The sequence below is a fragment of the Folsomia candida genome, unplaced genomic scaffold, assembly GCF_002217175.1.
Source record: "Folsomia candida strain VU population unplaced genomic scaffold, ASM221717v1 Fcan01_Sc019, whole genome shotgun sequence".
NCBI lineage: Eukaryota > Metazoa > Arthropoda > Collembola > Entomobryomorpha > Isotomidae > Folsomia > Folsomia candida.
In genome coordinates, this window is record NW_019091211.1 from 2,948,017 (window position 1) to 3,065,510 (window position 117,494).

The 117,494-nt window shown below is 36.5% G+C and overlaps 16 protein-coding genes and 2 long non-coding RNA genes across 29 annotated transcripts; 7 read left to right on the forward strand and 11 right to left on the reverse strand.

Annotated features, from left to right (window-relative positions):
• The first annotated feature begins 8,635 nt into the window (after window positions 1-8,635).
• Window positions 8,636-11,029, forward strand: LOC110857645 (low molecular weight phosphotyrosine protein phosphatase). Its single transcript, XM_022106246.2, has 4 exons — window positions 8,636-8,905; window positions 9,422-9,606; window positions 9,685-9,849; window positions 9,990-11,029. Exons 1-4 carry the CDS (start codon window positions 8,851-8,853, stop codon window positions 10,089-10,091), a joined length of 507 nt encoding a protein of 168 aa, XP_021961938.1. The 5' UTR covers window positions 8,636-8,850; the 3' UTR covers window positions 10,092-11,029.
• Window positions 11,030-13,909: 2,880 nt separating this feature from the next.
• LOC110857498 (bacillopeptidase F) lies at window positions 13,910-15,889 on the forward strand. The gene is made up of 2 exons (XM_022106086.2): window positions 13,910-14,822; window positions 15,173-15,889. The coding sequence occupies exons 1-2, from the start codon at window positions 13,927-13,929 to the stop codon at window positions 15,837-15,839; spliced, it is 1,563 nt and encodes a 520-aa protein (XP_021961778.1). The 5' UTR covers window positions 13,910-13,926; the 3' UTR covers window positions 15,840-15,889.
• A 229-nt stretch (window positions 15,890-16,118) lies between these two features.
• LOC110857499 (zinc finger protein 84) lies at window positions 16,119-24,247 on the reverse strand. Of its 11 annotated transcripts, none has more exons than XM_035858185.1 (10): window positions 23,761-24,229; window positions 23,252-23,682; window positions 22,264-22,983; window positions 21,540-21,803; window positions 20,558-20,695; window positions 20,434-20,487; window positions 19,289-19,480; window positions 17,301-17,367; window positions 16,496-16,521; window positions 16,119-16,422 (listed from the first exon to the last, which is right to left on the reverse strand). In XM_035858185.1, the coding sequence occupies exons 2-7, from the start codon at window positions 23,666-23,668 to the stop codon at window positions 19,373-19,375; spliced, it is 1,701 nt and encodes a 566-aa protein (XP_035714078.1). In that variant the 5' UTR covers window positions 23,669-23,682; window positions 23,761-24,229; the 3' UTR covers window positions 16,119-16,422; window positions 16,496-16,521; window positions 17,301-17,367; window positions 19,289-19,372. The 11 variants fall into 11 exon arrangements, with proteins under 11 accessions (XP_035714078.1, XP_035714079.1, XP_035714077.1 ...); XM_035858186.1 differs by having other exon boundaries at window positions 17,292-17,367; XM_035858184.1 differs by lacking the exons at window positions 16,496-16,521; window positions 17,301-17,367 and having other exon boundaries at window positions 16,119-16,444; window positions 23,761-24,065.
• Window positions 24,248-24,956: 709 nt separating this feature from the next.
• LOC110857641 (zinc finger protein 84) lies at window positions 24,957-28,586 on the reverse strand. The gene is made up of 6 exons (XM_022106241.2): window positions 28,376-28,586; window positions 27,646-27,935; window positions 27,172-27,377; window positions 26,720-26,883; window positions 25,809-26,334; window positions 24,957-25,343 (listed from the first exon to the last, which is right to left on the reverse strand). Exons 1-6 carry the CDS (start codon window positions 28,452-28,454, stop codon window positions 25,109-25,111), a joined length of 1,500 nt encoding a protein of 499 aa, XP_021961933.1. The 5' UTR covers window positions 28,455-28,586; the 3' UTR covers window positions 24,957-25,108.
• A 1,507-nt stretch (window positions 28,587-30,093) lies between these two features.
• On the forward strand, window positions 30,094-33,458 carry LOC110857500 (protein maternal effect lethal 26). The gene is made up of 6 exons (XM_022106088.2): window positions 30,094-30,229; window positions 30,306-30,445; window positions 31,934-32,196; window positions 32,475-32,627; window positions 32,938-33,259; window positions 33,328-33,458. The coding sequence occupies exons 1-6, from the start codon at window positions 30,188-30,190 to the stop codon at window positions 33,428-33,430; spliced, it is 1,023 nt and encodes a 340-aa protein (XP_021961780.1). The 5' UTR covers window positions 30,094-30,187; the 3' UTR covers window positions 33,431-33,458.
• A 5,058-nt stretch (window positions 33,459-38,516) lies between these two features.
• LOC118438302 lies at window positions 38,517-40,994 on the forward strand. The gene is made up of 9 exons (XM_035858260.1): window positions 38,517-38,816; window positions 38,904-38,957; window positions 39,030-39,182; window positions 39,267-39,334; window positions 39,390-39,525; window positions 39,593-40,030; window positions 40,128-40,344; window positions 40,437-40,589; window positions 40,645-40,994. Exons 1-9 carry the CDS (start codon window positions 38,517-38,519, stop codon window positions 40,992-40,994), a joined length of 1,869 nt encoding a protein of 622 aa, XP_035714153.1.
• A 2,925-nt stretch (window positions 40,995-43,919) lies between these two features.
• LOC118438303 lies at window positions 43,920-48,314 on the reverse strand. The gene is made up of 3 exons (XM_035858261.1): window positions 48,158-48,314; window positions 47,879-48,053; window positions 43,920-43,999 (listed from the first exon to the last, which is right to left on the reverse strand). Exons 1-3 carry the CDS (start codon window positions 48,239-48,241, stop codon window positions 43,920-43,922), a joined length of 339 nt encoding a protein of 112 aa, XP_035714154.1. The 5' UTR covers window positions 48,242-48,314.
• An 869-nt stretch (window positions 48,315-49,183) lies between these two features.
• LOC110857502 lies at window positions 49,184-51,929 on the forward strand. The gene is made up of 3 exons (XM_022106089.2): window positions 49,184-49,398; window positions 49,652-50,372; window positions 51,876-51,929. The coding sequence occupies exons 1-3, from the start codon at window positions 49,184-49,186 to the stop codon at window positions 51,927-51,929; spliced, it is 990 nt and encodes a 329-aa protein (XP_021961781.2).
• A 5,162-nt stretch (window positions 51,930-57,091) lies between these two features.
• On the reverse strand, window positions 57,092-58,466 carry LOC110857503. Its single transcript, XM_022106090.1, has 2 exons — window positions 57,396-58,466; window positions 57,092-57,124 (listed from the first exon to the last, which is right to left on the reverse strand). Exons 1-2 carry the CDS (start codon window positions 58,464-58,466, stop codon window positions 57,092-57,094), a joined length of 1,104 nt encoding a protein of 367 aa, XP_021961782.1.
• Window positions 58,467-61,512: 3,046 nt separating this feature from the next.
• Window positions 61,513-62,459, forward strand: LOC118438269. Its single transcript, XM_035858200.1, has 2 exons — window positions 61,513-61,665; window positions 61,968-62,459. Exons 1-2 carry the CDS (start codon window positions 61,647-61,649, stop codon window positions 62,384-62,386), a joined length of 438 nt encoding a protein of 145 aa, XP_035714093.1. The 5' UTR covers window positions 61,513-61,646; the 3' UTR covers window positions 62,387-62,459.
• A 4,879-nt stretch (window positions 62,460-67,338) lies between these two features.
• Window positions 67,339-71,827, reverse strand: LOC118438153. Its single transcript, XM_035857968.1, has 3 exons — window positions 69,798-71,827; window positions 69,114-69,698; window positions 67,339-68,565 (listed from the first exon to the last, which is right to left on the reverse strand). The coding sequence occupies exons 1-3, from the start codon at window positions 69,856-69,858 to the stop codon at window positions 68,063-68,065; spliced, it is 1,149 nt and encodes a 382-aa protein (XP_035713861.1). The 5' UTR covers window positions 69,859-71,827; the 3' UTR covers window positions 67,339-68,062.
• Window positions 71,828-72,372: 545 nt separating this feature from the next.
• On the reverse strand, window positions 72,373-77,521 carry LOC118438261. The gene is made up of 6 exons (XM_035858177.1): window positions 77,347-77,521; window positions 77,021-77,246; window positions 76,535-76,678; window positions 75,803-76,247; window positions 75,158-75,343; window positions 72,373-75,074 (listed from the first exon to the last, which is right to left on the reverse strand). The coding sequence occupies exons 2-6, from the start codon at window positions 77,224-77,226 to the stop codon at window positions 72,750-72,752; spliced, it is 3,306 nt and encodes a 1,101-aa protein (XP_035714070.1). The 5' UTR covers window positions 77,227-77,246; window positions 77,347-77,521; the 3' UTR covers window positions 72,373-72,749.
• A 1,043-nt stretch (window positions 77,522-78,564) lies between these two features.
• LOC118438339 lies at window positions 78,565-82,237 on the reverse strand. Its single transcript, XM_035858321.1, has 5 exons — window positions 81,960-82,237; window positions 81,718-81,830; window positions 81,503-81,626; window positions 81,320-81,423; window positions 78,565-81,259 (listed from the first exon to the last, which is right to left on the reverse strand). The coding sequence occupies exons 2-5, from the start codon at window positions 81,806-81,808 to the stop codon at window positions 80,775-80,777; spliced, it is 804 nt and encodes a 267-aa protein (XP_035714214.1). The 5' UTR covers window positions 81,809-81,830; window positions 81,960-82,237; the 3' UTR covers window positions 78,565-80,774.
• Window positions 82,238-82,789: 552 nt separating this feature from the next.
• LOC118438254 lies at window positions 82,790-84,409 on the reverse strand. The gene is made up of 2 exons (XM_035858169.1): window positions 84,188-84,409; window positions 82,790-84,121 (listed from the first exon to the last, which is right to left on the reverse strand). Exons 1-2 carry the CDS (start codon window positions 84,273-84,275, stop codon window positions 83,283-83,285), a joined length of 927 nt encoding a protein of 308 aa, XP_035714062.1. The 5' UTR covers window positions 84,276-84,409; the 3' UTR covers window positions 82,790-83,282.
• Window positions 84,410-85,432: 1,023 nt separating this feature from the next.
• On the reverse strand, window positions 85,433-86,653 carry LOC110857776. The gene is made up of 2 exons (XM_022106390.2): window positions 86,371-86,653; window positions 85,433-86,306 (listed from the first exon to the last, which is right to left on the reverse strand). The coding sequence occupies exons 1-2, from the start codon at window positions 86,585-86,587 to the stop codon at window positions 85,564-85,566; spliced, it is 960 nt and encodes a 319-aa protein (XP_021962082.2). The 5' UTR covers window positions 86,588-86,653; the 3' UTR covers window positions 85,433-85,563.
• Window positions 86,654-90,662: 4,009 nt separating this feature from the next.
• Window positions 90,663-92,194, reverse strand: LOC118438328. 2 transcript variants are annotated; one of them, XR_004836695.1, is made up of 3 exons: window positions 92,157-92,194; window positions 91,161-91,262; window positions 90,663-91,047 (listed from the first exon to the last, which is right to left on the reverse strand). It is a non-coding gene; the product is annotated as an uncharacterized LOC118438328 (long non-coding RNA). The 2 variants fall into 2 exon arrangements; XR_004836694.1 differs by lacking the exon at window positions 92,157-92,194 and having other exon boundaries at window positions 91,161-91,631.
• A 3,186-nt stretch (window positions 92,195-95,380) lies between these two features.
• LOC110857923 lies at window positions 95,381-96,974 on the forward strand. Its single transcript, XR_002548715.2, has 4 exons — window positions 95,381-96,129; window positions 96,208-96,313; window positions 96,411-96,502; window positions 96,603-96,974. It is a non-coding gene; the product is annotated as an uncharacterized LOC110857923 (long non-coding RNA).
• Window positions 96,975-104,487: 7,513 nt separating this feature from the next.
• On the reverse strand, window positions 104,488-107,110 carry LOC118438344 (zinc finger protein 62-like). The gene is made up of 2 exons (XM_035858330.1): window positions 105,259-107,110; window positions 104,488-104,887 (listed from the first exon to the last, which is right to left on the reverse strand). Exons 1-2 carry the CDS (start codon window positions 107,002-107,004, stop codon window positions 104,777-104,779), a joined length of 1,857 nt encoding a protein of 618 aa, XP_035714223.1. The 5' UTR covers window positions 107,005-107,110; the 3' UTR covers window positions 104,488-104,776.
• Window positions 107,111-117,494: the final 10,384 nt, after the last annotated feature.

Here is a 117,494-nt window from a genome sequence, read left to right on the forward strand (position 1 = left end):
TTCTGAAAGCTTAGAATATTTGGACTTAGTCAGCGCTCAGAATTTCTCAATTGGTCGCAGTCGAGGAAAATTTTGTGGGTTTCCATTTTTTGGCACAAATTCAATTTTTTTCAGACGTCGGTACTGAGTGACCTTTTTGGCGTCATGGGAAGTTGCGAGCTCAGGCCAAAGCAAAACTTTATTTTTTTATGATCCTTGGTAATAAACGATTCCAACCCCCCTTTAAGGCATAATTTAAGATAAACCTCCTGATTTACAGAACCCTCCAAAATGACGGGATCGGAAACATGACCAGTCTCGACATGCGTTGCCAAATTCTTCATGTTTTTGGGGATTGGTATTTCTTTTGGACTTTGTCTTCATATTTTACTTCATAGGGGTTGGAAGTATGGAACAAATGCGTTCCTGGAAGATTTGAAGGGTCGGCTGTGACGTGGGGCTCATTGCCCATGATGACCACGTTTCCCCGAATCTTCTTCAACAATTTCTTGAAGAACGCATGAATCCTTTCCTGTTACGTTGGTTTGTAATTCGGTGCTGGTTTTTTTGCCCTTGCTGTAATCCCTAGTTTATGGACTTCGATTTTGCTCAGATAGCTTTTTGAAATCTTGACCTTACTTTCCGCTGCAGCCATTGTCGTTGATGGAAAATTTTTGAAGATTTTATTTATGCGATTTTTGACTTTTGTCGTCGCTAGCTTCGCAGGTCGACCAGTGGCGACTTTGAATTTGAGTTCATTGGATTCCTCGTACTTTTTTATGTAAGAGTTGACTTCTGAATGAGGAATACCTTCTTGCTTGAAAAAGTGTCAAGTGATTTTAGAATCATAGTTTGTTCGATTTTTGTGAAACTCAATCACTCTTTTTTTCAACTCTTACCTTTCAACCCAAGTTTTTCTAGTCTTAGCTCAATAATACTCAATAATTGGTGACATATATCAATGGAAAGCTTATAACTTGGTCTATTCAAAAATATTTTTTTCGAAATTTAATTTCGCTGTGTTCCCGCCCAGCGCGCCTTTGACGGGGCAGTCCGCGACGTTAGTGGACCTCTTTTACTTGTCCCAATGTCCATGTCCCGTTTCGACGATGGAAATTAGTACTTCCAATGCAAGGTTTGAGGTGGTTATCGCCGATATCCACCGGACTACATAATTTTAAATTGTTCACGCTCAAAAATAAGTGGACCCATATTGTTTCGTTTTCTTGAACGGGCATGTTTACGCCCGTATCGGAATTTTCAAAACAATTTCAACCAAAATTCGGATTTTTAAAAACGCTGTAACTTTTCGAATTTTAACTCGATTTCAAAAAATAAACCCAATTTTTGTTCCGAATTACATCCCTCAAAATATCAACCGGATGGATTTGATTTGAATTTCGGCCCGCCTCCAATGTTAATCAAATGGGCACGTGATTTTGGCGCGTAGAAATTCTGTCCGGTTGACTTCGATGCACCGCAATCACAATATCTGTATTTATTTTCGTGAACACCCAAAGAATCCTACATATGTACATGTACATATGTAGGAATATACAGTATGTAACAAATTTAATGCTACGATGACATAATTTTTATATCGACATGATCGCGTAAATTTTAAAATTTCAAACTCCGCACAAAAATCTCAAAAGTATATACGGATAATTTCCTCGTCGCCGATTTTTAATATCGCACAAAGGTTAAATGTCACCATTATTTTTGTGAACAAATTTGAGGCGTCGAAAAAAAAACTTCGTGGATAATTTTTTTTGAACTTTCTAATATTTTTTATCGGATACGACATGCGTTTTGAAGAAAAATGAGCTTTGGTCGGACCGTGTACGATTTTTTTGACGCCCACAGGAATTTTTCGCCAAGGACAGGTTGAAGGCCTAAAATCGCCACCGCGGCGAAAATTCCAAAACTGAAATATACGTTTGCATATTGAAAGTCCCGACATGCAAACGTGTATTTCAGTTTTCGAATTTTCGCCGCGGTGGCGATTTTAGGCCTTCGACCTGTCCTTGGCGAAAAATTCCTGTGGGCGTCAAAAAAATCGTACACGGTCCGACCAAAGCTCATTTTTCTTCAAAACGCATGTCGTATCCGATAAAAAATATTAGAAAGTTCAAAAAAAATTATCCACGAAGTTTTTTTTTCGACGCCTCAAATTTGTTCACAAAAATAATGGTGACATTTGACCTTTGTGCGATATTAAAAATCGACGACGAGGAAATTGTCCGTATATACTTTTGAGATTTTTGTGCGGAGTTTGAAATTTTAAAATTTACGCGTTCATGTCGATATAAAAATTTTGTCATCGTAGCATTAAATTTGTTACATACTGTATCTGCTTCTTCTGGATATTTAGTTAAAAGTGATGTGCACAAAATTATTTAAGAAAACGCAGAGGCTAAGCGAGTCAGGCCCGGCCCTGGGCATAAAAAAATTCCGATCAGACCTCCATGCCGCCGATTTTCGGCGGTGCGCCAAACACGCCGACCCAATTTTTGTGCCTTCACCACCGGGTAAAATCGTTGGCGATGCCCCGACGCAAATTTTTCGGTACACTGCGGAAGAAAATTTGTTTCATATAAACCAAACAGGTTGTGTTCGTACCCTCGATTTCGACTGTTTGTCTAATTTTAAAAATTTTACTCTTGAGAAACAATTGAAGTAAAATATGTAAGTAAATATTTTTTTGAAGCAACATCAACTTGATCAGACCAATGGCAATCGAAAATTTTGCTGCAAAGAACAACGATTTCGTTTTGTTCCAAAATTATCAACTCAAGAACAGATAAAATTATGACTTCGTGCATAAATTGTGCTAAGACAAATTACGTAGACAAAGGTTAAAAATGCAGCAATTTGAAGTTTGTTTGAGTAACGGTTTAATATTTCATATCACAAAACTCAATAAATATATTTGCAATTACAATCTACAATTATGGACTAAAAATTAGGGGTAAAAATATCGGCTACCGCCGATAATTCACCGACGTGGAGCTCTGATTTCGATCCATGTACCGGCATAATAGGCCCATGTTATTTTTAAAAAGAAATTCTTCTACAACCCTCAAGAATGATAAATAAACAAGAACAATAGTTGAATAAGCAAGAAAGCTAAAATTGTGAAGTGGGATGTTTCCCGAAAACTTCGTTGTTCGTGGACCTTGTAGCCTAACAGAAATTCGCAAAAAATAGCTGTGACAAATGATTAAAAAAATTATAATTTTTTAGTGGGCTCAAATGGCCCGGCCCCTTTGGGGCCCGGCCCTGGGGAAAATACCCATCCCGCAGCTAGTCACTTAGGCTCTGAGAAAACGTTACATTTGGGGTCCGCTTGTTTCTTTCGTCAACAATATAAAATTAGGCAGGTAATCTCTTCACGCCTAGATATGTACTAATTTTGAGTGGAATAATATTGGTTGATTTCTTAAAGTTAAATAGATATACTATCAAGTGGCATTCCTGCAATTTTTTGGGTATTGTTTTTTGCTTGGGGGGGGGGGGTAGGCAGGACACCCTGCGCGCCGAGGACCGTTTACACCGTGCTCAGATTTTGGAGGTGGGAAAGTATGCTATTAGCGATATGGGAGGGCCAACGTTGTATAATTCATTGCGAATTCATTTATTATTACATATAATAATTATCTAGGGTTGTAATATTAGCAATTATTCACCTCTGACCTCATAGGTTATCAAGATATATGAGTAATTAAGTTTGGAAAGTGTATTTTTGACACCTTCCAACTCTGGGGGTGCTGGAGGGGGCATTTTTTAAGCTATCGCCCTAAAATTTTAAACATATCTTTTTGAGAGTATTATCTTGCAGCCTACAAAAAATCAGTTCAAAATTCAGCTCCCCGCCAGAGGTATTCAACTGCGAATTCGTCAAAAGCATGTCTGGACGCCTTTAGTAGTTTATGCAGTGTCTTATTTCAGAAACTTCACAAGCAAGATTAAGTTTCGAGAATAGTTTTCTTGAATAAATGCGTTTTTCAAGTTATGTCAACTTTAATTTCTGAAAGTTTTCTAAGTGGAAGAATCATATGTATACATACATATTCTGGTCAACTTTGTAATAGTTTTAGCAAATTTTACAATATTGTAAGAGTTATTGCTCACATTAATGATTTCATATTGTAAAAATTGTTGTTTTTGTCAAGGGTGCATAAGAGTAATCTTGAGTGAGGAAATATTTTTGACTACTCATTTATGTAGCTGCCCATAACTGGTCTAGAAGACCAAGATTTCTAGGCGCAGGGTTAGCGTTCAGTGAGAAAAATCCTGAAGCGTAAGAAGTATAAATTTGCATATATGTATGCATACCAGAATTGCATAAAACAGGGGATGAAATCGTACGCCCAATATGCAAATTAGCTACATATTTAAGTGTTGTTCATGATATTAGTAGACTTATTAAGAAAAAAACATCGAGGGGAACTTAATATTGTGGGCAACTTAAAATAAATATTTGTGGGGACAAAATCCCCTGAAAATTGTGTATATCTAAACGGTTTGCACATGAAATTTGTAATGTAAACAATATGTGTACAGTGTGGTATTAATCTACATATGCTTATTGATTTTCTTAGCTGAGATCCGTAATTCAGCTAATTTTGTATTTAAATTAAGAAATAAGATTCCAGAAAATCGAAGTCAGGTGAGAAATTTCTATACCAATCTATGTCGATTACATTTGCCATTATGGATGAACCAAACAATGTACATAAGTAAGCAAATGACTCAGTAATTATGGCTTACAAATATTACATCTAGTTTTAATATGCTCTCACTCATCCTCAGAAGGTACTGCATAAACAATGGAAAACTAACCGTACTTAATCTGTCGGCTCATCTGCGTAAATAGTCAGGCAGAAATCCATCAACTTGAAAAATTGTTTCCCTTCCTTCCTTCCAATTCTGTACGCAAAAAAATGAAAAGTAAGGTTTGGCGCATATTTCAATCTGCATTATCCAGGGTGCTATTAATGAGGCAGGTTAATACACATAAAGGTTTCAGTAAAGGGTTGTCTTCATCATCGTTACTACATATTTGTCCTTATTTGTGTCAAAAGGTCAGAAAATTATCACAAGGGGTAAATACTATGTTAGTACATATTTGAATTTAATTATTAATCTATCGTTTCTTCTAATTATTATATCACAACTTTGTCTTCCGAGCTGCATCTAAATAAGAGAACAAGTTAGTGTGTTCTGTTGTTAACGTGTTCTCTTTTTATTTCCCAACTTGTCAAATAACCTTTACCATTACTTCAGTACACCTATGTTAATTAGATTAAACTAGAAGTAAAGAATTGGTGAAAATACTGCCGCATTATTATTCGATAATTGTGTCAATACATCGGGACAATATATGAGTAATCATCAAAACTCCACCATGCCTCGTATTGGTATTCCATAAATGTATGAAAACTGAGAAGATGAATATGTAATTTGTATATCATTATGTGTTCATTGTTAAATAAATTAACATCTATCTACTTAAATATGTTGCAAAAAAAGGCTCTCACACAGTTCTCCGCCCACAGGCATCTGATCATTTCATACTAACCGTATCCCTAATCTTGGAACTTGGTGGGTGCGGTGGGGCTTGGGGCATGAGTGATCATATGGGTATAGACTTATTTGTTTCAAAATGTTTGATAATCCGTAAAATCAAATTGACAGAAAAGGACGGAGATTTCCCTTTAGTCATACGCTTCAGGCACATGGGAGGATGGTAGGAAGTACATATCTTTCGTTTCAGTGATCGTCCCAAAAAACACAAAAAAGAGGGAAAATGAGAAAATTCATTCTAGAATTTAAATTTTAAGTTCTAGTATAAACCCGTTCTAGAAGTAGAACTGGTGTTTCCTACAAAAACAGGGCGAAAAAAATGAAAATGTTCATCATCAAATTTATTAGAACTGATTAATTGACACGTAATTGTAGTTACGTTGACACTATACTATTATTTCCTTTTGTTATTGTCTGTATTGTAAACATGTCAATGATAACGACCCCCAGATATAAAAATTGTGTATGGTGACATTTTGAGAATTATAAAGATTCTTCACCCTTATGCCAATTCAACAAATTTGAATTTATTCCACTTTTTGTGAAAAGAAGGCTGGAATTTAGTGAGCATGCATCAAATTCAGAAGTACTATACACCAATGCGTTACATAAATTACGATTTCTTTGGTAAGACATGTATGTAATTTTGTCCTAAATATTAGCAACTTACTGTCCCTCGTACCATTTTTCCTCCGTTAAATTCATTGAAGATGATGTATTTGTCATTATAGATTGGACTAAAAGATTGGTTTATTATTAGTCGCTACGTAGCTTAAAGTTTAACTTCAACTTTAACTTCAACTTCTCTGTGTAACTGATGGGTACACAGACAAGACAATGAATTCAAAGTATCTTTGTTGTGTATTTTTGTAGCAAGAAGACAATAATTATCTCCCTCTTGTACTTTCACGCATTTTATGTCACGCTCTAACAACAAGAATTTAACCCCTTCTATTGCTGAACGCTTGAATGTGCAAACAAGCTTTGCCGCTTGTTGATTACCAGGATCAATAGTACCTAGGTATAATAATTATATTATTGAACTCAAAATTTTAAACAAACCTTTAAAAAGCTCACCGTTTTATGAGTTGAGTTGAACGACAAAAATAATTATGAATGCCACATGCATACATGAAAGTAAAAAAAAACTATTTATTTTGGAATAAATATTTACATAAAGGTATATGTATGTAGGTAGTGTAAAATAGAATGCGCTAAAAAATGGCATACATATATTAATTTAATTCGTTTTCAGCAAAAATTTTGCGTGAATACTTTAAAATGCATTTGATTGTCAAACATATCAAGTTATAACTTAGTTTTTTACCATTCGCGCTATCAATGATATTATATAAATATGAACCTCTAAAGAGGACGTAACTTTCTCGGATGGTTTTGGTCTAGAACGGTTGTATTGATCGACTCATGGCACGACGTAAACTGAAAAATTTGTTAAAGGTGAATCAAGAAATTGCAAGAATGCGTATATTTCCTTCATCTTAGGAGAAATTGAGGATTTGAAACCTTACGTTAGTGTGCTGTATTCAACTTGCAATACAATTACCCTTGTGTATTTTTCTATATACGTATTTACAGGATAATGCTTATTTAAAACATTTATTTAAACGTTGAGCACGTATGTATTTATGTATGTAATCAGAAAGGAACAAGTTTCATCGAATAAATCTAGTTGATTGGTGAAACTTTGCAGAAACTGATGAAACGACTTTGATAAGAAGTTTCCCATTTGTGTGTCCAGTTAAAAAGTAAAAGGGGTTTAGAAATAATGAGTATCGCGTTTTTGCTGACCGTGTGGGATTTCTATAAAAAAAAATGATGCACGTATGTAAATTTTTATTGAGATTTGTGGTTTATTTAAAATCAGGCCAGAATTTTAATTGATAAATTATTGAAAACTGAGACGTATTTACATAAATGAGCATAAAATAATTAACTTCGAATAAAAAAAGTCGGCTATTTTCCATCAACTATATTACATGTACATGTGTTTACATAGCTAATTATGTATTAATAATTAATTAAGGTAATTCTGAACTATGTATGTTTGAGTCAAACACTGAATACTCAAGTTGCCAGAAATATAATCATACTGCAATTTGGTATTGATATTTTCGATTTGGTATTTATATTTATTTTGTTAACTAATTTACTTGGTAGTTTAATTTGCTAGGACAAGAAATATGTAGTGTACTAATTTACCTTAACATATGTGCTGTGCCATAAATGCCTGTTAAGTACTTATCTTTTTGAAAATAATATTGTCCGTGTTATGAATAAACAGCGTTTCTATGTATGAATGTATTCATAAGGTAATAAATATACTCTTCTAGCAACTTATTCGGTCGTATACATATTTGCACATGCCCAGCTAATTGTAAATGCATAAATCCATAATATACGTCAGTGTGAATGATGTTCATATGTATGTATTATGCTACATTCGACTAGTTAAATTCGAAATTTGTCCAACATCATCGTTAAGAATTTGTCTTGAAAATACACCATCACGCATACATATGTACATACGTTTACATATACCCCGTTACACAAATATGCATACGTTGTATCAAAATATGTACGTACGTATGTACATAATGCGTGCAAGGTACTAAAAAATTGTATGCATAATTGAGATTGAGACCACTGCCAAATACATATTGCGCACATATTAGTGGTTGTGAGGTATGATTCATTCTACGTTCGTGGGACATACATATTTATCTGCATTTCGTAGTAAACCAAGCAATAGCAACATTACCAGGAAAAAGTGAGAGTTAAGAACGTTTCTATGTATACATGCAAAATGTTACACTAGTCCTACACTCCATCACATACATATTCGCTCATATTGTATGGATTGACGATAAATTTGCCACGGTAAGGACATTTAGGTATATGTATGTACAAGCGCTCCGTTAACGTTTTCCTAATCTAATCGTGTTCTTATTTTTTATGATGCATCATTCACGTCACTAGTGCTCATTTTTTGCACAGATGTACATCCACACTTCAGATATGCATTAAGAGTAAAACACAATTTCCGACAAAAGAGAACAAAAATCGATGTTGCTTGAAACGTAAACCCCAAACGAGGCGAGAGTTGCATCCTTACGTGGAATACACGTACTGATACCCTCATATTGCTACATATAAATGTTCCGGTATCTGTGCTGTGCCAGCAGATAAATTGCAGCCAACTCATTCATTTCTCTGCAAACTTGCAACCAGACGACATCGATTTTGCGCTACAAGTTCACAGCCATGGATCAAGTTCAACAGCCCATTTCGCAACGTTCCGTTCTGTTCGTGTGCCTTGGTAAGTTATTGAGTCATCTGAAATATGATGAATTTTTGAAAATTGCTGATTCAAAATAAGCCGTCTTAAATATTTAGAAAAGCTTCACTGCAAATTGTGAATACACTTATTTTTTAATAGGCCTACTCACGTCAACGTTTTTTTTACTAATCTCATTTTTGTGTCCCACAAGAAAATCATTTAGAAAATGATTAATCTGAAAAATTAAATTGAAATAGTAAATTATGCATATTGGTTGTGTAAATTTGCGAAAAATTGAACCGCTGACTAACAAGAATTTTGCGAAATTTATTATTTTTATTTTCAAAACATGTACATATGTATGTCAGGTATGTAGATAAGTAGGTACCTTGGATTGTTTGCAATTTGTATATGTCAATTATCTAAACTTACGGAATTTGCAAGGAAAAACCGTAAAATTGCTGAATGTGGTTGCGGTTGTGTAGTAAATATGCTGATACAAACTTATGTTATGTATTCACGGATTACCATTAATTTGCCCATGAACAATTTCAGGAAACACATGCAGATCTCCGATGGCAGAGGCAGTTCTAAAACATCTTCTCAAAAAAGAAGGAGTAGACTTACTCGTAGAATCTGCAGGTACGAGGGATTACCACGTGGGGAAAAATCCTAATCCAAAGACCATGAAAGTTTTGGAGGAAAATGGAATTAAAAATTTTATACATAAAGCACGACAGGTACACAAATAAATTTAACAAACAGCACTTACCTCGTAAACCCTTGATAAAAACATCTAATACTTTCCCACTGTCCAGATTGAAGAGGACGATTTTCACCAATTTACCTGGATAATTTGCATGGACAAATGGAACCTAAAAGATTTGGAGTACATGAAACCGGCAAAATCTCGCGCAAGATTACACCGACTGGGCGAATTTGTGGAGAATATGGATGTCGAAGACGTTTATGATCCATATTTTGTAAGACATTAACCTTTTTTTAAATAGCTAATTCATGGATTTTGGACAGAAAAATAGGCATGATTATGTAACAACAGTTGTTCAACAACATAAAGTAAATGCAATTTGTATGTTCATTCTTATTTCTTATTTACTTGCAGGATGGCAACGATGCGTCATTTTATTCCGTTTATGACCACATATTCAACGCGTGTAACGGCCTTGTTAAGAAAATTATACGAAAAGATGTTACATTATATTAAAATTAATTATTAATTGATAATGCAAAAATTTTTAGATGCCTATTTTTTACATCTATGTATGCGTGTTAAACTGTATACATACTTAAACACATGTGCCTAAAATTATACTTGGAGATAAATTTATTTTAAGGGTTCGTAATTATAGTTAGACATTATTCTAAATTTAAGTTTACTATAACTATTACAAATTTTCAAGCATTTTTTCCGCAATTTTTCTTGTAATTATTTAATTTTTAGATTTATCTCATTTCGTCAGATTTTATATTCAGGAAAAGTGTGCGACTCCTAAATACGTATGTAGACAATACATGGATGTTTGTAACATTATGTACTGTGTACATATTCAGTTTTCAGTTGCTATGGGAACTCTGTGATATATGTATTGAAGTATGTTACATACGTACATGCATTATTTCATTCTCTAATGCATAAAGAAACTTATGTATATACATTAATGATTAAATATTAATTAGAAATATACCTATAAATAAGGATTTTGCAAAAAAATATATTTATTTTCACAAGCTTCAAAATTTAAGGCTACCATAAACCTATATAGCAACAAATTAAAGTCACGAGTGTACATATTTCATTAATTTTTTAGAAAACCAGCACATGTGTAAATATTTAGTTTTATGTAAAAAAAACTATCTATTATGCATAGCTGCACTGATTGTAAATAAAATGCGTGTAAAATTATTTAAAATAGAAATAAATGCGTACATGGATATATTAGTTATAAATTTAATTATACTTTACTTAATTTTTTACGTAGGCTGCCTCCTACTACATATGTACATATGTATAATGTATGTAATGTATATATATTTTACACTACTGACGTATTCAATGTATGTTATTTAAAACATATGTACATATAAAGAATTTGTTGAGAAATATAAGATGCCAGATTTAAGGTATCAAGGTATGAAAAAGAAGCCGGTGAGGACTTTATTGGAAGGTATACATGCTTTTGTTGCAATGTTAAGCATAATCCATCTTTGCAGGAAAGTACTCAATTCATTACACTTTATGATCCACTTGTTATCATAATTTACATACATATTTGGTTCAATAAAAACACAACATCAATACATTGAACTTGCCTAAGGGAGCGTCCATAAATCACGTGATCGATTAGAGGGGGGGAGGGGGTCTGAAATTTGTCACCAAGTATCACAGCGGGGGGGGGGGGGGGGGGGGGTAGATGGTCAGATGTCACGTGACATGAGTAAAGTTTTTTTAACTTTTGTATATGCCAATAAGTGTCATGAGAGTTATACACGTTTGTGTATATAAATTCTCTTGGCATACCACACGCACGTTATATAAATTTGATTTTCATTTTGCATATTTAGAAACTTGCTTCGACTTATATTCTTGTCTGACTGGCGTATTAAATAGTTATTTACACATGTGTGTAATGTAGCTCTAATTTGATTAATGATTTAAAAATATTGTTATTTCGGACAACATGATTTAACCACTTCGCCCCTATAACGACTATGTGACGTATTTGACCTTTACGCCGAATACGACTATGTGGCGTAAGTTCCCTTGGCTCCGAAATACGACGATGTGTCGTATTGACCCTTGACAACGGAAACGACCATGTGGCGTATTTTCCGTTCCCACCGGCCTACGACTATGTGTCGTATTCGAAAAAAATTAGGTCATTGCTCTTCCAAGTATAGTTTTGAGTCAACAATCCGCCATTTGGGCGGGAAGATGAATTGCCTCTTCAGAACCAATGTTATAAAGGGAGGTAAAAACAATTTATAGCTAACTGGCTATTTCCAGCTAACACGCCCAGTTTTGAAAACTGCTGTTGCATGGAATTTTCGTCCCATATTTCAACAGCGCTTTCAGATAAAATTAGTGAAATTGTTTTTCTCGGATTTAGAACGCCCCAACGACATTTTTGGCGGGAAAACTAACCACTGGAGCCGATGAAATCTCGTTGGGCGGGAAAATTAAGAGATTGCCTGGAAAGTAGCATATAATTTTCCCGTTAAAATTGAGTTATATTCAAAATGCGCTAAAGTATGCTTTCGAACAGTTGATGCTATAATTATTCATTACAACTGCTATCAATTTAAAGTCACGGTAAGAAAACGTTTGTTTTCCCGCCCTAAGTATGCGTAAATTCTATGCATGTTAGATGAACAAAAAGCAATTTTTACACATTTTAGGCTAATCACAAAATTATTTATAGCCGATGTCACGAATTGAAAGCAATATTTGCTGTTTAATTTTCCCGCCCAAATCGGCATCTGGGGCCTTTGAGGCGCGATAATCGATTTTTGTGAATATATGTACTATTATGCACTTATTAATCAACTAGTCTCCGTAGCCCGCTTTGCGGGCTCTAGGCAAACATGAGGCTTTATTTCATAAGGTAGAAGCGCCTTCCATGTCACCGTCAAGTTACAACTCTAAGGGCGTAGGTCAAAGGTTAAGTTACAACTCTAATGTGTAGGTCCCAGGTTGAGTAACAATTTTAAGGAATGTGCCGACCTTAGAGGTCACGTAAATACTCCACGGGTGAGAATTTCAAGTCTCGTCCAATTCGGGGCGCCACTGGTTGTTCTGGTGTAGGCAACGTTTTGAGAACGTTTTTGTACTTTCGGCGAAGAACGCCCCCTAGCGCCGAAAAATGCAAATTGGTTGCTCAAAGTTCAGCTAGGTGGCGTTGGCCGGTAATTAAAATCAATTTTGGGTAATGTGAGACACGTGTGTATATTCAAACGCCAAATTCAATTGTGGACACGACCCATTGCACAATTCTTGGTTGTGATGATGTTTGTGCAACTTTCCATGCAATTACAATCATTTTTAAATTCGGCGTGTTGGCTATTTTCGGCTATAAACATTAGTGGTTCGCAAAAATGCCCAAAGGCAAATTACAACTCAAAATCCGTTCCCAAATGGTTATTCGCATCAACTTTCATAAAAAAGTGTCCAGAATAATTCCGGTGGGAACACCATTTTTCAATTCATCTCCCAGTAATTAACGTCATACAGTAGGTGAAAATTTCGGGGTCAAGGGAAGAAAAAATTCGCCGTTACTAGGGGTGAAAGGTATGAAAATATTCGTCTCTCAGGGGTGAAGTGGTTAATTTGAGCATCATAACCTGCCACGTGACCGGTGGGGGGGGGGGGGGGGTAGCGAAATTATCACCACCGATCACCAAGGGGTGGGAGTGGGTCAAAATTGTCCAAAAATCGATCACGTGATTTATGGACGCTCCCTAAGTAATTGCTCGTTGGTTACAAATTTATTGCATATCCAATTAATTAGCTTATAGATAATTAGTCATTTTCTGGCACCACTTACACAAATACATCGGTATGTACATGCATTCATACGCCTATACATAAGTGTGTAATAATGCCATAACCATGCGTCCAGTTTATGGACAGCGGTTGTAATACGAAATATTTATATTAGTGCAATAAAAATTTACTCAAGTATTATGAATAATTCGAGTTGTCAAACTGGCAACGCATTTATTTATGTACATAACCCAGACCATTCAAATATGCAATACTTATATAATACATGGATTAACCGAATTATGCAAACATGTCAATTCCTAGTTGTGCAAGAATATATCGTTATGATTCCAGCATTATGGCTGTGTTCAGCATTTTGATCTTAACCGGCTTGCGCTTGGAGTCAAAATAATGTTTATACCATTTAAGTCATAGCTGACGGGATTGCAAAAAAGTATGTAGGTAGATTACCTTTGAATGAGACGAGTTAGTATAAAAGCGGACCTGTGATTCCATTTATTTAACTCAGTTTGTTCCACGAATTGAAACAGTACCAGCAATGAGACTTTTAACAATTTTAGCCGTGGCGATAATCGCTTTGGAAGACGAAGGCTGGGCATCTACGACCTTTAAAATAGAGTCGCGTCTCCTCTCCCGAAGATCCGGTGGCAAGGCAAACATCTTCATCAGCTTTTACAATGGGACCAACTACATCTTAGAACACGTGGGCAAATCGAGATTCGGCACAAGGTCTGAAAAGCAAAACGCAGTTCGGTCACGTCTAATTGCTCACGCCGAACAAAGCCAAGTCAAAGTCAGGGACTATTTACACCATCGATCAAGAACTCAAGGCACAGAATTCCAGTCGCTCTGGATCACTAACCAGGTGTACATTAAAGATGCTACCTTCGCCGACATCACCGCGCTTGTCGACCTTCCCGAAGTTAAAAGCGTCACTGAAGAAAAAATCATTCAACTGGACAACTCTGTCGGTGTTCTGGCCAAGCCTACCCCAGGGGATGAATGGAACCTTCAGAAAATCCAGGCCCCCGAAGGAATCAGTCTGTGGAAGGCGTCATCCCCCGCGGTAGCGGTGCCACTCGTGGGAATAATTGATTCCGGCTGTAGGCAGACGCATGAAGCATTGAGGGACAACTGGGTCGGTGGTGAAACTGGTTGGTTTGACCCGTACGATAACACTCAACTTCCGGTAGACACAGACGGGCATGGGACTCACGTGACTGGGACGATCTGTGGGAAAGGAGGGATCGGCGTGTATCCGGACGCAAGATGGATGGCATGTCGCGGATGTAAAGGGGGCGATTGTGGTGCAGCACAGCTCCTTCAATGCGCACAGTATATGACGTGTCCAAGAAGGCCGGATGGGTCGTGCGGTACCGCTCCGAAAATTGTATCGAACAGTTGGGGTGACAGGGTCGATCAGAATGATCCATGGTAAGTAACTTTACAAATTAAATAGGTACACTCTAAAAAATCCTGTGATAAAGGAGATTACTGGTGATCGGGATTATTACTAGTTTGCTAATGGTATTATGGTATAATAAGCTTCCACTTGCTGATAAACGATAGACTGTCACCGAGCTAGTGGTGGGTGTTCCCACGTGGTTACCCATATAACCACGTGCTCCCCCGTGTCATGATTGATGTTCACTCGTGGCGATTCCGCTGAAAATCGGTGACATACTATCATCGCCCCGTTAAGTCATATGTACTCACCCGTCGGTGATAATTCGGTGGTAGTTTCTTTAGTGTGTAACCATTAATCAACATTTTATCCTCGACAGGTTTGATGGCGCGATTGCCACTTGGCACTCGGTCGGAATAATTCCCGTATTTGCCATCGGAAATTCTGGTTCAGCTTGTGGCTCAGTACGTTCACCTGGCGATAGAAACGGGGTGATTGGAGTCGGTTCAACGACCGAAATTGATGCTCTCTCTACATTTTCCTCCGTCGGTCCCACCGTTGATGGTAGAATAAAGCCCGAAATTTCCGCCCCCGGGTCCAACATATTATCCGCCTATTATGAATCGGATACCGACTACTTCACCGACTCCGGGACGAGTATGGCGTGCCCCCATGTTTCTGGCTTGATTGCGATGCTTGTGGCGGTCAAACCAACGCTAACGTATGATGAAGCAATGCGGTATTTAAAGGATGGCGCCGATCGAAATTTGGTATCATCTGGGGGCAGTTGTAATAATATACCGGATACCGATTTTCCCAATTATCAGTTCGGTTCGGGCCGAGTCAATGCTTTGAAATCGTTGCGGCTTTTATTGAATGATAACCCGTTCAGATGTACGGTTGTGGGAACGTTTGCTAATGCGGATTGTCGCAAGTATTATAGGTGTGTTCAAATAGGGGGAAATTTGTATACTTACGTTATGACGTGCCCGTCTGGATCGTATTTTAATACTGGTTCGAAAAAGTGTGTACTTGGGGCGTGTTAAATGAGAACATTAGGATGCGAAATGTAGAATAAAATGAATAAATTTACTACTTAAAAATTGCATGTTTATATTTAAGCTACGTATTTTACGCCTGCATATATATTTGAAACTATTGCATACATATGTGTTTGCATAAAACGAACGTTCCGCAAAGTGGCGATACAACAATGTGTGAAATGATCCCTTGCTCATTTAACACTGACAACTGATGAATACAAGTTTTTCACTCATCGCTATATTTCAAAAACATTTTGTGAAAGGTAAAAATTCAACGAAAAATATATGTTCGTCATAATTTATTACCACGCAAAAGAGCGTATCGTAAATACAAAGATACATTTTCACACATTTTATCTTACAAGGGAACATACCGAGGTGTCCAACGAGTTAAGGGTCGACACCTTTTCCAAAATGACCACAATATATGAATTATTCAACGAACTGAAGGAATTTCCGTGTAAAATTCACTTTTCCGTCAAGGTGTGACGATATTTGTGACGAAAGCATGACCATCGGGTTGCCATCGGGATAGGTCGGCCGCTGAACGATCAGGTCGAACATATGCTGTCTTCAGAGATATGATCTTTTTCAAATTTTTAAAAATTCTGAAATTGTGAGCATATTATGAAATTTTGAACAAATTAGGTACCACGTACATCTAGATCCCCCCCGTGTTGGATAGCTAACAATGCGATGGTGTGAAGTGTAACCCTCCGATTTGCCTGAAATTTTGAAATTAGGTGGTCCAAGTCAATACAACTAGCGTTTCTTCAGCCAGTTTGTGCGATGGTTGGAGTTCCTCAAAATATTTGAGGTCGAAGTTGAAAAAACAGCCGACTTTTTTCAGGCGGAGTGAAAAAACTCCACTCCCATTCGCTTCCCCTCGCATTGATTTTATTCTGGTTTCTCACTCACATATATGCCTTCATACACAAGCATAAGCAGTGATGCAAAATAACCAAAATAAAACATTATTAAATCGGAATTAACACGCCTCATATTCGCTTAATTTAATTCATAATTGAATAAGTGAGATTTTTACTTCTTTGCACTAAAAATTCATACAGACATTAATTTATAAATTCATTAACCGTAAATAAACATGGAAAAACTTAACTTACTTTCCATTTCGAAACCGTTGGTTATTCTGATTTCCAATTCATTTGAAAACAAAGACCAAGACCCATGTGCAATGAATAATTAATGTTTTTCTATGATAAATTAAATTTAAAATTGATGAAATGAATTATTTTTCGGAGTGAAAGTCAATGCGAGGGGAAGAGAATGGAAGTGGAGTTTTTTCACTCTGCCTGAAAAAAGTCGGCCGTTTTTTCAACTTTGATCTCAAATATTTTGAGTAACTCCAACCATCGCACAAACTGGCTGAAGAAACGTTAGTTGTATTGACTTGGACCACCTAATTTCAAAATTTCAGCCAAATCGGAGGGTTACACTTCACACCATCGCATTGTAAGTAAAAATAATGGCACCCGACCCAGCGTTTACTTTTTCTCCACAATCTTTTAATCTAAAAATTTGATATAAATCATTATCAATCTATTCCAACAACTTGACTCAGATTCGAATAAATACATATGGTAATACTATCACAGTGTCTAAGCACAATGTCTAAGTAAAGTTTACTCACAAGGGACACTCACGACCTGTCGTTTGAGTCCAGGGTACCCACCATGTTTTTTAGAATCTACTAGGACCCCAGATGAAGGATTCATTCATATTTCCGTGTAAAACTCATATTTGGCGCCATGGCGTGGCGCCAAACTTAAAAATTGGCATTTTCGACCAATTTCAAACCCCCATAACTTTTCCAGTTTATGTTGGATTTTCAAAATTGTGTGCTTAAAATGATCACAAAAGTCGAAATTTTTGAGAAAAAATAAAAATAAAAAATTTCTAATTTTTGGAATATTTTTAGCATTTTTTCGACGAACCCCCATTTTTAAGAAAATCACGAAATTTTGCGAAAAGTTAAAAGTAATAATTTTGGAAAAAATTTCATGGGATAAGAAAGTCGAACTCCTTGTCATGATTTTTGTCTAATATTTTGAAAATTCGTCCAGGATTTCAAAAGTTATGGCAGTTTTAAAATGAAAAACCATCAAATTTGGCGAATTTGGCGCCACGCCATGGCGCCAAATATGAGCTTTACACGGAAATATGAATGAATCCTTCATCTGGGGTCCAAGTAGATTCTAAAAAACACTAGTCTCCGTAGCCCGCTTTGCGGGCTCTAGGCAAACATGAGGCTTTATTTCATAAGGTAGAAGCGCCTTCCATGTCACCGTCAAGTTACAACTCTAAGGGCGTAGGTCAAAGGTTAAGTTACAACTCTAATGTGTAGGTCCCAGGTTGAGTAACAATTTTAAGGAATGTGCCGACCTTAGAGGTCACGTAAATACTCCACGGGTGAGAATTTCAAGTCTCGTCCAATTCGGGGCGCCACTGGTTGTTCTGGTGTAGGCAACGTTTTGAGAACGTTTTTGTACTTTCGGCGAAGAACGCCCCCTAGCGCCGAAAAATGCAAAATGGTTGCTCAAAGTTCCGCTAGGTGGCGTTGGCCGGTAACTAAAATAAATATGGGGCAATGTGAGACTCCTGCGAATATTCAAGCGCCAAATTCAATTGTGGACACGACCCACTGCACAATTCTTGGTTGTGATAGTGGGTACCCTGAACTCAAACGACAGGTCGTGAGTGTCCCTTGTCAGACATTGTGCCAAAACCAGTGTCTCGAGATAAGAAAACCAGATTTGCTTTCAATAACAAACAAGGTGTTTAAACAATATTGCGTTAACGACATATTTATCACTCGACAAAATGTTTAAATGGGGCCTTTGGAAGTACTGCGGCAGAATTGCGTGACTGCTTCTTATTTTCTAAACAATGTATGTATGTATTGATTTGTTAATAAATTATATTTGACTTATGCATGACCTTATTCACGGTAAATAATTCGGAGACAATACGTCACCCGCGTACATAGGTAATAAGTAATGCGATTAATAATTAAGAAGACATTTTGTCACAAAGGGAAAGTAAATAAGCCAAAAACTTAATTTGTAGAAAAATCTTATATTCAAATACCTAATATAAATGTTTGGTCTTTAGCATGAGTTAGAGTTTATGTATATACTCGTCATGTCGGTATGTACGTCTTGCGACAATTTTGCACTACGTATTTTGCAGACAAAATTATTACGCTAAAACCACAAATGTCTACTTCTCGCCCGGGCTATGTCAAGTTTCCACAGTAGTTTCCTTTAATAACCGCGTCACGTCTGTTCGATTCATGAGTTTCTGACGTACCTTCCCTTTCTGATAAAACATCTCCTTAATCATTACCCAAATAACGGAGTACTTCTTTAGTATCTACGAAGTTTACGATTTGTCTGCAAATTATTGAGAGTATGTACAGATTTTTTACCCACCTTTCCTTTTTTTACGTTTCCTCGATGCATATTTCCTCTCATTATCGGGATCTACATTTAAATCTTTCAAACTTGCCCTGATACTTATCCGCTTGCCCAGTATGGAAAAATGTGTGGCTTCCATATGATGCAAAATGTCCCCCTCGGTTGGAAATCGTTCCGAGCAAATCCCACATTTGTGTCCTTTACCATCTACGTAAATAAATACATAGATTGTAATTTTTTTATTCATTAGAATACATCACTCTTAAATATCATGAGCATATTCACGTCAACCTTCGCATATATATCTCGTATATTTACATATCTTGAAAATTGAGCATAGCAAGATAACTTGTAATGTTTTGCGAGATTTCGCAAAACAAAATTGCTGGAGAACCATATTTTTTGCAAATTCGCCCAAGAATTGGGAATTTTCTTATTTCGCAATCTTATTTCGCAAAGTCATCCTCAACATCACCAGCGAAAGAAATTTCAGAATCCATGTTAAAAATATAAAAATAAGTGTTTTGAGTTAATTTGCGAAGTCATATTTTGTGAATTCCCTCACGACGAAAATGATTTGATCTTCGCAAGTTTGCTTAATGAGTTGCGATGCACTCAAAACAAAACGGTGTCAATATATGACTTAACCGCCTTGGTTACAATTGTGATTCCGAGTGGTAATGAATTTTTTCCGTCCGGTCATAACATTATAACTACCGGTATCAAAATCATCATAACTCGGATTCAACATTGTAACCAAGGCGGTTAAGTCATATACTGACACCGGCGGTGTTGATTCGACAAATTTTTATTTTGAGTGTGCGAAACAGCCCTCACTCTCTGCCTGGACTGTAGAACCTGCTGGTCCGACCAGATCGAGGTTCAACAGTCCGGGCAGAGAGTGAAAACTGAATTGCGAAATAATACGTTGTCATGAGCAGGCCCAGTGCTGCGCTTAAGCAAATTCATTTTTAATTTTCTATAGACTAAACTATTTATACCAAATCCCTAGTAAGCTTTACTCTTTATCAAACTATCTATACTCTGGATTTGGTATAGTTTACTTCATTTAGAATTCAGAGTGTATTTATGTAAATGCTATAATATTTAGATAATTATGTATAGTGGCACAACAACTATCGCTAATTAATTTTCCTCACCTGAAACAGCCTCTCTACTTTCATGATTGGAATGCTTTCTCCAAAAATGTTTTCCTAGATGGGTAAAATTTCAGAAATTTTTTCCACATTCGGTACACTTTACGCCGAATTCTTTCGTGTGTACTTTTTTCATATGAGGAGTAAGACAGCCTAGGGGCATCCATCGCTGGCAAAAGTAACACATTTTCAGCATTTTTCTCTTCTTGACACGTTTCTTTGCTCGGATTTTTAATCTTTTGCTAATCGTCCAGTTTGCATCCTCCTTTATAGAAAAAAATAGGCACAGTTAAAAAAATGATAGGTGCTTCCGACGACCTGAGTAAAAATCTTTCCTGTAGAAATTTGGCCCCATTTTCAACAGAAATTTAGATTGTTTTTTTTTCAGAAAAGCCATATTCTGAGCGACTTAGGAAGAAAACTGCAGAATTATTATAGTGCAGTTCTACATACAGACACATAGAAATTTCCTGCTATGGCTTATATAAAAAAAGTACAGGGTGGTTTTAATGTCAGGTTACAACGGAAAATTTTTCAATGGGAAAAATTCGCAAATCTCCATTAGTTACCCTAATCTCCAAAATATGCCTCTGAAATTCAATATTTAAAGAATTTTGTCATCAGTGTTTCATAATTTTTGATAAAAATTATCTAATCTAAATCTCACCGCAAATCCGTAACTAATGGAAATTTACGAATTTTTCCAATTGAAAAATATTCCATTGTAACCTGACATTTAAGCTACCCTGTACATAATATGCAGAGCTTGTACATAATATGCAGAGAACACTTTTCATATGATCCCTTAACTCTTTACTCTGCTTGAAGTACATGAGGCAAATGAGACACTTATTAATCCTGGCGTTCGGTTGCGTCCCCAACCTTTTTACGCCAGGGTGTGCCTCGCCCAAATGGAAATTTAGGAGCCGTTTCGTAAAAAACTTTTCACCACAGGATGACACGTGACACGGCCAATTTTTCGAGTCCTCCATGTGCACAAGTTGCATGTGAGCATCTCTTTCTTGCACAGTTTTGAATTGTTGCCCACACTGAAAGCACTCCACAAAGTTGTCGACTTCCCCGAGATGAATGCGGCGCAAGTGACTTACCAAGCTTTTCCAAACACAGAAAATCTTTGGGCAAAATTTACACGGATATTTTTTTGGTTCTTTTGTTGAAATTTGGGTGCAGCTTTTCTGCCAATGATACCGAAGGTTTTGCATGTTTCGAAATTTGGCACCGCAACCTTCACATTTTTCCTGAACTTCCTTCGTATGTTGCGTCATGTGGAAGTTGAGGGAGGGGAGAGTTAACGGCTTGTGACAAAAGTAGCATGGCTCCTTTTTCCTGTATCTCCTGGAGGGTGCAGGCCTCTAAAAATTAATGGACATAAATTACACATAAACACATAAATTAAATAGAATGTGGTCAATTCGCGCAGGTCTATATAGGTAATATTGTAAATTCTGTAAATTCCTAAACTAGCAAACTTTTACTAAATTTTGCAAATATTTCTAAGGGAAATTATGCTCTAAATTTTCGCAAAGTTAGTCGGATCATTTATTTTGCAATTGTTTCTAAATTATTGTGCAAACAAACTGATTTTACGATTTGTCAACGACTGAGTGAATTATTGTATCAATAAATTTGCGTGGTTGGGATTAAATTAATGACCCCTCTAAAATGATAGATTCTGCCCATCAGTTGAGAAAATGAGTTCTAATTGATTACGTCCACTAGCAAATTCATTTTCTGCCCCCTAAATATCAACCAAATCATAAAATACCTAATTTCTCTTGATATGAACTATTTATACATTTATACAAAAAGTACCTTTTTGAAAGGAATGCTGCAATCATGTTGTGCGTTCATGTGATCGATGTGCTCCCTCTTCGTGGGGGAGATCAAGCCACAAAATGCGCAATTATATCTCCGCTGTAGGATTCTTTCCGACCCGGTCGGTATTCTAGGGTCATCTTTGTTCATGTTGATGTCGATATTTTGTCCAAATTCTGTATCCACGACGTCTTCCTTATTTGCTTTGCCTTCGTCGCAGCTGATGGAGGAAATTTCGTGTCTTTTCGCGTCCAAGATTTTTGTGTGCAACGCCATCTTTTTAATGGACATTTCCCTCGTCATGGAATGAACGGTTCGTAAATGTCGCAGACAATGGGAGTGGTTCCCAAAACTCCAGCGACAACCCGTCTCTCCACAATTGTAAGGTTTCTCGGTCGTATGTTTCTTCATATGGGCGACTAATCTGCTCATCTCTGCGTGAGGATGGTGACAAAAGTAGCATTTGTTTAATGAAATTAAATTTTTTAGCTCCTCAGTTTTGTAATGAACTCGGAGAAGATGGAATTGTCGAGAAGGTTTTCCGGAAAATACACTTGTGCAATTGGATACTGGACATCGGTATGGCTTTTCTTTTGTGTGGAGACGTGAATGGCGATCAAAATGTTCGGACGAGGCGTAAGTTATGTTGCAAAAATAGCAACGGTATATTAATTTCTTCTTTTTGTGGTGTGGACCATGCTGGGATTTTTCGTGTTTCTAGATAAACAAATTTCGGAATTTTACATAATTAGTTTAGGGAGGGTCATAAATTATGTAAGACGAGTGGGCGGTTTAAGGCGCCAGTAGTAGGTTTAAGCCTAATTAATATTTGGCGAATCCCTTCATAACATGGCAAATTTTTTAAATGCGACGCTAAAGAAACACGATGTTATGAGTACGCTTGTAAGTTTACAAATTTTACAAAAAGTCTTTACGATTTACATGGATTTTGTTACTTATTAATTTAGTTGAATAAGTACGTTACCTTACTGTTATCCAAGCTTGTAAATTTCATGTTGCAAAAGGAGCAGGGATATTTTCGAATTTTGTCGTGCACACTTTGGAAATGTCGTTGGAAATGAGATTTTCTCGCGAATGCCCTCTCACACTGGGGACAAGGCCACGGTCGGAGGTTAAAATGGGTGCCGAGATGTTTCTGCATGTTCGCCTTTTGTGTAAACGTGCGCCCACATTCCGGACAAGAATGTGGTTTTTGACCGCGATGTGTCATGATGTGACTTTTTAACGTCGAACCTCCGCTGAACGTCTTTTCACAAATTGGGCACTGATAAGTAGCCGGTTCTTTGTGCAGTTTTATGTGTATACGCCACGTGCCTGGTTGGCGGTAACGTTTCGGGCAGTGGGGGCAAGCATAAGGCCTTTCTTCTGTAACGGTATCCATTTTGAATTTGTATTCTGAAATTTAGCAGATTTGAAGAATATAGCAAAGTATCTGGTGTATTTGAAATTATTTAGATGTATGTATTTACTAACCAAAAGAGTAACATCATTTTTAAGAGTGGAGCATTAAAAGTAAGATTGGACGACTTTGCAAATATCTGAGTGAACATTTGTAGATAGAAACTTACATACCTTGAAGTAATATTTTGAGATCTAAAAATGTAATTCTTATTATGATGTAGTATTCGTTAGTATTCTTACTAAATATTTGGTATTTTTTTACAATTCTGCTACACACCTTTTCCTCTTGAGTGCACTCTTCTTAATGCAAGGTTGGAGACAATGACAATTTACATACACTTTCGAAGTACATATGACATATGTATGTACATATGTGTATAGTCTCCTGTATCACTAAAGGTTCGTCTGCGTAGCATTAGGTATTTCTAGGATTTACATTATATATGTATGTATTAATGTGTACGTAAAGTGTCCAAAACCGTCATCAACTTTTCACACACTCACCTACATACATTTTTAGTACAACATATACTTATTTACATACATACAAGTATCCAAAGGGTCATCAAAATTGGGTACTTGTGTCAACCTTTCCTACACATTATTAGTACGCATGTATGTACATATTTAGCTCGTGGATGGATGGACCTTTCCTTTAATATAGTTTCATATTGAGGTTTTTTTAGATGTGTATGCATCAATACATATATATGTATATATTGCTGAATATGCATAAATATGTAGAAACACATGAGAGCAGCATGAATGTGTACATGCAAGTACTTATGTATATAGATACATATATACTTTCTGTATGATTCTATATGCATTTATTTATGTATATACACTAATATGTATTTTTACTCCGGTTATGAATTTGGAGTAAAATTCGGAACCCATGTTTTCTATAAATTTCATACCTGTATTCCTCGCATGTTTCTTGCTGCCTCATATGGTGAATGCATACATACTTACATACAACCCTGACTCATTTGCCCAGGTGTAAATATTTCAAAAAACTCAAAAACTTTTTGAACATACATGTCTACATTTACATATGTATGCATGTCCTCAGCAAGATTCATCAGGTTACGTATATATCTATGTATGTTGTACTGCTAACTCGATTCAACTAAGGTTTTGGATTATGCATTAAGATTAAATAATTGTAGCGATGAATTTACATCAATGATAAGATGGCAATGCTAACTACATAAATGTATGTATAGCGATTATATAAGGATTTACGTAAATCTGTGCACTTGATATCGAGTGGATAAGTTCATTTACTTAACTTGGGGAACATTTTATTATGAAAATTGTCTTAATGTTCAATATCCAAGTTATCACTAAAAAAATCTTTCAATAACAAAATATTTACTGACAACTGCATTTCGATAAACCTACATACACCAAAAAATTAATATGCATATTCATACGGCTGCTGAATAAAACAATCGCTGTCGTCTTCATCTCCTTCCATACGATTTCCGTCGCTCTCATTCCCATTACTTTCTTCACCGCCAAGAGCGAACTTTTCCAAACGTTCTTCCTCCCTTGCCTTCAAAACGGCAGGGTTCGGCATCGGCGGTCCATTCCGAGGTCTTCGTCGCCCATGCGTATGCGACAATTCGTGACGAACCAAGTTGTACTTCCTGGAATTAAAAGATGATAAATCAGTATAAATTATTTTCAAATTTGTCATTTGATGACCACCTACGATGAAACTTTGCGTGTTCTCACAAACTCTTATAAAAAGTTAAAATATTGTGCAAATGTATGTACATATTTTTAGGTTCTAGTTTTCAGACATAGGTACATAAATAGTTCCGCAATTAATTGTAAAATTCGCAAATATCTTAGACATGTTTCCGGAAGTAAGTACACAGATTTTATTTTGCGAATATTTCAACGAAAGTTTGAGCGAAAGTTTTTTTGGTTAAGGAAATCGGACCTCGAAAATCCAGCGAATTAAAATCAAAAGTCAAAACTTTGGGAAAATTCTACTCTCATATTTGTTGCTAAGTAAGGATATGTATTCCCGAAATGTTTATAAATGCATAACCGCCATCTGACCTTTATCATTTAAACTATTCAAAATCACACACTTCACTGCTCACCTTTCGAAAGTTTTTTCACAGTATAAACACCGAAGATTATGTTTTCCATGTTGTTTCGTCGTCTCAAAATGATTCAGCAGCAAGGCCTCCGTCGCAAAGCGGACTTCACATTCACCACACGCGAACGGCTTTTCGTCCTCATTCTGGTGAAAGGTTTGGTGAAGTTGCAAACTTTGTTTGATGGCAAATTCTTTAGCGCAGTGGGCACACGCGAATGATTTGACCGACTTGTAATACTTGTGCTCAAGTTCGTGACCTTTCAGGTGAACTTTGAGCCCTGACATTTTCGCGAATTTAGTCAAGCAAACGGAGCATTTATGCTCAAATGTGATTTCGCGATGGGTCCTTTCGTGCCGGGCCAAGTTGTACCTTCGGGCGAACGTTTTGTCACAGTGGGGACAAGGATATGACAATTCGGGATGGTCGGTCCGAATGTGGGTGTAAAGATCGACATGTTTTCGGAACATGAGGGGACAATTAGCGCATTTTAAGGTGACTGGGGTGCAACCATGGATGCGGTGTTGATCTGGAAAAAATAGGAGAAATTTGGGTAGTGAGGATATTCATGATTTCTTAGTATTTTGGAAGTTTAACTATAATTTAATCCCATTTTTGGATTAGGATTTATGGAGTTGGATTAGGGATTAAAATTCGAAAACTTGGGATTAAAAATTGAGACTAAGGATTAATTAATCCACAATCCTTAATCCCGGATTGACCATAGTCTCTAAGCATTATCGTAAAATAAGCTACGAGAATTTGTAAGCGTCGTAAGATTTTAACATACAAAATATTTTTATAAAGCTTGACCCCTTTTTTCGTAAACTATTTTACGACGATACAATTAAGTCAATTCTGAATATCCTCATTATTTTTAAACAATTGATACATTTTTGAAATATTTTACTAACCAAGGTCTTCTTTAACCATGAATTTTTCCTGGCATACGACACATTCGAATTTCGCCTCGGCATGGTGAATCGTGAAGAGATGCATTTTCAAGCTGTGTTTGGATTTTAAGCCTTTGTTGCAAACGGGACAAGTGACCACTTCAGATTCGAGGGCGGTGACAGGCCTAAAAAATTTGGAAAGGAGGATACATTTAAGGATATAAAAGAAAACGTAATTTTATAAACTGAGACAATTCACGCCGTCATTGGAAACTCATAGAATCCGTGCATTTTGTAGAATGATTTCACAATATTCGACCCAAGATATGGACGCCCTTTATCTGAGTAGTTTACAAAAAATTTTAAGCTAATTTTCTTTAGAAATATTTGCAAAATTTTGTAACCTTCGAGAATTCGAAGGACTGCGTGAACTGTCTCACTCATATTTTAAAAAAATGGACATATGTATTTACGTTCTTATCTTGCGTCTCTTGACTTTTTTATGAGAACGCGAGGATATAAATTGGATTCTGGTTGGGCGTCTAATATTTTGACTTGTCGAAGGTATTTCGTCGTCACATAAAATAACGTCTTCATTTTCATCCCCATCGATTATCGTAACTTCATCCTCCTCAGGGGGACATGCATCTCCGGTGAAAATACGGCTGGGTTTTTCCTCCTGAATGAAATATGAGGTGCATAAATACATTAATTTAATACCTATATGGATACGTAAACTCTTAAAAATAATAGTGCAACTCTGTTGAAAATTAAATGCACTCTAAATTCGAAATTAAGTAAAATATATTAAAACTTTACTCTTTATCAACTTTATGAAACTCCGGATGTAGTATGGTTTATTAAGTAACATGGAATTGAGAATGCATTTACTCTTCAAAAGGGTAACATTATTTTTAAGAGATTCTGCATCTTATCAAATTTTGCACCTTTCGATAAGCCGACGGTTTTTTTGGACCACACACACAGCTAGGAATGATGTCGCCAAGCGGGTCATTATACGTCGATTGACCGTATTCGCTGGATTTATCCTCGTCCTCCTCATAGGATGGAATGTCATTAGTGATCATTTCTTCCTCGTCATTTTCCACTTTAATTCCATCCTCGATATCGATTTGATCTGAATCATGATACGAAATTGGTGCGGAGTTTTCGTAATTTTGGAACTTTTCGTCTGGCGAATTTTCTTTATTTGTTGTTCCAACGTCTTCTTTATCATCTAGGGGTACAAGAAAAATTAATAAAACCCTTTATAAGATCGTTATGTCCGTCTGTTGGCTCGATTACTTATGAATCATAAGTAATCGCGTTATTATTTGAGTTCACCACATATAGCAGAATTATTTTACATCACTTATTTTTATTTTGGCGTTTAAATTATTCAATTTCGTATGATTTAAACGCCAAAATAAAAATTACTGTTGTCAAATAATAAAATAATTCGGCTCATTCTGCTAATGTACTCAATGTGATGAACTCAAGTAACGTGAAACGGAGTTTAATATACAACTAAATTACTCTAAATAATAATGCCGAAAATGAAGCAAATTTTCCTCAAGAGTCGTGGCAAAAATTCAATTCATATTTAGAAATTACCGTCGACCATGCGTTAATTAATTATTTAAAAAATTTGTAAACATAATCTGATTTACGTATTACCTGGGACGAAATGCGTCCATTTCACCAACTTTGACACCAACGCCTCCAAAATATTAACTCGTTCAGATAATTCCTCCATAATTTCAAAAAAATTACACCGTTACGCAAAATTTGCAGTATATAATTAATTCTTTATTTATTTTGTTGAAACGTTTTACAAGGACGACTAAACGTAAAGTTCAGTTCAGCTGCTGATTGTGAATAAATCGAGCACAATTCGAGCAAGTTGAGCTGGCGTGGCGTGGGGGGAACGTGCGTAAAGAATGTCAGATTTTCCCATGGCATAATATATAAATTTTTACGTTATGCGACTCCTCCGATAAGTGCTACATACATATTCACATTGACATGATAACCCTCCTATGGTTTGATAATCTCCTTTACGTCGGCCCCCCTTCCCCTCACACAACTCGACTCCACTCCACAACGAAGTAAGTAGGCTGCTTGCTCAGTTCCCTTACCCACTTCATGACGTGTAATAACTTTGTTCATTATTTCGCAAGGTTGCATGCATGAAAAACCATAGCGTCCCAATGTCCACATGTAAATATGTATTAAAAATCCAGAGTAACGTTAACTTGAAAATTTACACTTTAGGGTGCGTTTACGTTTAAAAAATGGTAACATTATTTTTAAAAGTGTATCGTATGCAAAAAAGGCAAGCAAGATTACTTAAGATGTATGTACAGTCAAGAGCAAAACTTTACGACATATGGAAGAGACTTTTGGGACATGTTATTCAAATGGGGAATTAAAGGCCGTAAAGTTTTGCACCGCGTACCTTTCCGAATAATTTTTTTAACGCTGTGATATAATTTTTATTGAATAAAGCGTGCAAAAGTAGGGGGTGACGTGGTAAATTATTTTTGTCGCCGAATTTTTTTCAAGGAACTACAAGGAATTGAAAGAATTAATTTTGGAAGAGACTTTTGGGACAACACATTGTGCTTATGGCTGTCCCAAAAGTCTCTTCCAAAATTAATTCTTTCAATTCCTTGTAGTTCCTTGAAAAAAATTCGGCGACAAAAATAATTTACCACGTCACCCCCTACTTTTGCACGCTTTATTCAATAAAAATTATATCACAGCGTTAAAAAAATTATTCGGAAAGGTACGCGGTGCAAAACTTTACGGCCTTTAATTCCCCATTTGAATAACATGTCCCAAAAGTCTCTTCCATATGTCGTAAAGTTTTGCTCTTGACTGTATGTCATATATAATTAGTTTTAATTTTGTCATTTTAAATTCGAGTTTTTGTTGTGTTGGAAAATTTTTTAGATGCACTTGTCTAAAAAAAATTAAGGGATATTACTCTTAACTAATTAGTTATGGACACCGTTAATAAAACATAGATCTATACGTATGCATATTTCGATCTACTTATTTTATTCTCACATTTTTATATCATCGTTGTGGATGGTATTGACTTGTAAAAAACAAGTCATGAGATGCAAGCACGCATTTAGTTTACGGAATGAATTACAAAATTACATATGTGACATCATGGTAAATATTTAATCAATAAGACGCATAAGGTAGTTCATTGAAAGGTTAATTTAATTTAATATTATTACATTACGTATTTGCTCATGTCAAGGTGTTCATACTTCCTGGTTGAGAATGAGCTTATCGAGGTCTTACTTGATAAGAAATGACACGTGTGTAACTTATCGTTCAGTATTGAATTAAATTAAACTCATTGCTGCTGTATATTTGAGTGCAACGAGTCAAATTAAACCCGTGCCCAGCTTTTTCATCCTTTATTTTTTAACGTACCAAGAAAACTCTAAAACTCACAAAAAATTAATAGAAATGGCGACTTGTAAACCCGTGTTGGCCAATGCCATTGTCACCGTGAGTGAATATTAAACCCATTATTTGGAAATTATGTGTTTTTAATTTTTCACAAAACTTAATTTCTGAAATGCAGATAAATACGTGGAAAGAGAGTTACATCTGGGTAATTACGGCCGACACGATAATGATGAACGAGAACACGTCCTTTCCCACGTTGATTATAGAAAGTCCAAAGTTTGGTTATGGCACATTGACAAAGCTGCAGTATGACTGGTAATATCAAAATATTGGGGTAAATTTACAAAAAAAAATCAAATAAACCAGGTTTGGTTTTTGATGTTTTATAACTATGACTATTAAAATTTAATATTCATAATTAAAAAAAACTATTTAACAATTAAATGCAAACTATTAAACATAATGCTACTGTTTTGAAAAGGTAAATGCACTATGAAGTTTATATTAGACGGTGTCCTACCAAATCTTGAAGCCTTGGCAGCTGGATTTTTGATTTTTGAATTTCCATCCAAAATAGGTCACAGACCATGAAATTAGTGTAATCGAAGAAAAATTTTGAAAAAAACTTGCTTCAGTCCTTCGTAATGGCCATTTTTGCGATCTGGAATAGGGTTCGTAGTACGGTGATTTTGTCGTCAGTTTTTGGACTAGAAAGCTGAAATTTCGTGTTATACACCGTCTTGAGTGTCCTCAGGCGGGACTTTTTCGTTTTAAGCTCCAATGTCGAAAATGACCTTAAAACCGGTCACTTTTCGACATGCTCATTTTCCCATGGTTTTATACATATGATGTCAAGTCTCACATAGCCCCTTAAATGGGGTATCGTGAGAAAGGTCTCGGCAAGTGGATTCAGAATATATATGCTTTGTGGGGTCTGGGACCACCCCCTGATTAGTTAGAGACCTATGAGCAATGTTGAGTTTTCGTAAATACGTGCTATGTTGGCTCTGAATCTGCTCGTGTGTTAAATTTTGTATACCAAAACGCTCAACCTTTTTTGATTTCTAACTAATCAGGGGGTGGTCCCAGACCCCACAAAGCATATATATTCTGAATCCACTTGCCGAGACCTTTCTCACGATACCCCATTTAAGGGGCTATGTGAGACTTGACATCATATGTATAAAACCATGGGAAAATGAGCATGTCGAAAAGTGACCGGTTTTAAGGTCATTTTCGACATTGGAGCTTAAAACGAAAAAGTCCCGCCTGAGGACACTCAAGACGGTGTATAACACGAAATTTCAGCTTTCTAGTCCAAAAACTGACGACAAAATCACCGTACTACGAACCCTATTCCAGATCGCAAAAATGGCCATTACGAAGGACTGAAGCAAGTTTTTTTCAAAATTTTTCTTCGATTACACTAATTTCATGGTCTGTGACCTATTTTGGATGGAAATTCAAAAATCAAAAATCCAGCTGCCAAGGCTTCAAGGTTTGGTATGGACACCGTCATTAAGTAAACTATACCAAATCCAGGATATCGATACCTTGATAAAGAGTTTAGTCTGGGTTTAAGTAGTTTGCTTCACATAGAATTTAAGAGCAAATGCTATGATTTTGCGTATCTGAACTGTACCAGAACTATGTAAACACGAAATACATAAATGTGATTTGCGAATAATGTAACGTAAAAACTTTAGTTGCAAAAATAATTGAGTTTCACATTTTTTGCAGGATTTATTATAAAAATGTTTTGTCGCAATTTTATTACCATATTAATTCTGGCATAATATGTAGCTCTGCAGAAATAACGAGGTCCAACGGACACGTGAAGATACGCTTTTCCATGCCGGACGGACCCAAAAAATCGGTTATCAAATTGATCAAAATCGGTGTCGTGATTCGCGACGGGCCGAAATCCTTGTCCTCCATCGAAGGTCCGCCTAATCGACGGGACATGACGAACAACACCAGTTGTGATAGAGTCTTCGTATTCGGACCGCATTTTCCTGACAAAGTGGATTCCATTAAAGTCACACTGGAATTTCTGATTGAAAATGGTGCCGAAATAAATAATGTGGCAATATTCGCGCAGGTTTTGGTAGCCTTGTTAAATCCGAAAATTATGTATGTAAACTCACAAACTTTCGCAAATATTTCTAAGCATTCTAGCTTGCATATTCTGGTGAACTTACTGAGATCAATGGGTGTATTTTTATTTTGTAAAAATTTGTATTTTTTTTACAACCTGCAAAAAGTTACCAATAACTGCGTAAATTGCCTGAATACATACTAATGTACAAAATTAGTTTGACCATGAAATCCTTCTCTTATGTAGAGCCTTCTGTCCGACACTTGAGTCCATTTGACGAGCTTGAAGAAAACCCCTCAAACGAGGGTTTCTCGGACTATTTTATGTCCAAATTTCTATCTGATATAACCATTCTCTGTGACGAAAAGGAAATTCCTGCCCATAAGTTCATACTTTGCAGTAAGTCTTTATTTAACTTAAAAATGTAACAACATGCATAAAAATGGTTCTAGTAAAATGCAACCAAACGTTTCATAAAATGGAATAATATTTGACCGACTACTTTTTTGCCACTTGCCTAAGGGCCATTAAAATGTTGTGGCGCCACTGCCAATTTTATTTTCCGAATTGGTAGTTTTGTACTACTAAAAATTACTTTACATTAAAATATCAATAAATAGTTTGGGTTAAATTTGCGTCGAAACTTAAAATAAAATAAAATTGATGTTACTTACAATAGTTTATTGAAAATTATTCATTTTATTTACAGAGCGGAGCCCCGTGTTTCGAAAAATGTTTCAAGGAAATAACTTGGAATCGGCGAAAAACAAGGTTACAATTGACGACGGTTATTCCACCGTGTCAGCCATGATTAACTGGATGTATAACGGATGCACGGGCGACATCGACCTTCAGGGGGCCATTGACCTGTACAAACTTTCAGATCGGTATGAATTGCACTCGCTAACTCGCACTTGTGGGAAACTGATCTACGCCGGAATTAGGGTAGAAACCGCATTGGAAATCTATCTTTTGGGAAAAGTTTATCAGGACAAAGCTCTCGTGGATAAGGCTGTCTCCGTTATTATCAAGTAATTAAAATTACCATATCTGTGCTTGAAAATTTATTTTTTAGTGTGCGGATTTATATGAATTTCAGAAACAAGGAAGATGTGTTTGCCGATGAAAAACTGTGCACCGAGTATTTTGAGAAGTATCCACAATTCATGCATCCATTTTTGACGGACAAGTTCCAACCGTAATTTTGAAATTCTGAAAACTTTTGCATATCTGAACAATCTTTCGAATGGTCGTATAATTTTTCACTTAATTTGTTTTACAAGGTAAACTAGTAAGTTAATAACAATTAATAATTACTGTCCAATTTTATCACAAATTAGCCCAAGGATTATGTGAGGAACGTATACATTCCTTGAATAGTTTCTGCAAGTTTGATTAGTATAGATTTATTTGGATTTATATGTCAATCAAATTATGGGAAACCACACGTTCTCGGTGTATAAATAGCTTTGAATATTTTGAAATTTTATTAATTATTCGATATGTCTACAGATAATTGAATAGAAAGAATCAGAAGAAAAAGGCACAAAAAATACCCAATAAATGATTTTCAAATTCGGAAAGTGCAATTCCCAGAAAATGCTACCAAAAAATGTCCAACTCGTTTTCTACCATAGAATATACGGCCATAACCTGAAAGTAGATGATACAACGTCATTAACAGTTCCCAAAAGTAAGACACTCTTCATCCCAAGGGGTTGGTGCGATTTCATGTGAAGGAGCAGCATCTTGGTCTGCAAATCGTCGGACCTAACAAATTCAATTAATAAATTCGACTTAAATAGCTGCAATGTTAAATAAATACATGGGTTCCAAATACCGCCTTCGAAAAAAATATAACGTAAAACTTACTCTTGGGTGTGCAGAAAAATCTCCTCCATGGTCTTTGCTAGCAGGAAGTTCTTCATCCACTAGTCCAGCAGCAGCGACGTAGGCGATGGCGACAATCAAGACAAGAGCAAGAAGAATAGCTTTCATTTTATCAGATTTTTGTGAAAATATTACGATTTGAGGAAAATATGGGGTTGTGATGATAATGGTATTTTGGCAATGGTTTAAACTGGAATGAATGTGGAGGCATAGCTTATTCCTTTTTTATATTGAACTTTGTGAAATCTGGGTTGTTTTCGTGGTGATTTTAATTCGATTTGCTATGACGTTAGTACATATTAGGCAATTCGTTTGTTTTGTTTAGAAGGCGAGGTTTTCCCCGTAAATTAGTAAACACGGGGTTTATCATATTAATAATATGATAAACCCCGTGTTTACTAATTTAATAATATGATATTATGCGATTTAGACTCAGTGTTGCTAAGGATACAAACTGTACCAAAGACTAAATCGATTTTAGACCCTACTATACATAATAATTCTGAATTGTCGAAACCCATTACTTATCATCTAAAACATTTGCTTAATTACACTCAAATTGATGTTTTACTTTTCCAAAGTGCAATTTGTATGGTTAGTTACAACCAGATAATAACATCTACACTCTACATCTACAAGAAACTGGGTGATAGGCGTTATCACCGCGCGAGTGGAAATAACGAGTATGACTGTAATGGTGATACAACTATCACCGAAACAAATCACGTGGTGTTAGCCTCGACCACCGTACCATGGTGGTAGCTTCGCAATACCAGCGTGGCGAGTTTGTCCTACTCCACGCATCAGCCACAAATAAATAAAGCAAAAGATTTGAATCTGAGTGTTCTATGTAACTCCCATGGAATCCCTTCAAGCGTATGTATGCTTTCCAAATTTTGACCTAAGTAGTTTTAATCGACCACAAGTTTATTTAATATGACATCACTTGCGTTATTTCATGCTTGAGATATTTGCAATCTATATCTTCACAGTGACCGCAGGTATAATATCGCCACGATAATTCGATGTCCCCATCATCTATCCATGTTCTATAAACCCAACCCTCCACTATTGTACAGTATTAATGCCTCCTCATGCCTTAGCCCCCCCCCGCTCCCCCTCTCGCGTGACGTAATTTATGGATGGTCCCGAACCGAGTAAAGACAACAAGAACGACAAGAAGTACAATAAGCCGTCGTAAACGCACATCAGGAAGTAGCTTCAGACTACTTCACCCCAACCACTCTCACGACATCTCGGGAGCACTCGATTTCGCTGTAGTTCATCTATAGATTCAATTTTTGTAAAAATCTCATTTTTCCCCGACCACACCCCCTATAGACGAGGGGGTGTGGCACAACGCGGGAACACTTAATTTAACTCTATTTCACCTATCGATAAAATTGCACTAAAAATCTCATTTTACCCCGACCACACCCCCTGATCCCAGGGGGTGGTCCGATTGACCCCAAAAGTTGATAGGATACTCCCCCTGGGGTCCAATGTATGATGACGGAAACCGATTTCGATTATCTCGATCCGTTCTCCCGTTATCCTGCTGACAGACAGACAGACAGACAAAGTCTTCGCATAAAGTAGCTGAAGCTACTTAATAATTAATTATGTACCGTAAAACCTCTATTTATAGCCGGGGCTAAAATCCAAAACTGAGGGTCACGGACCCGGCTACAATTAGAGACCGGCTATAATTAGAGACCCGGCTAAATTTTGTTGCTCCAAAAATTTCAGATGTTACAAAATCAAATATAACTCATGTTGACTCAATTTGAGTTTTCTAATTTAGCAAGATATGCCATCAGTAACCCATTCACCGTAAATCTACATCTTGAAACGAAGTTTGGCAGGGTTTTTAAATTTTGTGCCATGATTATATCCATTATTAACCTGAAATTAATAGGAAAAAATTAGTAGTTCAACTTATTCGTTGATTGGCATAATGTGCAACATTTTTCTTTAATGGACTATGAACAGGGACACAGCGGACAGAACAGGCCATAATCAGGGACCCGGCTATAATTAGAGACCCGGCTATAATTTTGAAATCTTGGACTCTAGACCCGGCTATATTTGGAGACCGGCTATAATTAGAAGAGGGCTATAAATAGAGGTTTTACGGTATGTTATGTATATTAATTATGTTTGTTCATTCACTTTATTGTTATTGATGGTTTGTATTTATTAGCAAGCATGAATGCTACATGAATGTATTGTAAATACTTGTTAGCTTAATATAGTTTTACTGCAGATATCTGAAGATTTTCATGATTAATTTTGTTTTATGTTTGAAAAAGTTTTTAAATTCCTCAATATATTTTAAAATCATTTTGAATGCATAAACCAATTATATTTATATTTGAAGAACTTGATAAATGTAACAGATTATTTTTAATAGTAAAAAACGATTACAAACATTTGCAAACGGTCGTCGCTACATACATAGATTGATATTCCTTGAAACGGAAAATTAATTTGCATATAATTGAGAAACGACGACGACATGAGTTACGGTACCCAAGATTACCACCGATCTCTTTTGATACTTATCGGAGCATTTCTGGCTTCAAAGATGGATCGCATCTCATTTATAAATTCGGTATCCGGAGGATACGAGACATCTCTGATTTTGACAATCTTAAATCCGCTGCTGTACTCAATCAAATCATCAACATGTGCAATAAAGTCGGCCCTGTCGACACTGCAAAACGTGACTGTTTTAGCACCTGTAATAAAAATACAAATTTATCCCTGTAATATATACCCGTATGTACATTCTAAACAATAATGTCACCCTTTTGAAAAGTAAATATTCCCTCAATTCTATACGAAGTAAACTGTATCAAATTCAGTCTTTATCAAGTTTGCATTTAGTTTGGTTCATTTAATACCTAGTCTAACCATAAGAAGTGATAGTAGAGCGTAGTATTTGAACCGGTCAACATAAAATTAAAATGTAAGTTGCAGTTTGTACCTGCATTCAGTGGCTATCATTGTTGTTAACCTCATTTGCCTGACTTCACTAGGTCAAAAGCTAGAGGAGCTTTACCACACGCGCGCGACAATAAGTTTTCACTTTTTACGCGAGACAAAAAATTCACAATGTTAGATATAGGGTAGAAATTCAAGGACAACTACGATCTGGTTGCCCAACCCATTAAATTAACCCTAGGGACTGTGACTATTTATGACATAAAAGTTCCGGTTGTCCAAGGTCAAGGAGGACTACAGTGATGTCCGAAGCTTTGAACGCCAGAATAGCATAAAATCTCTGTCTGACGCCGAAGGCTTTGGCCATACAAATGACCTTTCAACTTTAGAAATGAGATGAGCACTGAAAAATGATCCTGGAGGAGGCCTTTTATAGTAGAAAGCATCACGCGCTACAGATTTCCTAGACCTAAGCTAAGTTGAATAAATCGACCTCCCTCTCCCTGCGGTACGGTAAAAAAACAAACAAAATTTTCCATTTACCGATGGGAATTTCTTTAAGACGGAACCATATTTCTACAAAAAAGAAGCAGAATTTATGCTAAATATTCTCAGGGTTAGATGATTACGAAAAGGAGGTCGAATGTTATCTTATCGGGCTGCATTCAATGTTTTGGCGGGAATCGGCGGAATTGGGCAAAACCGCCCAATTTCCACGATTATGGAGAGGAGATAGTTTAAAAAATATTTGATTAACGTCGTAATGAAGATGGAACACCCCCTCGACCAGTCCATATTGGGTGGAAAGCCACCGACCTATATGCAGGGCCCGACAGCAAAAATGCAGCGAAATTCATGAAAACCTGGCTGAAGAAATCTTTTTCTGACTTCATTTCCGATTTAAGTTTGTCCTTGGTATTTTCGAACCGAAATTGATTTCACCGCCAAATCATGATTAAAGTTGAGGAAAAGGTCTGTTCTGAGCCCCATCGAAGCGTCAGGGTCACAAAAAAATTTCTGACCTGGGAATGATACACTTTTTCAATAAATTTCGTGCGTATTTTTGAATAAATATGTCCCGGACATTTATTTAATGAATAATGAATGAATGAATAAAATTTTGAACGAATGAATTGAATAAGGGATGGGTGAATGTAATAAATGAATTGTGAATAAATTTGGCCCTCATTCACCTCACGTTGAAGTGAATGAGTCTGTGGTCTGTGATGTGTAATCATTCTTTATGATTGTGGTTGAAATTCTCATTCCTTATGTGCATCATCATTGCGTGCCGGGAACTTCGGTCGGAGCATGGTGGGAGCCAGTTCAATATTCCAACCCATTTTAGATTATTACCCGTGTGCCCAGATTAAAAAATAAATAAAAATCGTTTGAATACTTTATACGGAGGGATTTAACTTTATAAGTTAACAATAGCAACCTAGAGAAGTTATGACATCACAACTCAACCCTGGCGATGGCGAAGCTGTCCACAAGGAACAAGAAATCGTGGATCTTGAGCATGACTCTGGGAGAGATTCCAAAAAACCTAAACTCGTAAAACAATCAGGTTTTGAAAATTTGCCGAAGTTCCGTTTCTTCTTTGAGAAGCAGTTCAGCTACCTTGGACATTCAATTAAGTCCCAAAAGTTCTTTTCAACTTGTAAAAAGTGCACCGAAGCTGGTAAAAAAAGTCGAGTTTACTCATTTAATGAGAGTAACTTTAAAGTAAACGGAAATCGTCATTATAGAGTATGTATAATAACTTTATATTCCTACGTGCAATTTAATAAATAAGTGGTAATTAAATTCGTTAATTTTTATCGACTATTTTTGCAGAACTCACATAAAGATGTGGCTTTGGAAATTGAAATCCCACGAGAAAATCATAAGGTCAACGAGTTTTTTCACTCAAAGCAAAACAAATATAATAAAAACGACCCAATTCAATCAAAATTCAACTAGAATCTGCAAGATTTGGTCTCCGTTGATGGGCTACCTTTCAGTTTTGTTAATGGGCTAGGATTCAGGAACTTTGTATCGGACCTTAATCCACGAGTTATAGTTCCTGACCGAGTGACCTTGGCAAGAAAATTAGCAAACACGGTCAACAAGATTGTATGTAATTTTGACTTACTGTAATACACATAAAACTATAATAAAACTTTATGTATGCAATTTTCCCGCTTATGTGAATTCCAGATAAAACCTAAAATTAAAGATCCACTCAACCATGTTCAGGATTACAATGTTCACATATCATCTGACATGTGGACAAGTAGACAGGGTGACGGAATTATGGGACTTAAATACCATTATATTCAGAAAGAAACAAAACCGGACATGGAAATTGGTGTCAAACGTCCTTTCAGCCGTGCAATTTAATGAGCGCCACACTGGAGAAAATATAAAGCACAAATTCCAGCAATCTCTAAACTCGTTAGGAATTAACACGACCAAGGTGACTAATACGCATAAACATGCAATTTTGTTAATGATAAATAATAGTGCAATACTTTTAAACTCAGATCGGTTATCTTGTGACTGACGGTGCTAGCAATATGGTGTGCGGCTTCAAGAATTGGACCGAGGAGGCTGAAAATCTTATGACGGATGAAGACGATTCAGCTATCGACCTTGAAGACGATTCACAACCGGAAGACTCTGATATTAGTGAGAGCTCTGAGGATGAAGAGGAAGAAAGTAATGCAGATGATGAAGTCACTGTAGCGACGCCAAATATTACAATTGGTGAAAAAGTCAGGATTTCTTGTTATGCACATACCTTGCAATTAGTTATCAAAGACGTCATTGGAAAAGGCGGGAGACCTAAAGAAGTTCTGGATTGTGCTTTCAAAATTGTAAAGTATTTCATGCGGTCGAATTATTGGAGAAAGCGACTTAAAAAAGTCGTGGGCAAAGTGTTGATAAAGCCAGCTGCTACTCGATGGAATTTTATTTACTATGTTTTGGAGCGTTGATGCCAGGTAATTTCAGATCGACCTATTTGAATGACAATAAATTTCAATTTTAATTTAGGATTTAAATTTTGGGGTTTTGCAGGATAAAGTGTACGGTGAGGTTTGTAATCTAATAAGAGAAGCCAGCACTTGTCCCAAGAAGCCAAAAAATCTGCCACCCACACCAAGCATCGAGCCGCAAGAAAAAATGATCGAAATAAAAAATCTCCTGAAGCCAATATGTGACGCAACGAATAAACTTCAAGGTGATGGGGTAACCAGTAGTTTGATTTACTACTCGATAGTCAATGCATTTAATGGTACGAATGTGCGCAATATAATTTGTTCGATTCTTTGACGATGATACATATAATTTATTCAGTTCCCCGATTCAATTTTTCTTAATTTGTAGAAATTGCTAAAACTCCAACTACACGATTCACTTGTATGAAAGCACAATTACTGGGTGGACTGAAAAATCGATTCGAGAAAGCAATAAATAATGACCCCCACATTATCCTGAGTGCTTTGTTGGACCCTCGTCAAAAATCCGACGTGTTTAAAAGTACGAAAACATTTTAATCTTATATGTAATACGTTTAATGTTGAACAATTTTTAGTCAAACCTGCCGTGTATGGAACCAGAAGCCTTGAAACTCCTTCAATTGACAAGGTCACTGATATGCTCAAGTCATATTGCAAGGAAGATCCTTCGGCTGAAGCAGCATTACACACATTTCCTGAAAACGAAGATAACGACGACGATCCATTTTCCATGCTGCCAAGGATTGTCAATTCGAGTACTACTGTCTCTCATGAAGTAGACAAATATTTAGCTCTACAAAGAGAACCGTCAAAATCCGATCCACTAGAATTTTGGGCTAAAAACGAAACCAGCTTTAAAGAATTGTCAAATTTGGCCAGTCAAGATCTTGCAATTCCGGCATCAACGGGCAGTGTAGAAGTGTAGAGCGGCTTTTTTCTCTACTGGGATCATTTGGACGTTCAAGGAGATCAAGTCTGAACCCGAAGTCTTTGGAAAATTTAGTGCTTCACCGAGAATATCGTCGTCCGATTTTGATGAGAGCTCATCCAGCCATAAATCTCTCAAAAAAAGGAAAATAAGTCTGGAGCCGGACAACAAGTGCAATAAGCGGAAAACATTGAGTACGCGAGCAATTTGTTTTATTATTTATATGAATTCTATTTTTAGTAGGAGGAAGAGTACACAAAGGTGGTAATATTCGATATTGATCCTGTTGGATATTTTGTTCTATTTCGTTGAACGCAGAGCCCTCAGAAAATGTTCGAGATTATTAAATTGTCCGAAAATTAAAAAATATATTTTACATATGAGTATGATAAAGTAGTCATCTAAGATCACCAGTGGCTCCTGGGGAGCTTAACATTGTGGGATAAAGGGGGACTTGTGCAAAATACGATTTTGCTGAATTTCCCCGTCTCAATGAAGATAATGAGAATGGAAAATTTTGAAAATCTATCCAAAATTGGATTTGGTTCTGCAAGTTATTATACAAATTATCTTTGACTGGTGTACCCTCCTCTTAAATGACAATGAAACCATATATATTTGATCACATTTGACTATAATCAATTATATTTTGATTTTAATGTCAATTGCTAAGAATGGAATTCATCTAAACAATAAAACAAAATGGTACTAATTCGCTCAAAAATTAGTTAATAAGTAGATACCTTATATATTTGTAATACAAATATTAGAGTGGATATTACCGATTTTAGCACATAAATATTTCAAAAAGCCTCTACCTCTAAGAATCTTGGAAATTTTTTGACTCAAATTCTTTCATCATTACCTTGAAATTTATGTCAAATTTAAAGTTCGAGTTCGCCCGAGTAATGCGGCATATGCATATTACATAGTAATTTGAACTCAAATTGTGGATGGGCTACCATGTGCAAATTGTGAATACAAAAATAAATGAATAAACCGTCACAAACGCATGTAGCTAAAGGGTGAAATAAGTGTCAAATATACGTCAAAATGACTATCATATTGCTTTTGCAACAACTTTTGGGACACTCAATTTCCCTGTATTTCATCTTTAGATTCAATTTGAGTGAAAATCTCATTTTCCCCCAGACCACACCCCCAAGCGCCAGATGGTGTGGCACAGCTCGGGAGCACTAAATTTCACTTATATGTATTTCATCCGTAGCTTCAATTTCTGAAAAAACTCATTTTTCCCCGACCACACCCTCTGGCGCCAAAGGGGGTTGTCTTATTGGTCCCACAAGTTGATAGGATCCTCCTCGGGTCCTATGCGTAATGTCGAAAACCGATGTCGATTATCTCGATCCGTTCTCCTATTATTCTGTCTTCGCATAAAGTAGCTGAAGCTACTTAATAAATGAACGAATATTTGAATGTATAAATGAACGAATATTTGACTGAATAAATGAATATTTGAATGAATAAATGAATATTTGAATAAATTAGTGAATATTTTAGTGAATGAATAAATATGTTAATGAATGAATGAATATTTGAATGAATGTTCCCTATTGTCAATGAATATACATTGAATGAATGTTGCCTGCACTTCATGACAATGCATGAATATTTGAATGAATAATTTTTTGTTGAACACGTCTGATCCGAGGTGTTAATATTTTGCCTCCTCATTGTACTCCACGGCCTGGTCACCATCCTCAACGCCAGATTGTACAAAGCTGTTAATACCGTAAGTTAAAAAAATCAAATTACCGATTAAGTATTTAATTAAGTTCTTAAATAAATTAATTGGGGTCCAAAATTTTTAGAAAAATCTGCAAAATTTGTACCGCTCCTGGATAACTTTGTGCTGTGTGGGCTTAATGAATTTCGTTGGCCGTGTCGCTGCCCACTGCGGAAACGAGCAGGCCATCCAATTTGAAGATGCAATGTTCAGTAATTCTACATTTCTCGCTCATCTGTACACAACCTGGGCGGTGTTCCGAGTCATCGAAGAGGTCAAAGGGCTGGACGGGAGGAGGCGACCAGAGAAGTGTTTCGTAAATAAGAAGAGAGTTCACAAAGGGGCGAGAAAAAGTTATAAATTCGGTGCAATCATTTTCGTTGGGGTGATTTTTAGTAATAATTTTTTGGAGAGTTATTTATTTCATTAGCTTTTTTACATATTTTTTCAACATGGTTTTAAATTTTAACGAGTTGAAACTGGTAGAATGTACGTCATCGTGAATTTGATACAATTTTATGACATATGTAGTTCCTAGTATTTTATATTTTATGAATAAAAATAATCAATTCATTCGATATAACTTATGCATGTTGTCTGATTTCACTAACATTATGAAGGTAATTAAAAATTTAAGAATTAAAAATATTCACGGCGAATTATTAACACATTAACGCATTGTAAATATATAGTCCATGTCCATTAATCACTACTGTTCTGCGTTAGTTACATAAGATGCAAAGCGTGTCATAAACATTTTTTTGCAATTTTTCTCCATGCCATATGAAAAATTTTACTTGGTTATTACAGAAAAAATTAATTTAAATTGGGTTGCGATGATAATTGTAATCTTGTAAGTGTGATAAGTTAATATTGGGTGCATGCGTACTTGTAATGAATGCATGTATTATGTATGCATATGTCTGCGGGTTTGTCAAAATTTCGCTGAAAACTTTAAATCATATTTAACCTGAGTAATTTATTCATTAAAATTATACATACGCTTTTATAAATTTTAGTCAACGCACCGATGCATACATAAATATGTTACTAATGAAAAAAATATAATAATATTAATGAAAAACGCTAGATACTGAACGGCGTTAATGATCTAAAAAATGTTGGAGAATTTACATGAAAAATACATTCATAATAGGACATAAAAATGTTCATTTTCATGCACGTCTCCTTCCCCTCCAGTTGTTGTCCGTGTCAGCGTTCAGCGATGTTCTGCATATTTGATGACGAGATGAGACTAAACGAAAAAAAATAATGTATAAATACTACGAATCAAACTTAATTATAAGTAAAATTAATTTATAATTATCACAAATAATTTATCATTTAAGACATTCATTTATTATAATTTATAATTATTCATTCTCTCCCGCGCGCCCGTGTTGGCAGCATGGGAGAAAAACCTGCTCTCCTCATATTTTATATAATTTTAAGTTTTCTACCATTTAAATTAATTCATTGAGCGAATTTTCCATCAAAGGTTGTTTTAATTTAATAGTATAAAGTGCTCTATACATTACACTACTAATTAATTGCTGATTCCGCCAACGACATGGGTTTATCTGGCTGGATTTCTTGTTCCTGTTTCCTGTTCCTGTTCTCATATCATTATAAATGAACGGAGGGGCAGTTTGGCGAGCTAACTGCCCCTTTATTGGCAAGTCTCCTCCCCCTGATTTTTACAACTTGTACAAAGAGAAAATTGCGTGTCATAAGTTCAATGATATCTCACAAAGGATTAACTTATTCAGGCAGCTGGAAAATCATTCTTCTGGGATTTCGTCATCATTATGGAACCAAATTGAGGACTTCAATTATTATTACTCCACCTCCACTTATCGTTCAAAAAAGAAGAAGAAAAAGAAAGGCGCTAAACGAGGAAGACGGTTTGAAGCGAAGAAATCTTTTACTAAATATTTAAATAACATCCCTCGTGGTCTAGTTTTGAATAATTTAATTAATATTGGATTATCGGAGTGTAAAAAATCGTCCCCTCTCAAATTTAATTTACCCAGATTTTTTTACACAAACCCAACGTCTCTATCCGAAGCAAAATTGGACATTTTTGAAGGTTTACTGGTTGACCATGATTTAGGGCTTTTCTGTGAGACATGGTGGAAAAATGACCAGGTTAAAAATATCCCGCATTTTAATACTTTCGCTAGGAACAGAAATTATACTGATAGTAAGGGGCGTATAAAAAAGGGTGGTGGATTAGCTATCTTTCTCAGGGACACATTTAGAGGTAGAATATATAATCCTAATGTCAAAGTCGACGAACGTATTGAGTTTCTTGTAATATCTGTTAAACCTGATTTGTTGCCTTACTCACTTTCAAATATAATTATTATATTAATTTATATTCCGCCCCAATATGTAACTGAACTAAGTCAAGAGCTTAACGAGTTTTTAAGTAATGTGGTAACCAATGTAAAAACCAAATTTTCTAAGCCTGGTATATTTTTGTTTGGCGATTTTAACCGGTGGGATTATGGCCAATTTGTCGAAACTTCTAAATTAGATTTAGTGGTACGTTTCCCTACGTTTTTTAATTCTAGATCACATAGTATGAGTAACCTTGACTTAATTTTTACTAATTTAAAATCATATTATTGCGAGCCTGTTCCACTGTTAAAGGAACGGCAAGAAATAGAGTACATGCTTGTATCTCCTTTTCACCTTGTCCATGGTTTGAATTACGTAAGCCTTTAAAAATCATTAAATGTAAACCCCAACTTAATCAATTAGCTATTCCCTTTGTCGAAGAATTAAATAATTTAGATGTTGATATCCAAAAATTTGAATCGTTACCAATCAATACCAAAGTCAATGAGTTAAATTCTTTATTACTCTCAATACAAACTAAAGTATCGTGTCCTTATGACAAGGTTATACACGATGGTGAACCCATTTGGATGAATATTACATTGAAAAGGTTATTCAAAGCTAAGCGCAAAGCAAAAAAGAGTAATAATGTCAAGCTAGTTTTCGAGTTACAAAGCGAAATTAAAACGCAAATTTCCTTTGCTCAGTCTGAAGTGCGTAAAAAATTCAAAGATAAGATACCTGGTATGAATTCATCCGAATGGTATCATTTAATTCGTAAAGTTTGTGGTCTAAATCCCGTGTCTGCCATCGACAAAATTAAATTAATAGATCTGAAATTTAGTCAGCTAACTGATAAAGAGCTAGCCGATGTTGTAAATTCACATTTCTCACTAATTTGTAACACTTTTGATGAATGTGAATCTATTTCGCTGTGTCCACTCCCTCTAGACTCTTCCCCTATTAAAGTCAGTGCTCATGAGGTAGCGAGAGTAATTAGAAAACTAAATAAGAAAAAGTCCAACTGTCCGAATTTAGTCCCTACTGAGCTTATAAAGTACGCTTCGAATTTCTTGGGCCCTTTAATTTCTTGGGCCCTTTAATAGCCATTATCCTCAATGAATCTTTTGCAACTTTTACTGTCCCTGATTGTTGGAAAATCGGTTTCGTCACCCCCTTACTCAAGAAAGTAACTTGTTCATCACTTGATGACGTCCGTGCGATAACTCAAACTGACGTATTTTCAAAAATTGCACAGAGTTTTATGTTTGACAGGATTTATTCTCAAATAATTGATAAAATCAACGTTAACCAATTTGGTGCTTTAAAAAAATCGTCTACTGCGCATTATTTAATTCAAATTAACCATTTTATTTTAAAATCAATCGAAATTCCTGGCGCTACAGTTTTAATTGCTGCTATTGATAGTCTCAAAGCATTCGATTTAGTTGACCACTCGTTGTTGGCCGCACTTCTTGTTGATCTTGGTGTACACGACATTGATATTTTATGGTTATTATCCTTCTTAAAATTTCGTAAGCAAATTGTTAAGTTTGAAAAGTCGTTTTCAAATCCCAAGAGATTAACATGCGGTACACCAGCCGGTACCAAACTAGCTGCTCTTCTGTTTATTATCTTAATTAATTCGATTCTGAATGCATTAAAAATCAAATTACTTGATATTAACCCCAATTTTTGTATAGTTTTTGTATAGCTGGATACATTGATGATTTGGTTATTGCTGAAAGAGTTATTGGTAATGCACCCAAATTGCAATCTGCACTCAATATTTTGAGTGAAGAGTGTAAGGCAGTTAAAATAACGCCCAATCCTCGTAAATGTGAAATATTGGTAGTTAATTTTGGTGGATAAAGAGTTAATTTTCCTACTAAGTCCTTTTGTATTGATTCAGTTCCTATACCCGTTGTAAAGAGCTTAAAAATTTTAGGGGTGACTTTTTGCCCAAATTTTAGTTGGGATAGTCATATAAAAAACATTGTTGCGAAAGCAAACTCTAAATTATTTCAGTTAAGAAAATTATTCAATGCTGGCTTCTCCAGTAAAGAATTATTAATAGCTTACGGTGCATATATTCGGTGTAATCTTGAGTATTGTTCAGTTGTGTTTGGCTCTGGCTTGAACCAGAAATTAGTTTACAAAATTGAAAGTGTTCAGAAAAAAGCTTTAAGTATAATTTTCCGAAAACGAGTTGATCATTTAAATTATGTTGAATGCATGCAGGAAGCTGAGTTGATAACTTTAAATGAAAGGAGAGAATTGGCTCTTAATAAATTTGCTTACAAATTATTTTTTGGTAGGTATAGGCACTTTTTGCCGCAATTCCAGCGTGCTTCGTGCAGTGGTGTGTCATTGGGGTCAAACAAGGATTTACTATTTCAACCGGTAATTAAGTCGTCAAAATTTAAAATTCCCCCATTAATATGTTAATCAGCAAAATCAATGACGAATGGAAATCAAAATCCACGGTTTTTGGCTTGTCATTTGAAGCTCTAACAAATTTGATAGATTATAGCTAACTTTATACAAACTAAGAGTAGATAATATCTTACGTACATATATATTGTTAAGTTAAATATAGTAATTTAGCCCTTAGTTATTGTTATTTAATCATTTAAAGTAAGTTATTTCTGTTTGTAAGCTCACGAAAATAGGCTAGTGTGCTATGCTAAAATTTCATTTTGTGCATTCCCTAGTACTAGTAAATGAGGGTAATAAAGGCTATTATTATTATTATTATTATTATTATCACGATAATTGTTTTTTAACTTACCAACACTTTCAACATCATTCTCCACAGAAGGACGGTGGCTTATTTTGGGGGATTCTTTTTTACGAGAATCGTTGACAAACAACAAATCGTATGGATAACTTGACCAGGATTGGAAGACTGGATTACGCGGACGGATCTCGAACATGCCACGTGGGAAGCAGTAAACTTGGCCGACCTAGAAAAAATTACAAAAGATGACAAAATGTTATGTATGTATATATGTTTTTAATTTACAAATTAAAATCGTTCCGCTGATATATTTCGCCCAATTAAAATTACCTTATAAAGTTTATTTGCAAGGTGGTAAGATTTCCCGATCGCCAATGTCACCATAATTGTGTCCCCGTCATCCTGCGTCAGCATAATGCGAAGGTATGGCGTCTGTTTGGCAGATTGCAAAAATCACTCCTCGATAGCACAAACCTCTGCGAGGAAGGTGGTCCTATTAATATTGAAAATTACAAATGTAACGGTTAGTATTTATTTATGTAAGAAATTTTTCAGTTATCCAAAATTATTGACAAGTTTTTAATATTTCGGACGAATATAAATTGAAATTAATTAGGCGTCCAACAAAGTTTGCTTGATGAAATGTAAAAATTGATTCCATTTCTGCAGATGAGCTTACTGATTTTAAATCACTAACTTTAATAATTAATGTGGTACGTAGACTAGAGTTTGAAGTATTTTTGTAACAACGATATAAATATGTTAGGTTTGAAATTTACTCAATAAGCAAGAACTAAAATATTACTTTAATTAATTCACTTAACCAAATTGGCTTAAAAATTTATTTTAAACTGTGGAGTATTTGACGTAAAGTTATAAAATGCGAAGATGTTTAACGTTCAGAGGGCAGAATGGTAATGAGAATTATTGTGCGTAAATGCGTTATTTAAAGCGGTCGAGTGAAGGCGAAATTGTGGAAATGTGAAGGGTCCAAGAATGAATGGGAAGGGTTAAAAGTCGAGGCTTTAGTGGTGTGTTGGAAATAAACTTCCTGGAAAACCCTTTCTATTTTTGTTAGTGATATGAAAAATTGTGCAATGGAATCATGTAACGAATAAAGTAACCTGGAATATAAATAATCGTAGTATTTTTTCACCCTGATAATAAGAAAAACATTTTAAGGGTCCCTTGCAATTCTAGGAAACTCCAGTAGGAAATATTGCACAAATTTCCATATTTATTCCAGAAAGTTAACCGTCAATGTTGTTGTTTTGCATTTATGTAAATACATATATATGTATTTACATAAATGCATATATCGGATGCGAGGAAAAACTTGACGTCATGATTAAAATCATGCCGAACAATGAGCTTCGAGTCAAAGAGCTCAATAAAATAGATGTCTTTACCAAAGAGGTCAACATGTATGCCGAAGTCCTCCCAGCGATGGTACGGTTTCAGAAAGAGAAAAAAATTCAGGATGGCGAAATCCTTAGTGATTGGCCGTCATGCTTGACGTCAGACGGAGGAGCAGGTGACTTCGTCGCAATGGAAAACTTACGAGGACAAGGGTAAATATAAATCTGCGGAAATTTGAGACGAATTTTTTAATGCGAATTTGCATATATATTGGGGGTATTCATTACGAGTTCGCATGTTCGGATCGCAATATAATTCTGAAAATAAATTTGCGCAAAAGTTCACAAATGAATTTTCACCCCATTTTTTGCCAACCTGGAACTTTATTTTTTGCTAACTGTTCGAACTCGTAATGCATGAATACCTTCATTATGTTTTTATTAATTATTTGCCAATTTTAAACAGCTACAAAATGGCGGATCGAACCACCGGTCTGTCTCATCCCCAAGTTCTCCTCGTGCTCTCCACACTGGCAAAATTTCACGCCATATCTTTCGCTCAATTCGGTGGGGATGGTGCCAAAATCCTGTCGACTTATCCATTCCTCGAAGAAAAAATGTTTCCCGACCCGACCAAGGAGGAAAACTCGCTGAAAGATTACTCCCAATCGGTGCTCCGTTGTGAAGTAAAGCTTCTTCGGGACACCGGACACCTCAAAGAAGCAGAAACCTTGGCACTATTTTGTCACGATAATACAATCGATCCTTATTTATTAAGCGAAATAAGCAGGATTGCATCCGATACGACGAACGGCGTCATAAGTCATGGAGACTGTTGGACGAATAATATCATGTTTTTATACGACCACGAAGATAAAGTCATCGACCTCAAGTTGCTCGACTTTCAGATTGCGAGATGTGCACCGAGATCGGTAGAAGTGTCGTATTTTTTGTACGCTTGCGTCCCCCACTTGGACGTCGGTATGGAGGAAGAGTACCTCAAGTGGTATGATGGCCACTTTATCCAATTTCTTAAAAAATTGGGAGTAAATAGGCGAGCAGGGGACGGATTGGACTTCCAAGATTTTATGGAGGAGTATGAAAACTGCATGTTTTACGGAGTTATGCTCGGTTTGATAATGACGCCGATGATGTGTATTGAAAGTCAAAATCAGCCAAGCTTGGGGGTAAGGAAAGGAGGAGTAATAAATAAATAAGGAAATTCACGCTGATGTTTGTACTCACTATGTAAATGAGCAGATTACAAAAAATCAGTCAATTCGCAAATTGCAGAAAGATTACTCAAATAAAACTGTTGTAAACTAAACGTGGGGTTATACTTCACTTCTTGGTAACTTGCGCCAATGTTATAATTTAACTATGGCGCAAGTTACCAAGAAGTGAAATACATGCAAACGCAAGTTGCGAGAAATCAAGGGCATCTTTTTGCATGATGTCATGTTATATTACATTTTGGAAAACATGCTCAGTTTGCTGTATTACAAATATCCGCGTGAACTTCCTCATTAATTTGGTTGTGCAAAAGCTAATCATATGAATGCTATGCTTTTTAGACGGGGCGGCGAATGACTTTGGGGACGACGCTGCAGCCAAATTATTAAGTAGCTTCAGCTACTTTATGTGAAGACTTTGTCTGTCTGTCTGTCTGTCTGTCTGTCTGTCTGTCCGTCTGTCTGTCAGCAGGATATCAGGAGAACGGATCGAGATAATCGAAATCGGTTTTCGCCATGATACATAGGACCCCAGGGGGAGGATCCTATCAACTTTTGGGGGCAACCGGACCACACCCCCTTTGGCGACAGGGGTGTGGTCGGGGCAAAATGAGATTTTTAGTGCAATTTAATCTATAGGTGAAATAGAGTAAAATTATGTGTTCCGGAGTTGTGCCACACCCCCTCGGCGCCAGGGGGTGTGGTTGGGGCAAAATGAGATTTTTAGTGCAATTTAATCTATGGGTAAAATTAAGTGAAATTGAGTGAAATTAAATGAAATTAAGTGAAATTAAGTGAAATTAAGTGCTTCCCCGATTGTGCCACACCCCCTCGGCCCCAGGGGGTGTGGTTGGGGCAAAATGAGATTTTTAGTGCAATTTATTCTATGGGTAAAATTAAGTGAAATTGAGTGAAATTAAATGAAATTAAGTGAAATTAAGTGAAATTGAGTGTTTCCCCGATTTTGCCGCACCCCTTCGGCGCCAGGGGGTGTGGTTGGGGCAAAATGAGATTTTTACAAAAAATTAATCTATAGGTGAAATAGAGTGAAATTAAGTGTTCCCGAGTTGTGGTGGGACCGTTTGGGGTGAAGTACGTCTGAAGCTACTTCCGTATGCGCGTTTGCGACGGTTTATTTGAGACATTGAACCCAAAAGGAGCCAGTGGCCAGTCAATATCTTCCAAAAAAATTTGCAATCTTGCCGTCAATCATTTACCTCGGTGTCCACAAGTGATTCGAAAAATGAATGAAATTAAAAAAGTTTGATGTTTTCTTAAAATCTAAAAATCAGGAAATAAATAAATAAATAAGTTTGATTGCCTGGCGTGTATTACAAGCATAGGTAATTATCTATAAAAACTACCATACGCTTATTCTTTGGATAGTTTATTGTGAATAAACATTATTATCATCATGCGATTAAAAAAAGCGATTATTTGCCATGAATATTTTTGCAGGGTCAAGGTCGCACTTTGTCCTTGGATCAGGCCAGTTGCGACTCTCATCCCTAACGCAACGAAGCAACCCCAAAATTTCGGTCGTTCATGTACTCCATGTAGGGTGGCCAAACGTCCCGGTTTAGCCGGGACATGTCCCGCTTTTCAAACCTTGTCCCGGCGTCCCCGGGACGCCGTCCCGAAAAAGTCCCGGTTTTGACAAAGTGTCCCGGTTTTTAAAATCGTAGGAAAAAATTAAATTATCTTACTTTTTCGCCAAAATATCGATGAAAAGTCGATTTTAGCACCTATGTAAATACCAATAAAGTGCATGTAATATTTACTTAATTGGCTTTCTTGGTTCTTTCTAAAAATTCGGTGATATCTGAACCGCCAAGCACTAGATATTATGAAATGTTTTTCACCAAGCACTAGATATTATTCAAATTTTTTTGCCAAATAATGTCCCGGTTTTGGTCAGGACAAACATGGTCACCCTACCTATGTAAATCAATAGAGTTTGCTTAGCCCGAACCAGATTGACTTTTGTACAAAATTTCTGAGTTTTAATACAATTTTGAAATTTTGGTGCATAATACCCCACCCACTCCGACGACTGGTCAACCATTGAACCGATGTCACTCATCTTCGAACTCGTTTCCTAACTTTGTCCAACATACTTGTGGTAAAAGTTTCGACTCGTTCGAGAATTATCGAAGGACGGACGGACGGACATGACAATTTTATGATTCGGACTAAACCGAAAAAAAGTTATCATTTCACATCAAATATTTTATTCGAATGCTTCTAATAAATTTTGTATTTCATAATTTAAACAGTGTGTATGAATCAATCTCTAAATGTAAATAAAGCGATGCAAATGTTTGAAAAATTCTGTAAAATTTTCCATAATAAAATATCTCAATTTTGCTCATAAAGGGTGTTAAAAAAGTCCGATCCCATGCATTTTTTGGAGCGTGGTTGTTACAAATTCAGCTGGAACTTTTGAACCAGTGAAGTTATTTATTTCAAATTTTTACCATGGGAGGAACAACTAAACGTGTAAGTCATGAGCATCTTAGAGTTGAGATACAAACATTGCATCAGCAGGGGCTTAAACCTACAGAAATTGTGCAAAAATTGGGCTGCAGCCGCAGAACTGTTTGGAAATGGAAGAATAAAAATTTTGTCCACGACAAAAAGCGACCAGGGCGACCCAGAAAGGTGTCACCTACCACAAAAAGAATGATTAAAAACAGACTTTGCAAGAAAACCGGTAGTTCATTACGTAATTGAGCAAGGGAGTTAAATGACTCAAAACGCTATAAAGAGAAGAAGAAGCAAATTAACTGTGTGACCGTGCAAAAATTTGTGAAAACTACGAAGTGGGGTCACACAGCTTACAAACTAACCAAAAAAACCTCTCATGTCACAAAAATATATCGATGACCGTCTGAAATTTGAAGAACTCCTTCAGAAAAGTGCCCATTTGAGTGAAAAAAGACTTGGTGAAGAATTGCGCAGTCACATCCTTTGGACTGACGAATCTATTATTGAACTATATCCAAAATTGAACCAACAAAATGTTCGTTACAGGACAGAAAACAAATCGGATGTACCATCAAGAGCGATCCCAAAATTCGGGCTTAAAGTTATGGTAGCGGGTGGATTTTGTGCACGTTGCGTGACCCCTCTACATATCATACCAAAAGGCCAATCAGTCAATGCAAAGCATTATATGGAAAAAATATTACCTATCTATTTCGATAGCATGGGGAACAAGGAAATATTTCCGAATGAAAGAAAAATAGTTTTCATGCAGGATGGTACTATAGCCCATACAGCAAAAGCGAGTTTGAGTCTCATCAAGACGCAAGTTTCAACGGTCTGGAGCAAGGGGGTGTGGGCCGCTAACGGCCCAGATTTGAATCCCCTGAAGAACCAGTGGTCCATACTTAAGGAAAATGTATACAAAGAGCCACAACCCCGGACGAGGGAAGAGCTAGTAAAAAAAAGTTCAAGATGTATGGAATTCGATTTCCAGAGGCACATTGGAAAAATTAGCACAGAGCCTTAAACAAAGAGTTGAGGGCATGGTTAAAGTAAATGGTAACAAGACCAAATACTAAGGTAAATATGTCGAACATTTTTTGTAAGTATCACGGGTAGTTTTTTTTATACTAGCCTTCACTTTTTTACAGGAAAAATGGGATCGGACTTTATTAACACCCTGTATTCTAGAAGTTATAAATAAATATGTATAAATCATTACTTAAATTCACTTCAATATACCATAATTGCTCCATTAAATGGCTGGAGTAAATTTCCGTCCAGACTTTATCGCCAATTTGTTTTAATGACAAAATTTGTGAAATTTGATAAATTAAATTTGTAAAACCCACTTATTTCATTCCATGGGAACCAGGTTAATACCAGGAAATAAAACATACATTGGTATATTAAGGCAGGTATTGATTTCTCAGTTTTTAAACTGCGCTACCGTTAGGTACTAAAATTATACCGGTCGTCCGTAAAAAATTTGCTACCGATATTGTAAAACTTTAATACCGAGCTATCACTGCACGGTTGACGGTGTTATTTATCTTTACCAGTTTACCTACATAGTAAAGTCGTATATGAAACCGTCCGGCATTATTCTAACATTATATTTCTAAGAGTATACACAGGTAAATACAAGCATTAGAACCCATTTTCAATTGCACCACAACCACAGAAATTCCAATATTTGTACAAAATATGCCTAAAATTACACTTCATCCACCGGGAATGTCACCAACACGGTCGTAAACCCACTCGCTACAGTAGAAAAGAACGCGTTCAGCGCAATATAACTTGTCGCCCGGATCGATCCTACTCTGAGTCCGAACGACTGCAAAGATTTGACCTCTTTTATCAGAAGTTTCCTCTCTTTAGTCGACCAAACTCCCACGCCAGCCAATCTTCTCAACTTTTCTCGCAAGTTCCCACTATTTTTAAGCACTTTTCCAGAAATATGCAAGTAGAAAAAGGCCGTGAAAAGGAACGTTATAAACATCAAAGCTGTCATGAGTTGCTCTGGAAAACTAATTTCTGCATACAAACGAAGCATTATGAAGCCCACGGAAACCAGAGATCCAGCCATGAAGACATATCGGAATGGGAACATGGTGGCCAGGTAGCATCCATTGTGTTGAAGGTTGATCAGGTATAGACAACGGTACCAGGAAAACCGGCGAGGTAAAGAATTTGTCGATTTTCTGAAAAGGAATTTTTAAAATCTTAAAGAAATAGCGTGATAAGTAGTCCAACTTCATAAATATTCGGACCGTAAATCCGGTCGAATTCGATTCATGTTATAGTAATTTTCCGGATAATCCGATCGGATTTGATCCATGTTATGGAAATTGGCTGGATTATCCGGTCGGATCGGATTATGTATAACGGAATACCACGATTATCTTAAATACCAACCTCACTGTGGACATGACAAAGATCAAGTACGCCACCGATAAGAGAAACCACATTTGCATAATGAAATACGACATGATGTCTGCAGTTTTCGTGAAAACTTCAAAAGCCAAAGAGATCAAATAGACAGTCATATTCATCCACTCGGGTTTGCCCACCTCGGACCAACTGCTGTACAAATATTGAGGCGCGGTTGGCTTGACGATGTAGATAAGGGCGACTACAAGGTTAAAGGTGACATTCATACAGGCAGTAGTTTTAACGATGAAGTTTGCCAAACGGGACTCCAAGTTTGTTGGACTTTCAAAATTTTTGAATCGTGCCGCTGAAAATTTAGGATATTCAGACAATTTAATGCAGCATAAAAATTTAAAATAGACACCTTTCGCAAGTCATTTTAACTCTTATTGGTATTATGCTACGTTTATGTACATACATTCACTGATTCACTATCATATACGTTAGGAGGTTTGCAAAGGTTTCCCTATGAATTGTGTATATAAAAACGCCATATTTTGAAGAAATACATGTAGATATTTCTACAATCAATTGTAAGGGTGAAACGGGGTTAAAAAATATTCTAGGTTCGAAAAAATTTGAATTTAAATCGGAACCCCGTCGCGTTTTTCGGTTTGCAGGACCATTATAAAGTTACTTCTGCGAAAGGTGTCTTTTGAGTGTACTTACCTTCCAACTCCTTATCGAAACTAACCATCCACCTGAACAGTGTCACCATTTCATTCCTTCTGAGCCAAATGCCAAGCTTGGCTTCAAAATTGATGTAATAAGTTAAGGGCATAAACCCCAGCCAAAAAATGTCCATGACATGTACTCCCAAGTTTGGTAATATGAGTACACGAAATAAAGGACATGATGAGTAAGAAATAAGATTAGGAAAGGTGGAACAATTCGTGAATTTGAAATTTTTAAAACGTTTCTTTCGTCATCCCAAGAAATGGGAAATAGCTTCAAGGGCTCGTAAACTTTTATGTATTTTGCAAAATTTTGCAAAACATGGGGCGAAAACATGATTCCTAAGGAACTGTGAAGAATCTAGTTATTTCGTGATAATACGGAAATATGGAAGAGTTTATTGAGTTTGCGAGTTTAAATACAGGAACTCAATTAAACGAGTTGGTGCATGATTAGGAATAATTACTTCACAGTTTTAGAGGCGACTTAATTGATATCTTTATTTTGCGAGACGTAACATGGGTTTGCAAGGATAAATAGGTAAGCGAATTTTCAAAATGTACGATATTCTCAGGGTATAATTTTGCAATAATATAATTATGTAGTTTAGCTCAATTTGTACCCGCTTTAATGGAAAATACATATAGTTATGTATTGGATTTATCGGACGACATGGTTGTTGTGATAATGCAGATATTTATTCCTAGCTTTCGATACACACTAGTATCATCTTCAGGGACAATATTGGAAATCGAGAAAACAAGATTGATTTCACTCACAAAACTAATCATAAATTATTTTATTATTCAAAAAACGGTATCGTTGTTAGGGGCGCTTGATCAGAGGTAACATTAGTGAAGACCAGATTGGATTGAGGTTCATGCCGTGGTCTTGATTCATGGCGTCAGAGGTTTTACGGATGTATAAACTTTCAAGAAATTTTCTGTGAAAATTTCGCCGTTCGGGTAGAATTAGACTTGCTGAGTCTTGGTTGATATCGTGGTTGGGATTCTCCATGATGTGTAGTGCCACCGCTGATTTTACATTTTTCTTCTTGACGTCATTTAGATGTTCTTTTACGCGTTGATTAAGCGAACGGCTTGTCTCACCTATATACATAGAGGGACAAGAGCATTTAATTTTATAAATTCCTACTTTATCGGGTGGTGGATTCTCCTTGTAGGAACATATTATTTGTTTCATCTTTTTTCCAGTTAAATATCCGAACTCGCAATTTAGGTTCTTGCGTAAGTAAGCCGTTAATCGGTGGGTGAGTGGTCCCATATATGGTAAGATTATTCTTGGTGATTTTGCCTCGTCTTGATTTTCATGGCTAGTAGGTTGGGTTGAAAATTTTGCCCTCATTTTTTCTATTCTTACTTTGATTAAACTTTTCGGATATCCGTGTGTCATTAAAGAGCTTGTTATTAATTTTAGTTCATTTTCTAAATATTCATCATCGCATATTTTGAAAGCTCGATAACTTAGGGCATCAATTACGGCCAACTTTTGGGATGGATGGTGATATGAATTATAGTTGAGGTATCTCCCAGTGTGGGTCGGCTTGGGATAAACTTGTCTGTGAATGGCTCCATCTTCATCTCGGGATATTAAAACATCCGAAAACGGTAGTTTGCAATTTTCTTCAGTTTCGCATGTAAATTGTATACTGGGATGAAAACTGTTGAGAGATTGGAGGATACTCTCCTTCTTGCCCACCTGGATACAGCCGTTGGAGTCATCCACAAACCTTTGGTAAAAAGGGATGTCCGGATTGTTCAATATTAATTGCTCTTCTAATTCTTGTAGACAGAATTCTGCAAAGATAGGTGAAATCGGGCTTCCCATAGGTGTTCCATCGTTTTGTTTGTAGATTTTCCCATTACGAGTAAAGTAGTTGGAGTTGACTGTTACTTTGATCAATTTCATTACTTCTTCCGATGTCAGTTTTGTAACTGCTTTCCAATCATTGCAGGAGTCCAGTCGCTTTTTGATGTAGTCAAGGGTTTGTTGAATTGGAACGCGTGTGAATAATGAAGTGACATCAAATGAGACCAATTCATGGTTGGGTGGGACAATAAAATTCTTGATTTTATCTGCAAACTCGTAGGAGTTTTTTAGCGTCGTGGGGAATTTTGATGTGACACATTTTAGGATCCTGTTTAGAAAATGAGCCAGATTGTAAGAGGGCGAATTTCGGAAATCAACAATGGGACGAAAGGGTAGACCGTCTTTATGGATTTTAGGTAATCCATAGAATTTTGGGATCTTTGAGTTAGAAGGAGAAATGTGTTGGTATTGATTTTTGTCGATTCTTTTTAATTTGAATAAATTCTTCGCAAGGGTGTGAATTTCGTGTTCTACTGATTTCGTAGGGTCGTTGGGAATGATGGTGTAATTCGGATCAGTTAGAAGTTCTTCAATTTTTTCTTCGTATTTGGTTGTGGACATGATCACATGATCACAGACATGATCACTGAAGTAAATTCACTTCCATTTTACAGAAGAATTACAATTTTCTCTGGAAACATTTAAGTTGGATGAGGTCCGTATACGCTTGAATAAGTACCCACTTCAGTTTCGTCACAAAAAAATAAAAATGGGGGAATTCACTTCAAGTTCACATTTTAGAATTGCAACATTATTTTGAAAAATTGCAAACCGAATACAGTTAATGCAGGTATTATACTCAAATATGCGCAAGTTAACAAACGAATTTTAAAACCGAAGCTTCTATGCGAACATTTGTTAACGAGGAAAACTAGTAATGAACACCCCCAATATTTGTAAAAAAAATTCTCAAATTATACGCCATCTGCGCCATCCACCGGAAATGTTACCAAGACGGTTGTAAATCCACTCGTTACCGTAGAGAAAAATGCATTCAGCGCAATGTAACTCGTCGCCCTGATCGATCCTACTCTGACCCCGAAGGACTGCAGCGATTTGGCTTCTCTTTTCAAAAGTTTCCTTTCTCTCGTCGACCAAACTCCTACGCCAGCCAAACTACTCAACTTTTCTCGCAAATTTCCACTATTTTTAAAAACTTTTCCAGAAATATGCAAGTAGAAAAAGGCCGTGGAAGAGAACGTGCAAAACATCAAGAGCGTCATCATCTGTTCTGGGAAACTAATTTCTGCATAGAAACGAAGCATCATGAAGCCCACGCCAATTATGGTCCCACCCATGAAGACATATTTTGCGGGCAACATGGTTCCCGGGTAGCACTTGTTATGCAGCAGATTAATCAAGTATAGGCAACGGTACCAAGCAAATCGGTCGGGTAATGAACGTGTTGATTTTCTAGAACGAAATTTAAAAAACGTATCAAAAACAAGGAGATAAATGCACCTTTAAAAATAATGCTACCCTTTTGAAACGTAGATGCATAAATCTTCTCTCAATTCTACATTGCGTAAACTACACACTAAATCAAGAATAAACTTTACTCTTTATTAATTTAACGTTACTCTGGATTCAGTATAGTTTACTTAATATCGATTTCAGACCGTTTTTACTTTTTGAAAGGGTAACACTACACTACATATTTTTAAAAGAAATTGAACTTCTAGAAATTCCAACCTCACAGTTGACATGGAAAATAGCAGGTACGCCACTGATAAAGGAAACCACATTTGCAGAAGGAAATATGACGAGATGTCCACCGTTTTTGTGTAGAATTCAAATACCAAGGAAAACAAGTAGACGGCCGTATTCATCCATCTGGGTTTGTCCACCTCAGTCCAACTGCTGTAAAAATATTGCGGCGCGGTTGGCTTGACAATGTAGATAAGGGCGACTACAAAATTAAAGGCGATATTGGTCCAGACCGTCGTTTTAATGATTAGATTTGCCACAGTGGCGTCCAGGTTTGGTCCATCCCCAGAATTCTTTAATCGTGCAGCTGAAAATTTTTAGAAATTTTGATAATAAATACATCATAAAAACGGTGAAATTAGCGTAATGTTTGAAATCATATATAGACCGGTAGCCATTGATTTATCGGTGTTAAAGTTGCAACCGTTTGGTGTTAAATTTATACGGGTCCGTAAAAATGTGCTACCGATGTAGTAAAACTTTACTACCAAACATTTAGTATTTATATGTATAACGTATAACGGTAGAACGGTATAACATATCAGTACCACTTTCGCATGGTCATATAAGAATACCATTTGGTATTTAATACCAGATTTCTAAGAGTACGAACTTACGTATCAATTCCTTATCGAAGCCCACCATCCACCTGAACAACGTCACCATTTCATTCCTTCTGAGATAAATGCCAAGCATGGCTTCAAAATTGAGGTAGTAAGTAGAAGGCATGAAACCCAGCCAGAAAATGTCCATCACATGCACCCCTAAATTTTTGTCCACTACGGCGTGGAAAAATTGGTAATATGTGTAAACAAAATATAGAACATGATGCGTAAGAAACACGGTTAAAAAAGGGAAAACAACTTTTGAATTTGATATCGCTAACATGTTGCTTTTTACATCCCAAGAAATTGGAAATAGTTTCGTGAGTTCGAAAAACTTTACATATTTTGCAATATTTTTTAAAACAGGGGACGAAAACATGATTGTGCAGAAACCTATTGTGTGATATTGAAGAATTTATTGAATTTGAGAGCTTACTTAAATACGAATATAATAGGAAGTTGTATGTTTGTATGTCAATTCAAAATAATCGGTGTACATAAAGTTATAAAGGAATAATTGTTTCTTAATTTGAGAGGCAAATTACTATTGCTCGAGGAGGAACGTGGTTTTCAAATGAAGTAGCAAAAGTTTCAAAATGTGCGAAGTATTGCAAACGTGCAATTTTGCCCTAATTTTAGAATTTGTGCATATTTAGTTAAGGTGTCTAAATAAGTTGTTTGTCGGTTTGGATATTGTTTGCTAAATTTGTACCGCTCGAGTGGATAACTAACTTTTAGGACACAGGAGAGTTAAAATTTCTCGTTTAAAGTAATTACTTAAAGTACTTACACAATTAATAATGAGGCTGTGACAAGAAAACAAAATAAATGAAGTAAATGTCCTTGCTGAGAATGTGAAATGTCATGTAAGACGTGTCGTTGTACATAAGTATGTACATGTTCAGTTATGACGGAATATTTTATGAGTTAAAATAGTAAACGGACAGACTAACCCTGCATATCTATCCCCTCTTAACCAGCAATAGATATTTACATATAAATTAATATTAACCTAAGTGTGACCATAAAAAAATCCTATGAAAAATCTCCATAGGGTACAATATTTATTTCATAACCATACATCTGGTAGCAACCAATTATCCTGTCCAGATTTACGATGGACACATTATTGCCTGTTGTTCTGTATTGGGGATATGGTGTAGGAATTGCATGGATATGGGAAAGCATGAATGTACGTCTCTGATCCTAAGTACGCAAGGTGCACGCATTTCACACAAGTCTACGCATGTTTCATACCAACTTTCCTTGCACGCACTTTCGCAGCTGACTTTCTCCGCTTTCTCTCAACATCGTTATTTACTTGGCAACATTTTGATTCTAGAAAAAAAAATCGTGAAAACTATACATAAAATCATGCCACCTCGTCCATTAAGAAGATAAACTGGAATTGTGCTTAAGAAGTGTGCAAATGTCACAAAGACATCGAGGTGAGAAATAATGAACCACATTTTATATACACTTAGTCATTTGCATATCAAAACCATGTTACTCTTGGAAATCAGGCAGGTAATGATTTATCGGTATTAAAGCTGGGACCGCTTGGTAAATATATATTAAAATTACGTACACGGCTCAGTAAAAATGACAAATCCATAATGTCGTGTTATTAAGGATTTACTTATTACTTCTGTAGAGTTATGTATATATGAATACCGTTTGATACTATTTTAACACCGGATTTCTAAGAGTGTAGAATTGAGATTGACTTTTTTTCCTTGTCAACTTATAGGCACCTCGTATTCTTGGAGTGGATGGGAAGGGAGAGACTATAAAGACGGGTTAATCTTATTAGCCCCACTCCTATTTATTGTTTGCCTTTTATGTGCCGTTTGTATTATTTGGTTCATTTGCAAATGTTACAAAGAATGTGCTATAAATAGTGTTGCGGTACCGACGGATATTGCCTATCTGAGGGACAGGAGGAGTGCGATGCCTGGTGTGGCGTCGAGGTCAAGTTTTCAGTCACAGAATCGACCTATGCCTCCACCCCCCGTCGCAAGACCTTCGGCTCCCCCACTGAATGAGGTGTTGGTCCAGGAAGCGATTCTGAACAACATTGGTGATCAAACGGTCCAAAGTGAAAGCAGACAAGATTCTCCCCCGCCATCGTATAGCGAATGTGTTAATATTGATTTGCAAAATTTATAACGGATTTTATAAATATTGTTATCTAATTCTATGTATAAAGAGATTAAAAAGTATATTTTCGCTCCACAAAAGAATTCGCAATACGTGTCTAATCGTTAATCCCGTATTTTTTATTTTATACATTTTGTATGCATACATAAATAAATATTTAGATGAAATTAAACCAAGGGTCCTGCTCTAACCAAGATATTTATGCACACTGTTCGGTGACGATTAACACCGGGTTTTTAACAGTGTAATAATGAACAATTAAATTTCCAGGATAGTTAACCTGTCCAGATTTGCGATGAGCACATTACATTTTGTGCAGTATTGGGGTTATGGTCGTGCCAAATGCGTGGACATAAAGCAACACGTTGTGCGAAGCATGAATGTATGTAAGTCGGATGCACGCATTTCACATTTACACAACCCTACGCATGTTTCATACCAACTTTCGCAGCTGACTTTCTCCACTTCTCCGTCAACATTATTATTACACTCACAACGTTATCATTCCCTCAGATACTATCGTAAAAACTGGCTGAAATCATGTGTACCTTGTCACCTCTTCTATTAAATAGATAAAATGGAATTGTGCAAAAGTGCCAGCGTCAGAAGGACATTATGGTGAGCCCTTAGCCCATGTTTATTGACTACTGTTACAAATCAGGTATTGATTTCTCGGCATGTAAGCTTCTACCGCATGGTATTAAAATCACACAGGTCCGTGTATAAATTTTTTCCTTACAGATATGGTAATACTTTAATACCGAGCTAAATATTAGGTATTAGTCAGTATTACTTATCAATACGACTTGAGCAGAGTCATACATGAATACCGCCTGGTATTTTTTAACATTAAATTTCTAAGAGTGTTCTTGTCACTGATTTGGCTGTTTCTATTGTTTTCTTTGTAGTCAGTTTGGAATACGAGGCATTATCCTCGCTACGGTCCCACAGAAACACATGGAAAGGAAGCGGCAGTTTTTATTATCCCGGTTCTGTTTTGTATTTCTGTATTAGGTTTAATTGGTTTAATTGGCCTCATTTGCAAGTGTTACAAGCAATGTTCTACTAGTGCCGCAGTACCGACGGATGTTGCCTATGCGATGAACAGAAGGAGGACAGGTGCTGCACCGTCGAGGAATCCGAACATTCGGCCGACTAGGCCACAAAATCGGGGTGTGCCCCCACCCCCCGTCGCAACACCTTCTGCTCCCCCGCTGAATGAGATGTTGGTCCAAGAAGCCATACTGGATGAAAATGTGGGTCAAGAATGTGACCAAACGGTGCAAAGTGAAAGGAGGCAAGATACCCCTCCGCCATCTTATAGCGAGTGTGTTAATATTGAATTGTTAAATTTGTGAGTGATTTGATGAGTATGCTTAAATAATTCTAAGTATATTAAGAGATGAAAATGTTCTATTTTCGATGAATAAGAGAATATGTAATTAAATTTATATATATAATCGTCAATTCCGCATTTTTTTATTTTGTACATTTTTTACACATAATGATTTAGATGAAATTAAAATGTGTTCGGAACACTGACACATATTTATGTATTAATGACGAACAGGTTTTGTATACATGAAAACTTTGTATATCGAATATGTAGATAATTGGTTACATACATATTTGCATTAAGATTGCTCGTCTCATTTTATTCCATGCAAAACACTCACAAAACTAGTCACCAAAATTATCTACTAATTATGCTCGAAACTTTTCATATAAATTTGTACATATACGAGTACATTTTGCTGTTTTTAAATAGCTCCGTCACCATCGTAAATATTTATGACTAAACACAGAGTTGTTTCAACATTTTATTTTATTACTAAAACAATTAACTGTTTGGTAAGAAAAATATTATTGCGTTAATTGAATTTGTGGTTGACAAATTAATTCATATTTTATTTTATATATTTTTTTAAATATTTACGTTATAAAAATTTTGATTGATTAATATCAAGTAATAATTCTAACGCTTTCGTTTGCATTGACAACTTTTTGAAAAATATTTATATAACAAGTTAATTATGAATACATGATTCAGGGTGACGAACGTACAGACATTTCTGGTAACTTGATTTTTTAGCAATACTGGAAACAAGATATGGTCCACAAACGCGCTGGTTAACTTTTCCCTAAAGGTTAAACATTTCCACATATTTGTGGCTGTCACATCAAAGACGTCACGAAGTATCCGATACAGCATAAAATTTGGCGTCGCTGGGAAAGCAATCGTTTGAAGACCCTGCATTAATTGCTGAACAAATTTCACATAATTGTGTATGTATTAGTGCCGTTGCTCATTTGCGCTCTTAGAAAACCAGTATTAAATAATTACTGACTGGAGTACGTATGTACTATGTACGTATCTTACTCTACCGACATGGTAATAACGGTCATTATATTGTTGTATTGACAAATTTTTCACAAACTACTAATCCAGTACGGAATCCATATGTATGTGACTCTATCAGATTTTTAACAGATTTTTGTACTAACCTGGAATGTATTATCCGCGAGAAAGATAGCATTCGACCACCAGTGGAACTCCGCCGGGATTACGTAGCGTTCAAATATTTGTCGGTAAACTTCCCTCACGGATTTCAGATCTGGTTGGAGGGCAATGTTGTATTTGTCTTCGATGCCTAAAACGTATCCCAGGATGGCCCATAGATGGTTGAAAGCCCACAGGTCGTCCTCGCTTGGGCGCGATATTCCAAACCGTTCCGGAAAGAGGATGGGATATCCGACAAAGGCGAATTGTGCGAGGTTAAGAGCGTGTTGATTGAAGGGTATGAAATTACTGGTTTCCTCAAAATTTGGATGAATACCGCGTTCGCTCAGCGGGATGTTTGATTCTTCAAGATCCTTATGAAAGGATGACCACGTTGCGACTGGGGTATAGTCAGAATAGTCACTTGCATTTAGAATAATTCCATCGCGTGAAAATTTATTTGATATGGCTTCCGCAATTTTTAAATGCAGCGTCCTCACTCTTTTTAGACTGTAATAATTAATAACGTATGAAGGTTAACCAATTTATCTCGATTTGCACAAAAACTTTTCTCGAACCTAGTGAAAACATCGGTTGGATGACTGCCTAGACGAGACCCCCACAGACCTTCGTCATACCACGACATTATTTCAGTAAAAGTTGATAAGTAACGTTTAGTAGCACCTTCCGGGCTGGATAAGCGTCCAGTAAACAGTAAGATATTCACTAAATCCGGATGCGGCATGGTTGTCAGACCAAATGCGTGACATATGCAGATTGAGAATAGGTTATCTCGAGCAAACTTTTGCCCTCGTTTCGCCAAACTGACATCAATCCAGTCCGGCATAGAAAAGCGTTGTGTAATTTTAGCTTGTGGAATTGAACGAGCATTTTTAAAATCTTCTAATACCCGCTTTAAATCGAAGTCGGAAGAGCTGTAATAGTAAATAAATAAATATTTTACAATAGTTTGATAGAATTCCATCAACACACATCCTTAAATTAAAGAAATCTTACAAAGAAGAACTAATTTTTGTTGCGGGAACGAACTCCATATCCTAACTTATTTTCACCCTAAGATAAAATGATCACATACTTATGGTAGACAAATTCATATAATTTCTTTCGCAATGCTGGAATGGCGTTGAAAAAAATCCAATTAAAACAGGGTTACCAAAATATACATATATACTTTTAGTGTTTTCTGAATATTTTTTGCTCTACTAAAGACAAAAAATATGTATTCGTTGGGTTTCAATTTTCAAAATCGGGACAAATTAATTATACGCAAACCTTGTGTAACAAATAAGTAACAAATAAGTATTCGATTTGAATAAGAAGTTATTCGCCAAGGAAAAGTGCCGTTAAAAAAATTATATCGCATGGTCGCACACTGGTCAGCTCCTTTTTATGATAAAGTACTAATTAGTTCGTTAGGATAATGTCCCAATATGTATAACAGGTACCAACAAGGCATAGGTGTGTCCAATTTTTCCAACCTAAGTAATTACACGACTTACATAATGTACCTCAAGCAAATAAATTATGTGAGAAAACTATGCTATATTTCATAAAGATAATATGAGAGATATGTTGGTATATAGTCAGAAAACAGGATGTCGGGCGAATTTCCATAATAAATTATGGGTATGTATATGCACGTACCCATTCGCAGGTTATTACGTAGGTTCATATAATTCAGATATGTTTGGCAAAGTTGAGACATATTTAGCTGTTCATTTTGTAAAAACCTGCGCAACGCAAATTCCATCGAGTCGAATTAAATAATCCAATTAACTGGTCTAGACAAGGTCAAAGACTGGTTTATCCGTGAAGGCTAGCCAACAATGGGGACTCAAACCATGTTCAACCAAGATTATTTTCTGACCAAATTAGTTAGAAAGATAAACTCTATAGAAAAAAAAACATTTAGTGCGGCACTTCCGCTGACGCAGCAAGTTTTGAGCGCCAATAACTTGCAGAAATTTTCGTATCTGCAAGTGTATAAATGTTGTTTCCGAAAGTTTGTCCTTCAAACTAACATATGCGAAAAAATCTGGGTTGAACATGGTTTGCGTCCCCATTCAATGCGTGTGAAATTTCCACAGCTCACTGTGAAAGGAGCCTCCGAGCTCGGATGTTCAACCAAACCACGGTATTATTTCTGAATCGCGACAACTTGCATTCAAATGTACGCTAGAACTAATGGTGCTAGTCACCTCATTTGAATATTTTAACTAATTAGCGGAGGACATAGAGTTGTTCAACGTGGAAAGCCTGTATCGCCAAAAATGAGCATAGTGAGATTTATGCAAATGAAATAACAATCAATTCCACTGTAGGCAATTACTCTCCAAACTAACAGCAAGAGATTGACAACTATTTTAAGTATAAATTTATTCACATTTTGTTTTATGCATTTTTTCCAAATAATGTTTAATTTCATATAAACAATCAGGACTTAATTAATATCTAGAGGCATATATTTATTCACAGAGGCCTTAGAGAAAACAATAATCCTTTGTGAAAAACTGCTTAAATGTAATTACTTACAAACCACGCATTTTTCTATAGAAAAATCTAAATTGAATATAAAATGGTCGATTTGCAATTTTAACTACTGTACGACGTAAACGTACACGTGATCCTAAATGAAACTAAATTTAATAGTCTTACATTGTCAGACATCTAGTACTAGATTTCTGACAATGTAAGACTGGCAATAGTGGCTGCATAAAGGTGGTATCTCAACGGAAGCCACACCCCCTATTATTAGCACCATTGAAACCTCCAAAATTCGGGGAAAATGATTTTTCTGCATATTCTATGGTCCTCTAACACATATGTACTTGAAGGACTTCAAAAACATCGATTTTCGACATCAGGTCCATTACCATAACTCATGGAGTAACCCAGTATTAAAATGATACCAAGCAGTACTATTTTAGCATATATATGTATCAATCTATCAAACCGATATTGCTCAGTAATACCGCATAGTAATAGCTCGGTATTAAAATTTTGCTATATCGGTAGGAAATATTTACGTACCAGTACAATCTTATACTTAGCGGTAGCAACTTTAATACCGAAAAATAAATACTTTTCTGACTATACCATGTTTCTATCAGTCTACTGATACACCACTTTTGCTAAAAAAGGATTCTCATTAAATGACAAGTAACTCAATTCTCTCCTCCCCCTTTACCAACCTTATCAACTTTCTCACTATCCCCCAACCACGCCAAAATTCCCTCCTCCCAATCTTCCCGTGTGGGTGCGATTTCCTTAATTTTGATCAATTTTCTCCCTTTCATTTTCCCATTTTCTGGATACATCCGGTCAAGACATCGCTTATACACGGATTCGCATAAGTAACAAATTTTACTGGGGTCTGGCTCCTCACGCTTCGTAAAACTGGGGGCTACCTTGTCAACTATCAGGTCAAGTATTTCGCTACTTGGTTGCGCAACCTCGTCCCACGTGGAGGTTCCCTTAAGCACAAAATTTTTCACAATTTGCTCCATTTTTAGGTCAGAAACATGGTAGAATTTGAACGGTAGCGTGTTATAGTCTTCTTTAAGAAATCGCATGTGTTTATCCATTTCGGTGACGGACATGACAACGAGGGTGTCACCCTGTATTAGACGGTGCAAGTAGGAGAAGATAAGCTGGAATGGATTATCAACTGAAAAAAAGATCGAATAAATATATTATTGCGGGTATTTATTACTCCATCGTATATGTATTTAACATTGAGACATTTCACGTCAGCCTTGATAAATCTGCAACCATATAGCCTTACGAAGCTCAGTGTACGAACCAAAAATACATCTTTTTATGAAAAAAGAATTCCTCCACCATAATATTGACATGAAGAAATAATGAATACCTTCATTGTCTTCGAAATAAAAATACATTTACGCATCCTGAGAAAAAATTTTGACGGGTTTCCTGCAACAATTTGTCCTACTTTTGTGTAGAGAACTTTAAGCAAACTTGTGCAGAATTGCGCAAATTTGCATATACAGTTCTGCAGAATAAAACTAGTATATATTCATGTTTTCTACAGGATTATGCAAACAAAATTATGTACAATATCCAGCATCCAGCTTGTATCAATTGCTGCAGAATTCAGGAGTGCTTTCTCCTTAAGACATGCATAAACATTACATAAGATATGGCAAGGATATATGTATGCAATTTGGTTATGAATGATATTCAAAACAATCTTACAATCGCAACAGATGTCCCGGTTTGATGATGATTCATCAATATCCTCCAAGTAAATCATGGAATTCTGCACAAGTTGGGCGTCCTTTATACACCGTATGGCTACGTAGTTACCATAACTACAGAGTAATCCAGCATCATAAATTTGTTGCCAACGATTAGGCTTCCTCGTGCAAAAATAATTTTCCCCTCTTATTCCCAACTCGTACTTAAGGGCTGCCACCAAAAGATTTTTCGCCACTTTGTCCTCACCATAAAGAACAAGGCCGAATGGGATTTTGTCCCTTATTTGACCCGAGTTGCGATATAAGGCCCGATTCAGAAATGGAGTTACAAAATGTTTTTCCAGAAAGTCGATATGTCTCGAATAATTAAACCCTTCCATTTTCCGCAAACTTGTAAAATCCGGTCCTGCACAGTGAATCTTTGGTGGGCTTGGGATAAAAATTGAGCAAATCTTATCCCACAAATCTCCGAGATTGATGACGCGGTCGATTACAATAAGCAAGCTGAAAATGAATATGACGGCTACTAAGAGCCAAGCAAGCCGGGAAGATATTATCCAGCCGTCTTGTGGGGGTGGGACGCCTACATAAAAGGAGAAGCAGGAGATTAAATTAATTAACCACGTTTTAACCAATTACATAATTTCTGGAATATTTAAACATGTTGCGAAATGTTACTTACATTGACAATTTGAAATGTTGTTGTAACTGGTCGAATTCGTGGTAAACGATGCAGGTGGCATTTTTCAGTTTATTTTAATAAATATGTAGGTAAAATTGAATTTATTGATATTAGCGTGGAAATGGAATTCCAATTTTTATTTTCCAATGATGTATACTGTCAAGTATTTATTTTCTTTGGATAATGTGTGAACAAATGAGAAATAAATTTGCAAAATAATATGAAGAGTTGAATTTTAGTATGACCTTATTTCTTCCGAACCGCGTACAAGTTTATTCAGAATATTTAAAGAGGGTTAATTTTAGAACGAATAATCTGACGGGATGGAAGGGGAGAAAAGCACGCTGGAGAATTTCTATTTTTGGCTTCTGGATAGATCCATGTGTTTGTGCATATGTAAATGCGTCCCTAATATGTAAGTGTGCAGTGGATGCCAGGGTTCCTGAGGTACATATCTACACATTTTTTTTAAGTTAAAACACAAACCAAGTCTGACTTCTTAGATAATATCTGCTGTACGTTGAGTAACATTTGAAGTTATAAACTGGTTGTGTAAATTTTATCATATTTGGGGCAAAACATTGCCCAAAGTTGAGCTTATCTTTTACAATGTTGGACAAGTGTTAGGAAGAACGAATTTTGCCACCCAAATTTTGCTCAACTTTATTCAAACTGTAAAAAACATTCAAATACGCGTATTTATTTCGACCAATACGAATCTACATAATTACATAAATTCTGAAACGAAAAAAAAAACTAAAAGCTGACCATACATACTTCGCTCGGAACAACACTATACGTGTATACCTATTTACAAAAGCCTTACGATTCAAAGAGTAAAAGGAAACCGTTTCACTCGCACCATGAAATCCAGACAGATGAGCTTGATCGGAAGAAAATAAGTACTCTTCATTCGCACGCAGTTGAACTTTTACAGAAATTGAGAATTCTGAGATACTACGGTACTGTGGGTCTCAAACTCCCTCAAATTATTCTGACCTTGAGACTAGTTTCTAGTGTTGATGAAAAATGCGAATCGTGGAAGGTTGCGGGGTCAATGTGGGAGTGAGAAAGCGAACCAGTGAGACGGAAAAAAGCTGAGCTCGCGGTGGACATTGAAAAAGCATGCGTTTTTGCGAACTTGCGGCGCCAATAACGTGCTGAATTTTGCGCATCTGCGCAAGTGCCTTACCAAAAGTTGTTTCTAAAGACTTGCTCTTTCAAACTAACATGATCAAAAATAATCTGGGCTGAACATGGTTTGCGTCTCCATTGTCAGTTCGAATGAAGTCTACACAAATAAATTCATCCTCTGCATAAATATATACTTTTGGCTTCAACGCTATTCATTCCTTCCATGCATATTAATTTTACCAATGTTTCCCCCTCCTCCATTCACAAACCTTATTCTTACTAAATACTAAATACATACTTGTAAGTATGGGTACATACACACATGCATACATAAATATATCTAGAATAAGCTGAAGCTTTAATACAGTAGAATAATTTTCTTAGTGGCATCAACTAATTGTGAGTAGATATATACATACATACTTGCAAAAATATCATATATATGTGCATATTTAGATGAATTTACATGCACTTTTCATCTGTACGTACATATGTACGTATTTATGTATCCCATGCAAATGTGAACCAACCTAAAAATACGTATGCAAAATATTTGATGTATGCACCTACATACTTTGTACTGTTATCCTGTTTAATGTAAAATTTAATATTCCATTAAATTAATAATTTGTTAAAACAATTATTTTAGCAGATACATAAATAGGTACTTGAAAATTGTCAAAAATTCCAGAATTCCAAATGCTCGCTCCGAGAGAAGGAACGACTCCTCTGGACAGGAAGCTTGGGGGATGAAGGCTAGGACAATTGGCACTTGCTCACCAGACCACTCTGGTTGCATTAAGGCTGATACGATCGGAAAGTTCTGAGCGAGTGGGGCTTGTATTAACGTAGGATTAGGTGACTCATCGTCACAGGTCTAAAAATCTGAACATATTTACGCCTTTCTCCGTTCTGGGAATTTATTTTTAAATTCCATCAGATCAATTTGTAGACCAGATCAGTACCAATTTATTAAATATGTACTCTAGATTTTGACAAGTTTTGAAGGAGGAGACCCAAAAAGAGTGAACACCTTCAGAAAAATTGGGTCTCCTCCTTCAAAACTTGCTAAAATCTAGAGTGCATATTTTTAATAAATTGGTACTGATCTGGTCTACAAATGGATCTGATGGAATTTAAAAATAAATTCCCAGAACGGAGAAATGCGTAAATATGTTCAGATTTTTAGACCTGTGACGATGAGTCACCTAATCCTACGTTAAGCCAGGATTGTGGGACGTGGCTTTGCCATCTCGGTTTTCTACGCTGATTGCGTAACGTGATACCTATTTCCTTCACAGGGGCCGTGCATTAATTATGTAACGCAAAAATCGCGATTTTCTAGACCCCTTCCTCAATTCAACATGTGTCACAACATCACTGGAGCCAAAGAATCCCCTCCCCCTCCCGCGTTATGAAATTTTTGCGCCCCTCCCCCCATACTCCTTAAAATCCGATCACACTACGAAAATAGCATCTTGAAACATATCATTTTTAAGCGTCTTTGAAAATTGAGTGTTACCGAAGTTGTTAACCTACGAAGTTTAAAAAAATCATAGCTACCAGATTATAACCATGATGTCTAAGGTTTGCTTCCACAGATTTAGGTCCAAATCCGTATCCTTCATGTCTATGTCTTTGAAGTATTTATTGTTTCATCCTCGTGTATAAAATAAAACATGCGTTCTTCATAGTTAATGTTAATTATTTTTGAAAAATGCTGAATCCACACAAAATTAATATATATAATTGCAATTTCCTATTTCACAAATGTAAATTTACGGATGAAGACCTTAAATTTTACTTTGTAAACCTATTCTACTTATTATTGGGCGATGATCCGCCACCTCCCGCATTTCCCCACTCATTTTTAAATCTTTCAAACATTTCCATAGTTCCAGCTACTCCATCAATTTGATAATTGTTATGCGCAAGAAACCCCGCAAATTGACACATTATTCCCAAATGTGGGAACAGGCGAATAATAGTTGCACAAGTTGCTTTCGTTGTGGGATGATTAGATCCAAATATCTGAACCTGTTTGGTATTCAAGTCTGTCAATATTTTAAAAGCCTCGTTATATTTTCCCTGTTTATAAAGCTCATTTGATAATAAGATCTTAGCGTCTTGCATCAGCGGATGTTCGTCACTGAACGATTCGGATAACTCTGCAACAAGTTCTTCAACCATTTCACCAAGCCAAACGTTCTCTGGATCATTTCCACATAGGCGAAGAAGGCTAAGCTGTGTAGTCCCTTGTTCGATTGTTAACTCGCATTTCATATTAGTATCACGCGACAAAACTTTGTCTTGAATTTGTTCATAAACCTCCCATGCTTCCTGTTCATGACCTGTCCAGGAAAGTCCGAAAAGGTAGAAATTTTCGAGAAGAACAGTCATTTGGTGGTTTTCGCCAAAAACCTTCTTACTAGCAGTGCACAGTTGATGCGCCAATTGCAAGAAGTCAGGAACTGGAGTATGATCGCTTGTAACAACGCCCTTGGATAAAATTTGAAGAATGTTATACCCCGTAGAGATTGTGAGCGGATGATTGATCCCAAGAATTTCAGTCTCCTTCAGGAACAGATAATGATAAAGGTGGTACGCCGCTGAATCTTTGCCGGCAGACCAAAGTGCTTCACAAAATGCATTTCCCATCGTCCAAGTCGCTAAGGTGTAGTCGTCCCATTTTGGCTCTAGCTCACCTCGCAGAGCTAGCATTCTGTGGTAATTTCTTCTTCCTAATTCGTTAGCTTCTAGGTATAAGTGATGCTTATGTAACGTTCGAGTCACCCAGGTCGGGAAGTAGCGAAACTTGCCTATGATTTCGGCATAAGCTTCGCCATATTTCCAAATGCTTGCAATGTGTGGGATGTGAGATTTCGGATTTGACTCGACACCCTTCTCAGCCATATGATGGAAAACTGATAAGACTTTTATTAACCAGGTGTCCTCAATAGGTTTTATTTTCAATCTGATTATCTCCTGGACTAGGCGGTGAACACTGATGGCACGTTTCGAGGGAAGTTTACACATGTTATACTTCCTTAAGAGTATGATAGACCTCTTGATGTCGTCTTCCGGTATGTATCGCAAATTTTCTTGGTGTAAGATCGGGATCATCGATGTCGTCACAAAGTCCACGGGGACATCATCACTTTCGCAATAAGCGAGAAAATCCAGTAATTCGCATGCAACTTGACCAATTCCTTCCACGGCTTGAATAACTTTTAAAGTTGTGTTCCACGTGGACAAAGTCGTGAGAGTATAGTCATGCTTGATATCTTGGATTTCAAACCCCAATAATGTGGCTTTCTCGAGGGTGTAAATTTCCAAATATTTTGCAATACTGAAATCCTCTAAAGTTTCGCTATTTTGTTCACGAATGTAACCCACGGCTTGGTTAATTGCAAGTGGGAAATTTTGCAAAAGTTTGCAGAGTTCGAGCACTACAGTTTCGTCTTTCGAATCCTGAACATCTTCCAGATTTGAAGCGATGAGATGAGCAGCATCTTCTTCTGAGAGGACGTCTAAGGCTACCACGTTTGACCCCGGCAGCACATCTGTGTATCTGGTTGTCAAAATAACCACCGGTTTTAATGGGAAGTAGGAAGTGAAGTTTTTGAAAATAGATTTCATAGGGTCACTAATTTTTTCAATGTTGTCGATAATCAGGAGCCATTCTGTGCCTTTGAAGAATTGATGAATCAGTTTGAAAATATCCGGCAGAGGGAGCTGTTTCTCGTTGTGACTAATTGTCGAAATTTTTAACGTATTTTGCGCGAATTCTACAGCTGATCTGGCAAGTGTATCGTCGTCATCGCCATGAAGCCAGACGACGCTGGTTCCTCTCCTGGTGAAAGTTTGAATTCCGAACTGTTTTGCCAACTCGGACTTTCCCATGCCTCCCATGCCCGTGATGACGATAAATTCTGCCTCAGTGGGACTCCTCTTGGTTAAAATGGTCTCCAAATCGGTCAGATTTTTTTCTCTTCCGTGAAATTTGGTCGCGCTGTCGGAAACATTGTACAGAATAGGAAGGGTTACCCCGGAATTGAAATAATTTTGCAATTTTTCTTTCATTGCCTTCGCATCTGGGCGATCGTTTGGGTTTATTGTTACCATTTCTTGTACAAGTTGGTGCTACGGAGTGAAACTATTTATTAGTCAGCAAATAAAATTATAAATATATGAAGTGGTAAAATATATATTTCGTAAGGTCCCACCTCGAACGCATGCGCATCTTGAAATCCAGCAGGATAAACCTGCAACCTGTTTAACTTATCTATCGTTCCTCGTCTAGTTTTTGGATCCAGGTAGATGAATAATTCAAAAGCGATAATTCCAGCGGCATATATGTCCAGTTTACTGTCAAAGGGGAAGGGATTATTGACATCTCGGAGGTTGTCCGTCTAGAAATATTAGTATACGGAATAAGTAAACATTGAACTAATTACAAATATTTCTTAATTTATGTAAAATTTCTATAAATAATGAATGAATGAATGAATATTTATTGATATCCATTTGAGGCCGCTTACGGGCCCATGAATGTACAGTCATATACAAGCATATATATGTTATCATGAGTTCAAATAAATTGAATGAAGTGCGTGGATATATTCACGCACATTATTTATAGAAATTCCGAATACTAAAAATTATTTATTATTATTATTCAATTTAATTGAATATGTGAACATTGACTATTGAATATTACACAATTAAAAATTTAATAGTCAAGGATCACTGCTTGTACCCTCCATTTTGGAAGAAATTAGTGTCAATCGATCATATATAGATTCAACTAATATAATTTTTTTGTGCTTGTTTTAAAAGATCAGTGACAAAGAATTTACACATTTGCATACCTTTACGGGACATTTATACAGCTCTGTTCCACATTCTCTAGCCTTTCCACTACTATTTTCACTGGAATCCTGGTCGTTTCGCTGCGTATACTCGTCAACAACGTCCTCACTTGTAAGGTCGATACTGGCCAGGCCGAAGTCCCCAATTTTAAGGACCAACTCTTCCTCGATTTCTTGACTATTGTTTTCTGTTTTTGCAGAAAGGAATATATTTTCTGGCTTTAGATCTCTGTGAATAACCCTTTTTGAGTGAATGTACTCCAACCCATTTATAATTTGGGATAGGAAAACCATCACGTTTTTTCTCTCTTCATGTTTGTCCAGCCAAACTCGAAGTGTATGGTTTGGACAGTATTCTTGCTGGAGGTATAAGTGGTAGGGGTTAGGACCGTAAAAACACCTTGAATCGACACACGAGTCCGAACCTGTGTCCACGTCGTCTTTGCTGTCAGGAGATAAATAAATTTTAGAAATTGGACTATTTTGCTGCTCCACTGAAAAAAGTTATTGTTCGAAATATGGTCAAAATTGTCCAATAATGAATTACACTCTTTGAAATTGCATATTAAAGCATAAAAGCGATATTCATATTTGAATCTACCAAAGTGGGATTAATAAGTAATTCAATGTAGTACTACATACATACATAGCTCGGTATCAAAGTTTTATAGCAAATTTTTCTGGACTCAAGTTATTTGTGAACTAAGGATTATACATGTTTGTTTTACATACTATTCTGCGTAGAGAGGATCATTTTCTTCTATCCAGTCTTCCGGGGGACGTTCAATCCAAGCGTTAAAATATCTGACGATATTTTGATGCGTTAAACGAGACAATGTCAAAACCTCGAGCTGTACCGCGTTGTGGTATTTGATTCTAAATAGAGAACAAAAGAAATTTAGTTTGGATGGAAGAACTAATGATTGTGAGATTAATGACAATTAATTGTAACAGATGTACTCTTACAAATCGAGTATTAAAATAATACCAAGTGGTATTAATATGTATATACGTACACATGTGTACCATATGAGTCATATGAATCTACCAAAGTGGTATTAACGTTTATTTAGCTCGGTATTAAAGTTTCATACCGGTGGCAAATTTGTACTGCCCGATATGATTTTAAAACAAAACGATAGCAACTGTAATACCGAGAAATCAATACCTGCCAGACTTTACCAGATTTCTAAGAGTGTAAACTTTTACGTGACTCACTTTTCCGGTAAACTAATCCTTTTTACGGCGTAGAGCATACCATCAATTCCTTTCTTGGCTAGAAAAACGACTCCAAAAGTTCCACTTCCAAGAACACTGATGGGATGAAAATCGACGAGGTATTGAGAAACAAAAGTTGTTGTAAAACTTCCGGAATTTGAAAGCTTGGATGCAGAAGCCGCACAGGAATTGGTTCCGGTTGACATTTGAATATTATGGAAAAATTCTAGGATTAATGCATACGAGATTGGATAAGTTATTACATTAAAAGAATTATAAAGTGTAATTGGATTAAGGATATTCTTCTAATTGTAATGATGCCGTACTTGTTTTATAATTAAGTCCGTAGTAGATATATATTTGAAACAATTTACTATAACAATTTAACAAAACTACTTATTTGATTATATGTAACGTATGCAAATGTTTCAGCTTATTTGAATTTCTCCTGTCGTAGTTATTTAGTAATGGACATACATACATATGTATGTTTTCTTTGCAGCTGTGTTTAATGTGTGGAGAATTTAACTGAATGGGGATGCCATCGAGCTGGATGCGATATACAGCAAAACAAACGGGTTCTACATACCAGCAGAGATATGTAAGTCATCCTCTTACCCATAATGACGCAATGAAGCGTAACATAAGTAGAGATGTGATCATAGATGTGATCAGAGATGTGATCAGAGATGTGATGTGATCATCTCAACTTTAGTGAGGTGTGTCACTTTGTTTGATTCTGATTTGAAATGGCACAAGTTCTTAACCCGACCAAAATCATGGGTTACAATGAGTATTCTGATTTCAGCATTTGATTATTATTGTAGCTAAAAATGCATTCATGCACACATATGTACATACCGTAAATACTCTATTTATAGCCGGGTCTCAAGCCAAAATTTGAAAAATTTAATAAACTTGCCTCTAATTATGACATTCTATTAATTTGTATTCTGAAATACTGCCAGTTATGAATGACCGAAAAAAAATTTGCCGGATCTCAAATAATACCCGGTTATTAATTATAGCCAGATCTGTGCGGAGCTTAGACCCGGCTATAAATAGAGTATTTACGGTATTTAAGTTTCGTTTATACATGATGCTGGTTTACGATAATTTTCTTAGTGGTAGGGTCCCTACCGTAGGGAGCTAATAATTTTTGATAATAACTATATTTATCTATGTATTCATACTTAGGTACATATGTATATACTCGACAATATACATGCATTGTCGGCCGAAAAAGGAGAACATGCCCCCAAAACTACAGTGCTAATGTCCCCATATGTCTCCTCAACTTCCGCCATCACTGTACTAATTGAAGGGTAAATGATTATAAATATTGTTTTTGACAAGTTTTGCTTTACTTTGTCCACTCCACTCCAATTTTGTAGATATACTTGATCAGCTATTCACATAATTTATTGGACCAAATTTATTTGATTGTTTTAAAACGAATGGAAACCAACAACTGACGAAAAGTTCAAATATTTTTTTACCAAAACTTACATATTTATTAATTTAGAATTAAATTTAACATGGGATTTTTTTTCTTTCGACGAATTGGTCATCAATTTTATTGATAATATTGCAAAAATTAATAAACAGTCAGTTTAATATTACCCTAGATTTTACAAATATCTAGGTACACACTATGTATATTAGTTTCGCAATTGATTCTTCATTTTTTGCATTGAGTCAACTTATTTAGGTAAACGTTTATACCTTTTGCTTGCCTGACCAAGAAAAATGCGTGAACTCTAGGTTTCAGTAAATATTAAAGTTATCGATTAAGAACAACGATGATGTGAAAAGACAAAACAATTGCAATCAAAAAGAGTTTAAACATTACAAAAAACCTAATTGCAAATTCTTTATGAGCGAACAGAACCAAACCACAAATTCAACAGTTCTATAAGAGAAAGAAAAATTTTACATTTATGCATGCAATTGGAGACTAAAAACTTCTTTTGTGAATTAGGTAAATTTGAATCGCTGCCAAATTGGACTAATCATATTGGCAGGATTTAAAACAACCAAATTTACTTATTGCAAATTATACAGAACCGAATGGTCAAAATTATTAACAGTTAATTTGCCGAATCTCAAATTCTCATTGTCCAAAAGTTTGGTTTTGGCAACGATCCATAGATCACGTTAAAGATAGCCATACATACATGAATATGTATAACTATTCGTCCTTATCAAACTGCTTATCAAGCTCAACGTACATGTGTATGCATTTAAAGCTGCGTGACGATAGCTTTGTGTACATAAATGCACAAGACATACTTATTATATCACTGTAGCTAAACGATGGAGCGCATCGCCTCAACTTTAATACATATGCATGTAGGGTTGCCGCGGGTAGCGAAAATGCTACCCGTTACCCGACCCGCTACCCGCAGCAGAACTACCCGTACCCGCACGGGTACCCGTGCGGGTACCCGCTACCCGCTACCCGTTATGAGAATTAAGTTAAAAACTAACCAAGCTTCAGAATAAATTTGATTTGATCAATTATTTCTTCGTTTTGGTTTATATGTACTTTGAGATAATGCTATGCAAGTAACGCATGCCATAATTTGCTCGTAGATGTCTTACGTTATTTCCGAAACCAAACTTTTTGGCTTATATTGGATCGTTTTTCAAGTTATACCGGTATTTCTTAGCGATTTATGAACATATGTCAAAAAATTAAGTCACAAAATATGAATTACATGACACTTATTTTTCCGTTGAATGGCCCATTTAGAGGAAACTATTGCTGGGGCAGAGTTCAAAGTCCACCATGGTTTTCGTCCAGTGGAGGAAAAAGACACAGAACACTTACTTAAAAATTGAACTTTGCCGCTAATATTTGTCTTCGAAGGGGCCATTCAACAGAAAGATGAGTATCACGCGATTCCTAATTTTTTACCTGACTTTTTGATATTCGTTGAGCAATCTTGGTATAGCCTGAAAAAGGTTGAGTTGTGAGTTTGATTTTTTCAAATTTTAATTTAGATGAAGTTTTCATTCAAAAAAATTGTCTGCAAATAATTTTTTGCTTTCAATCGGATTCAGGCTTTTCATCTTCAGAGCACAAATTAAAACGTGGTCAGTCTTATAAGACTGACGTCCTTATGTACTTACCCCTAAAGACACACAAATACAAGTCAAATTATTACTTGTATTTTAGGGCAGGCAAACTATGCTTGAGAAACAATAATTGACCATTTTCTGGACGTGAAAAGTATTTGAGGCTGGCATAGGCTTGTGTGGCTTCCGAAACGTGACGCTAGCTATAAACGCTTTTTGCTGGCAAATGACAAATTTTGAAATGGAAAAATAATAAATTGACGCTACTGTTGGTAAATGGACTAACTTGCTGCGAACTTTCTTTGTGAACTGATTTATGTAGAAAATTAAATAAAAACTGAACTACCCGTTACCCGTGCGGGTAGTTCTCACTACCCGCAGGTAACGGGTACCCGCAAGAATCGTGCGGGTATGCGGGTAACGGGTACCCGACCCGTTACCCGCGGCAACCCTATATGCATGCAAATTTATTTCAAACATGAATACATGTACTTGCACTGACTGGGGTTTGGGGGGGAGGTCACATGTAGATACACGTGCATCTAATCAAGTTTGACACTTGGTCGCGTACGCGACCCCTAATCTTTTGTCACCTTGACATTAGCAGAACAAAACAAGCTGGAAATTTGTAAGATACACATGCAAATGTGCATCGAATTTAAAAAACCTTCTTTCAGGTCGAATTAATAGCGACTCCAGGACTAGACTCGTTTAACCAGACCGTCATCTTTCGTATTATGGGGTCATCTCCAATTCCAATTTCCGCGTTTTGCAGTTTTTTAGTGAAGGTTAAAAATTGGGCCACGTTTGATTGAAAAAAACATACATTAGGCCGTAAGATGGTAATATTTTTTACATTTATCATTTCAATAATACTGTCGGAATCCAGATATCCCGACATGTCAACGCAAGTTTCTTGAGTTTCAAGAAATATGTCGAAATCAATAGTCAAAACTACGACGCCGTCTTTCATGGCGTCGAAAATGTCATATATGTCACGAGGTGATAAGCCAGAAGCTTGAAAAGACAGACTGTAGCCAGGTTTTCGACGACGTAAGTTTTCAATTATGCCAGAGGAGACTTCAGAAATGATCAAATTTGGTATTTTCTGGACGTCATCGGGTTGAGTTTCACTTTCTTGTTCTTTCTTGACAGGATCTAATTAAAATAGGAAAAATATGCGCATTAAATTTTCCCTTAAAATTATTAAGCCAGTACCATTCGATCTTGAAATATATAATCCCAATCCCACTGCGGCTGCCAGGACCACGAACAAACAAATTCCAGCAATTTTCCGATGTCGGATGAGTGGTTTACATAAACTAAATACAAATTTTAACGTCGTTATTAGCAAAATGAACGAAAATCTATTGTTTTTAATCTGAGAATTAAACACGTTACGTTGATAATCCATTGGCTTCCATATCTTGATTTTGGGCCTCAATTTCGTCATCATTTTCTGCCATTCGTAGGGGCGTGGTTACCGTGGCGGGTGTTTCAATTTTGAAATGAGTCTTAATTTCTCCTTCAAAATATTTTTTATGTTCAGTACATATTTCAAAGATTCCCTTGATAGATACGTTAGTTTAATTACAATTAAGACAGAAAATATTAACCTGAGCATTTTTTGTATCCCGAATCATCAAGAGATTTTGCAATAACATTTTCAATGGGTGCGGAAGGGTCGTTGAGTGCCACAAATGCCATGGCTCGCGCAAGCTTTGATGGGCTGTATTTGTTAAGAAAAAAAAATTAATGGACACTCAGTTAAATTTTGTTTACATTGATTTATGTACATAGGTATGTATGTACACTTGACTTTAAATTACTCAAGGTTTTAAAAATATCGGATACTTACCATACTAATTAACTGCACTTTTTATGACTTTTACTTGTCCACATCAAGGAAAATTCGTGAAGTTTAGAATTTATTAAGTATTAAAATCCTCGTTGAAGTCCTTAATCGTTATGTTTTAAAATAATTTAAAATTTAACGAAATCAGACTTGGTAATTTCCTATTCCGGGTGAACCGAACCAAACCACACAATTAGAGACTTTGCAGGTAAAACAAAAAATTTGTGGAGTGTATATATGTTTAGAGAGGTATAGGCACCTGTTTGAAATTAATTTAAATCGCTGTCATATTGGACCAATCAGGCAGGATTTAAGACAATTAAATTTGGCAGAATTTAAGAAAAAGTAATTTATACACTGGAAGGTATTCAGAAGTGAATGGCGAAAATTATTCGCAGTTTATTTGCCGGATCCAAAATCTTCACTGTCACGATGGTCGGTCCAGGGATCATGTTGATGATGGCCAAACTATTCACCAGTTATCAAACGGCTTATCAGGCTGCTGTGTAAACCTGCGTGACGCAAGTTTTGTGTGCTACGCGTTTATATACAAATGCAAACCATTGTACCGCTGGTGCTGAAAGGTGGAGCCCACCCGCTTCAACTTGAATGTGCATGTATAGTTTTAAAGTTGTATTTAAAAATAATGCGTATGTATGTATATGTAGCTATAAACAGTAATACTACCGAAGTTTATGTTTATATTGTACCCAGTCCACAAATATTTATTACATTAATATTATCACTGGAACCTAAAGGTGGTAAGTTAGGCATTATGGTAAAGGTGCATAATCATATTGAGATTGATTGATTAACTGCTTTCTGCTTTATTATCTCTCAATTCTTGCAGGCTTCATATAACCCATAGAGTTACGTCATGTTATTTATTAGTAAATATGTATTTGTAATTTACAAATTGTAAATGTGATGACTTGATAAGGTAGATACTTATGTACATAGTATGCGATCATTCCTTCTACTCCACATACATATAAATACATATACCCCTCCGCCAAAATGAGCTGTAAGAAAATATGTACTACTTCCTAGGTATATACATGCAAATATTAATACCATAGCAATTTTAATTTACAAGATTGGTTGAAATTTCCAAATCAAGCTACATATATTCCCTTCTGGTTAAAATTAGATCAGTCTGTTTTCAATTATTAAGCTATTTTAATATCGAGGCTATGTACATATATGTACACTATTTGTCTTAAAACTTTGTCAAGAATTTTTACCGCAAGGTATATTCAACTTTATTTGCATATGAACAAAAATTAATACTAACTTTTTTCTTTAAAAACATATCCAGTAATTTTATCAATAACATTCACATCGATCATTTTTTATAATAAATTCACTATTTTGAAATATATCCATGGCATCTCCACACGATACTTCATTAGCACATTTAACTACACCTAAAGAACTTGAAATAACGCTAAAATTTCTAATTATTCCTAGATCCTCGCTTGTAAACTTATTGCATTCAAACTCAATCTCTTGTAAACAGGGGAATTCAAATATTTCCTGAATTTCTTGATAAACTCTGGGGCAATTTTCAAACTCGACAAATTTTAGATTCGTCACATGTCTAAGTATGATCCCAGTTTTCCTCCCTAAACTCATAAATTGGCCACATCCGTTTTTTGCAATAAATGAAATTGTCCTGATTGAAGGAAATTTATCAAATAAGGCGGTATAATGACTTGGCTGTAAGGAATTGGGATAAACTTGCAAAATTTTTACATTCTCGGGACACACAATTTTAGCAGAATTTACAACAATTTTCACCACGTTGTCATCAATAATTAAGGAATTTTCGCTATATCGACAAAAATTCCAGTTGGCCGATTTCATATTAAGTCTGACATGGTTAGAGTTCCGAGAACTTTCATATGCTAAATTGCATCCGTGGGATGGCGCTTTTGGTACATTTTCAACATTTTTCATCTTAAAAGAAAGGTAAACCGTTAATATTACGAGTAGAAATGCAACTGCTATGATTCCTAAAACAATATGGGAACGTTTCCAGACTGAAATTTCTTTCCCATTTTTATTCCTGACTGGCTTCTTCTCCACGGAGTTGACATGTCCAATATCGGATGTTCTTTGATAGCCTAGTTCACGTGGAGGGATGAGAATCACTTGGAAAAACTCTGCATATTTTTGGCATAGATGAGTAAATAATTATCGAGTTAAATAAGATTTATAGAATCTTTTACCTGAACAATTGATCTCTCCTGACCGTCTTTTACCAATATTTGGCAAATTGACCAACATTGGCTGGGTCACAGGCCCGTTTGTGTTCATGACCTGCGTGGATGTGGGACATATAATTTAATAATCCTGGTTATTATGGAAAACTACGGATGAATATTGGAGGTTCCATTCTAAAACCGGGTCCGCTAGATTCTCCAGCAGGTAAATAAAGAGTGAATCCTTGCAAGTCTTGCCTGGACCTTGATGTGTTAACATGAAGTGTTTTTGTTTATCCAATGGCTTCTGATTTCAATTATCATTTATAAATCATGCATAAGATAAAGTCATACAAACTAGGCAGGTTTGGGCATACTGGTGGTTATGCAGATATGCAGTTATGGCTTTAAGTTAGTCTAAGTTTAATCAGCAAGTATTTTTTTTGATAGTTAATAACGGCCATTGATGATACACTGTTAAAAATCTGGTAGTCAAATATATACTCCGTACTAGTATTGATTTGGTAATAACTTCCAACCGGATTGGTATAACTTTGTTTATGAGTGGCAAAGTTTTCATAAGTACAGCATTACTGAACTATGTATAATGCCCGTTATTACTGAGCTGGTAGAGTGATTGTTATAAGTATCTGGTCCGGCAAGTAATATCTAATTTAAGTATCGTATTTAATTAAGTATCGTATTTATCGTATTTAATTAAGTATCGTATTTATCGTATTTAATTAAGTATCGTATTTATCGTATTTAATTAAGTATCGTATTTATCGTATTTAATTTTCTAAGAGTGTGAATTATACAACTCAACGTGGGATTTGGTAGAAGGTAATGTAACCCATTGTATGTAGCTATTGGGCATTGAATTGTTTATCTACCTGGTATTTCCAGATAAAATGGTGAATGAAAGGGGTGATAATCCATGACCAATGAACCACTTTTGAGTTTTCATATTTAACTACGGAATATATTTTATCTAACGTTATTGATATTTGCATATGTATATATTTACTTATTTAGATGCGCCTTAAATGATGAGCGGTGTGCAAAAAAGATAAATACATATTTTTCATATTAAATTTGCAAACACTGGTCACATCCTGTTGGGACCTCCAATCGAAAGCTAACATCCTTCCAAATCTGAATTCCGCGTGTTTAATATCTCCGGATTAACCTAACTGTATGACGTGTCCAACTATGTATGCACGACTAAGATTTGACCTTAGCAACCCCCAATGACATCAAAATCGATGTTAATGTGAAACCTTTTTAAATATTTATTCATCCAAGGTACTTTGAACAGGCCTATAGTTATTAAGGTATTTGCGAAACAAGAATTATATATATATATGTATATTAAACTAGTTTTATTAGTTAAATTTCAAGTATTAAAAGCATTCCTGATAAACAAGATTAAGCTCGACATGTGATTCTTTACTTGTCAATAGTTCTACCCCAGGATACCGCGTATTCTCATAATGCACATTTTTAAGTGAAGGATACAAAATTTGCAAACTTTTCAGCGTACTAGATAATCCCTCTGTTTCATTTAAATTTGGATGACTACATTCCAAATAAAGGTCTCTAAGGCATGGAAGAACAGCAATATTTGCAATTCGGTTAAACAAATTTTGATCAAATGAAGTATCGACTAAGCGAAGCGACGTAATCGGCACTGATATCTCAGATTTTTTATTGGTGGCTGGCATAGCATTTTTAATTGGTCCAAGTAACGTTAAGCTTTCCAGCATCGGAAGGCTTGCAAGAATCGAGTCAAATTCCCCACTCGTGAAGGGATCAATTTTCACGTTAAGAATTTTAACACACCTTGGACAATTTATGTTCGGTTGGGAATGATTTGTAGGATTTTTTAAATTATTTAAGACTAAGGTGACGGCCTCATTTCCACAAAAATTCCACGTGGGGTCAGCCAAGTCGAGGAGGGCCGCTTTGACGAGGCGCGTTTGATTAGCCAAGTTACAAAATGGAGGCGCTTTTGGCAAATAATTTGTTGTGGGGTCGTAAAGCATTAAAATTACGATGGCAGTTAAGACAAATAATATGCTAAGAAATATGAGAAGACGATATTTCAAGTTGGAAGGCGGGCTCCAGGGTGAGATGAGGTCAGGATCTAAAAGTTTATTTTAAAATGATATAGTTTTAACCTTGTTTGGTTGAAAGGTAAAACAACGTACGTAGTGATTCTTCTCTATTTGTCTTGGTAGATTGGACATTTTGCGGGTTTTTCTTTGTTTCCGGGTGACACGTCGGAGGGGAAAAATTGAAGCCAGTTTTCGTACTTGAGTCGAGTAACTTGTAATCGTACCCACTGGATTCCATGGAGCTCGTTGAGATCGCCAAAACTAAATAGGTAGGCTTCGAACTGTGACTGAAATTGATCTGTGCGCACATCAATTCCAGTCATGGCTTACTTTACAAACTTTACTTTACATCATGAATTTGTTATCTTTTTGTGTATATTCCATAGATAACGATTAGCCAGAAAATTGTACTTATTCACATACTCAACTGTTTGACTATGAATACACATACTTGATCGAAATTCAGTAACTTTACTCCTTGAAACATTGGGCGTACTCACGACAACTTCTTATTTCGCATCGCAACTCATTTAGCTAACTTGCGAAGATAAAAATATTTCTGTCGTGAGTGGATTCGCAAAATATGACTTCGCAAATCTCGCCAATCTCGCAAACCTACTGAAAAACACCTAGATATTTTAGTAGTGTACCCATGGATTTCATTAATTTCTCCTGCTGGCGATGGTGAGGATAAGTTTGCGAAGGAATTTTGCGAAATAAGAACAAGACCAATTACTGGGTAAACTTGCGAAAAAAAATCCCATGGTTTTCCAGCAAAATTTTTGCGAAATCTCGCATATCTCGCAAAACTTCGCAAGTTATGTTGCTATGCTCAATTTGCGAGATATGCGAAATATGCGAAGGTTAACGTGAGTACGCTGATTGTAAATTAAACGAATTTTGGTACTTTATTGGCCAATATATAATAATTGTGTAAGTCATGATGGTATTGCAGAACTTGGTATTTGACCAAGATTTTGAATAATTTCTACAAATGTAATCCTACTACTGGGTTCAATCTCCCAACATGGCAGGATAAGTTGTGTATATCTAAAAGTTTAAATGAAGAAAATATAATGATTTCTGGCATTGAGGCAATTCGCACAGTCCTTGGTAACATTGTAAAACCCGTAAATTCTGTAAAATTTTACAGAATTTTACAAATATTTCTAGGAAAAATTAGTTTAAAATTTCTATGAAGTTACTCAGATCAATGGCGTTTTTTATATTTTGCAAAGTTTGTAAGATTATGTACGCTACAAAACTTACGCATTTTACGAGTTATCAATGCCCGCATAAATGGTGTTTGATAATGCATACATACATTTGACCGTATTTTTAGATGCCAAAAACACCCTGTAGATTTAAATATATTTTGAAATAACTTTCAGAAGAGAGACGAGTCCTGAAAAGTCAAAGGCAGCATGATGCATAATTTGGGTGTGCGGATCTTTGCCCTCCATTATAAGCTACCCATGAAATTCTACCCATTATATGCTACCCGAGATGATCTGCCCCCCATTATATCCTACCCCACCCGTTTTCACTTTCTTCCTGCAAATTAAACCAACATGGATACCCTGTTTTGCGTCGTAATGCAACATAACAGTTACTGTTTATTAACGCAAAATTAGTCAAATAATAAATTCTCAAAAACCGAATCAATACATAAAATCTCGGAAAATCAGTCAATTAATAAATTCTCAAAAAATTAATCAAAACATAAAATTTCGGAAAATCATTTTCATTTTTTGAGAATCTGTTGTTCGACTGATTTTCCGAGATTTTATGTATTGATTCGGTTTTTGAGAATTTATTATTTGACTAATTTTGCGTTAATAAACAGTAACTGTTATGTTGCACTACGACGCAAAACAGGGTATCCATGTTGGTTTAATTTGCAGGAAGAAAGTGAAAACGGGTGGGGTAGGATATAATGGGGGGCAGATCATCTCGGGTAGCATATAATGGGTAGCATTTCATGGGTAGCTTTTAATGGGGGGCAAAGATCCGCAAATCCATAATTTGTGTGCATTTTGGGTATCCCTTTCCAACCTGGAATAAATTTCTGTCTTTCACGTACTAACAAGTAACAAGGCGATGGTGTGAAATGTAGATATCTGTACCACTCCGTTTTGGTTAAAATTTAAAATTACGAAGGTCAACACAACCAACGTTTCTTCTGAGCAATTGTGCAATGGATGGAATAAGTCAAAGTATCTGAGGTCTTGGAAAAATGACCAGGTTGTGCCTAACTGTTAAAGCGCAAGGATCTAAATAATTGCCTTATGTACTGGGTTTCAATGATTAAATATTTATTTATAGATATGTACCACTCCTTTTCTATGTTAATTTGCGTTAAAATCGTTCTCTGAAGGTCTTGTACGTCTTTAAAGTTAAGTATTTGAGTGAGCCTTGCGAAATTAAATTTATGCTTTACTACCTACAAAAGCATGAATCTACCTACATACTTTTGTTTACTGGATGTTTCTGACTTTATAAAAATTAAGGTTGAATTAAAGTTGCGAAGGGTAAATAAATAAATTTTCTACAAAGCAATCAAATCTGACTTACGTGCTATTTAATTATTCACTTGTAGCAAAGTATTATATTCTTTTCTCCATAAGCTAATAGTTTATGAAGAGTAAAATAAATTGATTAATCTGATATTATTTAATATACAACCGAGTTGATCGATTAGAAAGACCTCGTTTGGACCAGTGGCCGCGGAGGCTGGGGGGGGGGGGGTCAGAAGGACAACAATGTCCCCACGGTTGTTCGATGTTCGCATCTGTCCATGTTATATAAACCAGTCCCTCCCCTATCCTACAATGTTAATGTCCTCAGATACCCCCACGGCTTCTGGTTCGGATTAGTTCTAGACGAGACGAGGACGAGAAGTTCGGTACAAATTTCCACCACGATCAGATTGGTGAACTTGTCTGGTCGGCACCTGACAAGTTCAGAAATTTATTTTTAGAAAAATGAAATTCGTGAACACTTTTGGAATTTATTGTGCAATATTCATCTTGGTAAGAATTTTTTTTGAAACTATCATAATTTGAGTACACAAAAAAATATAATGAAATCATTTTAAATGCAGCTAATTGCTCCCGAGAGTAACGGAAAAGTTGAAGCACCTCCGGCGCAGAAATCATGTAAAAAATGGATTTTTAACCTGCTCAGCGTCGTTTTAGACGCGGCGGGACCATGTGTAGAAAAGTCATTAGAAACTCAAAGTCTCGGCCAAGTTGTGACACGAATTTTTGTGAGAAACTAAATAATAAACATTATTAACAATTGATTAACTAATTAATTAACTTAATTATTTAGCTACTGCTTTTAATTAATTGGTTGCATAATTTTTTTAGTGTTTTGTAAAATGCCTCTTAAACGAGTTGGCCGTGGTAAGTAAAGTTCTGCATGATAATTTTATTGGAAATTCAGTATTAAAATAAAACCAAGGGGGTTTCATAGGTATATTTATGACTCTGCCAAAATGGTATTAATAAACAATTTTGTGTAGATAGCTCAGTATAAAGGTTTTACCGTATCGGTAACAAATTTTAATCTTCGGGTATAATTTTAATACCAAGCGGTAGCAACTTTAACACGGAGAAATCAATACCTGCGTGGCTACATTTCTAACAGAGTGAGCATTTGTAGCATTGAATTTAACCTGCTACCACACTGTGACAAATTAAAGCCTAGTTGGCTAACTATTACCACACTCGGTAGTGACATTGGTAACAAAGTTTTGCAACTGAATTATATGAACACATTTTGCAAATTTTCCCCATTTTAAAAATATGATTATCCTTTCAGCTCAACGAGGATGGTGCATTCGATCAATTCAAATCTGCCCTATTCTTTGCGGAAAATTTTCCAGAAACTATACGAAACGAACTAATGCAGAAGGCGGGACCCTGCTTCAAAGTGGCGGGTATATTTCCAAAAACATATATAAATTCACTTCGAGTTAATTTTTTCAGTATTTTTTAGAGGCTTTCAACGGGACAGAATATTACTGCAAATCCTACGCTCCATTTTCGCACTGTGTCGTGACCATCGTTATCCCAGCGATGACGCCCCACGTTCTCGGCTGTTTTGGGACCCGATTCATCACTGCCGGACTAAATGCCGCGTTCGGATTTCTGATTAATCAAACCCGTTCGGACAGATTGGTCGAAATTCGCGGAAAAAATGGGAGACTACGATCCCCGAATAACAGGACACTGAAAATGCTCACCACCGCCAAACCGAAGTTAGATAAGAGGAAGGGTTTACGGACTTGAGAAAAAACGTAGTAAGACGAAAATATGTATGTATAGTTGTTATTATTAAACGAATAACAGTAAATATGTAGGAAATTATACATTTTCTGAATTTGAATTTTTCATAGAAACTAGTTTATTAAAATTGAAACAAGTATTTTGCGAAACTCGATCAGTAATTGCTTATAGCGATATTCATAGTTTTCTATTATAAAAATATAAACTATTACATATTCTATTACATAAACATTAATTACAACGTTCCTTACTTCTAATCCTGAGGTTGGCATGCTCTTCGGTATGAGTTTTGACACATACTTATGTTCCTGGAAAGTCCTCCAAGTCAATTTCCTCTGGCAAAAATAACACTCATACATATTGCTTCCTATTTATTATGGACAAATTCCACGTAGTTTTTGGGGGGGCCTTGTGTCTCAAGTCTTCTCAGAGGTACCCAACATTCAAAGCGTTTGTAGTCCTTAATATGGGCAACATTCTGTGAAATTTAGGAAATTTATTAATTGACCGAATATTTAATTTAGTTGCCGTCCATTATTCCAAGACACCCTCTGTGTTAATGATTTAACACATAAATATGCACATTCATACCTGATGAAGTACTAATTTTCTTTTAGAATAAAAATCCTCGCCGCAATATTGACAAGTGGACACCTTTTCTCCAGTGTGTATCCCACAGGGGTGGGCAAGATACTTTGGTCGTAAGATACAAGATACAAGATAAGATACTCTCGAAGACAAGATATAAGATACAAGATAAAAGATACATCTTGTTCAAGTACACAAGATACAAGATACAAGATACTTTCCTAAAAATTAAGTATTCAAGATAAAAGTACAAGATATGTATCTTAAGATACTTTTACATTAGATAAGATACTTCCCTTTTTAGCCTGGTATTCATGCTGAATTAGTCATGTTTAATAATTTAAACGAAAAAATCTAGCTAATACTAAATTTAAAATCGTTATGTAATCACCTTACAAATTTTGTTGCAAGTGCCTACGTGTCGAAAAATTTCGAAAAACTATATAGACCTATACCATACCTAACATACTTAACCCTATAGTGTCTATAATATCCAAGTTCACGTGGATTTATAATATTTATAATCATACTTTATTCAATATACATCAATTAAGCGTAGGTACATATCACGTACATAATACTGTGCAACGTATGCACATATGCACATGTATGTACACATGAATATATGTCTATATCTACATATGTATGTATGTATGTATTTACCAGTTGTGTCACAAATTGGTAAAACATAAAGTAAAAATTCACCACACTCTGGTTACGACAAATTCATGGTCAAATTGACCGATAGTAGCAAGAAATTGACTTAATTTGTCGGAATTTTTGAAAAAAAGTATCTTGTATCTTGTCAACTATCTAAGATACTTTTCTGACAGTCGTATCTAGATAAGATACTTACACAAGATACTTTTCGATTGTCTAAAAGATACAATATATAAGATACAAGATACTTCTGTGATCAGGCAACGAAGATACAAGATAAAGATACTATCTTGTATCTTCTATCTTTTATCTTGTATTTTGACAAAGTATTTTGCCCACCCCTGGTATCCCAATGTGATCCTCCAAACTGATTAGCGTGGGACACGATTTCTTGCAAAATAGAACTCCAACGAATCCAACCCCTTCGCAAGATGTATTTTAGCGGGATTACATTTCCGAACATGTCCATTTAAATATTCAATTTCTAAAAAGGTCTCCCCACAAGTTCCCTCAGTACACGGGATTCTCTCCAGTTTCGAAACCTTCACACCTTTTCGACACACATGAAACTTTTCCAAACAATATTTCCTCATTCGTTTCCCACACCGTTCACACTGCACGAACGGATCGCTGCATGTTTTCACATGCGCATTGAGCGCCCTCGTCGATCCCAAAACTGCTGTACACAAATTATTCGGACAACTAAAAGTGGCCCGATTATGAACCGATGACACGTGGTCATGTAGGCTGGATTTCTTCAGAAATGTAGCCGTGCACAGGGAACAATGCAACAAAATTCTGCTTTCTTCGGCTACGTGCCTTGTTTTCTGATGCTCTTTAAGACCGGAAGTGCTCGTGTACGAACTTTCACACAAATCACACTTGTACGGTTTCTCTTTTAAGTGCCCTCTCAAATGCAGTTTTAAGTGTTCCCTCGTCCTAAAAGTTTTGACACATAGGTTACACGGGAACGGTTTATGGTCCGGATTTTCATGTTGCTGTTCCATATGCTTTTTTAGGTAGGACTTGGTCACCATAGTTTTCCTTTCGGGGGAAGGTGGATTTCTTTATGTACTTTTAAACTGCCGGAAAATCTGAAGGTTTTCCCGCATCCGGCGTGGTCACACTTAAATGGACGACTCCGACTATTGTGGACGTTAGTATTGTGAATACGGAGTAAATTCTTTGTCCCAAAATATTTTAAGCAGGGCTCACATTTAAACGGTTTTAGTCCGTCGTGGTTCCAAGAAATGTGTCGGTTGAGCTCGGGCCGGGAAAAATATTGTTTATCACAATTTTCCCTTGGACAGTGGTTCTTTCTCTCTTTTAAGTGCACATACCGCTCATGGACGCGCAAATGGGCGTACGAATTAACCACTTCGCCCCTATAACGACTATGTGGCGTATTTGACCTTTACGCCGAATACGACTATGTGGCGTAAGTTCCCTTGGCTCCGAAATACGACGATGTGTCGTATTGACCCTTGACAACGGAAACGACCATGTGGCGTATTTTCCGTTCCCACCGGCCTACGACTATGTGTCGTATTCGAAAAAAATTAGGTCATTGCTCTTCCAAGTATAGTTTTGAGTCAACAATCCGCCATTTGGGCGGGAAGATGAATTGCCTCTTCAGAACCAAATGTTATAAAGGGAGGTAAAAACAATTTATAGCTAACTGGCTATTTCTAGCTAACACGCCCAGTTTTGAAAACTGCTGTTGCATGGAATTTTCGTCCCATATTTCAACAGCGCTTTCAGATAAAATTAGTGAAATTGTTTTTCTCGGATTTAGAACGCCCCAACGACATTTTTGGCGGGAAAACTAACCACTGGAGCCGATGAAATCTCGTTGGGCGGGAAAATTAAGAGATTGCCTGGAAAGTAGCATATAATTTTCCCGTTAAAATTGAGTTATATTCAAAATGCGCTAAAGTATGCTTTCGAACAGTTCATGCTATAATTATTCATTACAACTGCTATCAATTTAAAGTCACGGTAAGAAAACGTTTGTTTTCCCGCCCTAAGTATGCGTAAATTCTATGCATGTTAGATGAACAAAAAGCAATTTTTACACATTTTAGGCTAATCACAAAATTATTTATAGCCGATGTCACGAATTGAAAGCAATATTTGCTGTTTAATTTTCCCGCCCAAATCGGCATCTGGGGCCTTTGAGGCGCGATAATCGATTTTTGTGAATATATGTACTATTATGCACTTATTAATCAATGTTTGTGCAACTTTCCATGCAATTACAATCATTTTTAAATTCGGCGTGTTGGCTATTTTCGGCTATAAACATTAGTGGTTCGCAAAAATGCCCAAAGGCAAATTACAACTCAAAATCCGTTCCCAAATGGTTATTCGCATCAACTTTCATAAAAAAGTGTCCAGAATAATTCAGGTGGGAACACCATTTTTCAATTCATCTCCCAGTAATTAACGTCATACAGTAGGTGAAAATTTCGGGGTCAAGGGAAGAAAAAATTCGCCGTTACTAGGGGTGAAAGGTATGAAAATATTCGTCTCTCAGGGGTGAAGTGGTTAAACGTTTTGGGGCACGATTTGCACCCGAATTCGGCACGTTGTTCGGGCGGAAGGTGACATTTTTTATGATTCATTAGTGACACCGACCAACCAAATGATTTTTCGCAGGTGTCACATTTGTGGGATTTTTCGTTTAAATGTTTCGCCGTTAAGTGTTCGCGTAGGTAGGACATGGAATACAACGGGTGCTGGCAGAATGGGCAGGGAAACTCCTTAGGAACGAAGAGAGAATTGGGATCATGTCGTTTTTTATGTGATTTAAATTGTGATTCGTCTAAAAATTGTTTGGGGCAGTGGGAACATTTGTAGATTTGTCGTTCACTTAGGGGGAGGTGGGTTGGAAACGAAGCTACGCCAAGTTCTATGTGGCACAGGTCACACTTTATTCGAGAGTTTTCACTGTGAAGCATACGTTTGTGGGAGCGGAATTCCTGCCGTGACTTGTACACTTTTCCGCAGTTGGGTTCCGAGCACTTGTAGACTTTAGGGTTTTCTGACATTTTGAAGGTATGGGGAATAATACGTTTTAACTTAATATGGAAATTTTGTATGGAAATATTGGAAACTGGTTTTAATATATTAACTTATTTGTGGACGTGGTTATGCTCTGAAGCCTACCATATAACTAAAACGAAGTTAGGGTGAGAAGGTGTTAAATGGGAAGGTCGAAATTAAGGATATTTTTAGCGTATATTTGAGCATCTACCTGAACCCATGCGAAGAAGTTGACTCGAAGACTTCGAGTCTCGAAGAGTATATTTACATATGTATGTATGAGCATACATAGCAAGAGCTTTTTTGTTAGCACGGAGTGAGGTTTGTCTGGAAATATATTTATGTACTGCAAAAAGGTTACAATGCAGAAAGGATAAATTGAAACACATTTATGCAAATGGCTTTAAAAGGGAAACGAGACCTGAAAAGTCAAAGGCACGCAGACACCAAACTTTTGTGTATTTTGGGAATCCTTTTCTAACCTGGAATAAACTTCTGTCCTCTACGTATCACATTCTTTGAGAAGATTTTCCTGCCATTTCAGACCTGATTTTTCGAAACATTTGTTTAAAAAATATTGTTTCTTTTGAATTTATACTTATAAAATTTTTTATTTTGGTCTTGGGATTTTTTAAAACTTAGAAACATGAGAAAAATTCTACCGTGTGGTATGTATCACTATAGAAGTTGGCTTGCGGGGGTAACAAATAGCCTCCGCTGTCGGTAATATTTTTATTTACCGTGTTGACATTGTGCAGTGAGCAGGATTTAGCCTCTCCCGATATGTTACCCTTCATTGGCATGGAAGAGAAATACAAGATCTCTCATATATGCTTCATTGGTAAATTATTGCCGAAAACGTAGAATTGCATAGTACCAACGCTGGTAAAAATCATATCAAAAATTCTTGGCGAGTGTATGTTTATTTTAGCAATTGACACGAGAAATAACTTCAGAGAATTTGTAAGGACAGATTATGTGGGAAAAGATAAAGGCATATCAGATTAGATAAGGCGACAGTGAATGAAGTGGAATGGATGAATCTGATATATCGTAATATGTAATTGATCATATTTTAAGCGATCAACTGTGAGACGAATAATTTGAACAAATTATCTTTCCCTTCGATTTTCTTTGACACAACAACACCATTTTCGTGGCGTTCTTAATTACACATAATTATTCTGATACAAAATGGGGGGGCACATGTTGTTGCGGGTGTTGCTCAGTTGCCACGGGAACGGCGATTATAGCAATTTTAAACACAGTAATATTTTCATTACTTTTTTCATATTTTATAAACAACTGCACATGTTCTACTATTTTTTGAACCTATGTATTGCAGATCGCGGGTGTTCAACAAATTATACACAACTCGTTAACTGCAAATATCATGATTTTTCATCCGGATCAACTCCCTGAAGAAACCAACGCTTATTTTAAGGAATATCGTTCGTACCTTAATTACTTAATTAAGCAAATCTATAAGGTTTTAACAGCATGCATCTAGAATAAATATTTTTATTACTTGATTATTATGTATTACAGCCACACTCTTCATATTATTGCAATTTTGTGCCGTATTCATGACATCGGTTAGCACAATCTTGTCCGCTATTCTCTTCCAAGGATACAGGACGGTAATCGCTTTGATAAGCTTTTTTGATAAAACGAACTCTAAATAGTTTAGTCACCAGATATGTATATAGTTTTTTAACGTATTTATTATCTATATTTCAGAGGAACGTTCGACTCTGTTTGCCCTGGTTATATTGGACCTATTTTTTCATTGGATTAATGGCAATTATCATGGCCGTCCTCGCCTGTTTACTTGCATTTTATGCAATATTTGCTGCCGCATTGCTATGCGTACTGATTATTGGTAGTGTTTTGGGGGTTGTGTTATACTTTGTGCTGGTGGTACAACGATTTGTTGATGAGTTGAGAGGAGATCAGAAGTCAAAAGAAAATAGGAAACGTAATTGAGGACAAAGGATGTTGACGTTTGAAGTTCAGAATAGATATTTAATGTGGTGAACATTCATATTCCGAAATGTGTAAATATGTAAATAAGGTCGATTCGAATAAAAGAATTATTAGATGTTCCTTCACTATTTTAAACATGAGAATGATTTAAACACATTTTGCGGAATTTATGTACATACATGTCCAAGCTCTGGTAATTACCCAACCTGACCGTAGATGGTCAATTTTTTATCGATCTTCAAACCTAATTTCTAATTTAAAGCCAAAATGGACAATTCTGTTCAAAATGTCCAGAGGGCGGATATATATGTATGTACGTAAATTCCGCAATATATGCATGTAATACATATGTGCTCAAAAAACCTGAAAATATGAACATGAAAAATTGTTTTCAACTTGAATTTTCTACAATATTTATGAAATATAATTTTGAGGAAACCTTAATTTATGAATGAAGAAAAATATTTTTACATAAAAACTTCGAAATATCTACTAGATGGGATGTCAGTTTTAGTACGATCTGATTTGGTATGAAAAAGTTATAAATAATGTCCGACGTCTGGTAATTATACGCCGTAATAAAATATTTTCCCATACGACGTACTCTTTATACTATGGTACAGATGTCAAGAACATCTTTGCATATTGTCGCGAAGTTGACAAATAAATTTAGGCGAATAAGGACAACCTCACAAAATTGAGTTTAATGCCATAATAAACATTAAATCGAACTGGTTTCCCTGTCATCTTGTTTCAAAATGTGGTCACATTATTCTACTCCGAGACATGTCTTGTTTACCCATCGTGTCTGTGGGTCCCTCATTTTGGCACAAATTTAATTCAATAACTAATAAATAAAATATAATATAATTTCATAAATAATATTAATACATACTTACTAGGCCTGACCCGACTCCCAAATTTAATTGTAATTTAATTTAAATTTTTAACTGGACTTGAGGCACATTTTTAAAAATCTAGAAATACATAGGGGTAAACCAATTGTCCCGGTAAAACCATGCTTGCTTATAAAAATATCTCTTTCCTCAGTCTATCAACACTCTTAGAAAATGGTATTGAATCAGTAACGACCGGTGTACATACTTACACTGTAAAGCATCCGGTAGAGTCACATATGTACTCCGTACTGGTATTGATTGGTAATAATTCCATACCGCATTGGTTATAGTTTGTTTCAGAGTAGTAACGATTTCATTACCACCACATTACTACGCCGTAACGATCGATATTACCGATGCCGGTAGAGTCATATATGTACTCCGTCCGGTAATGATTCGTCATGAATTAATACCAACCGCTTAAGAGTGTACATATGTGGCTTCACCGATAATTGGATGTACAACTGTACATTTTTAACAGGGTACTTACACATATGCTACGACTCGGGCTGTCTAAATGCCGCATTTGAACTGTGACGCACTTTATAAAATACGTCAATAATGTTAATGATAATCTCACAAATTAAGTATTGCGTCATGTACTTAATTTGTGAGATTGTAATTTAACTAATTCAATATTCACCTGTCACCTAATCGCTAAAGTAAATTTTAACTTTTCCCTAAGCCACGGTTTGCATTCTGTATAAATACCGAGATGTAGACGTATATTCTTCACAGAAAATTTAGTGGTGAATCGAATCACACAAAATCTTGAGCCCGCAAAAATATCAAAAGTGAAACATGGTCATTTTTACAATTTTCATATTCACGAGTTGTACGAGTCTTTGGGAAATATATGGCATTGAATACTCTGGAATCCGATACTACTCCGAAAACATAAGCGGTGGGATGGTATTTGTCAAAAATATTAACTTTATTCATACTATTCAAAGATTTAAAATACTTTTTTCTTCACTTTTCGTAGGATTCCTTCCCAAACTTCGGATCCCACCCGTATCCTTTTAGCCCCAGAAAACCCGCCGCCACGGTAACAACAACCCATCAAAAAGATGAAATTATTGCTCCAAGAAAGGTTTCAAGAGCTATAAATCACCCTTCGACAGAGTCGGGTCCAAATTTCCTTCGAAGTTTGAACGGTGGAGGGTACAAAAACTTTCTTTGCGGCCCGCAAGCCCTCCTTTCGTGCGATAATGATTGCAAAAATAACCATGGAACGGCTGGAGGTATTTGTAGCTTCAGTGAAAATGATGACAACTGCTACTGCGGTGATTTAACTACCCTTGTGGAAAATATTTCACTCCATTGCATCGCAAATGTGGGGAACATTACTCGAATTTGTGACACTGACTGTAAATGTAATCACGCCGCTAAGGGGGGACACTGCGATTGGAGCAGGAAAGCGTGTATTTGCGAATTTCAAGGATCCTAAAAATGTAAGTCACCTTAAAAAGATGTTATTCTGTTTCGGAAAACAAATTGTTTTAAACAATAGTGAACATGAACACGTAGTGGAGTGGGAAAAGTCCTATTCGCTCGGTGGTAAATTGCCACCGTGTGGGTAAACAATTTCACCGACTCTGCACTTTTTGTTACCAGTACCACATGGTGAAAATTACGTAAAAATCCTGTGGCGGTGAAGCTTGCGAATTTGTACAGGGCAGTTTTTGCAAGTATATTTAACGCTTTTATTCAAGACAACAAAACTCGTTGTGAAAAATTGTTGTCATGGTGCGGGAATCGTTTCTAGAAGGTCGAAGATTTTCACCATTTTCTCTCTGCGGAGAAAATTTCTTCTCATTTTTATGGATTTCTCCTACGCCAATCAAATGTTAAATTTAAATATTTTTTTGTCTAAAATTTTGACAATTCCCAATACAACGTAATGTTAAATTTTGGATGTTTCAATTTTCTTAAAACTACAGAATTCCTCCTCCCGCACAGTGACCGCAACAAACTCATACGTCCCAGGATTAATGAACTTCGTTCTAGTTATTTAATCCTACCCTTTACTGGGTTACATAATATTTTACTTTGAATTTTATTCATTTTTTTACATCTGTAAATATGCTTGCAGATTGGATGTCCTGCAGAGGATGGTAAATCCTTTACAAAACATATCCATGGTTTACTGGGCGCGTACGCTGGTCCAAGAGTGGCTCAATTCTTTAATAGTATTGTAAAGGAATAAAATATTGATATTTATTTAAAAGTTGTAAAAACCTCTTAAATTTATATTGCGAGGATTCATCTTATCTACAAAATCAAGGCCGAAACGTTCCCGATTTTTTATGCACTTGACCCTTTGGTTACCAAGTACGTGAGATTCCCTTAGTCCAGTAACTATCGTGTTCAAATACGTGAGTGAAACATAGTACAAAAAAGTTTCCTCCAATTACTTTTAAAGCTAACCGAAACAAAGCCAACCTTGTGCGTATATGTAACTCAAAAAAATTACTAAACATTGGGGGGAATTCATTATTTTTTCATATAAAAAAGTAGTCCACGAAGGAAAAAACGGGGTCAGGCTTACTATTAGTAAAAATCATCAGCGTAGTAACCTGATTTTTGTTAACGAATACACTCATTGTTTCCCTTAGTTCGGACAGATTGGTAGAAATTCGTGGGAAAAATGGGAGATTAGGCTCCCCGAATAACAGGACGGTGCAAATTCTCACCACAGCCAATGAGTTACCCAACGACGATTTACCCGAAACCCATTCCGGTCGCATAGACATCCTATACTCGTCGATCCATAAAACAGACGGAGAATACGAATTCAATAGCTCTCTTGGTATGAAGTGCGAGCTAATAATTCTTGAACAAAAAATTAAGGAAAAAGTTCTAGTTTGAAGAGTGACATTTTTGATGAACATTTTTGTTTATTGCTTAGTCACGATGTCTGGATCGGTTTTGAAAGTTATTAGGGTGATGTGCAAATAAATATTTCGATCGTAATAGGGCTTTTTGCAAAGAAAAATTTATTTATTTATAGACAAAACTGTCTTTAAGTGCATTTAAGGTTAAATTTTACAAGTACCAAATTACCTTTCCACTAATATAATCCATGGTTTTATATGAATTAGAATGCTGAGGACCTGACAAATATTTTCAGGGTGACACCTGGTTCTGATGTATTAAACTATGAAATCATTTATCCACATCTGCAAATAGTAGGCTACGTATTTCCATTTGGCAACGGACCACCATTTAATAAATAGTAATACCTGCCATACATAGTTATACATTTTAATTTCCACTATTAAAATTTCGACAACTGAGAGCATTATGGATGTTGAGTATATATAAAAAATTATTTGAATATTCCCAGTTAATGAAATGGGTTCAGGAACTCTTTCTCTTGGCTGGTGCTTTACAAGGGTGTGCACTTTTCTGGTTATGTTTGCCCTTCGCGGAGTAACCATTTGTGGCCAGTCCTCTAGCAGTTGGACAATCCCAGCGACATATAACCTCCTAAATATTTGCGGTATAACTGATATTCCATTCATGTAGAATCTCCATCCCGACTCTGCAACCAGGATTGCCTCTGACTTGGACTTGAAAAACTTCAGCCATGGGTTGTGCTTCTCAAAGTATCGGAGTTCCTTATTGATCTCTCTGTCGTATAAGATTAACGCTGTTCGACCACATTGTACGAGAGCATGCTCAACATCCCAGACGTTTTCAATGCGTATGGTGTCCGTAAAATTTTCAAAAAATGGGTGAGGAATATGCCACGGATCAAGTAAATCCAATAGTCTAAAATTTTCCATCCAACGCCAAGAAATCGTGTTATCACCTGCTTCTAACTTAGACAAAATTACATCCCTCATCCACTTTAACTTTAGTTCCAACCCAATGCCAAAATCGGTTTTGATTGGTTGGGTTGGATTTAGTTCAATAAGGAGGTCATCTTCAGGCAAAAATGGCAGCAGAACAAAATCATTATATACGTATTATTATTCACGTATGCTTAAATGACAAATCCTCCGTCGAAAAGCATGTAATAAATGAATATCCTTGCTTAATTGTAGTCACATAGAGTGTGGGTGAAAATTGTGTCCTTTGCCTGTGCATGTAAATATTGACCTGTTCCCTATACGTGAAAATCTCCTTATCTCTATTTTTGTTATACTTTGCAGTCGATGCGCTACCATCTTCTGCTTCACCAACCGTGAAATTTCCGAGGCAAACGAGACTTAGTAACAATACCGCACGGGGGCGATAACGTTCTTCTCTGATCAGGTAGAACGGACCCTTACCATATGCTCCGCAAGATTCTTTCCGGCTATAAAATCCCCCCAGGTTTAGACTGGATTTCCGACTTGTACGCAGAAAAAAGTCGGTGGGACGTTCCACTATCGAGTAAAAGTGGGAATTATTACTTATTACCTGGCCAATCTGCTTTTTATCCAGTTGTATTACTGGGCTATCCCATCCCCAGATCGGGGTTGTTTCATACCAGTCATCTCGCTCCAGTACAACTACTACATGTAATACAAATGTGAATACGGCAGTCCCCACCCGAATATTGCGCAGAACACGACTAAAGCTCAACTGTACACGAATGAGTAGCGAAATGTGCAGATCTGACATTACCTTGGTATAAAAAATATAAGGGTGCTTAGCATACATGATATCATACAAGATTTGTTTGATATTCAGTAAAGCGAGAAACTTCTTTGTCTGATAGTTTTCCTGGTTCCTTATCAAAGTCAGATTTTTGGGTGATGACGACCCCGATGAAACAGAAAGCCCGCGAAGAGAAATGAGCTTTCTGGGAACTTGCGTAAATCCCACGAGAATTTCTTTCTCCATATATTACAGGTCTGGGTAACGTGGCCCAAGTTGTGACGTTAATTTGTGGGAGGTGAAAGATGTAAATCCCTTTCTTGCTTGGAATCGGGGAAGAAAGTATGTCAGAGTTTTGAAAATTGTTGTGATGAGCTAGAATTAGGTGGCAGTCGGGATCCAAGTGTTGAAACACAGATTCAGTAAGATTTATTGCAGTAGGCTTGGTAGCGGTGGAAAATGAGAAATGGAAAATGTAGGAAATCGTGTAAATAGAAATAAGGGATAAAGTGGTTAGAAGGGATGACCGCATCATAGAGAAGAGATTTTGCTTAGATTATACCTAAATTTTAAGCATTATATTGGCGCACGAGGATTAAGCCCATGCACATGTACGTTCCAGCAACTTAGCAGCTTTTTAATGAGAGAGGGGAGAGGAGGGATGGTAGCCAGAGAGTAGGAAAAGGACCTCTACTACTTGCGCTTGCTACGCCGAAATAACGGACACAGCCAGGCAGTGATCAAACGAATTATTATTATTATATTAGGATTAAACACTATACTAGTATATTAACGTATTGTTGAATTGATTTTCTGAGTTTTTCCTAATTCTGCAAAAATGAGCATTTCTGAATTTAGAGCAATAAAAGCATTAGAACTTCATTTTTTTCTACGAGCCCACAAATTGAATTTAGGAATTAGAGTGAACCTGCGAAAATGTGGGTTACATATAAATATTTGTTTAGGTCTATTTAAATATATTTCCTGACTTGTGAGTTAAAATTAATATTCTATCTCCTTTCTTGGCAACTAACTAAAAGATTCGGACGATATGTCGAATAGCGAATACAATTCTTAATCATGAAATGTCCCCACAAATAGTTAAACTACACTTACTTACGAAACAAAGTGGGCTGAAGATATTAGTTTTTCATAAACGCCTTCTAAAGCTACCTGCAACGCCTCGCTTACGTACTTACGGTACTTACGTATTCACCTTACGTGTTTAGAAAAAATGCGTGTGCAGGGTGCATGGTTCAGAAATTGAAAAACACGAAAACTGATCCACTCAAACTTCCGCTAAAAATCATATTTTAATTGGATTTTGATAATGGTTACATTTTCTTGATCCCAAATAGTTGCTCTATCGTATGTATTAACTGTATACATAATTATCATTATAGACATGAACCCAATTTTTTTCATTTTCAGTATTTTTGAAAAACTTCTGAGCAGGGGTATATCTTGGAAAAATCAAACTTCCCAGAAAGTTGAATTGGGTATAATAGAGCTTGAGATTAAGAAAACGCAAAAATTATCAAAATCTAACTAAAATTGGATTTTTGGCAAAGGTTTATACGAGTGAAAACGGATTTTGTCGCGTTTTTCACCACTTTGAGTGGGTGCAAATGAGGCCATGGAATAAGATCACTTCAGGGTTTTAGTTCACTCATCAAGCACTACGACATACCCCAAGGACATCAAAATCTGGGATTGACAATGCAACTTTTTTTCAAGCTATACCGGCAAAGTTCAACTTTTGCACAAATTTTCTCCCATTTTCCTCCACTGGGCGAGACAGTTTCCATTGCGAGAGGTAACGCCTTTTAATGAATTCTGGCGAAAAGTTAATTCCCTTATAAACCCCGTTCTGAACCACCCTGTACATATTATTATACAAAGTCGGGTAGTTTGATAGGTCACGGAATTGCTAAGTAATTGGCAGACTATTTAAGCATTCGACATTCAAAGTGATTACTCTTAACCAGTATGAATAAATAATAAATATAAGTAGCCATTAACAAGTATACGACGTCTGTATATCTGTAGTTCAATAAGGTAAAATATATCGAAAATACTTAAATATGATTAATTGTAGTGTTTATTTTCGAAACGAATGACGCTATGTAGGAAATTATAAATTTTCAGAATTGAATTTTTTTCACGAGAAATATTTTATTAAAATTCAAACAAGTATTTTTCGAAATCATTTCCTGAAATACGTTCGTTTTGCAAAACTCAATCAATAATTTTTTGTAGCGATGTGCACCGTTTTCTATTACACAAATATAAACTATTACATATTCCATTGCATAAACATTAATTACAATGTTCCTTCCCTATAAGGCTGCCATACTCTTCGGTATGAGTTTTGATATGTTCCTGGAAAGTCCTCCAAGTCAATTTCCTCAAGCAAAAGTAACACTCTCATAATTCATCCTATTGATTATTGACAAATTTCACATAGTTTTTGGGCGTGCCTTCTGTCTCAAGTCTTCTCAGGGGTACCCAACATTCAAAGCGTTTGTACTCCTTAATATGGGTAACATTCTGTGAAATTTGAAAATTCATTAAGTGACCGAATATTTAATTAAGGGTTGCATTGGAGTGGTTGCCAACTTTTTACTTCATATACATATGTACATATGTATCCTTGGGAAAACGTTTGCAGGTTCGAACTTTTGAGGTTTGCGAACTTTTGAACGGTTTTCCTCGTCATTTTGGAACGGCATGGAGTTAAGACTTTTGGTTTTGCAGATTCTCGTAAATAATTAAATTAGTAGGGAAACTGCTATGTTTTCAAATTTCACGTTTTCCCATATGATAGATATGTATTTATATGTAGCATACATACTAGGTCAAAGGTGTCCATCATTCCGAAGCATTCTTTATTTATACATGAATATATATGAAATACATACCTGATGAAACACAAATCTTCTCTTTGAATACAATTCCTTGTCACAATATTGACACTTGAACACCTTCTCTCCAGTGTGTGTCCTGACGTGATCCTCCAAACAGATTAGCGTGGGACACGATTTCTTGCAAAATAGACACTCTAACCAATCCACCCCCTTCGCAAGATGTGTATTTGCGGGATGACAATTCCGAACATGCCTCTTTAAATATCCAATTTCTAAAAAGCTCTCCCCACAAGTCCCCTCCGGACAAGGGATTCTCTCCAGTTTCGAAACATTCACACCTTTTCGACACACATGAAAATTTTCCAGACAATATTTCTTCATCCACTTCCCACACCGTTCCCACTGCACGAACGGATCGCTGCATTTTTTCACGTGCGCATTGAGCGCTCTCATCGATCCCAAAACGGCTGTACACAAGTTATTCGGACAACTAAAAGTGGCCCCATTATGAACCGATGACACGTGGTCTTGTAGGCTGATTTTCTTCAGAAATGTAGCCGCGCACAGGGAACAATGCAACAAAATTCTGTTTTTTTCCTCTATGTGCCGCGTTTTCTGATGATATTTAAGACCGGAAGTACTAGTATACGAACTTTCACACAAATCACACTTGTACGGTTTCTCTTTTAAGTGCCCTCTCAAATGCAGTTTTAAGTGTTCCCTCGTCCTAAAAGTTTTGACACATAGGTTACAAGAAAATGGTTTATTATCCGGATTTTCATGCTGCTGATCCATGTGCTTTTTGAGGTAGGACTTGGTCACCATGGTTTTCTGGCAGATGGGACACGAATAAGTGGCACGTTCTTTTGGGGTGAGGTGGATTTCTTTATGCACTTTTAAGCTGCCGTAAAATCTAAAAGCTTTATCGCATCCGGCGTGGTCACACTTAAATGGGCGGCTCCGACTATTTGTATTGTGGACGTTAGTATTGTGAATACGGAGGGAATTTTTAGTGCCAAAAAATTTTAAGCAGGGCTCACATTTAAACGGTTTGAGTCCGTCATGTGTGGACGAAAGGTGTCGGTCGAGCTCGGGCTGGGAAAAATATTTTTTACCGCAATTCTCCCTGTGACAGTGGTACTTTCTCTCTTTTAAGTGCACATACCGCTCATGGGTGCGTAAAGTGCCGGATAAATTAAACGTTTTGGGGCACGATTTGCACCTGAATTTGACCCGTTGGTCGGGCGGCAGGTGGCATTTTTGATGGTTTCGGAGTGAATCTGACCATGCATACGATTTCGAACAGGTGTCACATTTGTAGGATTTTTCCTTTAAGTGTTTCGCCGTCAAGTGTTCTTGTAGGTAATCTCTGGAATGCAACTCTTGCTGGCAAAATGGGCAGGGAAACTTTTTAGAAACGAGGAGAGGATCATGTTGGTTTTTATGAAGTTTGAGTTTTTTCTCGTCTAAAAATTGTTTCGGGCAGTGGGGACATTTGTGGATTCGTCGCTGGCTTAAGGGGAGGTGGGTGGTCTCGTGTATTCGAAGGGTGGAAGCGAACACGCAAGCAATTTTGCACCCTGGGAAGGTACACTTAAAGTTTCGTATCGTAGAGTGGACATTTTTCATGTGGCCACGTAGCGAATTTATATCAATTTCTTTGCGGCACAGGTCACACTTTATTCTAGAGTTTCCACTGTGAACCGTTGTTTTGTGATGGTCCAGTCCACACCATGACTTGTATAGCTTTCCGCAGTTGGGTTCCGAACATTTGTAAAGTTTTCGGGTTGCAAGCGGCATTTTGACGGTATGGAAAATGGAAAATTTTAGAGTGTTTAATAAGGCAATTTTTGATGGAAACTACTTTAATTTGGTTACTTATTTAGACGTAGTTATGCTCTGACGCCTACCGTCCAACTAAAAATAAGTTAGTGTAAGAAAAGGTTAAAAGGCAAAGTGAGCATTTGTTATATGTTTAGGACATATTTGAGTATCTACCTGATTCTATGAACCCATGCGAGGAAAATTACCCGAATAATGTACGTACATATATATGTAGTGAGAAAAGGATTAAGTTAACTTATGTAGCCCTTTTTTGTTAGTAAGGAGTGAGGAACTTGCCTGGAATTTTATGCATTACAGAAAGGTTGCAATACAGAAAGGATAAACTAAAACACGTTTGTGTAAAATGATTTTAGAAAGGAAACGAGCGATGAAAAGTCGGAGACAACTTTTGTGTATATTTTTTCTGCCTAAGATAAACTTCTGTCCTCTGCCGTGATCATTTGTCACATTAATAATATTAACGTGAATCATGGTTGCTGTTAAATATTTAATATTGGACGGTTCATTTAGATAAGTTACATATTTGTGTCGATGTGTATACGATGAGAGATGTGCAGTAAGAGAAGTAAGTATGCATACATATGTAAAACATATGTACTTTACATATATTACGAAGAAAACTTGTCAAACCTGTTTAAATTTTGAACACATTTATATGATAAGTATGTGTTTAAATATGTACATAGATCATAAATCTATGTAATTACAGGTTTAGTTCGAAGGTGGGTTCGTTCTAAAAATATAGTATTAGGAAAGGTTGAGAATAGTTGAGATCATATAAGTCAAGTGGGGATCAAATATTTGAAATTCATGTAGTATTACAGGTTAGTGTGAGTATAAGTTTTTAAACTATAAGTGAGTAAAATGCTTATTAATGGGAAACATAACCCATTTTTTATATTGAGGATTGAGAACCACAAATAAATAATGCATCAAGACCTACAAACAAAAATACTTAATACAAGCATCTGTATAACAAGAAAAATTAATCCAAATTTTTCGCTAAAGCATTAATCTCCTCCGCCGAAGGGTGAAAGGTTATCAATAAGTTTACCGTCCAGTCCATGATAGTCATGAAGTACGTCGTTAACACACTTCCGTCCAACTTGTAAAAGTAGAATCCAGCCACACCCGCATAAATCTGGATCGGTCTCACGCACTTTAGTTTCTTTCGTATCCATGCATTCTCCTTGCGTCCCCCGGGAATTCAATGGATCCATGTTCGGAGGACGTTGTCGGAATTTTTATACACGTCAACAGCCACGGGTAGCAAGGATAGAATTATCATGATGAGCAATGTTGCAAAGAAGGGGAAAATGGCATAGTATAAGGGTGGCATCTCGAAGTCGAGGAATCGGATAGTGGCAAAGTTTAGCCCAGCGCAGAGAACGAGACCGCTCGACATCAAGAAGAAGATCTCGGTCGCCAATTGTTTTTCTGCTTGTGATAAGAAGATAGCGAGATGTTGGTATAAGGCGATCCAATTTGGAGTTAGATTCTCAAGACCATTTCTAAAAAACAATAATATAGCTGTAATTTTATTATTGCCAGTACGCACTTATTGTTCCTATACTCTAAGAAACCCGGTAACTAAGTTATTACCAGGCGGAGTATCTATGTGACTCTACCGCATGGTAAATAATTTATTATTGAGTGGTAGAAAATTAGTTACCAAACCGGTAATAACCCCGGTCGCGAAATTTGAAAATATTACCAGTTGGTAACTAATTATCTACCACTCAATAATAAATTATTTACCATGCGGTAGAGTCACATAGATACTCCGCCTGGTAATAACTTAGTTACCGGGTTTCTTAGAGTGTAGTCACAAAACATCTAATTGGACATATGTGACCATTCAAAATGGATGTTTTGTCGTGTAGCTACAAACCTAATTCGTTCCGCATATTCCACAAATATGCGGATACTGTTAATCGCCAGCTTCTCAGTTAATGCGTAGAAGTGCATTAAGAACGGAAATATACGTTGTCCCTCCATAACTGCCATAAACGACAATATAACCCTTAGAGATATGTACACCACCGAGGCGACGAGGTTTCTTTTGACGTCGATCTTGAAATATATCCACATATCTTCCAGAGGGACTCTGTACACATCCATCTTGAGAACAAATATGCCGGATAGTACTATTAAAGGCGACACGATTGGTAAAGCGGCCGCCGAGACGAGGCCGATCATTCCTACAATAATACAAATATTTAAAGATATGTATTCGCGCCATGTTAATTATGGTATTCCGCTGTACTCATGCGACCTGTCCAATCCAGACCGCCTTCCGTCAAGACGATACTTGGAATTCGCGCTTTACGAAATACCCGGTCCAAAAAATTCACCCACGTTTTCCACCTGCTATTCACAACTTGGTTCTTTTCCTCTACAAAAATTTCAGGTTAATTAACTTGAATTATTTTAAAATCCATATGGGACTTTTTTTTATACCCGTGATCTTGTAAATTTTCATAATGTCATGGAAATCCAATACACCATTGACTATTTCCACTGCCCGCTGTCCAAACGCCATCACCACCATTGCAATCCCCGATGCCAGTCCACCTGTCGGAATCATCATGGCATACTGAACGATGTACGAGAAATTGATATCTTTTCTTGGCGAGTGGAATTGCCAGTAGATAGTGTAGAATGCTGAGGCCCCCGTTAAACCATTGAGGATTCCGTAGACACAAAAATACCACAAGAAATATTTCATGTGTGGGGCTTTGTCATACGTCATTCGATTCGTTTTCTGATCCCAACCGATCGGAGTTTTCCAAAGATAGCTGTTATAGCGGAAGCTCGTATGAATGGCGTAGAAAATTAGAGGGGTTGGCATATTTTCTAAAAAAAAGTAGGTTTAGTCAGGGAGTGAAGATATATTTAGTGTTCTTCTTGGTCCCAGTGGATGTAACCTTCTGCAAAGTTTGCCCTATTGTTTTGCAAAATAATGCCTCCTGTCTAGCCGTTAAGGCGCAACGATGTGATTGCAGTACGTTGATCTTACTGGGTTTGAATAAGTAAGAATCATTTCATATTTATAGATACCACTCCTTTTTAATGTTAATTTATGTTGAAATTGTGCTCTTAATTTCTCTTACATCTTCAAAGTTATGTAACTGAGTGAATCAAGTTATGTGAATTTAAGTTCGTATGTTTGTATGCCTTGCTACGCAGGCACGAATCTACATATGTACCTAGATAGATTTGTGCATGTGTTTATCGGATGTGTTTTTTAAAAATTAAGGTTGAATTAAAGTTGTGAATTATGTATAAATAGATTAAAGCCTATTTTATTATTTATGAATTACAAAGTTTCTATCGTCTTTTATCTAAAACCAATAGTTTGCCATAAACTGTTTATGAATAATGAAATATATTATGTAAATACATAGATATGCACATTAATATATAATATAATAATATTTAATATACAACCCGGGTATATGAATAAGGGCTCGTTTGAACTGATTGTACGAGAAGCCCATAATTTTTAGTGCAAAGTCATTACAAATTAAAATGCCTCCCTGTACCATCAACATTAAAAATGACAAAAAAGTGAGTCGCTCCGTACCTACCATCCTACCACTTATGAAAATCACACAGCCAATGAAAATATAAATTGTTATAATGCAAAAGATTTTGTAGAGTCCAATTCTTGTGCAAATTGTAATTTTAGTAACCCACGTGAATACAATGTATTATATTATTGTATTTATACTTCCAACTAATGAATAATTTATATGAGGGACATCAAAACTTAAGACGAGCTACCTACCTACATATTTATTTCATCGTTATTAACAACGACGCCGAGTTTCTAATGCAAAATTCTTGCACTATAAGTGGGGTCAAACTTTCAACAAAGTTATATCCAAACTCAACCTTCAAAGGGAATAAGGACGCATGAACTCTTCTTCCTAGTCGCGTCGCATTACCCCAACTTGCCCGCTTAAGCCACGTACTCGTGTCAGAATTTAGTTTTCCTCCCGCACTAAAAATTACTATCGTTGCAAACAGAAGTGCAACATAGGCGACGAAAAAGCCTAAAATCCTGATACTACTATTGACGTCAGGTGAATGATTTACACGGGTGGTTTACACGGGAGGAAGATTGTCAAGGCGGCCAAGATAATCGCCCAGAGCCAGATGTAAATTTCCGTCAGGTCAAGAATGAATCCGATACAGAACAGTATCCTGGTCGATTTTTGACTGGTCGATTGCATAGCTGAGGAAATAAGTAAATATGGCTAAAATTTAAAAAAAAACTAAGTTGAAGAAAATGAGGAACCGATGATAGATTAAAAGGGGTTTCCACAGTGCGTTACGGACCCAGGGCCTCCCGCTTTCGTGACGGGTTCTGTGCCCACTGAGCTATCCGAACACTTGTGCGGCATAGAATCTGTAGCAACAAGCGCCGGCATACGCAGGCAGATAAGTGGTCAAACCACCTACCATGAAAAAAAAAGTTTGTATTATCGATTCCGCATTTACTTCAATACACTATTTAGTACTCGATATTTTGAAATTTCAGGAAAAAAATTATTTAAACAAGGAAACCTGGACTATTTGATATGTAGTTGAGCAACTGTGCAGCAACGGGGTCCACATGAAATTCCCATCGAAAGGCCAACGCTACGAAATAAATTACACTTATCATTCCGGCTTCAATTCTATCGACCAAAGTCGCCTGCGTCGCGGTACTAATGCTGCATATTTGAGCGAGGAAGTACAAGAGATGCAGCATTATTGTAAGTCTGACAAAATTTTTCCCTCTCCTCGACTTTGGGATGACCCTGTCCCCTTGCCAGGTGGAATACGAGCAGCCATAAATATCTCCATACTTCAAGTTTCGTTTAATCAAACGAGTTAAAACAGTGGTGTCGGAGTGTCCTTCCATAAGTACGGATCGGTGCAGGAAGTCGTATTTGTTACACAAGTTTCAATCTGTGAAATTTTGTTTCACTTTTAGATGTAGAGACTTATAAATTGTATGCAATTGAAATATGTACCAACTGCTCCCCAGCTAGAGATTGAATGAGTGAATGAATTTTATTGGCTTCGTTTTTTGGGGCCATATGCCCATAAAGGTACATGTTCATGAAATATTGTACAATAACCCAGTTATAGATTGGTTACGAATTGAATTAATTTAGATAAACTTCTAGAAGCTTGGTACTAGCCAATATCGAGTTTGAGTGTGTTGAAATAATCATATCTAAATTTAGGATAAGTAAAGTAAATATCCGTGCCTACATATAACCAGTGCCTAGTTTGTGTCATGTTTTCCTTCTTGACATGCCGCAGGATATCTTACTACATAATTTATTATCTTTTCCGGCCACATACTTGCTAGCAATATGAAATACGGTAAAATTAACTGATCTAAGATAATGGATAACCAAACCCTTCTACACTATTAGAAAACTGGTACTAAATCATTACCGACCGGAGTATGTATGTGACTCCATCGTCATTGGTATTAACGGGAATTACCGTCCAGTAATGTTGTGGTCATGAAAAGCTTACCGCTCAGGAATAATTTACTATTAATACGATAGGAAATTATTACCAAATCAATACCAGCACGGAGTATTGACATATGTGACTCAACCTGATTTTTAACAGTGTAGTGATATCTTTGAAAACATTTGACATGCATAACACTTTTGAAAAAAGCTAATGCGTCTGAAAGTTGTAGACTTACACGAAAGACAGACGGAGATGCATAAAGGGGTTGTAACCCTTAATCAAATTAAGCGGTCAAAACGATATTATACATACAAAATAAATACTAAATTATGTTCAGACAGTAAATTATTTAGGGTTTTGGATGTGTCGGATATTGTGTTTGGCATTCTAATATATACATAGTTATGAAGATTATTTAAACTTCTGTGAATTACATGCAACCTGGTGGCAAATCTAATTGAAAAATATTAGAGACTATGGAAAACATTACATATTTCTATCCAGAAGCAAAATTATTCACAGGGTAATATTCTCTGAAAATAAGAGGATACATATTCATGTAGAACTTGTATTTCTCAACTAAGCTATAGCTTAGTTATAACTAAGCTAACTATTGCTCCTGTAAATTAATGACACTGCATATGTATATATATAATAGGAAATGGGAGATCCTCTTTGGCTTCCAACCGTGCACGACGTGTCTCTCTCTCGCTCTGCAACTGGATTCTCTCTTCCATCTGGGTCGCGGGTGTGCCAGGGCAAGTGAAGTGTGTCCCAGGCTTTTCGCCCTGTGAGCCTCGTCCACTCACACCCCCCACCTGCGTGCCTGGTGACACCCCCTGCCACACCCGTCCCATCAACGACAAGCTGAGCCATCAGGCGAAGATGGATTCGCCGGACCAAGTGCACGGGAGGATCTACGCCATGGAGGACTCCCCCCAGGTAGGTCATTGTTTGGTATATCGGGGTGGTGACCGTGGAAGTGGTTGGTAGAAGAGTGGGGACGGGGTCGTGCATGGCGGTGGGCAGTGTAGTCGGGCCTACGGGGGTCCCATGACCCGGTTGTGCTGTGAGGGGTGAAGGGGCAAGTGGGTAGTGTCGCTCGGCCCTGGTCACACTGTGTGACCGTGAAGGGGACACGTAGCCCGTGCCCGGGAGGGCGCTAAGGTATTTCGTGGTCCGTGGACGCCCCGCCCAACAACCTTCACTCACCTTGCTTCCGCCGTCACGACGCCGTCCTCATTTGGATATCAGCAGTTCCTCGCGGAATCTGCCTATGATCCCTATCACTCATTTGTCCTGCCTGGGTGATGTAGTCAGAGCCGAATGGACCTCTGGGCCACATTCCCAGAGGTGATAGTGGTTTTCCTGGCTCTACACCATAGCCAGGTTTTCCCACTATTCCTCTGACTACTTTACTTTACTTTACTCTATTTACATTTACATATCTAACTCTGTAATTTCTATTGATGAGGGCTCATGGCCATATCAAATGCTAATAAATTGAATATTGAAATTGAATTGAATATAATAGGAAATGGGTCCGGGCTAATCTCTGGTAATTTATTCATTTGCATATGTATTTCAGGGCGCGAGTAGTTTGCACATAACGTTTCGTATTTATGCCCGCAGTTCCGTGGCGGATGGGCTAAGCAATTACCAGGTTCGGAATTACATAGAATTGCCATGCACCTTTGTTCGGGATGGAGCTTTTAATTTGAGGTGTTTTAAATATACTGAGGTCACGTGACACGAGTCACATAACCTCAGTTATGGCCCTGAAAAAATTAGCAAAAGCTAATTGCCAACTCCATTTCGGCTGACGGAAACGTGTAATCAGGACAGTTGTGTTTTTTCCCTTCCTTGTTGAGTGCATGTACATATGTAGTTTGATGTTGAATACTATAACAGGCTTACAGGAACAAATTACCCCATTCTAACATGCATTTTTTAGTAATGATGTATATGTTTTTAGTATACTAGACTTCAATGAAATTGAGTTTGATGACATTAGAATTTAAACGGATAATATTTTAAACCAACCATTAAAGTTAATATTTGGCTAGTTAGATTTAATATTCCAAACTCCTCTATCTGGCCGGAATACTTTATTATTTAAATTGGCAAGGAAATTGGAATGGAAAACTTCTGGAGCACAAGGTTCCCAAAACGTGCAAATACAAAGAAGACGCAACAGGACTAATATTTTTTACTTTTTTAAGAATTTAGTTTTTTTCAGTATGTATTTCAAGCATTGTTTGGGTAATTTATTTTACCGGATAATTCGTCCTGTCGAATCTTTATTTTCATTTAATTCCGTTCCCTGAATATTTTAATGAAGGTATTCATTATAGACATGCACCGAGTACCGAAAAAGTCGACTCGGCCGAGCACCGAGTACTCGGCTATATTTTTGCCGAGTACTCGTTTCTGCTCGTTTGCCGAGCATCGAGCAAAGCTCGGCAATCGAGTACCGAGCAAGGCTCGGCCACCGAGTAAATTGTCAAAAAGATCATCAAAAAAATCATTGTTTACATAATATTTAATTACCAGTGCCTTTATTTTGAGAACTGGTGGACAGAATGACGTGAAACTACTGATTCTTCCGCCTGTTCCAACATTTCGATTAAAGTTGATTACCGAATAGAATTAACAAATTTCATGGGTGTATTTTCAAGTAAGTTTGATTTTGATTGCAAAAATCACATGATAATTTGAACTGCACGGTGTATGTAAGTACCGGGTAAAGTGGTACTGGATACATATAAAAATTTAAGAAATACTCGGCCGAGCACGCAAAAATACTCGGCCGAGTCCGAGTAGTGAGAGCACGGCCAAAATCTGCCGAGTACTCGGCAGCGCCGAGTACTCGGTGCATGTCTAATTCATTACTAGTTCGCATGTTTGCATTGCAACATAATTCTGAACGACAAATTGCAAACTAAATAAATAATGGCTTTGTTTTCAAACGGATATTCAAGCCAAAGTTTTTTTGTATTTTTTTACAACGTTGCTAACAGTGCGAACTCGTAAAGAATCATTTCAATATTTCATATCCTGAATATCATGACGCCACAATTATATTATATAAAAATACGAAAAGGAAATAAATAAACATATTTATGTATAAACGCCGAACCCTGCATTTAGGAGGACAACCCTTCACCGACAGAATCACCGATTTTGATGCCCTTTAGATATGTTGTAGTCCTAGGTGAGTCTAGCAAAAGTGAAGAAGGATTTCATTCAATGGCCCCATTTTCGCCCGCCACACCCACTCAAAGGTGCGAAAAACACGAAAAATACCTTGTTTTCGTTCATTCAAAACATCACCAAAAATCCAATTTTGATCGAATTTTCATAATTTAAACGTTTTTGTGATCTTAGATAGTTGCTTTATCATATCCAATAGCAAACTCAATTTTTTTAATTTTTTGAGTATTTTCGAAAATTTCCTGACCTGGGGTAGCCTTCGAAAAAATCAAAATTTCAAAAAATTTGAGTTTGCTATTGGATATGATAAAACAACTATCTAAGATCACAAAAACGCTTAAATTATGAAAATCCGATCAAAATTGGATTTTTGGTGATTTTTTGAATGAACGAAAACAGGGTATTTTTCGTGTTTTTCGCACCTTTGAGTGGGTGTGGCGGGCGCAAATGGGGCCATTGAATGAAATCTTTCTTCACTTTTGCTAGACTCACCTAGGACTACAACATATCCAAAGGCCATCGAAATCGGTGATTCTGTCGGTGAAGGGTTGTCCTCCTTAGTGTGGCGTCGCCATTCATACAAAGATCCTGTTCTGACAAAAAGTTTATGCACGTACGTAGATATCGATTTATCCGCTTAGAACTAGTTTCCCTGATCTAGTGGTAACTTTTATAAAAATAGTTGACCATGTTTTCTCAAGAATTTTATCACGTTTTTGGTCGTCACATCACCCTCTCGACCTTCTTGGGGGGATCTCCCTTCGTGTGGAATACTAAGCTTAAAAGTTTCTCCGTGAACGAGCTGAGTCACATTTGGTTCGCGCTGAATGCCTTGGCCCTTTACGGGGCTGGCATTTATGCTGGGGGGAGGTCGCTGTATCTCAAGTTTTACGGTGATATGTCTGACCTTGGTTTTGTCATGGCGCTCTTCATGGCGGCAGTTTTTGACGCGATCGGATACACAATGATGCTCCTGAATCCGCACCACTTGGCTTCAGTGGTAAATGCGTCGCTCAGATACTACACGACTTTCTGTAGTAAGTGTATTTTTTTAAACATTTTTGGATAAAGAGTTATACACATAATTTGATTCGAAAGCAAAGTCATGGGTGACTAAATGTTGAACCAAAATGAGATTGTAGATTGTCATCGAAAATAAATAAACATAACTAAATATATAAATAAAGTAGCCTTTACATTAAGACAATCTGGATACTTTTATGAATCAAATCCGAAGTACTTGAAATCCGATAAATCCGAATTTTTCGAATTTGGAGTATCGGGATTTGACAGTACATATTAGAAAGTGGTTTTCTAATGCCAATAAGGTCGAAACGCACCGAACTCTTTCAGATTCCACGTAATTTTAGCCTTTGGTAAAGACATAAATTCCTGAATGTATTTGTATGCATTTAGAAAACTGGAAACTAACTACAAAACCGGATTATTTGCTGCCGTATCTCTGTAATCTCACCGTTTTTACCACATTTCTCAACTTATTTTGTCCAACATGGGTGGTCCTCCATTACTTCCTGTTCCCCTCCCATGCAGCATATCCATGCTCCTTCATCGACTTCTCGTGCCGCTTGGAATTTTATGTAGTGGTCGGTCTCGGTTACTTTTGGATGCTTCTCTCCATATTTTCCAATATCACGACTGCCTGCATCATAACCGTGTTGATCTACATTTTTATCATTTGTTCCCTCCTTTCGAAGGAGTTTCTGGCTCCGAGTGCCAAAAAGAGTGGG

What these genes read in the sequence shown, in the direction of transcription:
- LOC110857645 (XM_022106246.2), top strand. Translation starts at nt 8,851, where the DNA reads ATGGATCAAGTTCAACAGCCCATTTCGCAACGTTCCGTTCTGTTCGTG. An exon ending in TTATACATAAAGCACGACAG is followed by an intron (nt 9,607 to 9,684) that starts GTACACAAATAA and finishes CCCACTGTCCAG; the next exon opens with ATTGAAGAGGACGATTTTCA. An exon ending in ACGTTTATGATCCATATTTT is followed by an intron (nt 9,850 to 9,989) that starts GTAAGACATTAA and finishes ATTTACTTGCAG; the next exon opens with GATGGCAACGATGCGTCATT.
- LOC110857498 (XM_022106086.2), top strand. Translation starts at nt 13,927, where the DNA reads ATGAGACTTTTAACAATTTTAGCCGTGGCGATAATCGCTTTGGAAGAC. An exon ending in GTCGATCAGAATGATCCATG is followed by an intron (nt 14,823 to 15,172) that starts GTAAGTAACTTT and finishes TATCCTCGACAG; the next exon opens with GTTTGATGGCGCGATTGCCA.
- LOC110857499 (XM_035858179.1), bottom strand. Translation starts at nt 23,668, where the DNA reads ATGGATACCGTTACAGAAGAAAGGCCTTATGCTTGCCCCCACTGCCCG. An exon ending in CAAGCTTGGATAACAGTAAG is followed by an intron (nt 22,984 to 23,251) that starts GTAACGTACTTA and finishes TTGTTTATCTAG; the next exon opens with AAACACGAAAAATCCCAGCA. An exon ending in CTCTGCATATTATGTACAGG is followed by an intron (nt 20,910 to 21,175) that starts GTAGCTTAAATG and finishes TTTTTATATAAG; the next exon opens with CCATAGCAGGAAATTTCTAT.
- LOC110857641 (XM_022106241.2), bottom strand. Translation starts at nt 28,454, where the DNA reads ATGGAGGAATTATCTGAACGAGTTAATATTTTGGAGGCGTTGGTGTCA. An exon ending in AACCGTCGGCTTATCGAAAG is followed by an intron (nt 27,378 to 27,645) that starts GTGCAAAATTTG and finishes TATTTCATTCAG; the next exon opens with GAGGAAAAACCCAGCCGTAT. An exon ending in CATGGTTAAAGAAGACCTTG is followed by an intron (nt 26,335 to 26,719) that starts GTTAGTAAAATA and finishes TATTTTTTCCAG; the next exon opens with ATCAACACCGCATCCATGGT.
- LOC110857500 (XM_022106088.2), top strand. Translation starts at nt 30,188, where the DNA reads ATGGCGACTTGTAAACCCGTGTTGGCCAATGCCATTGTCACC. An exon ending in TGGCCAATGCCATTGTCACC is followed by an intron (nt 30,230 to 30,305) that starts GTGAGTGAATAT and finishes TCTGAAATGCAG; the next exon opens with ATAAATACGTGGAAAGAGAG. An exon ending in GCTGTCTCCGTTATTATCAA is followed by an intron (nt 33,260 to 33,327) that starts GTAATTAAAATT and finishes TATGAATTTCAG; the next exon opens with AAACAAGGAAGATGTGTTTG.
- LOC118438302 (XM_035858260.1), top strand. Translation starts at nt 38,517, where the DNA reads ATGACATCACAACTCAACCCTGGCGATGGCGAAGCTGTCCACAAGGAA. An exon ending in CAAACACGGTCAACAAGATT is followed by an intron (nt 39,183 to 39,266) that starts GTATGTAATTTT and finishes TGTGAATTCCAG; the next exon opens with ATAAAACCTAAAATTAAAGA. An exon ending in TAGGAATTAACACGACCAAG is followed by an intron (nt 39,526 to 39,592) that starts GTGACTAATACG and finishes TTTTAAACTCAG; the next exon opens with ATCGGTTATCTTGTGACTGA.
- LOC118438303 (XM_035858261.1), bottom strand. Translation starts at nt 48,241, where the DNA reads ATGCTGACGCAGGATGACGGGGACACAATTATGGTGACATTGGCGATC. An exon ending in TTGCAAATAAACTTTATAAG is followed by an intron (nt 48,054 to 48,157) that starts GTAATTTTAATT and finishes AATTTTTTCTAG; the next exon opens with GTCGGCCAAGTTTACTGCTT. An exon ending in GAATGATGTTGAAAGTGTTG is followed by an intron (nt 44,000 to 47,878) that starts GTAAGTTAAAAA and finishes TTTTTCGTTTAG; the next exon opens with TCTCATCTCGTCATCAAATA.
- LOC110857502 (XM_022106089.2), top strand. Translation starts at nt 49,184, where the DNA reads ATGCCGAACAATGAGCTTCGAGTCAAAGAGCTCAATAAAATAGATGTC. An exon ending in GAAAACTTACGAGGACAAGG is followed by an intron (nt 49,399 to 49,651) that starts GTAAATATAAAT and finishes AATTTTAAACAG; the next exon opens with CTACAAAATGGCGGATCGAA. An exon ending in AAAATCAGCCAAGCTTGGGG is followed by an intron (nt 50,373 to 51,875) that starts GTAAGGAAAGGA and finishes ATATTTTTGCAG; the next exon opens with GGTCAAGGTCGCACTTTGTC.
- LOC110857503 (XM_022106090.1), bottom strand. Translation starts at nt 58,466, where the DNA reads ATGTCCACAACCAAATACGAAGAAAAAATTGAAGAACTTCTAACTGAT. An exon ending in ATCCGAAAAGTTTAATCAAA is followed by an intron (nt 57,125 to 57,395) that starts GTAAGAATAGAA and finishes CTATGTATATAG; the next exon opens with GTGAGACAAGCCGTTCGCTT.
- LOC118438153 (XM_035857968.1), bottom strand. Translation starts at nt 69,858, where the DNA reads ATGCCACCTGCATCGTTTACCACGAATTCGACCAGTTACAACAACATT. An exon ending in CAACATTTCAAATTGTCAAT is followed by an intron (nt 69,699 to 69,797) that starts GTAAGTAACATT and finishes CCTTTTATGTAG; the next exon opens with GCGTCCCACCCCCACAAGAC. An exon ending in CCGGGACATCTGTTGCGATT is followed by an intron (nt 68,566 to 69,113) that starts GTAAGATTGTTT and finishes TCTTTTTTTCAG; the next exon opens with TTGATAATCCATTCCAGCTT.
- LOC118438261 (XM_035858177.1), bottom strand. Translation starts at nt 77,226, where the DNA reads ATGTCAACCGGAACCAATTCCTGTGCGGCTTCTGCATCCAAGCTTTCA. An exon ending in AGGATTAGTTTACCGGAAAA is followed by an intron (nt 76,679 to 77,020) that starts GTGAGTCACGTA and finishes TTCTCTATTTAG; the next exon opens with AATCAAATACCACAACGCGG. An exon ending in AAGATGCGCATGCGTTCGAG is followed by an intron (nt 75,075 to 75,157) that starts GTGGGACCTTAC and finishes TTCACTCCGTAG; the next exon opens with CACCAACTTGTACAAGAAAT.
- LOC118438339 (XM_035858321.1), bottom strand. Translation starts at nt 81,808, where the DNA reads ATGGCATTTGTGGCACTCAACGACCCTTCCGCACCCATTGAAAATGTT. An exon ending in GAAGCCAATGGATTATCAAC is followed by an intron (nt 81,424 to 81,502) that starts GTAACGTGTTTA and finishes ATTTGTATTTAG; the next exon opens with TTTATGTAAACCACTCATCC. An exon ending in ATATATTTCAAGATCGAATG is followed by an intron (nt 81,260 to 81,319) that starts GTACTGGCTTAA and finishes TATTTTAATTAG; the next exon opens with ATCCTGTCAAGAAAGAACAA.
- LOC118438254 (XM_035858169.1), bottom strand. Translation starts at nt 84,275, where the DNA reads ATGAACACAAACGGGCCTGTGACCCAGCCAATGTTGGTCAATTTGCCA. An exon ending in AGGAGAGATCAATTGTTCAG is followed by an intron (nt 84,122 to 84,187) that starts GTAAAAGATTCT and finishes AAAAATATGCAG; the next exon opens with AGTTTTTCCAAGTGATTCTC.
- LOC110857776 (XM_022106390.2), bottom strand. Translation starts at nt 86,587, where the DNA reads ATGTGCGCACAGATCAATTTCAGTCACAGTTCGAAGCCTACCTATTTA. An exon ending in AAATAGAGAAGAATCACTAC is followed by an intron (nt 86,307 to 86,370) that starts GTACGTTGTTTT and finishes ATAAACTTTTAG; the next exon opens with ATCCTGACCTCATCTCACCC.
- LOC118438344 (XM_035858330.1), bottom strand. Translation starts at nt 107,004, where the DNA reads ATGCCGCTTGCAACCCGAAAACTTTACAAATGTTCGGAACCCAACTGC. An exon ending in GAAGATTTGTGTTTCATCAG is followed by an intron (nt 104,888 to 105,258) that starts GTATGTATTTCA and finishes CAAATTTCACAG; the next exon opens with AATGTTACCCATATTAAGGA.